The following is a 132,681-nucleotide window of genomic DNA, read 5'->3' as shown; positions in this document are numbered from 1 at the left end:
AATATCAAATAAATAAATAAGTCATCATGAAATAAGTACTCATACTGTATGGATAAATTGTGTGAAATATATAAATAAACTAATGAATGGGGTCACTCCAGTGAAGGGAATTCCAGCTCTTTTTAATGAGCCAGATCATTTGGCTCAGCTCAGCAATAAGAGCCGGCTCTTTCAGCTCCCAAATGGCTCTTAAGTTAGTACCACTTCTGGCTTTTATACAGTGCCTTGCGAAAGTATTCAGCCCCCTTGAACTTTGCGACCTTTTGCCACATTTCAGGCTTCAAACATAAAGATATGAAACTGTAATTTTTTGTGAAGAATCAACGACAAGTGGGACACAATCATGAAGTGGAACGAAATTTATTGGATATTTCAAACTTTTTTACTGAACTGAACTGAAAAATTGGGCGTGCAAAATTATTCAGCCCCTTTACTTTCAGTGCAGCAAACTCTCTCCAGAAGTTCAGTGAGGATCTCTGAATGATCCAATGTTGACCTAAATGACTAATGATGATAAATAGAATCCACCTGTGTGTAATCAAGTCTCCGTATAAATGCACTGTGATAGTCTCCGAGGTCCGTTTAAAGCGCAGAGAGCATCGTGAAGAACAAGGAACACACCAGGCAGGTCTGAGATACTGTTGTGGAGAAGTTTAAAGCCGGATTTGGATACAAAAAGATTTCCCAAGCTTTAAACATCCCAAGGAGCACTGTGCAAGCGATAATATTGAAATGGAAGGAGTATCAGACCACTGCAAATCTACCAAGACCTGGCCGTCCCTCTAAACTTTCAGCTCATACGAGGAGAAGACTGATCAGAGATGCAGCCAAGAGGCCCATGATCACTCTGGATGAACTGCAGAGATCTACAGCTGAGGTGGGAGACTCTGTCCATAGGACAACAATCCGTCGTATACTGCACAAACCTGGCCTTTTATGGAAGAGTGGCAAGAAGAAAGCCATTTCTTAAAGATATCCATAAAAAGTGTTGTTTAAAGTTTGCCACAAGCCACCTGGGAGACACACCAAACATGTGGAAGAAGGTGCTCTGGTCAGATGAAACCAAAATTGAACTTTTTGGCAACAATGCAAAATATTATTTTTGGCATAAAAGCAACACAGCTCATCACCCTGAACACACCATCCCCACTGTCAAACATGGTGGTGGTGGCAGCATCATGGTTTGGGCCTGCTTTTCTTCAGCAGGGACAGGGAAGATGGTTAAAATTGATGGGAAGATGGATGGAGCCAAATACAGGACCATTCTGGAAGAAAACCTGATGGAGTCTGCAAAAGACCTGAGACTGGGACGGAGATTTGTCTTCCAACAAGACAATGATCCAAAACATAAAGCAAAATCTACAATGGCCAAAATGGCCAAATCAAAGTCCAGACCTGAATCCAATCGAGAATCTGTGGAAAGAACTGAAAACTGCTGTTCACAAATGCATCAAACCTCACTGAGCTCGAGCTGTTTTGCAAGGAGGAATGGGCAAAAATTTCAGCCTCTCGATGTGCAAAACTGATAGACATACCCCAAGCTACTTACAGCTGTAATCGCAGCAAAAGGTGGCGCTACAAAGTATTAACTTAAGGGGGCTAAATAATTTTGTACGCCCAATTTTTCAGTTCAGTAAAAAGGTTTGAAATATCCAATAAATTTCGTTCCACTTCATGATTGTGTCCCACTTGTTGATTCTTCACAAAAAATTAGTTTTATATCTTTGTTTGAAGCCTGAAATGTGGCAAAAGGTCGCAAAGTTCAAGGGGGCCGAATACTTTCGCAAGGCACTGTAATTCAGCCAAATTTAGCAGTGTTTTGACCTATGATTGGTATGTGTGCACATACAACACTTAAATTATTCAGTGTAATTTTACTAAGTCTTATAATTTCCAGAATACCATAACTTTAAATAATGTTAAAAACCAACAGTTAGCCGTGCAGCTAGCGGTCCTGCTAGCTGACTCTGCCCAGACTGGGAGCTCAGTGCACTGGGGGAGTGTTGGGTGTTAGCCTCTAGCACAGGAGCTTTGTGTTCAGTCCCGGTCTGGCTGTGTTCACTGTTTTGGCCCATGCCCAGGATGCCCGCTTGCGCCTATGGAGTTCAAGCACACGTGAGCAACAGGAATGCTGACTGCAGTTCATCTAACGGCCACCGGTGTCATAAATATGGATTTTCTGAAAATTCCACATAGTACTCTTAATTTACAATTTCAGTGAGTTTGGCATTTGCCAAAGGGGTTAACATTGACACTTTGGCAGAGGAGTTGTGTGCGCACTGTGTTTTTAATATGGCAGAGTTTATATACACGTCGCTGCTGATTGGGTAACACTTCTGACACACCCACCAAACGAGAGAAAATGTACCTCAAAGCCCGTTGCACACCGTTTCGAGGAAACATGTCGTTCAACCCGGAAATCGTAGCAAAACTGTGCAAACTGTTTTCAGATTGAACGTTCCCCTGCTCATGGTACAACCATGCACCAACTCCTCCCTTTGAAACTGAGTAAAATTCTGAGCTTGTAAACCAACTAGCTAGATAGCATGTGTGGCCTTGTTAAACAAAATAAAAGCAGAGGTCAGTCCGTCACTGTGCTTATTTTCTGCAGCAATAGCTAGTTGATTCAGAATAACATTGGCATTATTGTTGCTCTTGCTAACAGGAGCTAACTGGCTAAATTTGGCAGCAGCTGTTGAGCTTTCTTGCTTAAGACCGGCTGGGAGCATGTGATTGGGTGAAAGGTGAGGGAGCGGTAACTGGTGACACCACTGTCATGTAAAGTGACACTGTGAAATAGAAAATGACATTATGAAAACTGACATGAAATAAGTGTCTTTGGGAATAATGGCATTATGCAATAAAAACAGAAATGAAAAATTATTGATCATAAAACAAATTTTTCTTGCATACAAGAAATATCAAAATGTAATGCACAGATTTTTATGACATTTACTGAGTACATTCATGCCTACTTGAGGATGAACCTTTTCACTTTTGGACACTCCAAGAGCTTTCATTCAGGCAAAAAATATACTTATACACAAAATATTTCATAAACTGATGAGGACACTAAAATAATATTTTCTAAGTATGATTATACTTCCACAGAGATTTTAACCTCATGTCTCTTCCTCTAGTGCCACCCTGAGGACAAACTTTTTTACAGTTTCAATCCCAGCGCTAAGGCTCCACATATTGCACAATTATTGTATCACTATGTTGTACCGTAGAAAAGGTTTCAGTCGTAGTCATCTGGACACTGTTTTCAGAATCAAGACGTTTCGGCTCCCATCCGGAAGTCATTCTCAATTGAGAATGACTTCCGATAGAACACTCCTGGACGAATGAGGGACTACACCGTCTTACTATGTTGTACACTCTGTCTAATGCTTTGGTATTGTGGGATGTAAGGAACATTACAACCTCTCCTATTAGCAGAGATTCAGACTTTTCATTGTGCTGTTGCAAAAGCTGCAAACAGTTGAAAGCTTTCTGCTTTTACTCCAGCTGAGATCTGTCCCACGCTGATATGTATCATGATTAGACTATACCCTTGTCATCTTTTTAAAAAAAAAACTCATCGAGACACACTTTTGTGATATATAATGGATACTGTGTTTAAATTTGATTAGAACAGGACAGGTCAAAGAGAACTATCTGTCCAGCCAATATTTGTGAACATGAAACAATTTCTCTCGAAGCCAGAAGGTGGTGAACTTTAACCCTTATTGTCGTCAAGAAATCTGAAACTTATCCAGAGAATGACATTGACTGTGAAAAGCACAGAGTAATTGGAATAAGGGTACATTCTCTGGCACAAAATAAATAGCAGTCCACAATGTCAACTGAGCTGCTCAGGATTTTCTATCATAATGTCATCAGAGATTGTCCACAAATATTGATTGGACTGTGCAATTCTAGGCCTCAGGAATCACAAATATGAATTCCTACGTTAAGTATTTCTACAAAGCTTGTTTACTAGAGCTCTTCTTTTATTAGCTTGAATTTAACAGTTTTCTGTCATATTTCCCATTCAAAGACTAAATGGCTAAATGTCTCATAGATGATGATTTTGGCAGAATGGCAAAATGGAAAAACTGCATGCTTACTTGTTTTGAGAGATATTTATTATTTCATTCTACATAAAACAAATAATTGTTTCTGTGTTTGAAACCAGGGAATGAAAGAAACAAAAAACAGGCTTATGACCTTACATCACCAAGAATGGTGGGCAACAAAGACAAACATTCAATTCTCAGTGCCTGTGTTAAACATTTACAGTTTTTTTATAGCACATTTACAGTATGAGATAGCGACTGATAACAACCTTTTAGTTCATGTTTATCTTTCTTCATGCCAATCCAAAAGTTGATTTCAGTGACTCAAGAAGTCAATTTTATTGGAATTTAAATATTGACTTCCCAGTAGGAATGTCAAATCACAGAGTGCACACATCATAGCCAGCAGATGGCAGGACATTCATTAAGGTAAGTGGATAATCAAATATACTCTAAGTGTTGCTAAAAATGGAATCTGTGTCCATACTTGAGCCCTGCAGTAGAGGCCGCCAGAGCAGGCTACTCAGTCTTCAAACATCAGCATGTCAGATTCAGTATCAGTGGGTGGTGGGGGCTTTCTCCAGCACAATACAACAATAAAAATGTGCAGTTATGGTCTGGAAAGGATGGCTGTAATAAATATTTAATCTTTTTAATAGTGTGAATGTAAAAATGGATGAGCTGAGGTCTGCTGTAAAGTATCACTAGATAAATGGTTTCAGGTGGTCATTAATGAATGCATGGATTTTGTTCTCAAGACCTTTTATCATCTGGACTTCTGCTTGGCATCATATATATGTAAATATTTGATCATTATGGATGAACATTACGCTTACATTCCACATCTTACATACATGTGGGGACTATTGGGTGGCTGAAGGAGTAATGCACGTACAATCTGTCCTCAGTATTTCTGATGTTGATTATAATTACTAGTTGCCAAAATTAACATCTAATGCAGTTTAGTTGTGTACTGCAAAAATGTTGTACTAATAGTTGATCCATATACCATATTTAATTAATTAATAAAAACTGGATAAAACCTGTGCCACATACTATATCCCACTCAAGTATTTGGCTCTCCAAACAGCTTACAAATTTGAATATCATGATTTGAATTAGCTTGCTAATTGTTTGAAATGTTTCAACATTATCAGTCAATATTATTTTATAATTAATAAACAGGCAATTTTCAGCTGTTGTTTGACATGTTTGGCCACCACTGAAAATGTGAGAGACAGATTTCCTGTTCCCATGGTGATGAAGATGGTTATTTTGTGATCTCCACTTGAGCACAATACTATTTTTAACTCATGTCTTTTACCTATTACACGTCTCTCAATAGAGTCTTAGCACACATTGAGCATTGGCCACTAGTGTTGCACGCGCACTATGCCTTCCTGAGTTTGCTGGAAACATTTTGAATGTTGGATGGATGGATTTCTCAGTGAATAGGAAATAGGTGTGAAAAGCAAAGTATTGTTGCAGTGATTTGAGACCAACAATGAGGCTCTAAAATGTGCGTAGATCTGTGTAGATCAGAAAAGAAAAAGTGTGTGATAAACTCAAGACCAGGGAGGTGAAATACAACTGTTTTAATTGCAAAAGGATACTGGTTAATACACTGAATGAAGCACTGAAACAAGCCACTGTGACATTGCAAAATACCACTAAAAAGGACATTGTAGATTCCCAAGAAAAAAAAAAAAGTCATTCATTCGATCAGAAAGGCATACATATGAAAGAGAACAGGAAGGGAGGAAGGGAGCGTATTTACACCACGATAAAGTGTCCTGTAACTCTACAAAACAAAGTGTGTTGGGAGGCCTTCTCATTCACAACGTTTAAAAATGTTTTACAAACAGCAAGCCTTCGATGTCCCATTTCATTTTTTTTTTTATCAAAAGACAGTAATCTAAAAAAAGGCACCACTATAGGTGATGAATTCACACCATCCATCTTACATGGTGGCGGGCCAGTTAACACAAGACAACCAACATTTTCTGTTAATGTTTTATATGCTGTAGCTCTTCAGTAAGCTGTAGAAAAATCAAGGAAACAAGAACATTATTAGCATGTAAGGTTATAGAACCAATAGTTTCAGAAAAATGACAACAAATGGGGTTTTGTACAAAATGGTAGGTAAAGTGAGGTGCCCCTGCTGTTGGATTAGCTGATATTATTAGCTGTTGTGCTGGCTTGACAGCACTCCCTGCAGGAGAAAGGTGTAGTTCACAGCACCAGATAGTTTGGTGATGGTTTGTCTTAAACATTAAGTGGCTGATGAAAACAGCTATTCAAAGCTTATCCAAAAAGGCGGACACCGGATCACTCCAAGACATACAACTGTCAGACTGTCACATCATCACAATGAAATAACTGCATGGACACTTCAGTTTTAGTTTATTTTTAGTTAATTTATTTTTACGCTACTGGGTATAAAAAAAGGCCATTCCTCCAGAAAAAAAAAAAAAAAGATTTTTAACTATTCTTTAATCCGAATGCATAGATGTTAATCTAAAAGGATGCTACTGTACATGTGCAGCATTTTCTTTTCAATATATTGAGAAATAAATTGTGGTCACGCTCTGTAATGCTGGCAAGTAGACAGTAAAGTGTCCGTTGCTGTGATGAACAAGTAGCTCCCTGCTTTGTGCTTCACTGTCGCCAATTTAGTGATTCTCAGGCTTGATTCCCTGCAGAAATCTGAGAAGTCTTTTCAGTAGATTAGTAAGACAAACAATACAAGTCGTGACAATAGAAAAAGAAATATGGCCATAGAAAGTTGCACACAGAGGCTTGAAAAAAGTACTAGTGTTTAGAGCTCATGTGAGCAATACTAGAAAAAAAAAATCCTAAACAAGTACCCTTGATATAAATTAATAAACTTTATAAAAATTTAAAACCCACACATAGATTTAGACAAACATTACGTTTTCATCTCCCCTGTATCTGAGAACTATGCTGAGCCATGCAAAATAGGAGAAATCCCACTACTGTTTAGTGCCCTGATAAAACTAATTGCCTCAGATGAGCATGATTTCATCTTGACGTTATTTTAATGCGTTAAAAGTAACATGCATAAATCTCCAGGTGTGCTTCCTCTAGAATATTAAAATAATTTTACAACTGATAAAGTTACATATTTTCCCCTTTCTATAATTCTTGGTCTAAAATCATACTTTGGCTTTGAGACCTTTATTTATTTATTTATCTTTGAATTTCACACATTGTAAGATAAAACATCACCACAACGGTGATGTAGTGATGAACTGGCTTAATAGGGAATTATTTAGGCTTGCTCAATAAAAACTGTAAACTGAATATGTATTGGCTTTTTTTTTTGTTTTTTTTGTTTCTAATATTTTTTCCTTTAGTTGTTTTTATGCACCGTTAGGTCCTTCAAAATCAGCTGTTTTTACATGCCCAAAGTTTTATAATCGATCATCAATATCATGCACTGCAGTTTGTGAAAATCTAAAACACAGAGGGTATATACCATGTATAGCCTACTGTCTATGTAGAGGGACAAAATAGAGGAAACACCAACATAAAGACTTCCCTGAGGGCTATGTGGGATGCTTTTTCTTACATGGTTATTTCCTTGTCCCTGATTAGACAAGATGAATGCCAATTATTGCCAACATAAGGATTTTGAGGCCTCCATGGTTATGGTGGTTTAAAAGTGTCATTTTATAGACTGTTTTATAATCTCTCATATTTATATTCACTTGGGAACATGGATTCTCATTGAGGAGGCGTTAGCTTCGGACCAATAATCCTTTTCATTCAGGATCTGCATCCCACATATGTTCACCCTCTGTGGTGGGACTTCATTTGGGTTCTTCTTTTACTTTGACCATACCCTGTATCATGTTGAGCAAATGTTAGACAGACATTTTAGTGACGTTATGGAAGCACAGCAATGGACACTGGGCAGAGATGTTAAGATGGATAGCTATACGCAGTATTTACAGCAGGTTAGAAGGACTTTATCTGGCTTAGCAGATTTCCTCTGGCAAGGAACCATTACCTTTCACACCTTTAACCGTAGTAGGGCAGAAGGACAGGAGGACATTGAGGAACTTCACGAATACAAGTGATACAAAAGTTGAGTCAGCTCTGACTAACACCCTAAAAATATCCATTTGCTGCTTGGAATTCTGTGACTGAAATATTGAAGTCAGAGTGCATCCTTTAACAAAATGTTTGAGACCAAAGTGAAATTTTTACACTGTGACATCTGCTCGTCAGTGAACTGTGTGCCCTTTTGAGAAACAGAGGCTAACCTCTACATAGAAACATACGTCTGAACATTAGTGAGCTGATTGTTACAACGTGGTCGAAACTGAATATATAAAAAAAGGTTTGTGTTTGCGTTATTCTCAAGCAGCAAATGGTGTCATAGCCCTGGTGGCTAAGGCCTTCAAAAGAGACAAAGAGTGTTTCTCCTCAGTAACAGGTGGCACTGTGAGTGAAAGTGGAAAGCAGCCTAGGTATAAAAACTTCTGTGTTTCAGGCCAAAAAGGATGCAGGCTGCAGGAGGAGAGTCTACATCGATTCGCCAAGAGAATCATCATCATCCAGAGATAAGGGCAGGTAGAGATCCTGCAAACACAGAGGAGCAAAGTCACATGTGTAAACAGTTACAGTTAGGAGCAAAAAATGATAAAGACTGAGAGAGGTCCGGGTACCTTCTGCTTGTTGTTGAGGCCTGGACTGTTGGGGCTGGAGGTGGGGGAATGCTTGGAAATCGGGGTGGAGAGCTGGCTGCTGGAGCCCGTCCCATTGGCTGAGAGAACCCACAGAGCAGTGGAGAGAGGAGAGGGAAAGAGGGAGAGATCAGGGAGGAGGAGGAGGAGGAGGAGGAGGAGGAGAGAAACACGAGAAAAAGAGGTAAACAGTAGTGTGGATTAGAAAGTTTGCAAGAGAGACCTGAATCTCTTTCCTTGGCTCTGGAGAAAAGTCATTCCTGAACTGTGGCCTCATTTGGCTACAGTGCAGAGGGTTTAGGTGGCTGACAAGCTCTCTGTTTGTTAGATGACATTTTATTCACTCACTCTGCATCCTGCCACGTTGCTAGGATTCAATCTGTGTGGAACATTGTGTTTATGTCTAAGAGCGGTGTGATGTGATGTAGTTGTGTGTTAAGTGGTTTAAAAGAGTTTTTTGTCTATAAGAGATGAAAAGAATTCTGAAGACTATGAGCCAGATGGCCAGTGTAAATTTGAGCCAATGAGTGTTGAAAACACAACGCTGATAAAGCTTCATTGTTAACCAACTTAATGCCACTGGCTTCATTTAACAAATGTTAATGTCCTGTTATCTTGGAATTTTAAAATCAGTATATCTAAACATGAGCAGCTCTCCCACATATACTGAACAGAGTGCAGCTGTTTTATTTAAAGACCAAACATTCAGCTGTGGCAGAGTAACCTTTTCTCTATATACAGCAAAGTTGCCCACACTGCCCAGGAGATTTATTCATCCTCTGTAGAAAACTCATTCCAGTGTGGTGATGTTTAACTGGAGATCGCTGTGTTTCATTGTGGGCTTCCGTCCCAGGACCATGCCAAACACACTTTCAGTGCATTCAACTCATTAAACCCAATGCACCCTTATACAAGTTGGGGGGTTTTTAGATGCCAGAGGCTGAAAAAAGTACTGGTAAGCAGGCTAAAACAAATGTCTAATTTACAGAGCAGCTAGACTTTTATTATAAACATGCTGGAGAGCATGAGTATGTGTTCAATCTATTGTTGAGCTGTTGGCCAATAAGAGACCTCCATACCAGCTGTTAACCAATCAGAGGCAGGACAAGCATTCATAGACAGAGGGCAACATTTATAGTTTTTCATGTTTGATTATAATTTCAATAATATAAAGTACACAGATACTCTGGCAGATCCCTGAATCTGTCCAGCATGAGAAGTAAAATATACATGCTAAAAAGAAAAGAAATCCTCTTCTTTTGGTACTAAACATTCTGGTCAGCAAAACTCATCAGCATTATAGTAATCCCAGTTAACATAGGCAAATCACATACTTTTCCTCTACTATGACCCCATTATCACCCTGCTGACCTCTAAGGTATTACAGAGGTGGTTAATGCTCAAACAGTTTACTGTCTCCCCAGCATGTTGGCGAACCATCTGCTGTCTTAAAAGGCCAGATACACCACACCCCCCCATCACTAATCAATAAAATATTTTAAGACTGAAGGACTGAGGGAACCCGCATCGTGTAAAGTGGCGTGAAACATGAACTGTGGACTACCTGCTGCTAGCACACTGCCTGACACTGCCAACTCAGAGCATCAACTCTCTGCATTTATCCCGCAGGGGATTTAACAACTCACCTGCTCTGTCTTTCCACTGTTGGAGAGACACTGACACTTGCTCATACTTTAACAGGCTTTAAAAAGTCATAGCAAAACCTCTATGTGGGTGTGCAATCATGGTATATACCAGTGGGAGAATTTATACAGTTTTACAAAATATATAATCTAACACTTAAATAATTTGAATCGGTTATCTGAAACATGAGAAGAAAAAAAAACAAACCAGCCATATTTTTCCACTGCCATCATCCCCCCCAGTGTTTATAGTTTACGTAAAAGCTGTCAAAGGAAACTGCTTTTTTTGTTGTTATACCTGCAGCCGATCAGATTTCATGGCACCAACTGTTCAGCCAACTAACGGTGCAGCTATAACTCAAATAGCATTGTAACAAAGAGGTATAGCACTGTTTTCCAGTGTTAAAAGCTGTTATTAACATTAAAGATTCAAGCTATTATGTTTTATTGCCTCCTGGATATTATTAAATGTTAAAATGCCTGATTGTCAAACAAACAGCTGAAAGCTGTTTACACTGTCTTTGTTTACTTACATGTTTTATTCATGGGTTTAAAAAAAAAAAATCTGCATTTGCGACATTAAGCTAAATCTCACCAGATTTAATATAACAAACAAAGACAGATTTTTTCTGTCCCCAATCTTAAGTATTAGAGGGTTTTTATGAGGTGTTTTAGTGAGATTAAGGAGCTGATGTAATTTGGACCCCCCCAGTAAAAACTGTCTCCAGCTCTCAAAGCACAACCAGACAACACAGAGAGGAACCAGGATTTTAACTCCTTCTCTGCCTTTGTCAAATTCCAGACACCAAAACGCAGATTATAGTTGAACAAAATGAAAATAAAATAATTATCTTATTAGCATTTCTGAAATGTGCTTGTTGGAAGCAAGCTTGACATGTATATATGTATTTTTAACCATCTTCTATCATACACTATTGATTCTACAGGAGAAATGCATCTTTATGCTCGCCATTCCCTTCAGATCAAGGTCAAAAGGTCAAGGCCAGCTACAGACCAGCACCACTAGATCTGGTTGGGGTTTAGAGTCTTACAACACAACCCCAGGAGCTGATCACTATATCACTCTGCTGTCATAATTCATGTTGTATTTGAGTTAATTTCCAGCAACAGAAATGGCCTAGTTTTATTTTCCACCAGCTCTCTTTGTTTTGATTCATAGAACAAGGTGAGGTCAGTTTCTGCTGTACTTTAAACAGGAAGCGTTACAATGTAGAGGAGATAATAATGGGCTCACTCGATTCAGCAGGAGACTTGCTGCGCCTGATCGGACCAGGACTCTTTGCTGAACCACGTTGAGGAGCTTTATTGGGTCCCTTCATCACCCTACATTCTGTGGAAAGAAGAACAAAGAAAGTTAGAAATTATCACATTTTCCCCCCAAATCAAATGAGTGAACTGTGTGTGTTTGTTTGGTAGAGCAGCTCTGTGTAGAATATGAATTCAAAGTATATTAATTTCTTTGATTTGACTTCACCTGCAGCCCTTTTTCCTTTGTTGTGTTGTTTTTGTATCTATTTACCTACGTTTGCAAACCAAATACTAAATGGCTTTAACTTCCTAATGGTATTGTGTTGCTTCCCGTTTGCCCTAGTATTTTGGATTCTAACAACATACAATGCATGGCAACACACCCAGTTTAGTGTGGGCCCACAGCACAAGCATGATAAGGAGACAGAAATAAGCAGGAACTAGAAGGGCACCCAGAGCGCAGACCTCGGCCAAGGATATATGGTTGTGCCTAAAAATCACATCCCTGATTGCTTATTTCTTACATACCTGCTGCAATTGTTTCTACAGTGATGTTTGAGGCTACTGATGGTTATCTACTATTATTTTTTGTTGTATGTGTTCAACGGGTTCGCGCATGCTCGACGAATTCAGTTCATTTTGCCATAGACACCGGTGACACCTCTGGCAATGTTAACGAAAGTGAAAAATTATTTGTGTGCCCCATGATTCGGATCCGCTCCAAATTTGGGTTCTTCCTTGGCCCATGCTACACCCTTCCACCAAGTATCATGAAAATCAGGCCAGTCGTTTTTTCGTAATCCTGCTGACAGACAAACGGCACTGAGAACATAATCTCTTTGGTGGAAGTAATAATCAAGTAGAAAATACAACAAGGATGAGGAAACCATGTCTCTTCACAAATGTCACAATGTCAAATTCACACCAGAAGCATGCAGGCTTTTAAAATGGTTGCTGCACCTTGGTTTTTTGTAAACATCAGTGTTTAGTTTGACTGCCATCTTTATATACCTGGGTTTACTGGCTATTATTCAAGAAAGTGATATCTGTTGCTTGTAAATTCATGTAAATGTATAGCAGTGAGTGCTTATTCAAATCATATAGAAATGTATACAGCATATTCTGGGTCACTGTATTAAATCAGGGTAGACAGACTCCAGACATTGCTACTCCTCTCTCTGCATCTTCCCCTCTGTTTGTACCGTCAGGCTCTCTCTTTCCTCCCCTCCCTCCTCTCTTCCACTTTTGATGCTAATTATACTATCTGTCCTCCCTCCGTCTCCCGGGATCGCACCATGCCTGTCTTTTCTCTCTTAACCTTCACACACTGCTGGATACAGACGTACATTCATGTGCTATTGTTTGCAAGGTGTGCCACCATGCCTTTGACAATGCCTCAGACTGGCAGCTTGTCTAGTCTACTCAGTGGTTTCGAAATAGCCTTAAGTCTATCTGCACAGATTCCCTCTCAGCTTCAACTGATGTTGTCGCTGCATAAACAGAGCTGCAGGTACGCATGTACTCCTCTCTGTCTGCATGTCCATCTGCATAGTTTTGTATTTAACATAAGAAGTATAAATAATAACCACAAGGGATTTAAATCTATTTTGGTAAGTCTGCCAAACCACGCTTAATAGCAATAACTGTGCGAGTAGAACAAATGAGAGAAATACATTTAAAGTTCTTCTCCAGCCCAGACAAAAGTATAGAGGGAACATTTCTTTGCATGTGTCTCTCTGATTTTTGCTTATATAGAATCTTAACTCCTTGAAAACACATCAGAAGGTAACTATTATCAGTCATCTTTGTAAGGAGAGTTGCCTTACAAAACGTCAGGATTTGACCATAAATCATCCAGAGCAATATGTGTGTTGTCGTAATGTAATGCCCATGTGATGTATCACAGACAGGCCTCGCTCTTCCTCTACTGAGGCCAACTCAGTGATGTCTGGATGCTCGAGACTCTCAGCCATTTTACTTAGTATTGCCCCGAGGTGAGACTGAATGAAACAAACAATTTAGCTCTGGTTCCATGGGGGGAATGTGCTGAAAGGAAAGGACTCAGATCATTATTAATGAACTCCATCCTACCAAGATTTCAGAAGGAACCGAGGGGAGGAAAAGGGATGAAGGGAACATAATGACAAATCAGCCCTGTATCAGTGCTAAGTTAAGTTTAAAAAAAGACATTTATAAGATTCTGAATGTTTCGAGGAGGGGACATTAGTTGGAAGTGGGTTGTTAAAAATAGGGTTTTCAGGTCTGTGGGGAGCAGAGACACTCAGAGAGGATTGGTTTTACATTTTCTCTCCTCAACTACTCAGCCGTATCAGCACCAACAGATCAGCTGGCCTAAACCTGTCACCGGACAGATTAATGGCTCTTCTTCTTCTCTACCTTTTCCTATCCTTGCTGCTGGCTGCAGATAACCGACTTCCCTCTTTGACTCTGCCTCTCTTTCTTGGACTTGCTCTCACATAATTTTTCTCCTCAATATATAGCTCTCACTCTATGTGGACATTTTATTTATTAATTTTTTTATTTATTTATACACACATACACACACTACATGATACATTTTAGGTGCTCAAGTGTAATGTTGGAAACCAGGGTCAGTATATCAGAAAGTTACGTTAAATTGAATGTTAAGGATTTTGCTAAATTGCTCAAGTTTGCTTCTTTAATTATTTTTCTAAATATCTAAATCATTAGGTTCATCTCACAATATTATGTTTACTAAACTGATGGGATGGAATTTCACAGTAAGGAAGTCTCTGCAATACAGGAAAACTAACCCTCTGTGACTGCACTAATTTAAATCTCATGCCACATACAAACATAACATCAATATATACATTACACTTACTGTACGGTTTGCACTTTCAGTGACTCAGTAAAAGCATGAGCCAAATTCCTAAAATTCAAAGTGCAAAACAAATTCCACTGGATGCCTTCCACCAACTGCTGTCATATATACAATTTAATAGACTTATTTAAATCAAAATGTAGACAAACGATGCAAAAGCCCTGTCAAATGTGTCTTAATGTATATATGGAAACACTTGTCTGTGTCATTTGCTGTTATACGTTTCATTAATCTTTTCACAACTACAATGTCTTTAATTCAGTATTGCTGCATGATTATTATAAACTCATACTGTATGTTTACCATGGTTGTACAATAATATTGCACAAAGCTGATTAACTGTTCTCCATCATGTCTGACAAAATATGCTGTATACACGTACTGACCTATATATACCTACTTATTGTATACTATGATGTAAAATATAGACTAATGCTGTCACTCACCGTTATCATCCAGAGAGAAGTCGTCCTGGGCATAGCGGAATTTCTCGGGTCCACAGGCAATGAAGACATCGTCATCACCAAAGAAATCTTGAAGACAGGTAACCTGTGAAGCAAGAAGCCAGAAGACTTGAGACTGTTCATAATCTGGAATCATTGTATCAACTGGTATCATAATATGACTAAGAGACAGCCACACTAGCGGCTCTGTGAGGCTGCACAGCAGTGCTTTGAGCTAAATGCTAACATCAGCATGCTAACACTCTCACTATGCTAATATGTTGATGCTAAGCAAGCAGAATGTTTACCATATTCTTAGCAGGTTAGCATGCTAACATTTGCAAATTAGCAATAAAGACAAAGCACAATCCATTGAATAGTTGTTGAGATATTTCAGTGTGGACCAAAGTGGTGGACCGACCAACCGACATCCTGAGAGCCACGGCCATAGCATGGCTGGTTTTAAAAGCTAATCAATGCCTTTATTGCACGTACTGAGAGTGTTACAGAACCCAAGACTATGCAATTGCCAAGGGAGGATTATCTGTTCATATTCATCTGATTATATTCGTGCTGTTATTATTCATAATCTAATGAAGTGCATTTGAAATGCTGATTCAGGACTAATTAAAAAATGTCATCCATACAGGCATTTGCAGCATGATGAAGCGTTGCGAATAGCTGTGCAGAGGAAGCAACATGGATGATGTAGTCACAGATCTGATGACAAGATATGAAAATGTAAAATGCTGATTACATTTAATTAAAAAAATAATAATAAAAAAGGATAAACTCTGTAAACAGTAAAGCGTTAGTGTAAGTAAAAGTAAGGTCTTCCTTGTCTGCCAGCCAAAGTATTTAGTCAGCTTTAGGTAATAGAAGGCCACCTTTGTGTTTTACTTGTCATGTTAACATGCCTTTAGCTACAGTAGGTGCATGTAACTAAACACACACACACACACAAAAGGCACAAAAAAGCCCAAACAGAGAGTATAATGTTACACCTTTGCTGTAATGTTTAAATGATTCAACTTCCTTCCCCAGGGTGTTTTTATGCTATAGCAGCTGTTGACACATTATGGCCTGAGTGGACAGATGTCTTTGGGCCACACCTTCTCCTCTGCTCCCCATTATACAGACCCTGTTACCAGCTCAGGCACGCCTATTAAAGCCATTCAAACTAAAAGCTGTGCTTCCCCTTGGTTGCTTTTTTGTTCCTGGTGCAGATGAGATTTGCTACAAAGCATCTCAGCTCATTAACAGTTTGCCTTTCAACACCATTTGAAATTTGTTCTTTCTCACTTGAATTATTGGATCAAGATATATGAACTACAGACGACTCACTGTCTTTATTCACAAGGCTAATTTTCTAAAAACATGAGACTCCCACTGACTCAAGAGTCTCTGCTGGGCTCTCTGAGAGGTCCATTGCCTGAAAGATTACCCTGTGTTGGGATGTTTGCCAAGATAGCCAAGATGCATCATGGTTTCCTTTGTGATACATATCCAAACTATGAGCTGCAGATAATTTGGGAACACCCCACCCAGGCAGCTGCCATGTTGATTCTCTGTCCTGCTAGACAAGCTAAAAGTGTGTGGTGGTGACTTGCTGGCGAGGCATCCAACAGCTGTACCCTGTCTGTGTCCCACAAGATACCCTGGATACAGGCCTGGCAGATCCCTGCTAAAAGGTACAGAGATGGTACTTTGACTCTCCGAATCAAAATCTAATTGGTTTTTCAGCTAGGGCTAATTTACAAGCAGCAAATCTGGGTTTTCATTATCAAGAGATTAGATACATGTTACTTTCATTAGGTTAAACTGTTGTGTGCAACAAGGGGACCTGACAGTTAATCATAAGATGGAAGCATTAGAAAGCACTCTTCCCCCCCCCAAGGCCAGCGGGTGGAGGAGAGGGGATGGAAATGGGCTGGAATGGGGCAGGAGGGTAGAGGCTAGTCCATGTTTTAATAGCTTTAAGAACAGAGACGATTAAAAGGATAAAGTGTTTATCCACCAGACTTCTACCTTAATCTCTCTTAACAGAATCTCCATTTGAAATGAAGAGTCTGTCCTCTCTGTAGGTTTGTGACAGGCAGCACTAGTCAATCGATCCACTCACCAACCTAGGAGGATTCAATATAACTACCTCAAAACAAAAGATGTTGCGTGCGTTTAAACATTAAAAATAATTGATAATCTGGATTTTTGCAAAAGGACCTTAGTTCATTCTTGGCTTTCAACCCCATACTTATTCTGTCTCTCTCACATTACTGTGACTGAAACAAAAGCAAAATGACACTGTAGGTTAGGTGTCTCTGGCTCCCTAGCTTCCACAGCAAAAAAAATATTCCTATCTGGCCAAGAGCTTCGCCAGCTACTTAGCATTGCTCTCAAAGATTGTTGCTAGATAAATCCAAAAAAGAAAAACATATATAATTTTGTACTGCAATGTCTCAAAAGACGGGTTACAGAGTGCAAAAATAGCATGCTCGGAGACAACAGGTTAAACCATGTTTCAGAAAGCCCAAATCCTCCTTAAAAATCCATAGCAAAAACATTGAATCCTTCTAAGGATTCCTACTAATCCTATTCTTTACAGGAATCACTTAAGATCCACATTATCTGTACAGTTACAGTGTAGATCTTTGACCAGTCCTCTTTGCATCATTAAGCCCACAAATAATTAATGTACAAGGTGCATCAAATGTCCCGCACTCCAATAATCACTTAAACCTGGCCAGCATGTACACTATTTTCTGATTAAGTCACTTGTTTTTCCTCTCACATACATGGGTTAATAGTTACTGTAAACCTCAGTGAATATTGGCCTGTCTGTCTACAGTTGATAAAAATGTTGTGGAAGGCCGCTCGGATTTGCATGCAATCAAATCAAATGTAAAATGTCAGAGTCCCTTTGAAACATGGCTGCAGTGACAAAAGGGCAGGCCAGCTTGGGGAACATTTGGATGTAGGTTAAGAAGCACCCTGTCTCAATTTGAAAAGGTCACTCAACTGCGTCAACCAGACCCACCTGGCAACAGAATCGAGGAGAAGGACAATATGCAAGGACATGATGCCATTCAACTTAAAGACGATCAAAAGTCATATTGCATATTTACATATTGCAGAGATACAATGCACAGATCAGAGTCAGCGTGTGTATACCCATTTGTGTGTTTATTGGAGGAAGGACGGGTGAGGTTTTCTTAAAAACTGGCTCCTTCCAGACTCCAGGTGCCCACCACCCTCTGTCCCACCCAGCCCATCCCTAATCTCTGCCCCACCAGCTGTCAGGACCACATGACCCCCGAAAACCACCACCACCAGCAGCTACGCAGGGATCCACCAACTACAACAACTGAATTATTAAGAGTTCCTTTAGGCCGACTCTGCCCAATCATCCACAGGCCGCAGATGTCCATTAGGTCATGGTGGTCAAGTAGTACATATAGAAATTGACTGCTCTGTAATTCTGAAATTCCTGGGGAGAAGAGAGTGGGCCACAAGTTAGTGCAGTTTCTATAGTTTCTCTCTGTGGTGCTTAATGAAAAGTTTGTTCATTTTAGTATTTGTTTTACAAAACAGAAAATTTCTGGGAATTACCTCTGATGTGAGATGTGATGTTTCACCTTTTATAGGATTCATTCATCAAAATGCAAGGTAACAAGCTATTTGAGACACCAGAGATATTTACCACAACATACAGTATCACCTCTATGAAAGTTAATAAAATGAATGCACCATATGATACCAATCTTCTTCAGTATCATAAACATATACATTGTAAATAACAGCAAAACAGAGAGGTAATATTTCACTGTAAATGGGAAAACTCTTACTGGGACAACATGTTTAGTACCACAATCATGACCACAGTTTGACAAATAACACAGTCATTATAATCTGGGATGAGCAGTGCCTCAAAGTTTTCTGTCTAATATATATGATATGATATATATTCTTGTGAAGGCAATCATTTCAGGTGTAACTCAAAAAACAGTTTGAAACAACCAAACCAACCTAGTAAAAACAAAATTAATTCAAAATCTCAGGTCAATAATGGTCAAACAGCAGTTCCTTGCCACAGCTTTTGTGTGAAGCAGCAGGAAACATCTCCAAACAAAGCTTACGCATCCATTGTCTTCTACAAGCAGCTGCTTGTCTTGACTTCAGCTCATCCCTTCAGCAGCACAGTCAGAGCAATAAGGAATGAATGACTGAGGATTCTCCGGGTCCAGTATCTGTCTCATCTGACTCCGCACAGCCATATCAACTGATCTCTGTGCAGAAGTAAAGCTATTCAATGTTGCATTATACTGTTTTGACTTTGCCGTTAATGAGTCAGTCAAATGGTCACTAATCTGCTGTGCTCTAAAAGATACCAGAGGAGTAATCTCAGAGTTTGAGGGTTTCCTTATGCCACCATACAAATAAACAAGTCTTGAAATTAAGACATTGGCTTTGCAAGGGTGCACACTGCTGCATTTTCTTTATTGTTTCTTTATGTTAGCAGAGGCTATGACTCTGGGGATGGCATAAGGTTGAGGGGAAAGTATTTAACTAAAGATTAAGGGCAAAAAAAAAAAAAGAAATCTCAGTGAAAAAAAATAATTTTCATTCAATGTTTTACTGTGTGGTCTCAGGATTACTGAGCTATGTGAGAGAGAAGTGAAGTATAAAAAAAGATAAAGGCTTAAAAAGAGCCAGTAAGACCTTGCTTTGCAACCCATGGGGAAACTCCCACACCATTTCCTTCACTGTAGGCACACAGACCTGATCAATATCAGTGCTTCTGCACTGAGTGGAATATTCCTCCAAAGTACACACAACGTCTCCATTTTGTCCATTTCAACTGAGGGTTTCACAGACAATACAAAGTATAAAAAAAAATCATAGCTTAAAAATCATGTCAGATTGTCTGCTTTTGTAGCAACAGCTCAGCTGATGGACAGAATTACAGGACATAAGTCAAATCCAGTAGATAAAAATATACAGAAAGCCAATATTTCAGCATCAGCAATCGCTTTGTAGTTATTTGTCCCACTCTAACGATGATGGTTATTGCCAGTTGCCTTTCTGATCCGTCTGTGACCTTGGTGCACTGGCAGTGTCTGTGTGCTACTGTAGGTGCTCCGGATGCATTTGGAGCACAGATGAGCCAGTTAGGCAGCGATATCTGCACAGTCATGGGGAGCAGCTGGTGCCTGATGTTTTAACCCCACCCCTCCCTAACCCTGAGGAAGCAGGCTTTCCATTTGGCTGACTGATGTGGCCTTAGCATTATTAAATTCTGCTTCCTCCTCTTCCCCCCCAGGTCATGCTCACTTGTTGATGTGGTGCTCGTGCAGGAACTGGGTGGCTGTGAGGGGATTCAGGCACAGAGGATGCATGCAGGCTTCCATGTTTGCTTGAGATGCTTCATCATGGGGACAACGCCCCTCTGTCAGCCCGATTGTCTGCCTTAGTTTAACACTGTGTATGTGTGTGTGTGGGGGGGTGCGTGTGTGAGTGAGTGAAATGTGGCGAGCTGTGATGAAGGGTGACGAACAGAGAGCAAGCAGGTAAGACCCAATGTAAAGAGCACACTCAGCGTATTACAGCCATTGTCACAAACTGAATCCATCACGGCGGAGCTTATTGCCATGACAACTGCTTCTGCAGCATGGCAAAGAGCAGGCAGACTGCAAGAGCACTGATAACCAAGGAAAAGCAGGCTTTTCTTCCCTATTACTGGATGTATTTTAGTCCTTAAGAAGCCCTGAACCCATGCCTGTATCCATATCCGATTCAGCGAATAATTGCTTGCCATGAATTATTAACTTTTAAAGCAAATTGGAATCTTTTGTTCTCTGACAATAACTGTGTGACCTTGTTCCTGAAGCATCCATTTATTTTCTTCTGTGGCTCTTTGTTGACAAATCAATTTTTAAAAAAAGGACGTCAGAATAATGGGTACTCAAATCCATCAGAGCCCTCTGCAATGCTGCAGACTCGGACAAATCGAAGAGCAACACAATGTACATTCAACATATTTCACAAATTACATTTGGCATCTATTAGACGAAAACCTTCCCAAAGTGCAATTCAGATAAACAAGCAGTGGATCTTGAATGCAAATCAGAACTATTCTCCTATGCAGACACCTCTATCAAAAAGAAATGAATACAAAATGGCTGCCAGCAATTAAATAAACTCTCTCTGATTTAATGTAGCCTTTATAAGCAGTGAGGGCAAATGAAGAAATGTGCTTTTTTTTTCTTTAGGGGAATAATTATTACTCATCAGCAAAACTAAAATGATCCTAATTTGCTCTAAGAATGGAAAATTACTGCTGAATCCACTGGCCCCACCCTTCCCGATTGAATGCACCAGCATTTGAGGGGAAAATGGGGGTGATTTTGTTCACAATACTGACAAAGAGAGGAGGGCAGGCTGTCTTTAGAGTCTACATAGCACTAACAAAAAAAAAGGCATAAAAAGGTGAATCAGGTTGTTTTTATAGCATTTTTGAAAGGCCAACTTTTCACTCTTGATTTTCCTATCACAAACTGATCCTTTAAAACTGTATATGCAACACTATAGTCCATCATGTTTCCAATTCACACCCGATTTTGGAATATATACAGGTAAAAAAAAAAAAAAAAAACATGACGTGTGATTTTTAAACCAAAGGCTTGCATTGATAGTAAACTCTCACACCCACTACAGGATGTGGTATCTGACAGACCAGTCCACACCAGCTGGGCTCTCTTTGTGCCTGGGATGTGGTCTCCTAGCAACCGGTCCCAGCAGCTATCGCAATGGAATGGGAAGAGGAGGATCGGCGCAGAGTCAGGGAGGGGCGGGCACTGCATCAATATTGCTTCTACCATATCACCTCCACCACAGAGCAGCTGCAGTGTGCCTCTGCACACAAAGACACCGCAATAATGTGTGCAGCATTCTCAAATTTCTGTACATTGCAATGAAACTTGGAGTCCCTGGCATGAGTCAATGATCACTGGACATCATGAGATAATTAATCTATATCTACAGTGATAACAATAGAATCAATATGCTCAGATTGGGATAGCTACCATATGGTGGCTATTACAATCATTTTGTCAGTCATCATTAAAAATGCATGGCAAAAACATTCTTAGCAAGACAGGGGCAAGAAGAGGAACCAAACCTAACCACAGGCCAACCACAAAAGATAAAAACGCTAAAATATGATTACAATATCCAAACATATTGGCAAGTGTTTCTGTAGGAAAACCAGTATAAGGCCTGGGGCAGCCAGACTGCACCCCTGGGAGAGAGCATTAAAATCAAATTCCCCCATCTATCATTTCAGCACACCTCCCCTCCTCCAATCCACTTGTGATTCGGGCCTTATTAATACAGAGGAAAAAACTGAAGAAGTACAACACCTAAAAGGTGCTCAGCAGGGCACGATCCCCAGTCCATCTATAATGAATAATACAGGAAAAAAAGGTCCCCACAGGAGAATTAGCGAACATTTAACCATATCAAAGAGAGGACTGAGGAGCAGATGTCCATATTCATATCCACACATACTTTCACGCTTGCTCCACATCCCCCCTGTTAATTAACTGTGATTCACAATAGTCTGGAAAGCACAGTTATTTGATCTATGCAGTCAAATACAGGTGTGACAGGTGTGAGTTTTAAAATTATCAGGAGAAAAGATAGATCAGCAGTAGTTTATCTGCAAGATACATTTTATCATGGTTGTTGAATGTTTTTGTAATCAAAAGGTCACCTACTGCACAGAAAATATTTGACCAAATCTTGACACTGCACCCCATCCATATCCAAACTTTTTTGTTGGACCACAGCGCTCACTCGCATTTTATTTATTACTTAATGGAATAAAGTAGCACACATGTCGGTGGTCCATCTCAGACCTTTCCACAGCCTTCCAGGTGGGTGACCCTGCATGGTGGCTGCGGTTGTCCCTCAACACTGCTTCAATAAAGCATGAACATAAATAAAACATTATGTCCTTTGCTAGTGTGTTGAGAAAACAATAGTTTTCCCCAGGGAGTGACTTTTAGGCAAAGTTAACGAATGTTGTGTGCCTCATATTAATCAGTTGATTAGCTTTCGCCATTCTTGTGCTTTTTTTCAGCTGAATTTATAGCTGTGTTCCAAATCCATTCTACTTATTAGTTCTATTCAGTATGTATTCTGCTAATCTCCATGGTAGGGGTGGGCGGTATACACCGTCACCGGTGACAAAACTTACTTACTATTTTCCTTGCTAATGCTGACTCTGATGTGCAAATGAAGATGTGGAAGGTAACATTACAAGCAGAGCACGCCAATTTCTCAGTTGTTGGCTGAAAAAAAACAACACAATAGTCTTCATCTACTCCCACCATCCGAGGAAATTAAGACCCAGTGTATTAACCTTTTTTGATGGAAATGTCCCCACAACTACTGGGAAACTCTCATATGTGTGCGCTAAATTAACCACTTTACTTTGGACTGCTAGGAGGGCCAGTACAAAGCAGGATCCGCTTCAAAACTGAAGCTCAAGGATTGACCGATACCAACTTTACTCGGAAGCTATAAGTTGCCATTTCTATGTTGCTTCACTGTTTATTTTGCAGGATAGCCTCTTGAACTTAGCATTAGCATGGTGTGGGGCTAATGTGGCTAGCGTCTACTCCCACAGGCTGGGACGATGTTTTACTAATGTTGTAATATTTAGGGACAGTCAAGAGAAATTGTGTGAATGTTACGCCTCATTTGAGGCCAATTAAATAACCAGAGTAGGATGTGGGAAACGGTTTTCTCACGTTGCTTTTTGTGGAACTTCATACTGCAACGCTAGCTCAGCTTCTTTGTTGTTACACAAAAGGCCCCTCTGCTCTCGCCGGTGTTCTGTCCCAACTGGTTTTCAAACTAACTGGTTCTCTTGGTTATACAATCATATTCGCTGCAGTAGATATGAAATGTGACTTGAAAATCAGCACTAATGTGTTTGCAAATGTGTAACGAATCTGGTGACAGGCAGACCACAAGTGCTGCTGTGTATGTGTATGTGTATGTTTCTGCTGTATGTAAATGTACTTGATAGATATGCCCCATAAGTACAGTAGTACTATTGTACTTATACAATATACTTTCAGTTTTCTGCCAAATAAATGCTGTTGAAATGCCTCATCCTAACCCTTGTCTAACTCTGAGAATGAATCACATTATATTTATTAATTAACCTACAATATGGGGCAGACTACTCCTACCAAAACACATGTAGGCCTATACCTCATTTTCATTCCTATTTGGAGCCAATAAACACATAACATTTTAGTCATTTTTCTTTAATATATGCTCCCTTACATTGCCAATAGAGTGAAAAGAGGTAGAATTATGTTTTGAGTGAAGAATCCCTTATATTTTTGTAATACGATGATATAATATGTCACCATAAAAAAAACACTGACATAAATTTTAGGTCATATCGTCCACCCCTACTTCATGGTACACTTTAATTTCCACAATATTTCCAGTGAAATAAAGAATGTTTGTCTGATATGCATCTTTCCCAGCTTAAATGTTAGCAATTGCCAATGTGTTAAGGTAAATATGCAATGTTTGCTGGTAATGAAATCAAGACCTTAATCTAGAGGGGTTTTTTTTAATTCAGGGGATGCTGTATTACCTTTAATCTCGTACTTTTGTGTATATAAAATACAGGTCTGATTTTACTGCCCACAGCCAGCCAGTGGAAACTAAACGTTTTTTCTGCAGGGTCTTCTGGTAGGGGATTCCAGTGCCCTGAATTCTGTTCGGCTACAACAGCCGAACGATCCCTTTACTGAAGCCAGCCAACAGTCAAGGTTACTAAAGACATTTTGCCCTGTATTTTCTGGGTTCTGTTACATGACACAAGAAATGTCTGCATTCAGATGTGCCAGTGTCTTTAGTAGACTCTCTAGGACTGTCAGATGACAGAAGGCTGATTATTTTCTTCCAAAAATGTTTTAACCCCAAGCTAACAAAAAAAGAGCTTTATTCTACTTGACACATCATGTCCAACTTGAATCCTCTGTGCATGGGATTTTTCATATTCCAAATATTTGTGTGCTCAAGAGAAGTAACATTAAGGATTCTGAGCTGTACTGAGCTCAGTTACTTGCAAATATTGCAAGTAACTGCCAGAATAGAGTACGTTTACAAGCTTCAGCGTCCTTGTTGGCATTAGTTCTGTTCACATGTTAACGTAAAAGGTTTTTCCTCGATCCATATTCTGACCGTTTTACTAAAAATACCAGTGTGCACCATCCCAAATAGAGTAACAATGGGGACAAAATTATCAAACAACAATACAGGGCTTGGCTCTTTGTATACTACCAAAATGGGTGGTAGACAGAACTTCCCAGGACTTTTTAGCTTTTCAACTCAGAAATACCAATGGCTTAAAAACTAACTCCACAACAAAGGCTGGTGGACAGGATACTAATGACCTGAACCACAAGACAGGATAATATGTTGCCTCAGACTGAAAGTCAGAATAAAGGCTGTAGACAATGAAGTTCATTGTGTACACAGGTTGTTCTCATGGATGTTCGAGGTTCTCATGGTCCTGCCTTGTCATTGTTGACTGAGGGTAGGAGCAGACAATAACATTTTGTCCTCTACCTACTGTGTCCATTTTAAAAGTAAATGACATCGAATCAAAACCACTGAAGAAGCCAAGTGATAGTTTTGTTTTTTTGCATTTCAAGCAAATAATTTAGTTTCCTGCCTTCCTTTGATCATGATATCTGCCTAGGTGTGGGTGGATGTATGAATGACAAACTGTCAGTCCTGACCACAAATTTTCCTATTGTGTAGCTTTGCTTACATACTGTACTGTGCCACCTTTATACCAGTTGAACAGAGGGCCCTATCCAATAAACAAATTAAGACAGAAAAAGCTAGGTACATTTGGATTTTAGAAGGTTAGAGTTTTTCATATGCATATCATGACCCAATAAACAATGCTAGTTTGCAGCAGCACATGTGATCCAATGTCTTTACCTGAGAGCTAGATGTAAGCCAGGTAATGGCTAAAAGGCGAGACATACCTGCTTGCCATCAAGTGTGTAGATCCTCTTGACCACGCCACTTTCAAGTTTAATGGCCTCTGTAATGTCAGTGAGCACCTGCTCGAAGGAGTGTGCCGTTTTCTTATTGAGCAGGACACGCACAGCCTTGCGTGGCTTCACACCACTGCGCATCACCGTCACTAGCTTGGGTCGAACAAAGTCCTTGGTCTCTCTGGGCTCGCTGGCAGCCTTGGCAGCTAAGGACTGCATGTTCTTCTGGCTCGCAGAGGCCTTTACATTCACGGACCAGTTGGGGTTGACATTCTTTGTGTAGTCAACCTTCTTGTAGGAGTTCTCTGATGCACAAACATAGCTTTCCCCTATGACAGCAAAAGAAAAAGAAAAAATTGGGTTAGTGCCTTGTAACACAGCTATCAACTGACACCTGAGAGTCCCAGACGCGTCCACTCAAACATTTGAACCTGCAGTAACTCAAATTATGAGATATCAAGACCAGTGGGGGTAACTCTCTTCACATCTTGGATTTCATCAAACATTGATCTAATGTCACAACTAAAAATCATTTTAATTTGTTGAAGAAAATAGCACATACTGTAGATGGTGTATGGTGTTTTGTTTGTGGAGGTTTTGAGAATAAAAACTGTTCACAGCCAGACTTTGACTAACCAGATTGTTTCTGGAGAGACATGTTGCTATTGACTTTTTCCAAATGTCATTTTTGATCTTTGGATCACCACAAAAAATAAAAAATGCCATTCATCCCCATCGTATTAAGGGAACAGCAGGAGTCTGAGGATTGGATATACACCAAAACTACAGTATCTGGATGGTTAGATACAAATGGGATGAATGGGAAACGTGTGTTGTTTGTGTGATTTTGAAAAATATTGATGGTAATCTACAAAATCCTTTTAAGGAAGGAAAAAGCGAAAAGAGTTTCATGTAAATGTTTATTACACTATTTTAGTATTATTCTATAGCTTGCAATTACATGTCTTTGTCTGGTGTTGTAGAAGAAAAAAAGAAAAAGGTTCTCCAGTGAGATCAAAGCACAGATCAGTCCAACAATACCTGCTTTACAGCACACACTGACAGTAATAGCAATTCAGTAGAGACAATCTTCACTTATTAAAGATTCATTGTGTTTTGAGTTTAAAGCATGTATCCTTCCAGATGAAGCCTGTTGTAAGACTGTCCTTGCTGGACATTAAAAGGAGGACTTCAGTCATATAGGGACTAAGCATTCTTTTATTTTCCAAAAGAAAAAAAAGTCAGGGACCTAAAATATTCGACAGCCTCATCGCACATATATTTTTCCTAAAATGGCCCATCCTTCTTCCAATTCTCTAAATAATCTTCAATTTTCATTTTCATTATCGACCTCCAGTCTTTACAGCAGATTGTGCTGTTCTTGCTCAGACAGGGAGAGGAGTTAAAGACAAAATGCAGCACGGGGAGAGAGATGGAGAGACAGAGACAAAAGGGGATTCCAGAAGGCAACAATTAGGCCAAATGTGGAGAAATTATGGCAAAGACAAAAAGGCACAAAACAGGATTACACAGTGCAGAGGAGATTGAGCAATTAATTATATCCCACAAGAGGAAGCACAATGAAATGCCCCCACCACCCACAGTGCTTACTGTGCTGCCCCTTCTTTACTGCACTCACCACACACACATGCAGAACAGCACACAGAGGAGCGCACACACACCTATCTTCCCTAAGAAACTCCCAAGAGATGATCATCTCATTTTGAACAAATTAAGCTTTAGTTTAGCTTACAGCTTTACCCCAAGTTCACCCTGTCCACCTCATCCTACTTCTTTAGAAGAATCTCATAAAGTAATGTTTGTCAGCAAGTGGACCAGGACTTAAAGTTGGGTCATTTGACTGGGTCTTGAAATTATTCTTGATTGTTGAAAAGGATTTGCCAGGGTAAGACAAGTATTCAACAAATATTGTTGTCTTCAAAAAAAACAACTTCAGCATCACTTTTACTTTTGTAATCTTACTGTATCTTCATAACATCCCCATCTACTGCTTGAATAAAAGCTTTATGTTGCTGCATCTAGGCAAATGTTTCGCTGAAATATGACTTTCCTCAGGCAGACAAATGCATGGATCATCATTTCGTTCATTTACCAAAAAGGATTCCAAACCATCTTTGGTGAGTTTTACAACATGAGTCTGTAAGCACATAAATCTACAACAGACACTAACAGCCATGATGGCAGCTGCTCATGAAACTGTCTATCATTTAAACTTCTCTATCAGACAGAAGCACAAACTGATCAGTAATGGTATGAAATATGTCGTTATGTAAAATACCTTGATTTCTAAATCAGAAAAATCCTTTCACTATCTAAAATTTCACTAAAATACAAAAAGGTGCAGTTTTAACTGGTATTTCACCAACCGTTACTATTGATGCTGATGGAGACATTTTACAGTAAAAACTCACTCCCAAATCGTGACTGGAGGTTTCTTTAAAGAATTAGACGTTAAGGTCGTATGTTAATGAACCATTTATCCCATGCTGAGCTGTTGAGAGCTGACTTTACAGCTCAGTATTAAGAGTCTAACGCTAAACACCCAAAACTGAGACCACCGAGTCCCATTAAGAACCGCTTTCAGCTTTATAAGCAGGTTCAAGAAATCTTTGAAAACAGACCCATGAAATACAATTTTACATGAGTAACAGGTTGTGTTGTTGTTTCGCGAATGTGGCCGTTTAATTCAAACAAGGCACGATTTATGTATTTAAAAAATTCTCACATTTGTTTTGTCTTTGAGAGAAAATACTGCTTTGCATTAAAGTCACAAAATAAACAGTTTCATTTTTAAACAACTTAATAGCCTAACAAAATGTACAACGTGCAAACAATTGGAAGAAGTGGACCATGTCACATGTCCAAAGCAACCCTTCAGATTAGAAGTCGATACATCATATGAAGAGATTACAGGAGTCTAGACCGAAAAGATAAGACTTCTAATCTCAGAACTGGAAGTGTTATGCTTCTAAATCTTCTCAGCACAGAAACCGACTTGAAACTGCAGATCATCTTTTACACGGTGGCCTGTAATGTCTCAATTTGATCTCACTACAGCAGCTCTACTGGGGAAGAAAAACTGACAATCCAAATGATCCCTTATCTCAGGAAGGAGATGCATTAAATGACATATAGTAAGTGCTTGTTGCGTCCTACTAAATATGCTTACCTTCCTCTAGCTCATCCAAGGTTGAGATCTTACGTGAGCCATCAATAGTGAAGATGAAGCGGACACCCTGTGGCAAATTGATGTGGTCAGAGAGCGAGCGTGTGAGGTCAGCCAGGAGTGAGTCAAAGGTGCGAAATCGGTCGTTGGCCACAGCGTACACGATGCCCTTGAAGTAGCGGTCTCCGTTGCGGTAGAAGCGCACCTTTTTGGCTTTCTTCTCATTGGTGAGGGCCTGCAGAGTGCGCGTACGGTAGAAGCTGCAGTGGGCACTATGGGTAGGGCTGGGAAGTCCATTCATGCGCCCGCCCCGCGGGGTACGGGATGCCTTGTCACGCTCGTCAAAATGTCCAAAGTCTAGCTCCATGATGGCTGAAAGTTGTGATGGTTGTGACAGATGTGTGGTGGTGGTGACCAGCTCCGGAGACTCTAGGAACAGAAGGAAAACTATTTATATAACGTAAAAACAAAATACAGCAATAATATTAATCAGTCGTCACCATCAAAAAAAAAAAATAAAATCACTTGTGCCCTCTTTCCCCATCCCAGATGACTTCACTATAACAAAAGGTGAGCTAAACTCTACACTCCATTTTTTGCAGAAGTAGACAAAATCTGAATTTGGTATTAACACCTTTACTGTTATTAATCACTATGAGTGTAGTACAAACACAGAGACATGCATTTTCATTTAATTTCATTTTAAAAGCAAAAGATACATCTAATGTCTGTGATCTGGACATTAGGAACTGTATTCTACAAATCTGCAATGATGGTAATGGTTTCATCTGCATACAGGTGGACAATGAATGAAACCACTAATCATTTTGAGTGAGACTGAAGGTCTGGTTTTGATAGTCTTGCCTCAAACAGTGACACATCCTGACCACTTCAAAGAACATTATGTATATGTGGGTTCATGATTTAGCTTTTGAAAGCTGTACAATCAAGAAAAAAAAAAAAGATCCAGATCACCTTCAGTACAGGGTTTGAGTCCTTGAACTACTATTGTGCTGAATAGTTTGGTGCTTCAATCCTTTAGTTATTCAAATAGCTTGAAATTCTACAGTAAAAATGCATCTTTACAAATGATCCAAATGTCAAACTAGATAAATCCCACATAAAAGAGGAAGTTGTCTGTGCCCAGTTTAAAGCCCTGCTCCATCTCATTTTCAATATATTGTTCTTCTCAAAGAGTTAACAACACATACACTATGTCTTTTAAGATGTTTAAGTCACTTTTTCCTCCTTGATGACGTTTAGGACCCGACACCACTGTTCGGCATCTTCTGTCATTGAAATAATGTCAGTTTTGCACCATTTTGTATCAAATCTCAACCAAACCCTCAATGTGAAATGTGTAATATTTCATTATCATTTATCAACTTTGAGTGGTACTGTATCGTAAGTTTTTTTTCCACATGTATGAGTTTTGTCTGACGTATGCAACAGCAGAACACTTTTCCATTGCTTTGAATAGAACAGAAATGATTGGTGGATAAATCAGTTAATTAGTTGATAGACAGAAGATTAATCGCCAGCTATTTTGATAATCAATGAATGGTTTCAGTCATTTTGCCAGAAAAAATGTCAACTGTTCTCTAGTTCCAGCTTCTCCAATGTGAGGATTTGTTGCTTTTCTCTGTTTTATATCAATGTAAACGTGAATATTTTTAGGTTTTGGACTGTTGGTCAAACAAAACAAGACATTAGAAAATGTCACCTTGGACTCTTGGTAAATTATAATGAACACTTATTTTCTGATATTCTATCGACTAATCGAGAAAAATAATCGCCAGATATTAGTTAGTTGCTCATCACACTATTAATATATTGTGATATTGATCTGAAACATATCACGACGTTCTACTTCTAATGAACATTTAACAAAGTCAAAAATATCTCCTCACAAACCTCTAGTGCTTCTTTCCACCTTTCCATGCACATAAACCAATGAGTGCAACAATGTCTAATAATGCTCATTGCTTACAGAATCTTTAATTGGTAATCCTTCAGTGTCCTCTATGGTTTAATGCCCTACATGGTGCATATAAGTATACAGTACTGTAAAGAGGACCACATTGACAAATGGAGGCCATTAAAATAAAATAGAAGAAAACTGCCGCCACCCATCCATGTGGCGGGGCCCTCCAATCCCCTGCTAACCCCTGGCTGTGCTGCTGACTGGGGTTTTATGACTGATAGGGGTGGGACTTCTGTGGAATGGGTGCTCCTCAGCTGACAAAGGCCAGGTTTCAAGCCCATCTGCTGCATTAATGGGCAGAGCTAACAGTGACCCTTCCCCAGTGGAGCATCAACTAGGACAGTCCATTGTCTCAAACAGGGTGCCTGCCTTCAGAGTGACATCACCCTCACTGCTGCTCCTTGTTGGAGGAGCAGCCGGCTTATTCTCCAGCATGAGTCCAGAAAGTACATCTTCTCAATGTACCAATAATGGCGCACTGATTTTTCTCTCAGTGTTAAACTACATGACATATAGCTTTACATGAGTCTCTCTCTTTATGGGTCAGACTTTTATCAATAGCCGAATAAAAATCACCACCACAGCAAACCGCATTCATTCTCCCAAATTAAAGCCTGTTCTGAGCATTAAGCAGCACTGCAGTAACATTGTGCGGTATAATTGATATTTTTGGCTGGTTCCGTGTTCCTGCCTGAGCCACCCACACAACACCACGGTGACTACACACTCCTGACAAACCAACACCACATTATGACTCTCCAGTCATCTTCGCCAAAACTGATCTACAGACAGTATCTATCTAGAAACAGCCATGTCACGCAGAGCTAGTTCTAAATCACAGTCACAAAAGGAAGAGAAAAAGTTTCATACTTCTCATGCATGATGGATGAGCGTAACCACATGGCAGAGAGCAGATGCATAAAATGCAAGTTTTTCTTTGGGAAAAAAGGGGGGTTGGGTGTGCGCACACCTACTCACAATCCACCTGCTCAAACGCACATCTGAAAACCTAAAATAATTTCCTCCACACAGAAATACCTACAATGTCATCTAATATTGTCCAATCCAAATCAAAACCACCCTAATTTCATTTTATCCTGTAATCAGTAAAGTCTGTGGATAATCCCACCCGTTAGCGGACTCACCTGCGTCGCTGATTGCGGAGTGAAGGGAGAGTGTGCGTGGGGGAGTGTGTGTGTGAATGTGAGAGTCGATGCTGCAGGATAGCGGCACGCCGTCTCTCCCTTCGCCTTTGTCTGCTTCAGTCTGAGAGCCGAGCCGCTGCCTGCCTCGCTGGAGGAGCCACTGGGTCCTAAAGCCAACGAGCCCTGGACCCGCCCACTGTGGAAATACTGAAGGTACCAGTCAGTGTGGCCTGGGGTGGAGCTGACATCAAGCTCACCAAAGGTACATGGACAGTAAAGGCTTGCATGGATTAAAGGAGGCTATTATTTACAGTCATGGGTGAAAGACGAAAGAGCCTATTAGATATCTTATAATATGTGTGTGTGAGGCACTTCTACTTTCAGTCAAGAGGTGAAAGTACATTTTATTTTCTTATCGCCCTACAACATTGTGGCTTTCTGTGTGTGCCCCTGTAAGTCCAAATCCTCAAGAGTGTGTCCCTTTGAGACAAACCACAGTTTGATGCTTTCGGTCTGATGGAGCTCTTTGTTGGTAGAAGATAAAAGCTTGAACACCACAGTGCTTGTGTTTGACCTCCCTTTCTGGTTCCCTTAAAGGGGTATTTTATTGTCAGGGAAGCATAGATTTAGTATTTTACCTCTGAAAGTCTATATAACAAGTCAACATCTAATGACTAAACATCAAGATTACTCACACTCATATATGGTACACAGTCAGCCTACGTTCTTCTGCTTTTGACAGAACACTTGGACTGTAATATATCACACAAAGAAAAGTACATCAAAGAAAAGTTATTGCATTCTGTCTTGAATTCTACTTTTTCAGAAGTTATTTTACATGTTTGGACTCAGTCATAGAAATTACAACTGATTGATCTTGCATGAGCTTATATGCAGTTTGTATGATCGATGCAGCAAAGTGATGTGTCACCATAAGGCTGGTTCATTCTAAAGATACTACACAAACTGTCAAACTAAAGAATCCAGATGTTGTTATTATAAAGCCCAAATATGTCATTATTTAAATTTAAATTACAATCTTGGGGGTGTAAACTTTTCTCAACCTTGTGGCTATGTAACCAATTTTAATAAAAAGACTTTGTGCTAGTTATTGTAGTGTGGTATCGATTTCACTGACAGCTCTGTCAGGCTAGTGGAGACTCCATTGGCAGTGTCATACATCGGGGAAAGGTGAGATGTAGAGCTTCGAAGGTGTCACATGATTCTCCCAACAGGCTAGAGTGTGAAGAAGTGTGGCAAGAAAAACACAAATGTAACATCACCAAACAAATAAACTCCATTGTTATGATATTCCTTGATCAGTAATGACCTCTGGGCCTCAAAACTGGGCCATAATACAAAAGTATAAGGTTCCTTAAAGTTCATCTTTGGTCGATGCTTGAACAGCACCAACTTTAATGCAACCAGAAGGTGAAAATGTGTGTTTCCCCCCCAAAATGACCCATCTTTGTAACGCTGATATGTTTTGTTAATTCTATGTGTCCCAACAAACTGGATAGTAAAAGGTTTTCAATATACTCTGTGAAAAAATAAAGAAATAAATATAGCGGCAATTTGTAATTGTACAATGTATGAAATACTCATTTATACTTTTGGTTCTATTAGTGCACAAAAGAATAGTTTAGGAAGGCACAGGTTTTCTTGGCTTGAAAGTAGCCTTCTTTATACCCTTTTCTGGTCATTTTTCTTGGGTTATTTTCATCATAATCCACATTACATTTAGTGAATTCAGAGCTACAATCACTTTAGGAAGTAGGTCTCTTTTCTATCTGTTATCTACATAGTTGCACACGGGATGTGAACTGCTGAAGGTGTGAGGATATTAACAAGGGCTGGCTTTAAGGACAGCAAAGATGATTTATACTGTGACAACTGCGTTCATTAATTAGTTGTTCTACTTTGATGCCAAAGACATCACTGCTTTAAATGAGAAGACCAATAGATAAAAGGAGTTGACTCCTTTCACAGCAGGCTGCACCTTCTTTGTCATCTATTCCTCTCCCCTCAGGCGGAAAAGCTTCACTTTAAAACTCAGCTGTTGTCACATTCTGGAGCCTCTCCTTTGCATGTCCCGCATAACTCTAATTCACTCTGATCACTGGCGTCTCCCCTCAGTGAGCTCCCCAAGGGCTGCTGCCCACTGCCTGCAGTCTGTCAGAGGGGACAGGGAAGAAAGTGTCAATGCAGGAGGTAGTTTATTAGGTTGAGGGCATATGTGAAGAGGAGCAGATTTGGATATTTGGCTCTCAGTCAGGTGTCGTGTCACACAGTGTTTCATGCCAGAACTGAACATGTACTCACCGACTTTCCGAATCTGGTCACGTAATTCCTTGTTCGGCTAATGAAATCATTGTAAAATGCTTTGTTAGAGTCAGAGGCATTTCTCTGACTTTCTGACTTGGATTTAAAGAAAAGAAATCTTCTTAATAGGTACTGTTTGATCACACAGATAGTTTAAATGTCCCTTACCAACAAGAGTAAATGTGACATCACTAATTGCAATGTTAAGAGGAAGTGTGTCACACTGAATTTATTTGATACTTCTCTCTTGTTGCCTACTCATATTTCACCAATGTTTTGCCTGGAGAGAAATGGAAATGGACACATCCTAATAACACAATAAAACATTATCAAGTTTACATTATACAGTGACAATTTAACTACGTCACCATTTATCAGTGTAAACACAGTTTTCAGATACACAGTGCACATATACACACATGCTTTTTGCCTTTCAAACTTTTTGTACGTGTTTTCATGAGGCATAATATAAAAAGAGTAAGATGTTACTTCTGGTACTTTAAAAGAAGTATGCCAATGAATAAAAGTTCAGAAGCGCTGAAATTATTCAAGATCATAAAATCAAAATGACCTCAACATGCTTTCATACATCATTACTGTCAAATAAAGAGCCCCATAATAACAGACAATTGGCAGTTATTTAAACTCTGCCTCTCAACTGTAAACTGACTTTCTGGTGAAGCAGCTCAGTCACAATTGTCCTTCCTGGTAGTGATGACTAGCTTTTAATGCCAACCCTTTAGATTGAATGTACTGAATTTATAGTCTGCAGCTTATGTCAAGTGCAACAGGCAAATGATAAATAATGCACTACTTCAGTTTCCTAACATACTGATTCCAAATTTAAATTAAAAAACATAACAAACTTCATAAAGTGTAGATCAACCCAAGCAGTGAACTACATAGTGTACATCTTCAATATTACAAGTCCGTACAATATAGTGTTATAGTCTGATGGCCATTTCCTGCAGTATAGTAAACAGATACAATGGATGTATTCAAAACTGCATTTACATCTCTGTACCATTTAACCATATGCACAATTTCCTATATCTAATTAGTTTTTTTATAAACCTGAATCAACATATACCCAGTTAAAGCCTGTTTGAATTTACATATTTAAATAAGGTGTTTGTGGGTCAGCAAACCAGTAGAAACAGCGACGTACAGTGACATTTTCAGCAAGCGCGCATTGCTGGCCGTCGATATGACAAGGCTGAATGAGGTGGGCTGCAGGATAAGCATAAGTGGTTCACAGCTGGTGTCTGGGGGAAACACGAGAAAGGGGTGGAGAAGGCCGGCCGGCAAGGGGAGGGGTGTGGTGGCGATAGGGGGTTGCAGCCATGACGACTGATGGAGGAGGAAGTAAACAGATGTCCACAAGCTGGCAGGCAGGCCCAGAGTGGCCGAGCCACTGAGAGACAGGTGGACATCTAGGAACACAGTGGGACCGCAGAGTGACTGTGAAGCCAAGCAGGGCTTTGTATATAGAACGCAAACACTGGAGTATATCATAAATACATCTGTCATTGTATAATTTTGTGAACTTAACACAAATGAGGCCCATATTTGACATTTCTGTATCCCAGGGAGTAAAACTGCAGTAGTCACTGTGGCACCAAATTAAAGGTCTTTGTTCATTGCTGTATTGACACACAGTGTGGCTCCATCTGGTGTTAACCACTACATTAAAGTAACTGTTGAGATGGTCTTACTTCATATTTTTAAGCCAACTGATGATGTCTTCCAAAATATAAGTGGCCAAATGCAACATCTTAATCATCTTCATGACCCTAATTGCTGTCTCTTCCAATTTGTTGTTAGTTGAAATCATGAAATGATGAGACAGTGATGATGATGATGCGAGAAATCCTTCATCTCAGCAGTCCAAATTAATCTATCACAGTCCTTCTGATAAACCACTTCAGCATTTTTGCAGAGTCACCGCAGCAGCAGTAGTCTTGAGAACAGACTTGAAACTGGAAAGCCATCAGTTTAAATCCCCTGGCAAGCTGCTCAATCTGAGTGCAGGAAATGAAGGAGACATGCTGTCGCCTCCCTTAACGCTAACTGTCAACATGACCTTGAGCAAGGCACTTCAAATCCAGCTGCTCTGAGATGCACTTGTATGCTGGACTGACTTGGAGGACACAATACTTACTGAAGGGGGAAAAATGCAACTGTCCTGACAACATTTGAACAGGTTGAGGTTTCAAGGTGACTTTGAGCAAACCCCATGCGCTGTGATGACTGTGATGTTCAGGTGACAACGAAAAATGTGCTGCCACATGTCATTAGTGATGTGTTAAGGTTAGGTTAAACAATGAGGGACAGCGATGAGCTAAACAAGCTACACAGTCCAGAAAGGATGAATGGTTCAGTCTGTCTATTACTCGACAACTATTGCATGGATTGCATGAAATTTGGTACACTCTTTGGTGATCCCTTAACTTTTCACAGTGGTGAAAGAAGTACTCTTTTACTTAAAAGTAGCAATTACACTGTGTAGAAATACTCTGTTACATGTCAAAGTCCTGCATTCAAAATAGTAAAAGTACAAAAGCATTGGCATCAAAATATACTTAAAGTACTAAAAGTAAAAGTACTCATTATGCAGAATGTCCCATTTCAGAATAATATATATTATATTTTTGGATTATAATTATTGATGCACTTATTTGATCTTAACCTTTAATAATACATCATAATTTATTTGTTGATTTATATTTTTATCAATCTGAACCTGCAAAGTAACTAGTAACTAAAGTGATCAAATAAATGTAGTGGAGTGAAAAATACAATATTTGACTCTGAATTGTTGTGAAGTAGGAAGTAGCAGAAATGGAAATACTAAAGTACTTGAGTAAATGTACATAGTTACTTTCCATTACTGACTTTTCATCTAGCACCATCAACAGGTTAAAAATGTAATCAGCCTCAGCGGTACTTTAGTGCTAAGTAGCATATGTTAGCATGCTAATATGGTAAACTAACATGGTGAACACTGTAAACATTACACATGCTAAACATCAGCATGTTAGCATTGTCTGTGGGACATGTTAGCATGCAGATGTTAGCATTCAGCTCAAATCAGTGCTGTGCCAGAGCCGTCAGCATGGCTGTCGCCTCTAATATTGTTTTACCCAATCCCAAAAATTCAGCAACCATTCAGCTATCTATCTATATGAGCTGATTTTTATTTTTAACTTTTTTGCTTTTTTTAAGAGGGTAACTTGAAAAGTAATTAGTTACTTTAAATAAAAAGTAACTGTGATGTATGGTAAAAAAAAAATACAGAAAGTGATAAAATAAAGTATTTTGGAGAATGAATTCCACAACACTATGAAATAATAAATTAATGAATGAATGAGAGTATGTGAGTTAACATTCCTGATCCATGAGGGTTTTTACGTGTAAAATGTTTTAAATTCGATACATCTGCTCACACAGACTGACCACAGCATGACTCGCGATGGTGTGTTGTTGTTACCGTAAAGAGGGAGATGAGCAGGACAGATCTCTGAAATAATGACAGCATCATTAAACAAGGCCTTGTCAGTTACCATGGAAGCTTATTCACAGCAGGAAAAACCTTGAGAGGCTTACTCTGAGCCTAATCAGCTGCAGCCACTCCAGGAAGACCACAATGAGCAATAGAGGATTACGTCATGTGATGAGTAGTCTGTAAAGAAGCTTTTTCTTCCTCAGAGACACAATATAACCTTCATCATCATCATCGTAATTTATGCTGAATCACAGATGTGAGTCGTCATCATCGTGTGTTTACATTTTTAAATGCTCTACCCCCTTTCCCCTTTCCTACTTGCCTCCATCATCTCATTCTCTTCACCTCTTTGTTACTTTATTTGCTCTGTTGTCTTTATCATGGAGAAAATGTATTAACCAGCCATGTGAGTCCCTGTGCTGGCATGTGGGCGTCTGAATAATATCACCTGAATATTGAAAACATGGATGAAACTAAACAGAAGGTGGGTGGCTCAGTGGATAAGTCAAAATTAGGGAGAGAGGATCCAAAAAAGTAAAACATGACCTGGATTTCCTTTATGCTCTTTCAAATCACCATGTGGGGAGTCACAATTGTGCCATCTCAAGTAGCTTTGTCTGCTTGGCAGATTTTCTAATGAGGGGCTTTTGGAGGAGGATGACAGAGCGCTCTGCCGGTTCTGTCGGGGAGGAGGGGCATTTAAAGGAAACGAGCAATGCTCTGTCCACGGATACGCCTAATACTAGATTCCCCCTACTCAGATGTCCTGCTGGCAGCTTGGCAGTACCATTAGGACTGAGAAGGGTGGTATTAGTCTGAAACTCTCATTATGTCAGATGCACTGAAACCCTCTATTCTAGGCAAATGATAGGGGTAGAATTTAACCAGACTGGGTAAGAAGGGAGCAGAGGTGTAATTCAAAGTACTCAAATCAGTTTTGTTTGTTCTTTACACTGGACAACTTTATTTGGAGAGCAAATGCTGTGGTCAGAATACTTACTTGCACCAAATATCTTAAAGTAGTCATCCTGTATGTTTTTCTGTGATACTACCTTCACTTCTGATTTCTATACTACAACACAAAGGCTAGGAAAAGTCCTCCTTTGCACATAAATTGGGGGTTTTACTATTATACTACTATATTTCTGTGTATTTTTTATTTGTATATTTCCTAAGTTAGAAAAACTGAGAAGGAAGGAAAAAAGACATCTGTATCTACAGAAACATAAACATCATTAACAGAAAATGTATTAAAAATCTCACAGGACAGGCCACACTCAGAGCAGAGAGGTATTAAAACTCATTGGTAAAAATGAAATTTGCCACCAAAATCAAAGAAACATGGATTCTGCAGATTATCCCCCTTGCATATAATATACATTTTCTAAGGAGGAAGGTATCATCATGTTATTATTATGAGACAGATGCATGACAGTTGGTCAATAAATCACTCAACCAAATATGTGTGAAGAAGGTCAGACAAGCACATCTTGGAAGAGGCGATGTTTAGTCTCTACTTGTGCTAATAACGCTCCTTTATTCTTGACAAATGTTTGGTAAGATGGAAGTTTTACCACTCATTGGAGAATATGTATTCACTGTCCAAAAGATGTGTCATTGTTGTGTAATGCAGGAGGGGATTAGTAACTGACTGCATTTAGGTCAAAACAGATGATAAACTCATCATGTTAGGCTGACTGCCTGATACTAAAGATATTACAGGTTATCGTCTCCTGTTTTTCTCTTGTTGGTGTGGCAGTTGAAGGTGTGGCATCAGTGACCATCCCTTTGGTACTGCAAGAGTAATAATGTGATGAAAGTAACATGTAGGTGGTTCACATGGATTGTGTTGCAAAAAGCCACAGAACCACCTTATGAGCATCATCGAAGACATAAAGACTGAACGTAAGTGATTGCAGGAAGAAGATTTGGGTTGTCTCACTTCCATCCGATTATCCACATTTGTTGAACTTTGCTCGCGTTATTAATACCATCAATAATCAAAGCCAGTCATTGTGGCCAGCCAGAAATATATCACTTGTTACTGAGTTTATCTAGTTGTTTGTGAAATGTTTCCATATGCTCCGAAAGTTGTACAATTTTCTCAACACATAGAAGTGTGAGTAATTCTCATGTGGACATGTGGACTGAATGAAGATTAAAGTGCATTGTAGTCAAATCTAGTCTAACTTTATACTTGCCATTTCATTTTGGCTATTTATCGGGTGTTTAAATTCTGTGGCTGTTCGTAAGAGATATACTCAACATATGTTTGAGTATGGATCAAAGGGTTATTTCCCAAAAGAGGTAAAAATAGCAGTGAGTTTGGCCTACACACTGGCTGTGTGAAGAAGCCAAAACAGGATTAAGAGAAAAGACCAACAAGCTAATAGACAGTTCTATTCTTATTATGTCACAACAATTTTCAGCAAGTACTGGATTTTTCATGTCTTTTGTGGCCAATATATCCATATAAATGCTGCTGCTGTTACTGCTGCTGCTCATAAAATGTCATCTACTACTAATAATTACACAAAGCCATAGTGTATTAGTGGTAAGAAGGAGTAATAGCAGAAATGTAGTTGTTTTGTGGGCTTTAGCATCCAAAATGTCACATGTCTGCCATCTGCTGGACACAATGTGGTATGACTTACTGTCTGTCCACATGTTCTATAAAGACGCAGCTGATGTCTATACATCAGTACCTCCAGTGAGTTGTTAATAGCACCGTTAACTTGCCCTTAAATCCCAGACTACATTATTGTCTGAGACTGAGATAGTGGAAATGAATCTTTGCATAATTAGTCTGTTTTCGTTTTCTTATATGTTTTGATATATATGTAGAATATTTTGGCTGCATACAAGTACACATATAATGTCAATAACTGCAAATACAGCAGAAATGTTTTGGGTTCTTTTGAGTCTGATACAAGGGGGAAAAGTTAACATTCACTCATATAATCAATTCTATAACTGATTATAGGTTTTTGTCCTTGCTGCTGTTGCGGTTGTGTTGATATTTACTAACGTCTTTCCTCTCTGCATTTAAACGATCCGTCCTTCTTGCAAACCTGTATGTGTGTGGACAACTTTGTTGAATTTATGCCACTTGGAAACCCTTTCTTCTGACTGACTGTGCTGTGTTGACCCTCTGAAAAGATGCTGCCGCCTCCAAAGAGCGTAAACAAGTCTGGTTTCCTAACGTGGCTTTCAAAATAAAAGCACAGGAATTGAGGACTGGGTGAGCAGGGCTGCTACTCTGCACTGAGCCAAGTACAATTAAGTACAAATAACAATTATATGAATTGAAATTGTATGTATTGGAGTATTTTTCCCCCAGATGTTTTTCTAGTCCTCTATGGGTGGGACATTCAGCCAATATCATCTCATTGTAACACTGAAATCATGGCCAACAAATTTAACTTAAATTTGAGATCGAGTTTAAAGAATTCTTGATTTGTATCATTTTTAGTGGCTTATTTGCTTTTGCCCATTCTTTTGTTACTCTTATTTTTGCAATATCATATGAAGCTAAAATATTGTATAATAGTTTGAAACTGATACTGACTGCAACAAAAAAGTAGAATTACCTGATTTTGATGCCTATCACTTTAAGTTCTGTGTGTTTTTCATTTTTGGCAGTCAGATAAATATACTATACAGGCTTACTATAAATATAATCAGTGAAGAATAGTAGATTAATAACATAATAACAGCAGTAGTAACAATAGAATAATATTAAATTAATTGGGCTTCTAAAATAATGCATACAACATTTTAAACGTTTTAAAAAACACTAGTACTTGAAAATAGTATTATGGAAGTGGATAAGCACAACAAGAAAAAAATATTTCTCACCTAATCTCAGAATTGATTATCACGTAGCCCCAACAAAAAAAAAAACAATTATTTTGAAAACCCGATCTAACCGGATGTCTCCCGTTAAACTTTTCCAGCTGGACACACACACAGACACAAAGCAGTGAAGGCTATGGTGGGAGAAGACGCGCACGGACCTCCAACGATCTTATTTGACCGTGATTGACCTGCAGCGGTGTATCCTGTTATGAGAAGATGTCTGTGAACGAGGTGTACGTGATCCGGCCCTTCAAGCTCATCGCTCTGCTGTGCGTCTTTCTGGCGCTGTGTTTGGACGTGGTGGCTCTGCTGAGCCCAGCCTGGGTCACCGCGGAGCACTTCTCCCTGTCTCTGTGGGAGTCCTGCTCCCAGTCCGACGCACGGCATCCGACAGGGGAGGCTCAGTGGAGCTGCTTCTCCACCCTCACATCTGGTAGGAATCGGTGTTTGTGTTTGGTTTATTTCGCAGTGCTGTGATGTTTATAACTTTCTGTCCCTGGAGTTAGGATGCTGTTAGTTTGTTGGAGAGAGAATAACCAGACTTACTAAAAAAAAAAAGTAAAACAAAACTACTGTACATTTCGACCTGTTATTGCACAGTGTAGGATGATGCTGAAAATAAAAGTGCAACATGGTTTAGAAAGCTGTGATCTCAAGATTGTTGTACTGTAGTCAAGTACTTTTTAGGCAAATGTCTGATTCTGCCACGGTATAATATAGGCTACAATGCCTAATGCACTGGTAGTTATGCCATGCGCAGTAACTCTGTAAGTTGTGGAGATGGTTTTACACTAGCATGTTATCAGTGGCTTTTTTCAGGGTCTGTTTTTAGGGCGCAGAAAGGCTGCATAACCTATGTTTGAAAAAAACAAAAACAAAGAGGAATATTTGTTTGGCAGCTCTGGTCATCATCTCCCTGGCGGAGTTTGTTTTAGGTGGCTTGTTGGTCTCTGTCCAGCAGCTGAGGTATTCAGCGTGCTGCTGATACATTTCCTCTGTTCATACCAGAGCAGTGACGTGTTGTCACTGTGACAAACACATTGTGATGCTCAGCTCAGCCAGCAAGGTTTCACTAAGTAATGAGCAAGCGTGAGACAACTGAGTTGGAATTTAAACCATTGTGGATTTAGTGACAAATACATCTGTGTTTTTTGAATGGTGACTCAGCCAACAAAGGGCTGGTGAATCACTGTTACATTTAAATGTTGACATTGATGCTTTAACATTATTTGTAGGTCAATTCAATGTTAGCTTCCATGTTTAGGATAAGAAATAACAAGGACATATGATCAAATGCTGTAGAAACATAAATATAATCCTCTTGGTACGCAAAGCGTTAACCCACTCCAGCCACCAGAATGCTTTGAGTGGGTTTGAAGAGACACATTCAGCATCTTCCCCATCATCCACCTCACCAGGCCTGGACCCACCAGGTTGCCTTTTGTCAAGCAGAGAAGCCACATGACAGGAGTGTTTATGCTTCCAACCCCCTTCCTTTCCCCACCAGGGGAGGAAATCCGCATTAAATGCACCAGATTTACCAGCATTTGGCTGGTGGCTGGTACAAAGGGTTGGCTTGTTATTAGCTGGAGCTTCGTCTCTATTAAACATACAGTAGTTGGCTGTGAAAAAAGTAATAAAAAAAGACTAAAGGGCTAAAAGCAAACCATATAACGTTCAATATAAATTTAAAGAACATTTTGTCATTACCGGTTGCCAAAAGTATGTAAATTTAAGATTTCAGCTGTTCATAGATTTTAACAAGCCTGAGTGACCTTTAGTGCACTTTGACCACCATCACAGGCACAAACATGCACAGCTATGTGAGGGGAACACAGCCTTGGTGTGACTGACCGCTCTCTGATATTGTGGAATGTGTTGAGGTGAATAGGAGGCGGGTTTGTTGCTTTGAGTGTCTGCAGAGCTCATTAAAGCAACAGTGGAGGGGTGTGTTGAGGTTAAAGGGGCAGTTCACCAAAAGGCAAAGCAGATTTATTACGCACATATTCGCATACCTATCCCAAGATTCTTGAATTTCAGTCTATCTTTGGAGTGACGTAATCTGGCCGATACAGAATGAATGGCAATTTACCTCAGTGAGCGATGGAAAAATATACTTGTGATGTGATGTGTGAATATTCTTTGAAGAGAAGGTGTTTTTTTTTTTTTTTGTCCAAACCAAAATTCTAACCACGTAATGGACCAAAGATGTTAGAAGAAAAAAAATCCTGAAGGCTGAATCAAATCGAGTTCATATGTGTGATTGGGGGAAAGTTACTTTTTACCATCCTGAAGACAAATGAATCAGGAGCTCAGAGAGAGAGAGAGAGACACACCCAGCAAAGATTGCTCGCTGAGCTTGTTAGCTTCATCAAATGCAAATTCTCCCTTTGAGTCGAGTTTTTTGAGGTTAGGCTTTCTTCTGACACTGAAAAGTAGAGCATCAAAGAGGGAATACACAATGCAGGCAGGAATGGAAAAATTTTACATTTTTTCTGAATACATTTCTGGTTTCAGACTATCAATGCTTTACTGAATAGAGAGTTAAGATCAGTTCAGAAAAGTTTTAAAATGTGCTGTTTTAACAACCTAGTGTTGTGTAGGTCTTTCCAGGGAAGAATCCTCTGACGCAGAGGAAGTGAGTTTTACTTTTCCACCAGGAGCAACTGGATTTTGTTTGGAATAAATTGAATAAATGTGCAGCTAAAAAGCCACCATGGCTGAACCGACATGGAACAGGCTGGCAGCTACAACCAGAAACTCCAAGGAGATGTCACAGTGTTGAACACGCTGACTTACGCGTGGCAAAAACACCACATTAATGATTAATTAGCACCAAGAATTTCACCAAAATAGACAAAAAGAAATATCACTGATAACTAACTTAATTTTCATGTAAAAATCAATAGAAATATAATAAACTTAGATGGACATAGACAAGCATTGGACACTGTACTACAAACTACTGTTGAAATTCAAGAAAAATACATATAAACATAGAGAAAGATAAAATCAGAAAATATCAGTTATCAGCGGAGAGAATAAATGCAGGAGAGGCCAACTTGCACTGAAGCACAGCAATATATGGAGATTTATTTTTGGTCCACTCTGCCTTCGAAATACTGTACACGAAATCTGAAAATACTGACAGTATTTTTTTAAAGGATAGAGCTGTGGTTTCAATATCTTCACCTACAAGCTATCAGCTGTTGATGAGATGAGTATATGTACATTTCTTCAAGTCTGAAATATAAACTTTAACACTCTAAACATGCATCTAATATAATGACTTGTAATAACATGTAATTTAGGTGCATTTTGCGTATTTAATCTGATGGCTGTGACTACGAGTCACTAATCAGGTTCTTGTTACTTGCATTCCTGATGGAGCCTGTCTCTCGTGCAAGCCTGAGTCCATTCTGCTTCACTCACTTCACTCTGGGATTAGCTCTCGCTTTGTGTTTGTCAACACAGCGGTTCAATTCAACAGTGCCGTCCTGTGAATCGAGCTTTTGTTGGGATGCTCCGCTCTAACCTGCATGTGTCTCGTCCTGCAGACTGGCAGATTGCCACCCTGGTGCTACTGGTGGCCGGTGCCGTGGCAACTCTGGTGGCCTTTTTGGTGGCCCTGATTTCGCTCTGCCGGGGGACACAGAGACGGCACTACCGCACCGTGGCTGTGTTCCTATTCACTGCAGGTACGTCTTTTTCTTCCTTTCTATTACTTTTAAGTTCTTAGTTAAAGCATTTGCACTTTTCTGCTCTGTATGAATGTTTATCCAATGTTCCAACTCACCATGCTCATGCACATTTGGAAAGATGGCACATATACGTTCACCACAGCCACAACAATTTCCATATAGACAGGGGGCTTTTTGTTCCAGTGCTCACATTAAATAAAAGAGTGCAGAAGGAAAGAAGCAGCTGAATGAGGCTTGTTGGTTGAGCTCATTTTTTCTGTGGTGTGGAGTCTGGGGAGCTGCCGGCTCCTGGGCCAAGAAAAAGCAGCCGCAGAATTTGCAGACTTACCAACAAAGTGAAGTCACTGAGGATAAAAAAAAGCCACCCAGCACTGCATCATACTGAACTTCTCCTGCATGCTTGGTGAGAAGGTCCTTTGGGTGAAGCCAAATTTTGACACTGGTGAGGGAGGATCTATCTATAAAACATATTTAAAACCAAAGGTTTAACAGTCAAGACACATTGTTCCATATACTATACACTACAGGCACTGTAATAACTAACTCATAGCCTGCTTATTTTACTTTAACAACAGTGATGAAACACTAAAAACTTACCACTACTTAACTCATGCCCAGTTCCAGTTTTGCCAGTTTCCAAAATAAAATTGGATTATATAAGAAACATCCTGTTATGCATCACAAATAACAGTTTTACATTGTGCCTGTAGACTAAACTTCAATGAATAGTTTGACATTTTGGGAAATCCATACACTTATTTGCTTTCTTGGTGAGAGTTTCTGTTGATGAGAAGATTGATATTTTAAGATTTAAAGAACCTGGCCAAGAAATAGTCTGGCACATATCTCCCTGTAAAACCCCCTACAGTATGGATTAAAAAGACGAGATATAACGTGTTTATTGGTGAGCTTTAGAGGTGCTGGCAGGCGGATTTTCTTACCTTTGGAAAGAGCCAGGCTAGCTGTTTCCCCCATTTCCAGTCTTCATGCTGAGCTAAGCTAACTGGCAGCTGGCTGACAAACATGAGAGTGGTATCACTGTTCTCATCTAATTCTCAGCAAGAAATATATGTATTCCCCCATTTTTTTAACATTTGAGATTCCCTGTGGTGTGTCCATCATTTCAAACAAATGGTGTGTGGAAAAACATTGTTATGTCTATTTTAAAATCCACATATGAGCCCAAGGTTTCTGTTGATATCAAATATGTCAGTATAAAGAGTATATAGTACTGTATAATCTGCATATAATTATACATATACAGTATAGTAGTCAAACAGTGTGGAAAAATGTTTAATCTTACTTTGAAGGGGAAATGTAAGGGATTTTTGTCTTGTTCTGTCTCTGAAAACATCAGTCACAAAGGACCAATGTGTGCAGTGGACTTAATGGCTATGCCTTTGACTGTTAACCATTTACTGAAAAGTGTGGGAGTGCAGTGTTATCCTTTCCTGTGTGTAATTGCTTTAAGAGCCTTGCGAGAATAAGGTCTCCTTACAGGCACAGAGTCCTCAGCAGAGCAGCAGCAGTGGGGTTGGACTGTTAAATGCCCCTTGGCAGGACCGTGACTGTGTGGTATTTATTTTCTGTCCGGAAATATGACCTCAGCGGGCTGCAAGCTCAGTCTGGGCTCCATCAACACCGCCACATTCTTGGGCTGCCGTCGTTCCTTCTGCACGCCCACTGCTCCATCCTGTAGGAAGGAAAGGCGGAGTTGTAGCTACACAAAGTCCCTTCCCCAAGAGTCACCTAGCATGCACGTAAAGGAACTGAAGTAGCTGGTATGAGAGTAGACCACAGTATGCCTTTGATCGCACACACACACGTAGACTCACAATGACGCCAACACATTTACCATCGGTAGTTCATGGTCCTGAATGATTTAAAGGGGAAATGATTCACACTGATGGAGACCATAAAGTAATTTTCCTTCAGTGATGTGAAGGTCAAAAGAATAATGACAATTGTTTGAAAATTGTTCCACATTTCACAAATCAAAGGTACTGTACGGGCTTCACTTTGGGATATTTAAGTCAGTCACTGTCAGGATAAAAAGGTAGGCCAATTCAAAAGAGTTCTCACTTTCCAAGAAAGAAAGAGCAAGAAACCCACAGGGAGGTGTGTCATACAAAGATTTTCCTTAAAAAGTGTTTTTGCCTTTTTATGGAGATGTCAGACTGGGCATGAAATAGAAATTCGTGTTATGCTAAAACATATCTTAAATGTCTTTATTGCATTTCATTTTACCTTACACTGGAAAGCACTTTTTGGTCCTCGCTTGAAAAGTGCTGTGAAAATTAAATTATTGTTATATGCTTGTCAACAAAATGCATCATGGCTAAATATGTTTTACTATTGTTTTAGTACACAATATTTGTTTTATTAGCATCACATGAATCAAGAGTAATAGATCTCTTATGTAATTAAATACCTCTGATTAGTGTTTATTTAGAGGTGCAGTAAAGTAAGAAACGTTTGGTACTGAGGAGTCACACTAAATGGAAATAGTACAGGGCTCAATGGAAGAGGATGGAAATTACATAAGCCTATTTTGACATATTCCTGTTTTCATCTACAAGCTCCTAAAACATTCAAAATTTTCATTGTTATTCCTGTCATGGAAAATCTTTAGAGAGGATCATTTTGATGATGATCTGAAGCAGCTGACTTGAGGAAGATAATCACTTTATATAACCATTCTCTGGTTACCTTCTATGACTCTCGGTTCTCTTTGCCGACACTAAAAATCCTTCAGCCTCTTTTCAAAACTAGACACAGTCACATGTCTGCCTTTACAGCAGTGCGTTAGCTGTCAGATCTGTGTTTTTACATAAGCAAGGCCACACCACGTTTTTTACGTCAACGGTGCATTTTTAGGTAGAGACAGAAGAAATTCATAGAATAGATAAAAAGCAGGATTAATCTTGAAAAGAACGATTAAATTCAGAGTTGGACAAAAGTAATAAAAAAGGCAGAAAGAAGAAAAGAAAACTTTTAACAAGTGTAATGTAAAATACCCGTATGAAGATACATTAAAATTATGAGAAGTGCGGAGAGGGCACAAGTGCAATAAAGCATCAGGTATATTATAACGGTATTATAATACGGTGGCACCAGCCATAGTAGTAGTAGTAGTAGTTGTAAGGGTGGTGGTAGTAGTAAAAGTGGTATCAGTAACACAAATACTGTCGTTTTAGTATTTAAGCATGAGTAATACCATTTGTGTTGTGTAGTAGTGTTGGTAGCAGTAGTGGAACAATTGTAGTACTAGAAATGGTAGTGGTGTAGTGGTAGAAGTATTGTAGTGGTGTATCGATGGTAGGGCTGCAACTAATCATTATTTTCATTATTGATTCATCTGCAGATTATTTTCTTTTTTAATTGTTTGGTCTATAAAATGTCAGAAAGTACTGAAAAATGGCCATCACATGTTCCCAAACCCCAAGATGACGTCGTCACATAGCTAGATTTGTCCGACCACCAGTCCAAACCCCAAATATATTTAATTCACAGTCACATAAGACAAAGAAAGGCAGCACATCTTTACAACTGAGAAGCTGGAACTAGGGGATGTTTGACATATTTGCTTGAAAAATGACTTAAACAATGAATTGATTATTAAAATCAATTAAAATTATTAGAAGTTGCACACACATTTTTTTGTCAATTGACTACTTAACTTGAATTAAAATGACTAATTTTTTCAGCAATAAAGATTGTGATATAAGTGCAGAATGCTGCCTTTAGGATTTTAAATTTATAAGAAATGTTTTCAGTAAAACCTTATATTGGTCTCTCTTTTGGTTCTAGTGGTTCTGCAGGCCTGTGCTCTGGTCCTCTACCCGATCAAGTTCATCGACGGAACGGTTCTTCAGACCTATCACGAGTTCAATTGGGGCTATGGGCTCGGCTGGGGAGCCACCATCTTCATGCTGGGCGGAGGGATCCTCTTCTGCCTGCGGACGGACATATACGAGGATGCAATGTACTGAGTCCTTTCTCCACCCCCGCCACTGAAAATACACACATAAACATGTACACACACACAGACAAATTCCCATACAGAAGGTGTGCTACTTTTTCTTCACTCTGCACACAGCCAATGTGTATGTGAGCACAGACCCTATCTCTGTCTTTCTCTTGCTGTTTTGCTCTCTGTTATTTTTAGACAGGTTGTGAAGGCCTAATTTAGGCCAGGGCTGTATGAATAGGACCCCCACCACCCCTCCTCCCATGCAGCCAGTGGATCTCTCAGCCCTGCCGGTATCGGGGGTGAGGCGTTACAGCAAAGAGAGCTTTCTGGACAGGCACAAGCCACCGATGCTGGGCGTTTCCACTGCACGTTGACCTGGATCTCTATTGTTAAGAGAAACAGGGCAGTAGATTCTCAGCACAGCCCTGATGATGATGATGTGCAGTGACAGAACATTTGAAGGGATTGACTTATCTCCACATTTCCTTTTTTTATTATTTTTCACGAGGACAAGCTTGTTGTTAATGTATTTATGGCATCATTTCCCACTTTTTAACTATTGAAAAAGCTGAACTTCTCCCTCCGTGTGTTCTAGCTGAAACATATCTAGTAATGCTAAACCTTCTGATAGTCGAAGTGTAAATTAGGCAGCTTCGATATATGCTACAGCTCTCGAGTGTTTATAGTTTGTTTGGAAACTCACACTAGTTTCTTTCAAATGAAAAATGTAAATGTGTACAAAGTATTTCTACATGAAGGATAATCCGGAATAAACAATTGTAGTTTTGGGAGTGTTAGGAGTGTGAATTATTGTTGCAAAAAGTAGTTTTCAGTACTACGATGTGGCATCCTGCAGCTTCTGTCACTCTGACACCAGTGGGTCACAAACTGACCTCTGAAAGCATCAGGGGTGCCCCCCTTTTTGGACCAAACAGCAATGAGACAAAATGCAAAACACTTTCATTATCCAGAGCACACATTCCTCAGAGGAAGCCACCCCAGGCTATTTAAAGAGATATCCCCAGGTTGCTCGCTTGTAGCTAGTTGAAGTGTGAAAATATGACTCATTGGTTGAAGAATATTGAGCAACATGAAACACTTTATTGCAAACACTTTTTGCAAGTGAATTTTACAACTTCCTGCGAGGTGATATGTACATTTCATGTAATTATCCGGGACAGTCACAACACTGCCACATTATTTGCTTGTCATGGATAAATGTGCTCACAAATTCAAATTGCATTCACGATTTATTGTGAAACTAGACAAAACGTATAGTTTTTTACCTTTTAGTCTTAGATCATAAGGTAGCTGTAGGTAGTTTCTTCATGTTTTTTGGCCCCAAGTGTGCTAATGAGAGGCAAGTTTAGAATCAGAATCAGACCAATCTTTATTGTCATTATACTCAGGTACAATGAAATTTCGCATGGCTTCTCCCGATAGACAGCCGAGCCGCTGCCACACCTGAGCAGCCTGGTGTGAAGTCTCCCTGTACACACCTTCTTTACCCCCACAGAGTTCCAACTGCAACAGCTGGTTAAAGAATCTCTGGAAAGGAAACGTCTGCAAATAAAACAAATTGTGCAGCTGCAGCCGCGTGAAAACTCCCCAGCTGTGGACATATTTACACCCGAATCAACAGCTCCAAGGGAAAAAAGACCCAAATTACTGTGCCATGTGAACCTGATACTTTGTTCCTGTGAGCAGTGTAATGTGGTGTGTTGAGTGTGTGAGGTGCCTGGGCAGTGGTTGTCTTATAATAGCAGTGACCTCTCGGGAATCTTTGAAATGTGACTTGCAAGTTAAAGGTGACATGGTTACATGACAGGCTGTCGGAGAGGGCACATACAATTTCTAAAGCATGACACACGTTGCTTTCTTGTCCCACATAGGCCTACATGTAAAACATGTCTTTAGTTACACATTAACAGAGAAAAACACAACGAAAGATGTTTCAACAATGACGGGACTTGACACAAAATTCAAAATGTTATTCTACTGTAGAGGAATATTTTAAATCTTTCAGAATACATGTACACCCACATTATACCAATTGATCCACATAATATGCAAATGTATGTCCAAACCACTTTTTCTTTTATGTTTTAAATTATGCACTCACTAGTTTTGGTGTGTTGTAAAGGTCAAAATACAGTAAGTCTTCATTCTCAGCACTCCATCCACACAGTTACAGCTCTGGTTGCATTACATGCAACTGCATAGTAAAGAGGAATATGCACTTACACAAAATGTCTCACCAAAGGCATTGTTCATGTTGTACGGTAAATGTAAGTGCCAGTTGCTCATTTCCTCTTGTGATCTGATTCTGTTTATTTGCTTCCAACTCCGCATTCAGCACTTTCATGAGCACCCACACCCACACTATTAACTCAAACATCTTCCCCAAACTAGTGATTGAACTTGATAATATAATAATATGAAGCCATCATAAACCATGAGAGCCAAAGCTGAATTCTTTCTCTCAAGCAGTGGCATGTTTAACTAAAAATGCTAATCCAAAATCAGTTTCGATGGAGTCTGGTGTGAGTATATTGATTGTTTCTCTATGCTATGTGAAAATAAAGGGGTGGAGCAGGGTATTTTTGTTAAAATAGGCAGCTCTACGCTTACATTCAAGTGTGTCTGGGATTAAAATTGTTCTATGGGCACCAGACTTCTCTAGGACTGACTGGAAACACCAATCCAAAAAGGTTATAATTATCAATATTAAATGTTATATTGTGAATTATTAATAAATATTGATTTAACACATTTAACACAAACAGAATCATTTTGCAGCTGAGAATAATTCTGCGCCTCTGCAGCTGCTGCTACATGCTCTCATCTCTGAATACTTTGGATATGACCACAGCTTTTCCCACTACTACAGAGGATTAGCACAACTCTTACTGTATGTCAGCAGAGGAAACAAAACCAAACCAAGAATCCAGCAGTTAGGACAGACAACACATTTAGTCACATTTAATTGTAAATCTCAAGCAGTGAATTGTATTTGTAGTAAAGATTATGTGGCCTTTGGAGAGTAGCCTGGCCCCTGGGTGCAGTAACCAGCCAGACCCTGCACTCTTTCACTCGGCAGGGACAGATTCCAGTTACTGAGCCTGGGGGACAGAGACAAAGATGAGCTCTGACACCTTGGTGCCTGAGGAGGGAAATTGTTGTTTTAAGTGATACGATTATGCGCAGATGTATTGAAAATATAAGAAAATTATAAATGCAAACCTGAAGCTCCTTCTCTGATCATCAGCAGTGCATGTCCTCTGCAGACTAGTAAGGCAGATAAATGGACTGAAAAGTGACACCTGGGCTATACATTACCCTTTAACCAGTCCTCTATTAAGCTTGGCTCCACCAAAATTACATATTAACCCGAAAAGTTACTCACTTCTCCTCCACTATCACACTTGTGCTGCCCTGCAGTTCCCTGTGTCCCATTAAACCCAAATCCAACAGTCAAATCACTTGAATAACTTTTGTGTGCCTCCTCAGAATATTATTTCATTCAGTGAGCTGCATACCATCCATTATCTTCTGTTTTGTCATGCGGCAAGGGTGCTTTATTTGGATGAGGCGCACAGCAGTTAGAGGTTGCATCCAAATTATCTGAGTAATTCCCATTCACCCATGACACAAAAATGAGAAATATCAATGTGAGTGTGTGTGTGCATGCTTTCTTAGAGTTTCTTTCATTTATTCTCTACTCATTAATCATATAAGGACTCTGTCATGTTACCAGTGAGCCAAATTAAGTAAACAAGAGAGACACAACTACCCATACACACACATGAACATGGACAGTCGGTATGAACATGGCGACCTGGTGTGGGAATCAGTCAGATGCCTAGCTGACCTTGTGGATGTCAATGAATGTTGGATCAAACACTAAAAAACAGCAGTCAGTCTGGAGCCAGATGGTTACTTTCCCAACATGAAAGAAAATATGCAGTGGAAATTGTATATTTAATGTCCGCTTGTACTACAGATTTATTAGTTTGGTGAGATCTATACAAAGTGTCAACAGACTAGTGTAGTTTGTGTGTTAATTAAGGAACAAACAATAGAAAAGTACCTGCACACCAAATCAGAGCTTCCTTAGGCTTTGTTTTAATCTAACTCTTTCTTACTCAGGTAAATACCCACACATAAAGGTAATGACAGAACCTGCATGACGAGATGAGGTGACAGACGATCCCAAAAGTTCAATACAAATATTAATATGTATATTAAGTCTACAAGTTTAAATATATTTAATTTTCAATTTAATCAGTAGGTCACAAGAGAATCCACAAAAAATATCCAAAACACATTTCTTCGTGGTGGGTGCTGTAGATTATCTGGACACTAGAGGGCAACAAGAGCTATAATAAAAAGTGTCACCTAATCCTAACTACATATACACTCAAAAGCAGGTTCTCTACACAAGAAAATTAGGTAAACATTATAATTATTATTTTACCATGCATATTTGTATTGTGCCATGTACCATATACATATAAATAAAAGTCAAGGTCCTCATTGAATCTTCAAAGATCATCCTGATTCTTACTTATACAGCTATTTCTGTTTACTTGCAAGTAAGATGTCACAGTTGAACAATACTATTGATGTACTATATACAATAGTATGAACAATATATTAAATTCATCATTTCTGGTTCTTCCCAAACACTGAGCAGAATATTCACACCTGACCTGATGTTGCATGTGAAAACCAAAAGGCAAATGAGGGTCTTTACTGTTTGAAATACAATACACTGTATGCAGCCATTTATGTGACAGCAAGTGATTACTATGGAGATGTCCTGCTGTACATAAAACACCTTTTTTCAATGTCATACAAATGCAACTGTGGTGGATACATACAGGAAATGAGTTCAACACATTTTAGATTGTTGTTCCATAACTGGTATGGAGGCTGCTGAGGGTTGACTCATGGGAAAGGTTGTACAAATATTCTGATTCTGTGATAAATGATGTTGCAATTATTAGGCAATCTAATGGGACAATAACATACACATTATGTGCAAAATGCAGCAGTTATCATTGTTCCTGTACAAATATATCATAACAAATATACAACAGATAAAACAAATAGATTCTAAGGTCTGAACTGGCTGTTTATTTTACTGTTTACTTTATTGCTTTTGTGTATTTCATGTGTTTTATTTATTTATATTTCGTCATTCACTGTGGTATTTTATTTTTCTTGTTGTGAAGCACTTTGTACTTTGTTTTGATAAGTGCTCTATAAATAAAGTTTTATTATTTATTATTATAATAAGGTATTTCTAGCTATTTCAGTTATGACAGACAGGTTGTGTTATGATGTTATGCAGATGTCAAATACTATATTCTTACTGAACCATTTTCATTTAAAGGAGTAAATTACCCCGTAAATGTTTACATCTGTCAGTTAAAGAAAATTAATGATGAAAGCTCCCTCTGATAAGCCTAGAATGTTTTGTTTTTCAGAAAGACAGCTTTCATCTTGGCAAGGAGTTCAGCACCCTTAATTTGATAAAATCCGTTTCCACTGCAGTCTGCCCCTTTGTCCTGAATAACACACTATTAGCTGAGGTAGACACTTAATATTCGTTAGTAAACCGCCTTTAAATGATTTACAATACTACAGGTAATAGTGCTTTCAACAGTACACTTTATTTGAAATAGGTCATAAAAAGAAACTGAAAAAAACCCCAAACACTGCTGATATCCAGCGGCTTGTTAAACATTTTGTCACAATAAAATCTGATATTGTGCCTCTAAAAACAAAAACCCAACATATCCTCCTCGCATCCATCTTTTCCTGGCCTGCATCAGTACATAAATTGAAGAAAAAGTATCAGATTTTTTTCTAAAACCTATGAACACATGTAAAATGTCGCCCATGAAATACTGAAGTGAAGTACACTATACACACAAAAATCCCATTAAACAGTATACTGTACTGTGTAAAATACATTATTGCATTATATTTCCATAAAAGGCAATATAACAGTAAATATAAAAGGAGGTCATTGCTCAAAACCCCTAAACTCTTACTGAGAAATAACTAACAGTCCTAAAGTACTAACTAAAGAAATAACTAACAGGTGTACTTGAACCAGAGATTGAAATTATTTTTATGAGGATGATTATTACAAAACATGAAATGTTGTGTCGCCTCTCAGACCCCCATAAACACAGGTATCTGGATGTCTTGTAACATTACATTTTCATAAAAAAAGATACTTTTTTATAATGCATAGAGCTCATAAAAAAGTAATGACAACATCTGACCAACTCTACCATTTAAAGGTCCAGTGAGGCTATTGGCAGAAATGGAATGTAATATTTATAAGTATATTTTCATTAGTGTATGATCACCTGAAAATAAGAAACGTTTTCATTACCTTAGAATAAGCTGTTATCTACATAGGCAGCAGGTCCCCTTCCACGGAGGTCGCCATGTTACACCGCTATGTTTCTACAGTAGCCCAGAACAGACAAACCAAACACTGGCTCTAGATAGGGCCATTTGGGTTTTTCAATTCAATTAAATGAAATTTTATTTATATAACACCAAGGAGGGAACCACAATGCAAATTCCACCTAGAAATTTAAAGAGAGGTAGAAACATGCATTAATGGGATGAATATGCATACAGATGGAGAGGGAGAGAAGGATAGAGAAGCTCAGTGCATCATGGTAAGTCTCCTGGCAGTCTAGGCCTATAGCAGCATAAGCGTCTAGCGTCTTTATGTCCTTAAGGCATGCTTGAGGTTTAGCTAACTGGTTAGTTTCATCTGGCTTGATCGATAGATATAATTGGGTATCATCCGCATAACAATGAAAGTTTATGGAGTGTTTCCTAATAATATTGCCTAGAGGAAGCATATACTAGGTGAATAAAATCGGTCCAAGCACAGAATTTTGTGGAACTCTGTGACTAACTTTTGCGTACAAGGACGACTCACCGTTAACATGTACAAACTGAGAATGATCTGATAGATAGGATTTAAATCAGCTTAGTGCGGTTCCTTTAATGCCAATTAAATGTTCCCATCTCTGTAATAGGATGTGATGGTCAATGGTGTCGAATGCAGCACTAAGATCTAACAAGACAAGTACTGAGACAAGTCCATTGTCTGATGCATTTAAAAGGTCATTTGTAATTTTCACCAGTGTCTAAATAATGACTTAACATCAAATAAACTGTTGTTATTTAGAAAGTCACACAACTGGTTGGCGACTGCTTTCTCAAGGATCTTAGAGAGAAAGGGAAGGTTAGATATAGGTCTATAGTTGGCTAAAACCCCTGAATCAAGAGAAGGCTTTTTAAGAAGAGGTTTAATTACAGCTATTTTAAAAGACTATGGGACATAGCCTGTTGATAAAGACAGATTGATCATATCCAGTAAAGAAGTGCTAACTAAGGGTAAAACGTTTTTAAGCAGCCTAGTTGGAATAGGGTCTAAGAGACAGGTTGATGGCTTAGATGAAGAAATCATTGAAGTTAGTTAAAGAAGGTCGATAGGAGCAAAGCAGTCTAAATATATACCAGGTTTTATAACTGTTTCTAAGGTGTTTGAAGATAAATCGGTACCGGTTGTGGGCAGGACGTGATGAATTTTTTCTCTAATAGTTAATAGTTAGTTTAATAGTAAATTTTATCATTAAAGAAGCTCATGAAGTCGTTACTACTGAGGGCTATAGGAATACATGGTTCAATAGAGATGTGACTCTCTGTCAGCCTGGCTACAGTGCTGAAAAGAAACCTGGGGTTGTTTTTATTTTCTTCTATTAATGATGAGTAGTAAGCTACTCTGGCATTACGGAGGGCTTTCCTATACTTTACTATACGTTTTAAGACTATCTTGCCAGACTAAATAAGATTCTTCCAGGTTGTTGGAATGCCATTTGCTTTCAAGTTTTCGCAATGTTTGCTTTAATTTGCGGGTTTGGAGGTTATACCATGGAGCTAACTTTCTTTATTATATTATCTTCTTTTTTAGAGGGGCAATAGAGTCGAGTGTTGTTCGCAGTGAGCCTGCAGCACTATCAACAAGGTCAATTTGGGAGGGGCTGAAATTAGCATAGGAGCCCTCTGTTATATTGAGACATGACATTGAATTAATTGCAAATGGTATCGCTTCCTTGAATCTAGCCACAGCAATATCAGACAGACATCTAGTCCTTGCCTAATGATGTGTAGTCCAGTAATAGGAGCTCAAAAGTTATTAAATAATGGTCAGATAATGAAGGATTCTGTGGAAAGCCTATTAAATGTTCAATTTCAATGCCATATGTCAGAACAAGGTCGAGGGTGTGGTTAAAACAGTGACTGGGTTTATGTACACTCTTACAGAAGCCAATCGAATCTAATAATGAGATAATAGCAGTACTAAGGCTATCATTTTCAACGTCCACATGAGTATTAAAATCACCTACAATAATTACTGTATCTGTTTTAAACTTGATAAAAACTCTGAGAATTCAGATAAATAAGGACCAGGAGTGCGGTACACTATTACAAACAGAATTGGCTGTTGTGTTTTCCAGGTCAGGTGTGAAGGACTAAGTGTGAAGTCTAAGAACAAGGCTTTCGAGTGAGTTCTAATTTAGTTTAGGTTTAGGGTTGATTAATAGGCTTGAGTCGAAGATGGCTGCAACTCCAAGTGGTCGGGGGGCAAACACCGTCACTAAGGAGTTTGGGGTGGGTAACTGCTCTGGAAGCGCAGAGAAGCGTGTAGGACTGCAACTCTGCCTCCTGGTCTCAACTCTGAATTGTAATGGTTTGGTCTACGAAAAAACTCACAAGCCCACATTGTTTGCTGGACACCACCTTGATAGCAAGCATCAGAATGAAGACATGCGGCTAAACATGTCATCACTGGTCAGATCTGGCAGGGGCCCAGGGAAAACTACGGAGTCCGACATTGTCTTTGCATATGTACATACCGACTCAACATTTTCGCAAGTTTCGCGGCTACCATAGTTTCTCCTACACACTTGGAAGGGGAGGGTGAAGCGAGCTGTATTCAATTGCAATTTCACAACTAGATGCCACTAAATCCTACATACTGGAGCTTTAATACACTCAAATGTACAAAAATCAAAGGGAAGGTGGGGTACATTGGTATAAAATTGTGTGGAGTTTGTGTTCAGTCATTTCCTGTTTTATTTTGTAATAGTCTCCTTCCCTCAAGTGTCTTTTAGTTTTGCGTCCTGTCTTTGATTACTTTGATGGTTTTCACTTGTCTTGATCAGTTTCACCTGTGTCTCGTTGTCTCCCTAACCTAAGTGTATTTAAGTCTGTGTTCTTCGGTGTTTGTCATTGTACCCTGTGTCAAGCAGTTACAGAAACATTGTTCTGCAGTCATGGTGAGTTATAATTTAAACTCTTAAAGACAAAACTTACAAGGAGCTGTGGCCTTAAAAAATCCCACTCAGCTGCATTATAAATTCTGAAATGAGAGACTTCACTGGCTTGAAGTGTACAATAAAGACATAGCACAAAATCATTTCACATGTATATTATCCCTGTATATTTTGACATAATAAAATCTTTGTTGACTGGCAAGAGCTGAGGCAAAAAGTTAACAATTAAACACAAAACAGAATGTTTTCACAACATGAAGTGGACCTGTGCCGACTGAATCAACTGGCAAGAGATCTGGCAAATAGTACAACATCAAAAACAAATTCCCAAAGAATAAGTAATTGCTCCTAAACACAACATCAGCAAAGAAATTTCTGCTGACTAAAGAAGCTGGGAAGAGTTGTAGCAAAAAGTAAACAACCGATTGGAAAAACAATTATAAAGAGTGATACTTTTCTCCATAATGTAACATTTCCAGTTAACATGACATCTCAGAATAGTTCATATAAATTCAAGCATTTGTATAACTAGAATTACTGCCCCACAGTTGTATGCCTCCGCCAACCAGTCAAGTTGCAGTTTACATCCATGTCTGTCCAGACTCATATATGTAGTGAATACTTGAAAGGAATTGAATAAAAGGTATAAAGTGTATTTTTTGGCTAAATGGAAGTTATCACTATATTGATGATACATATATATGATTCCAGTGAATATACATTGTTGAACTGATTAATGAAGGATTATCATAGATGTATTGGCTAAACAGGCATCACATGTACTTGATTACTATGTAAAGATGGATTCTTATAGAGCATAGCTCCTGGCATTTTTGGAGGCGTGCTCCAATGTGTTGTTTGCAGTCATGTGATTTTGATGATGCTCAAAATTCAGAATGAGGCAGGAAGTGAAAGGCAGAATGGACAAGCTGGAGGAAAGCCTGAACTGTGCTAGTTATTGTTTACTCATTGTGTTGACCCAGTCAATGTGTGTGTGACATCTGGAATTGGCCATTTCATTCTTAAATTATAGCTAAATAAAATATGGTCACAATCTTCCCTTCTCTCCCTGAGTTATGGTGTTGAATAATGGCCAAAAAGTATTTTTCCAGGTCATTATGATGTCACAGTGAAGTTGACCTTTGACCTTTGAGTCAAAGGTGTCACCAATTCATTGTCCGTGAAATATGTTCATCAATTCTTGAGTTATGGCCAAAAATGTGTTTTGTGAGGTCACAGTGACCTTGACCTTTGACAACCAAATTCTAATCATCCTTGAGTCCAAGTGGACGTTTGTGCCAAATTGTAAGAAATTCCTTCCAGGCATTTCTGAGATATCGCATTCACGAGAATGGGACGTACATACGGACAACCAGAAAACATTGCCAGTGCGGAGACATACAAATGTAAATAAAAAAGGCATGCACAGTCCAGTATTTTGAAAACTATAATACTGTTTGTAAATTTGATAATTTTTTGTATATAACCCACTGTAACCTTCACCCTAATATGTAATATCTTCAGTAATGTGTTAGCAGTGGCTACAATCTCAGGTGATGACTGTGTTGCTTCTTTGAGCTTCATTGTGTGATTTTCAATCAGCGACCCTGAAAATGAGAGCAGGGGAGTGCAACAATAAAACATCTGTCAGACGTGCTCTTTGAGAGCGATGAAGGTGCAGGTTTTCTTGCCTTTTTAGGCCTCCACCACTGTAAGAACTGGATTTCTGGCAAACAGAGAGAGCAGAGAGTCTGGCTTCTTCACTTGTCTTGATCTCCTCCTACAAAAGAAGCACAGTTTGGAGTGAGCTTACCTTCTAATTTCATTGTATATCTCAGTGTGTGTGCATACTATATTGTATATGTGTTTTTACTTACACTTTGAGCACTGCCCCCACACACAGCGACAGCACCAGTACGACAATGATGGTAACAGCAATATATACATAGACAGGTACCATGTCCCATTCTGCTTCAGGTGCGACTTCTTTCTTTTCTAAAACAAAAGCAAACACAAACACATGAGGTCAGGTAGGTTTGTTTGTTTATTTACATATCCATTTCATCTATCAATGAACCTTACAAAGTCAACTACAATCTACATAAACAATAAATCACCATGAATATAATGTCCAACCAAAGCAGAAGATCCATATTTGGACATAGTTGTGATTTTTGTTGTGTTAGCGATGTATTACAGTGTTTTTTATTGAAACATTTTTAAATACTTAGGGTAAAGTGCTAACTTTCAGAATTCACTTTAATATCACACCTGTCACTGTCCTCTTTCAGTGTCCAAAAATTAAAGGGACTATGCATATATAGATATATCAATTGTTCACCCAATGTGGATGTACATATGTGGGTGTTTTTAAAACTAAGTCAGAACTCAAAGGTTTTATTGATAAAATTTTTATGTAGATTAATATATTTTTTTAAGTAATACATCCACAGAACTTTTAGAAAGGTACGGAATAAAATTACAGTTCTGCATATTTAAACAAAATAAACAACAACTACCGACAGTCATAGTCCTTACAACCTTAACTAATGTGTTGTCACTGGTTAGATTGTCAAGATTAGAGAAATAACAGCAGTAATCCTTGAGTGTTACCGACTCGCCAGGTTCCCCCGTCAACCAGCCTCAGCGCGCTCCATCACCAAAATACTGATTATACACACCTGCTGCCCGTCAGCACCCAATCACATTCATCATGTTTCCACTCCAGTGGGTATTCCACTCCATCCGGCTCCAGTGTGTTCCCACTCCAGCCTGTGTCTCACTTCATTCCACTCCAGCCTGTTCCCTCTCCAGCGGGTGCTTCACTCCAGTGTAGTTTCCCTACCAGCTAACCCACCATCATCAACGGATCCGTAAGCACAAGGACAGTATCTGTGAACATTCTACATCCTCATAACTACCCATTATCTGCAAATTGTGTTTACTCTTCTGTTGTCTCAATAAATCAACATCTACCTCCATATCAGTGTCTCCCACCTATCTGTCCATAACAGAAGACCGGACCACCGCTAACAGGACAACAGCATGAGCTCCACGGATCCATTTCAGGAACTGGTTGACGGTTTCCGACGACTGCTTTCCCCCAATCCACCTACCTCCACACCAGCGAGCACTCCTGTCACTTCCGCCATCACTCCTTCACCACCGGTGTATGCCAGTCCCATGGCCAAACCGGCGCCCTTCTCTGGCTCGGTGGAGGACTGCAACGGTTTTCTCCTGCAGTGTTCACTGGTCCTGGAGATGCAGCCGCACCCAAGGTGGCCTTCATCATATCCCAGTTGCATGGACGAGCTCTCCAATGGGCAGAATCACTGTGGTCGCAAAACGGATCATTTACCCAATCTCTAAACACCTTCATAACCCACTTCAAAGAAGTTTTCGGCATTCCAGCAAGTGATTCGTCAGCTGGTGAGCAACTATATCATTTGAAACAAGGGTCAAAATCCATCAATGACTATGCACTCAGGTTCCGGAGTCTCGCAGCAGCCAGTGGTTGGAACGAACAATCTCTCATTGCAACTTATCGCCAGGGGTTGGATCCCAGGGTGTGGTTGCATCTCGCTGCATACGAGGATACCATCGGCCAAGAACGATTCATCCAGCTCTCCATCCGAGTGGCCACTCGTATGCAGTCATGTCTAGAAGAACACCAGGGCCAGTCACCAATCTCACCATCCCTCCGCCAGCCAGAGCCCATCAGCCCTCCAGAACCAAGATCTGAACCTATGCAACTAGAAAATAACCGCCTGACACTGGCTGAGTGGCAGAGGCGGCTGTCCCGGGGTCTGTGCCTGTATTGTGGAGCTACGGGGCATGTGATCACGACATGCCCCATCCGTGCACCTCGTCCCATGGTGAGTACCATCCTACCCTCCAAAAATAAAATGAAGCCACTCTCTACCATCGTAAACTTACTGCATCCAATATCTCCATTCCAGCCTATGCTCTCCTCGACTCCGGGTCAGCTGGCAACTTCATCTCGGGTGCCCTCTGCCGCTAGCTCAAACTCCAGACCACAACCACACTGTCCATCTACCAGATTCACTCCGTGACTGATCAACCCCTCAGCCGGAACCATGTGCAGTTGAGTGCTGGCCCAGTCACCCTCCAGGTCGGGCTATTACATAAGGAACAGCAACATCTACTGGTTCTGGAGGATTCCACCACTGATGTGATTTTAGGGCGCCCATGGTTGGAGCAGCACAATCCCATCATTTCCTGGACCACCAGCGAGATCCTGAAGTGGGGTGACACCTGCTTCCCAGACTGTTTCCCACACCGACCTCAATCTCCCACTCCTCGCTCCAAGATGCTCCCTGTGTATTCCACCTCCATCGAGAGCCCGGTGGAGAAACAGTCCGTGGACATCCCATCGTGTTATGCGCCCTTCGGGGACGTCTTCTGCCCCAAGAAAGCCTCAAAGCTGCCTCCACACCGGCCATGGGACTGCACTATTGATCTACTTCCGGGTGAGCCAGTGCCCTGCGGGAAAATCTACCCATTATCCATCCAAGAACAGAAGGCCACGGAGGAGTATATCAGCGAAGCATTACACCAAGGCTATATCCGTCCATCCACTTCCCCTGCTGCTTCCAGCTTCTTCTTTGTAGCCAAAATGTACGGTGGCTTGCGGCCATGTGTCGACAACTGGGGCCTCAACAAGATCACTGTTAAGTTCCGTTATCCACTTCCACTCGTCCCAGCGGCGGTGCCACTGTCTTCACCAAGTTGGACTTCCGCAGCGCCTACAACCTTTGTACAGCCTTTGTAACTCCTACAGGACATTACGAATATTGTGTTATGCCTTACGGCCTGGTCAATCAATCAATCAATCAAACTTTATTTCTATAGCACCTTCCAACAACCGAAGCTGAACCAAAGTGCTGTACAACATTAAAAACAAGATAAAAAATAATAATGATAATAACAAATAATAAAAGTACAAATAGGTCAGCAGAGCACATTACAACATTAAGATAAAGAGAAGTGTCACACGGCCACTAAGTGTTAAAAGCTATTCTAAATAAGTGGGTTTTAAGTTTAGCTTTGAACAAAGGCAGGTCTGTGATGGAACGTAAGTCAATTGGCAGAGAGTTCCAGAGTTTCGGACCGGCCACTGCTAAAGAACGGTCGCCCCACTGTTTGCACCGGGACCGGGGGACCTCCAGCAGATGTTGCCCAGCAGATCGTAGAGATCTGCCGGGTCGGTGAGGGCTCAAAATCTCACACAAATAGGAAGGTGCAAGGCCATTGACTGCATTAAAAACAAATGTCAAAATTTTAAAATGAATTCTGAACTGGACAGGGAGCCAGTGCAGGGAGTATAGGACAGGTGTGATGTGCTCGCGTTTCCGACTGTTAGTGAGCAGGCGGGCCGCAGCATTTTGCACAAGCTGCAAACACCCCCTCCATATTCCAGGACTTCCAGGAGAGTTTCAACGACATCCTGATCTACTCCCGGAGCATGGCCAAACATCGCCACCATGTTGCGGAGGTCCTGAAACGCCTGAGGGAGTTCCAGCTCTTCCTAAACGCTGAGAAGTGTTCCTTCCACCAACCCTCAGTACAGTTTCTTGGCTACAACATCAGCACCAGTGGCATCCAGATGAACGAGGGGAAGGTCGACTCCATCCACAATCAAGGAGCTCCAAAGATTTCTAGGATTTGCAAACTTCTACTGACGATTCATCCAGGGCTACAACTCCATTGTGTATCCACTCACCAACCTACTCCGTAATAAGCCCAAGTCACTGTCCTGGTCAGCAGCTGCCAATGAGGCCTTCAACACCCTAAAGGAATCCTTCACCAGCGCACTGCTCCTCGTTCACCCCGACCCGAGAAACCCTTCGTCAAGGAGGTGGATGCCTCCAGTACAGGAGTAGGAGCGGTGCTCTCACAGCAGTAGGGGAATCCAGCCAGACTCCATCCATGTGCCTTCTTCTCCCGCAAGCTCAGCCCAGCGGAAAGGAACAACGACATTGGCAACAGGGAACTTCTTGCCATAAAACTTGCCCTGGAGGAGTGGAGGCACTGGCTGGAGGGTGCCAAGCACCCTTTCCTGGTACTCACAAATTATAAAAATCTAGAATATCTATGAGACGCCATGAGGCTAAACCCACACCAGGGCCGCTGGGAACTATTCTTCCCACGATTCTGCTTCAACATTTCCGATCATCCCTGTTCCAGGAATGGGAAGGCAGATGCATTATCCTGCCTATACACCTCCAAAGAGACCACAGAAGAACCAGAACACATCATTGTTAGTCCCATCCAATGGGCGGACCACTCTGTGCCTTCCTCCAATGCCTCCTCCAACACTCCGCCAGGCTGCCCCCCGGGCTTGCAATATGTGCGCAGAACACAACGCAACCCACTCATCCACTCCTCGCACTCTTCTCTGGGCACTGGCCACCCAGGGGCCCTCTCGCTGCTAAGAGAGCGCTTCTGGTGGCCAAATATGGCTAGGGATGTGAGAAGGTACATCCACGAATGTCAGGAATGCGCCGTCTCTAAAAGGCCGCGCCACCTTCTATCCAGCAAGTTAATTCCTCTGCCCATTCCCGACAGACCCTGGTCACACCTAGGGGTGGATTTCATAACCAACTTGCCAGCCTCCGTTAACAACACCTGTATCCTGGTAGCGGTAGACTCGTTCTCCAAGTCATGCAGACTATTACCACTCAAGGACCTACCCACAGCAATGGAGACAGCAGAACTTCTGTTTAACTACGTGTTCCACTATTATGGTATACCGGAAGACATAGTGTCAGACCGTGGACCCCCGTTCATTTCCAGAGTTTGGAGAGCCTTCTTCTTCTGACAATAAGCCTATCATCTGGGTTCCATCCGCAGTCGAACGGGTAGACGGAAAGGAAGATCCAGGAGATCGGCCGGTTCCTGCATACCTTCTGCCATGGCCACCAGAACTCTTGGAACCAGTTCCTGGGTTGGGCCAAGTACTCCCAGAACTCCCTCCGTCATAGACTTTAAAGCTCTGTGCTGCTGTGAAATGCATACATTATTTTCTTTTTGAAGTAAAAAACAAGTTCTAAATTGATAAGAGGTCTGGAGGTCGTCAAAAGCAGACCGTGATTTGAAGAAAGGCCTGGTTTGCAGCAGAGCCGATGGAATACAAGATGGTATCGTCAACAGAAAAATGGACATTGCAATATTCAGTTGGAAAATGGATATTATTTATGTTCAGAGTAAACAGCAGGGGGCCTAAAATTGATCCTTGCGGGGACACTATTATCAACCATCTGGAGAGCAATGAAGGAGACTCACACCAGCGCAGTTTGATCAAAAATTTTATTCTATGAAAACATTGTGATGCTTCAAAGCAGAATGACAATGAGTTTAATTACAGTTAAGCTACAGATACTTTAGTTACATTGGGTAGGAAGATAGGAATTTTAACAAGAATGAAGTCAGGGAAGTTTCAATAAACTGCCATGATATTTGGCAAATACTCCATTAAACCATCAACCATTAAACATCAAAACAAATACCCAATAAGTTCTTTCCAGACTGTCCTCACCAGAAAAACATCCATATAGCCCATCTCTGCCAGCAGCTTATTATGACCCATGTTTATGTTTATTGTAGGATGTGACCTCTAGTGGTTGCGATAATTATGACGGGAGCAAACCAGGAAGTCAGGTGACATATGGAGGTGGTGGGGTGGATGGATGGCACAAATAAACAAAGGACTTTCACCCAGGAGACCTTCAAGTATCCATAAAGCCAGGCACACAAAATACAGCTGACACCTTCATCATATTTTGCTTATAGCCCCAGAAATCAACCAGCACTCCTACATCATAGTTGTCAAGTTGTGAACCCTAAATCGAAGATGATCCTTCATCCTTCCCTCCAAAGGACCACAACATGGCAATGTCTGTGACTGTAAAAAAGAGGACAGATTAGAAAGTTAGCACAAATAGTGATTTTTGTTCATTTGTTTTTTTGGTTTTATAAAAGGACCATGATGTTTTAATGCTGTCTAATAGCCTGAACTGTCATTTTGTTATTCTGACACACCTGGCTGCAGTGACATAAATTACTCACATTAGAATGAGATTTCGAGAAAATGTCATTCCTTGTCAGAGTATATGTATTTTCTATGGCTTGCAGAATTAAAAAATCTTTATAGATTATTTCTTTATCAAACAAAATCCTCTTTAGCTCTGAAAATTATCTAGAATAAAATGAACTCAAATTATAGTTGACATAAGAACAGAAGGATATACCATGAAAATAATAACAAGGTACAATATATATGCAATGTATGTTTTGCAATATCATAAAAATAAACATAATAATAACTATCAAAAATTTAACTTACTATTTGATGATGACATCAGGGTCTTCCAGCTGGGATCCACAAAGTTAATGTGAGTCATGAGTACTTGTTGATGTGGCTTTAAACAAAAAAGTTGCTTTACAGCTTAGTAAGTCCTTTCACTGGAAACACACTTTGAATAGATCCTTCAGGAATGCAGAGTTAAATCCAATGATTTCATAAACTTCAAGTCAAGGTTTTCTATGTCTGTGACACATTACTACATATAACAAAAAGATTAGGCAAATGCTGAAAAAATCTCATGGGAACATCCGGACAAAGACAATGACTGGGAGAGTATTGATGATTGATGGAGCATTTACAAAATCTTTCAAGTTTTCCACAATAAGCTTGTTTGTCACACTCTGGTGAACTGATTTCATGCTAGAAACTATATATATATATATATATATCAGGTATATATCCCTGTATATATACATATCAGGTTTTCTTTGTAAAGGCTAGTATTACATGGTGACAAGTTAATACTGGTGTTTTTAGTGCAATGTTGTAGTAAATTGAAACATCATTACCTGGGTGGCATGATGGACGACTCCACTCACTCCAAAAGCTTTTGTCTGCACAATACTTATGCAATTTAGACCGAACCCTGAAGCAGTGTCTCTCATTGTTGTGGATGGAGGGCACTATTACGCTCGTCTGTTTGGTTAGAATCTGCTCCTGTAAATAATAAAAATAAGTATGTAGTAATGTGTAGTGTGTTAAGATAATGAAAGAGCTTGTTAATATAGTTGATCAAGCATATCATTATAATTCTTCTCTTAAGTCTCAGAACTTTTTACAACTGGGTCTGTTAAACTGGAAGTGTGAGATTGTATTCTGATTCATGTGACTAGAAATCAAGTATTCTGATTCGCCAAGATATTCAAAATGTCAACAGTGTTTTGTCTCCTCAATAATCTGCTGTTATCAACACCAGCAAGTTATATTGAATATTGTAATTGCACTCACTTTAATAAGTAGAGTCGTGATAAAACAAATGACCAAACCAAGCAGGTTAGGTAAGGAAACACATTTCTACACACAGAAATTCTGGGAATTTTCTTGGATATAAGAAGTAATTAAATGCAAACAAAATTATAAGATGCACATGTTTAATCATGATGCAAGTTGATGTACTTGCATGATTCTTGCGATTTTTGGGCTGTATCTGCATGGTTGAATGCACTTATTGTCACTCGCTTTGGGTAAAAGCGTCAGCTAAATAAATAAATGTAATGTAAATGTTTTAAAGTTGTATACATTATTATTTGATTCTTCCCTGTATGCTTATATGACTCTACAGCAGCCTAATCCAGTTTTATACAGGTGGCACTGCACTGCTTTCATTACATCTGTGGAAGCCCATTCAAAACAAACAAAGGTAAGATATCAGATAATAGGTCATCCATACCGATGCAATTTTTCCATCAGGTCCCTCTTGAAGGTGTTCCACCTCCCATTCTAGGCAGTGTCCAGGAACCCTACCAACAGGATGGTCCCAGTGTAGTTCCAGCTGCAAGTCTGGACCTGTTTGCAAATGCAGCTTCTCTGTGGTCTCAGGCTTCACTGCATTAAAACATTAAAACAAGGAAGAACAGATTACACATTGTGAAAGGGAGATGAGAGGAACAGACACCAAATATTGGTGAGATAACAGTGGAGTAAAGGCCAAAAATGGAGTCAAAACATGAGGTCAGTAATCACTTTCGGTAACGCTTTATTTGGATAGTCCGCCAGATACTTTATAGAGTATTTGTAACACCTGTTTCGCTTTGTCTGTAGATCATTATCAATAGAGTATATGTGACAATTCATGAATATACCCTAACCGAGATGGTTTTTTTTGCCTAACCAAACCTTAACCACACCATCGTGTAATATCAGAAAACAGTTGAATTGTTGAATCTGTTACAAATACTCTATAAACTATCTGTAGGCAGACTATCCAAATAAAGTGTAACCTCACTTTCCCCTCACTGAGTTTGCAAGGCGAACATTCACGTACCATGGTTTTGAATTTGCAGGGAGATGTATGTTGGTTTCAGGGGCCCTTCAGGAGAGGAGCCATTAACACAGAAGTTGATATCAGTGAAATCAGGGAGAGACATCCCTGTGAAGTCGCAGCCACTCCTGACTTGGCTTGAAATTAGGTATTTCGGGCATTCTTCTGCCTTTTCCAGTTCCTTGTACCTGGGGAGGAGACAAACCACATAACTCACTGCTTAGATGGGTGCTATCTGTTCAGTTTTGTTGAGAGTTGGTGAGGTTTGAAGATGTTTACTTTATGTTTACCATCAACTCAATTCTTCAAGGATCAATGGCCTTTTTGTGGTTCTCAGTAGCATTTCAACTTGACATTAGAAATATTCAAGAACACTCTTGAAGAAATCATTAAACAATCAACAATTCCCGGCATAATCGTGACAATCTTGCTACTGATGGCACTGAAGAATTCAAGATAACTTTATTGTCATTCAGACTATAGGGGCACAGTAAAACAAAGTTATGTTGCATCTGGCTCACAATGATAATTGAGAAATACTATAGAACTAACAGATGTAAGAATAATAAATGAATTATATAAATATACTAGATTTTATATATATATATATATATATATAAATAAACATGAGTACATGTGGATGTACATATGCTGCAAACACAATCCTGTAGGAAATTGCAAAAGGCTCAGTGACACCAAGCATCACTGAGCTATATTTGCAACACTATGTGTTTACATTTGCTTGTTGGTTTCTTTCTGTGCACATGTAGGCAATTGCTAGGTGATCCTCAGTAGAAAACAGTTTTATAAAAAAGTGTAACCAGTCCGTTAATTATGTGTGTAACTGTACCATGACTTTCAGAGAGATTGCTGATGAGTTTCTTTCAACATAAGAGGAAAAAGGTTCACTTCTCCTGCACTGAATTTCAGTTGCTCTGCCTCAAGAAAAAACAATTGCTATGTGTCTGTTTCCCCAAAATGAAGAACTGCTGATGCATTTCAGTGTGAGCCTTTTGTCAGAACTTCTCCCAAGCTTTCTGGGACAGTTGTTTTCCTGTCGACTGCATGGTGTATCCTTGAAAAGGACATGAGTTATTCTCAGTGAAAGCGTCACTCCAAAATGCTGCAGCAGTTTTGTCAGTCCATTAGTTGTAAATAAAATGTACGTGAAAATTTCAACCTGCTCATGGTACTAGATGCAAAGTCAAGAAATCCCCAAAGTCGTTAGTGTTGATTCTCTGGGGATCTTGTCTATCTGTTCCAAATTTAACAGCAATCCATCCAAAGTTGTTGAGACATTTCATTAAAAACCAGCCTCATGGTAGCGCTAGATGAAAAGTCAGGGGATCATCAAAGGAGTTAGGATTTATCTTCCGAGGACCATGAATGTCTGTACAAAATTTCAAAGGAATCCATCTTATAGATCATTTGTTCTGGACCAAAGTGGTGGACTAACTGACCTCTGCAGGAATGGCAAAAAATTGTTTGATGGGCATATGACATACCAGAAATATAGACTTTGCTGTGAGTTGACAGGCGTCTTTGGGCTTCTTCCCCAATTGCACTCCATGTACTTCATGTTATGGTAAACACAGATAAAATCCTGGACTGCGGTACCCACAACACCTAAAGATAGAGAGGTGAATAAAACCAATGTCAATTCATACATTTTTCCAAACATCTTATTTTGATGTTTTTACTATCATCTTTTAAACCTTTAGGACTGACCTTTGCTGGGAGGTTTCTGGACCAGTTCAGTATATCTTGCACTCTTGATCATAGTGTCGTTGGTGCAGGGTCCCCTCAGCAAGGTGTACACTCTCACTCTAACATCTTTCATCAGATCAAACTGGGCACTGTATGTCCTCCTAGTCGTCCTGATAGCCTGCCAATCCAGAAACACAATCCTGTCTTCCAGATTATATGATTTCCATGAGAGATACTGTTCTGAGAAAACTAGCACCCTGCTTCACTGTATGCTTGTATTCAAAGCTGATTATTGTTGTCAGTCAGCCCTGTTTGAAACAAAATTTGATACCTCCACTGTTAACTCGAAAATATCATGCCCTGAAGTATTCAAGCATTGCGAGAAACTGTTAATATCCTGCCAACATTAAATGCACTTTTTTAACACATGACAATGAGACTGGGCTGGGCAAAAAAAAAAAAGCTTCATACTTCACTTTAAACATCTACAATTTAAATTGGTTGGACTCTGTGAAAGAGCTTCATTTATGCATAGTCACAGTAGTCTAGACATTGACATTGTCATCACTGTAGTCACAGCTATCACCATAGATCATAGACTGTGTAGAGACAGAGCTGATCATTGTTGTAGTCACTACTTAGTCATATCTGCCATCATTGTAACCTGACTCCAACACCAGCATCCCTTGGAAACATTATAATGTCTGTATTATTCTTTTAATCCTGCTTATTCAACCTTGAATAATGTACTTAAAGCGGTAAATACTTACAGTCCAACTGTCCCTATATGTGTTGTAGTACTCCAGCTGATACTGTACTGGGCAGTCTGTCATATTAATCAAGCTGGCTGGGGGGATCCATGTAATCTCCAGATGTCCAAGATGACCAGGGTCTAGTATCTCAAGGTCCTCAGGAGGATCCACTGCAAGTGAAAAGGATATTTATTTACAGAGTGTGTTGTGTCTATTGCAAAAGTATTTTAGTATGAATGTTAATGTTCAGTCTTCTCTCATCAGGTGATTAGCAGCATAGAGCAACACAAATGGTATGCAACAATTGCCTATTGCAGATTACTGATTCTGACAAGTTACAAATCGTTTCTTGCACAAAGTCGCACTGGCAATCATCCCATTGTGCGCCACATTACATTCATTTCATTTTATCTCGTCTGGTTTACATATGGATTTCGGTAAAGCAAACAAATCTGGACGAACCTGTAAATCCATTGCAATGCACGCTTTCCTTCCATGTTATTAAAAGCAGCATCAATGTCGCGTTGTAAGTCAGCCAGGATTTAATCGCCATCAGTTAATACACTCTTATAACCAAAACTGAAAAAACAAATACAGATTAAAGAAGTTGTAAAAACCGTTAAATAGATGTGAAAAAATGTGTTTATTTTCAGAATGACGGAATGACTCTCATATGATACAAAATAAAGAACATCATATTAAATTAAATATTGCTAAACCAAACTGAAGCTGTCAGACTTGGAGACGAATGTACTTACGTGAATGCGTGAGAGCGTTTTCCGTCTGAGGCAGGTTCAGGCAGAGATTATGAGACTGACAGTGTGGGTGGACTGACCATGTAGCCTAAACTGCTCATGTCGAAGCCTTACCGCAAGAATCTGATGTAAACGGTGTTTCAGCTGTTGTTTTTTTCCCCGGTAGCATCTGATTCTAAATACTCTGTAAGCAATGAACACATATCCGCATCGATATTGTTTTGGTGTGAACATTAGTATGTTGTGCGGAGGAAGAGGAAGATAAAAAGAGAGGAGCGAGAGGGGCCGTTGCTATTTGAGAAAACAATTAGTTTCACTCTATTTACAGTTTTTACACTTTTTATTTCATAATGACTCTTGTCCTGTCACTTTGTGATAAAGTATTCCACCGAAATTCTCCTTACACCTGGCCACATGAATGCCTCTTTGTAGTCGGTGCCAAATACAAACATAAAACTCAAAATAGAGATAACTTATATAAATAAAATTGAATTGAATTGAATTGAAAATCGTGAGAAATGTTGTCTTATCTAAAATTAGAAACCTAAAATTATTATTACATAATGTAAATAACACTTGCTGAAACAATGCACGTGTCTAACCCAGTGATTGAACAGATTAAAACTTAAAGCCACAAGAGGTCAGTGAAACAAAGCTTTTGTGTTAGATAAATAAAAATGTTTTTCTGCGTTTTCCCCATTTCCCCAAAATTAGCAAAGTCCAGTTGTTGTATTGTTGTTCTTGTCATTATTAATTCCCACTGTTGTCATGGGAACAGCACATACAAATACATGCTTTATTTGATAATTATATATACTTGTTTTAAAATCTTCCAAATTCTCCAAAAAAATATTTAATGGGCAAAGGTTATGGGGAAGTTGGTCACTACAGAGGAGTACATGCTGTAAACTGAATCCCAATTTAGGGTCTGAATCTGTCTATAGATGCAGTGCACAAACCTGTCCCTCCTCCCCAGATGAAACATCTAGTTTCAGTGGTGGAAAGAGACTAAGTACATTTACTTAAGTACTGTACTTGAGTACAATTTTGAGGTACTTTTATTTTACTTGAGTAATTTTATGTTATGCTACAATATATTTCTAGTCCACTACATTTCAGAGGGAAATTTGTACTTTTTACTCCACTCTACATTTATTTGACAGCTTTAGTTAGTCAGATTATTAATATGAAACACAGATAATAAGCAGATAAATGATAATGTATAGTAGTCTATAAGGTTAAAATTATCCCCACATTGAAAGCGATACTTACACATGAATGCATCAGTAATTATAATCTAATAATATAATATTATTCTGAAATGGACCATTCTGCATTATGAGTACTTTGGTACTTTAAGTATATTTTGATGTAATACTTATGTACTTTTATTAAGTAAAATTTTAAATGTATGACTTAGAGTATTTCTACATTGTGGTATTTCTACTTTACTTACTAAAAGATCTGAGTACTTCTTCCACCGCTGTCAAGCTTCACAGCAGCAGACTAAAGTAAAACATATATACAGTGGTGTGAAAAAGTGTTTGCCCCCTTCCTGATTTCTTATTTTTTTGCATGTTTGTCACACTTAAATGTTTCAGATCATCAAACATATTTTAGTCAAAGATAACACAAGTAAACACAAAATACAATTTTTAAATGAAGGTTGTTATTATTAAGGGAAAACAAAATCCAAACCTACATGGCCCTGTGTGAAAAAGTGATTGCCCCCTAAACCTAATAACTGGTTGGGCCACCCTTAGCAGCAACAACTGCAATCAAGCGTTTGTGATAACTTGCAATGAGTTTTTTTACAGCGCTGTGGAGGAATTTTGGCCCACTCATCTATGCAGAATTGTTGTAATTCAGCCACATTGGAGTGTTTTCGAGCATGAACTGCCTTTTTAAGGTCATGCCAAAGCATCTCAATATTTCTTGTGAATTCCCTCCAGTGAATGTGATGTATCTGTCAATAAATGACAACCGCTTGAAAGAATGTTCCTGGTAAATGTACTAACAAGATGTCATGTATTGCACTTTGCAAGTTGACATGAAATGCCTGAACACACCTTCATCAACAGTTTCTTATTTGTCATATGTGGAAATACGACTTGAATGCTGTGGTGTTATGGGATTTCATATTGTCAATCTGACAAATCTACTCACCGTGAAAACTGATGTTATCACTGTTTAAAGTCAATGATTTGACTGACAGACAAATTATTTATTTACTTAGTTTTTTTGTAATTCTACAAAAATAAATTTCTTGTCAATTCACTCCAGTGAAAATAATTAGCCAGTATCATGATGGATGTCCACTGTTTACATCCATCACCACACAGGAGCTATTCATCAGATGATGTCTGGGGATGAATGGCATTGAACAACAAGCAGTCCACTAGTAAAGTTCTCTAGTTAAATGTATCATGCTTCGCATGGATTCACAGAAGTTTGTCTAATCTGGTAAGTCTATTTAAATAAACTTGTGGTTTGGAGGCAGTATGCAGATAATTCCATTAACGGTGTTTTACCATAGCCTTGCACCTAAATGTAATGTGCGTACAGTAAAGCATTATATCGTATCGGGGATGGGAGCCGAAACGTCTTGATTCTGAAAACAGTGTCCAGATGACTACGACTGAAACCTTTTCTACGATAGAACACTCCTGGACGAATGAGGGACTACACCGTAGTAAAGCATTATATAAATCCTTCTTCAGTAACAAGTGCTAATGATATGGCTATATACAGCAAGTAGGTGTGGGTGAGCATAAAGATATCTGTGACAGTGTCACAGTTCAGGTTATTAGCAACAGCTGGAACCCAGTGCCAGCACAGACATGACAGATATGATTCAGTAGCAGCTGACTGGAAGACACATCAGGCAAACAAATCCAAACAGGCAGGAGCCGGAAAGGACTTTGGCAGGCAGCAGAACATACACACAGGTAACAGTGTAGTACAGGGTGGGCACACATCACTCAGAACCATAGAACCAGTCATGCAGGCACTGAATAAAGAAAAAGCAAACCGGTCTGCTTGGAAAGGTTTCGGGAGGTTGGAAAAATTAGCAGTTCCACTTGAAAAGAAGTCAGAAGAAACAGCTTGAGCTGCAGACACAAGTGAGACTGTTCGGGATGGCAGCTCAGAAGCTGGAGAGATTTGTAGAACAGCATGGGAGGACGGAAAGACAGGGATCAGATCGGAGGGGAAGCCCAGAACCAGGAAACAAGTAGGAAGTCTTAGGAAAAACCTGAGGATCAAACCTGAACCTGAAAAAAGTGCTGGATGCAGGAGGACTGGGCTTGGAGGAGGAACTACAACATTGAGGTTGAGAATGAAGAGGACTCATCTGGGGTGATAAGGAAGACAGACTTGAACAGAGGCTGAGAAAAAAACCCTGCCAAAATCAACAGATTGAGCTCTGACAGAGCGACACCAGATTTTGACAGAGGGATGGTAAAGACTCAGACTGAGAAATTGGGCTGTGAGAAGCAGATTCAGAGAAACAGAAACAGAAAAGGGCTCTGACATTGCTCTGACATGTCTTGTGACACAAAGTGGTTTTGTAATGCCAGTATTAAAAAGTCTATGCCCGAAACAGCTGTTGACCTTATTTAAAATGTTTACACTCTTGACTTATTGATGTTCTTGTTTTGGATTTAGGAGGTTGATTCCCATCTATTATATCTTGCTTTACTCATATCACTATATAACTACAATTAGTACATTCCAACAATTTGTTTTATCTTGCACATTGACCTGACTACACTTCTAAGGAAATCAGTTCCAGGATAGTGAGTAATTACAGTAATCTACATAATGTGCTGGTGCATGCCTACTGTAAATCACTGTGTGTATCTGCAGACATTGCTTACATCAAGCAATGTGCTCTGCTGGTCAGAGCCTGAGATGCACGTAATAAAGACAAGACAGACTAAGCTGCAAAGAATTTGACTTTATTTCATACTGACCACATTTTTTTTTTTTTTTAGAAATCCCTGGAAATTATACAGATGATATGTACAGAGGTTCAGCTTCAGCCATTCGGTATTCTTGCATGCATTTGACTTGATTTAAAATACAAAAAGCTTATATGCATAAGTTTGAAATGTCTTGGCAGTGTAGCTTTTAGACATGACTCACTGTTTCACTGTTTTCTTCACCAGTACAGTTACTGTAGAGTCAGCACCTCTACAATATCTGTAGTAGTGCTGACTTGTCCATGTTGCAGACATTTCTGAATATTTGTTAAGTTTGTTGCAGGTGTGGTAAAGGGAGTGTTACTTAAAAGCAAACTGTACATTGCTCTTCCTCAGAAACATGCAAACTTACTCCCAGGCATCATAAAATATATCATTTTGATGGGATTCCAGTGTAAGGGATGGGGGACAAAATCCACAGTCCTCATTCTGTGTAAAAAAAAAAAAAATTCTAAAGTTCAACCAAAGCTAATATGAGGCTTCAGCAATCTAAGTTAAACAAATAATTTGGGTATCTTCCAAAGTTAGTCTTTTAGACAACAGAGTCTTTTATTACTCTATTGTTTTTATTCTTATTCCAATAAATTTTATTTATATAGCGCCAATTCTTAACAGAAGTTTTCTCATTGCGCTTTTCCTATAGAGCAGGTCTAGACCGTACTCTTTATAATATTATTTACAGAGACCCAACAATTCCCACCATTTGGCGACAGTGGCGAGGAAAAACTTCCTTTTAAGAGGCAGAAACCCTCGAGTAGAACCAGACTGTCCCTTATGTTATTGTAATTTTTAACAATCTCAAAGTTCTATATTATCTTATCGTATCTTTGGTATGAAATTTCATCTATGCGTTCCTCTGCCACGGTACAACAAAGAAACACTGCTTGAAACACAATGAGGACATTTGTCTGGCTCAGACTGCTGAAGCCTCATATTAGCTTTGGCTAAACTTGCATTGTTGGAAGGATTTCTTCAAGGCCAGCATAAACAGACCGAAAGATTTCAGCCACCAAAAACTGTGTCAATGTATATATGGGCATGTAATGAAATAATGTTAACCTATCCTTTAAACAACATTTAGGCTCGATGCCATGAGCTCCATTTGTAGAAATCCGTCTACAGTGTTGATAGAGACCAAAGTAATGTTTTTGCTCAAACACTGAAGGCTGCAATGAAAGGATGCCTTTGTGATTTGGCACTTTCTTAATTTACAGTAAAACAATGAAAGGGCAACGTGACATATACTACTGTCTGCAGGTAAAACAAGAATAAGGCATCAGTGTGGTGACCTATGATAACATAGTTACACTGCATACAAACAGAAGTCACAGGTGTTCTGCTCTCCTTAACAAACAACTTATCACACCATCTCACCTTTTAGGGTGTAAACTAAAAAAAGACCTAAAGGAAACCACTAACCTATTCTAGTTGGCTGCAGGGTCCAATAGACTTCAAAAGAAGTAGGGGGAAGCCCCACACTCCTACAATTGATAGGAGTAATACATTAGTTTAGTTTGTACAACTAAATCATTACAATTTCATTTTCATTTTAACACTTGACAGCTCCAGCATTCATGTACCAGCATGTGTGTTAATGAAGGGATAAACACTAAAGGCAATTACAAAGAATAAGCACAGGATCAAAATGGAAACAAAGTTGCAAGATATTCATCTGAATAAGGAGGTATTACATGTCCAGGCATGAAGTGCGTGATACCATGAACAAAGAAAATATACACAAGGGGTAAGTCACTTCCACCAGATACACAATTAAAGACAGCTGTGAATTCCCAGTTACAAGGACAAAGAGCTTTCAGGGTGTGTGATAGTATAAATAATTTCCTCCTTATTTCCTTCGAGCACACCTTGTGTGAGACTTTCTCATCCTTTTGTGATTCATTCAGTGCCAGTACTATGAAAATGCATACAAATTCAAACTCACCTTATCCCAAAACAAGAAGTAACTGTGAGTCATTTGGAAAACTCAAGACAATGTGCAGTAACATATGAGACAGCAGTGCATACATACATTGATAGTTCTTCAAACATAATTTTTAGGCATCCAAAACCTTTTTTAACTTTTGATCAGAAAAGTATGTGAATCTAAACCCCCAATATTTGACACAGCAAACCTGAGATAGGTTACACATCAGTTCAATTTCATCATTGTCTCTAAACCTGTAATTATTTACAAGTGAAGATCATGAGAAGTTACAATGCTACCTCCGGTGATAATGCTTTTGCTGTGTGAGTCTTGTTGTTCAGATATAGCCAGCCAGCTTCTGCAATGGTAACAAAGCACTGTGCGCTACAATTTGAGTTTATTTTTCAGATTTGACATCTGCTTGTGTTTCATAATAAACGAACATTTCACATGATGATAAATGCGGTCAATACGTTCAGTAGATGCTGTTCTACGATGCAGCCCACTGTTGCACGCTTTATAGTATTATTATTTTCCTGTGGCTGTTTATCTAGATACGAGTCTATCCTTTAAAAAGCTGCTTGTTTGACAAATATATGGTGAGCAGAAAAGATGACCTGTTTGCAGCAGCAGGAAAGAGTGTAATGGACAAGCATGTTTGCAGAGGCAAACTGTTTTTGAGTGATTGCATGTAGCCCAACAACAGATCAGGAAATAACACCATAACCTACAGTACACTGATGTCATTCATAAAAATTCATAGCAATTTTCTGCATAAGAAAAGGGCGTAACATGAGACTCTGAGAGGATCTGACCATATTTTACACTCGAGGCCTGATAAACTGGAAGACCTGTACTATTTTGCATCTTTGTGGCATCCCTTCTTTAAAAAATGATGGCACAAAGTCAGTCAATATAGCCCATTCAGAGAAATCAGAGCTTCTCGGCAACAATATTCAAAGTGGGACATCCAACTGTGTGACACATGGGACATATAAAATGACATGCAAAGCAATAACAGTGAAAAGCTGATTCATGCTAGTCATGCCAGAGTCAGTGAACTAAACCTCAAGTACAGGTCTCTCAGATTTTGGTTGTCTATGTACTGTAGACCATGGAGCTGTTTAATATTGATCACTGAGCTCTAACTTAATTCTCTAGTATGGAAGCCAATCAGAGCTTTAGCTCATCAGCAGAGAAGCTGCTTATGTTACACAAAATCTAAAGCATCCTATGAAAAAGAAGTACAGGGAAGTGATGTGCTAAAATTATAACTTGTGGATTTTTTCAAAAAATAAACACAGGTGCATTTCATAAATACATTTCATAATAGTGTAATTACATAAGAGTGCAGAAAAACCAAAGAATACCCCTCCTTTAAGGCACAATATGTCATGTTTGTCATGATGATATTTGTGGACTTTCAAAGTGTTGAAGTGTCATTAAGTACTGTTGTCCTCCAAGATGTGTCAGCTGCACAAACAATACACTAATATTATAGCACTTTTTTGCATCATGATTAGCTATGTCTTCACTAGACCTCAAAATTACAACTAGCCTGTACCATAGCTGAACTAGCAAAGCCTGAGGTCATTTAATTGATGTCATATCAACATGTCACTGATTGAGGTCAGCACAGGTCATGAAGTCCTCAGCTTCTCTTCAAAGGTGCATTTTCAAATACAGCATACTCTCTGTCCATGTGAAAAATGGAGCATGAAATTCCTCTGTTCACACACATTGCTATCCTACACATATAAATAGTGTGTTGTGTAAATTAGGTACAAATCAGTGTACCAAAAGACTTTTTCACGTTCTCAGAGCAAAACAGAGGGTCAGTATTCTCTGATGACTTTTTCTGTTCTGTTCTGTTGTGTGACATAAAGGGCCACAAGCAAATATTCACACTGTATGTTAAATAAACCATTAAAGCACAGAAACAAAAATATTTTGGACAGAACCATTGTCATTCTTACTTAAAATTAATTCATAGTCAAGTTTAGTCAAGTTAGTTTAAGCTGACTTCTGATATTTATAATTAACCCATAATGTGCTTTACTTCCATTTCCGCTATAATTTTAGTTTTTTCACATGTTGGAGAGCTAATTTTAAAATGAATGGTGCACCGCAGCTGCCTGGACTATCATGCCAACCACCTGACAAGAAGATTGATATTGCCCTGCAGAAATAATAATCCGCAAAAAAGTAACTAATAACACAGATTTAATACATGAAAGGTTAAATTAAACAGGGTGTTTAGCACTCACATAGCATCACAATTTTTTGTTTAGAATACCCCTAAAGCCAGCCTTTGTGAATCTGATCAACTCTTGCGTAATGGTTGCCGCAGAATCAAGCCTCTATTATGCACATATCTTTTAAGCTATCAACACTGTTGTTACAAATGATGTGAAAATATTTGTCTTGAATTTACACACTGAGTGATGCTCATGTTATACCAGTGTCAACCAGTTTCAAAAGAAGTAATTCATTCAGATGTTATTTCTGGCCACAGAGAAACACGTGAGATCCAACTGTTCAGTTGTACCACACCTGAACGGTTAGTCAGGCTTAAGAAACACAAAGCAATAACATATAAATATAAAACAAATGAATAAATACATAAATAATTTAATTTCCCTGAAATAATGAATTGTATCAGAAACCACATACAGCAGAGTGGCCCGACAGTAAGATAAGACTGTGCCATGTGTGGAAGGTTTGCTGGAGTTACTTAGCAGCACTCAAAAACACATACAGTATAAACATGTTTCATCTGAGGTTATGCAAAGCAGTAAAATGCCAACTGTTTTGTGTCTAACATGGCAAACCCATGTGCTGAACGCCACAAAAATGGCAAGTGATAATTGTCAATGACTGGGAAGAAAGTATAAAAGCTTTAGAAAAGTTAGAATACAGAATATTTTTCAAAAACAGAAACCTTGCATGTACAATGAAAAAATGCTACAAAACAGGACCATCGTGCTTTTGGCCACAGCCAAGCACATGTTCTCACAGTGGTCAAATGTCACTTCCCCTGGTGCATGCAGGTTTGTATCGAGAAAAAAGTTGTACAGAGTTGCGCATAATTTGCACAGTAGTTTAAAGATGTCGAAACCACACCAGAGTTTGAGGGAAAACTGAGAGAAAACCTATTGTAGCATGAATTCTAGTTTTCACACATTTCAGAGGCAAGCCTTGGATTATCCCTCAAAAAGCAGTGGGAATGTGATTGCTCCAATGCAATACTTCACAAATAAGTCAACATTACTTATGAATCAGGTTTGGCTGCTGAAAAGAAGATACAGTAGAAACCTGGTGCAAACCATGTAAAAAAAAACAGAACACTAATAAAGTCAAAAATTAATTTTCATGGGAAAAATAAATTCCATAAAAAGAAGAGAAACTCAAGAGTGTAAGAACCCCTTAAGGTCAGTCAGTTGTTTGTGGCTGCGAGGCAGCATTGGCCTCTTTAGTGAAAGAGAGAGTTACATGTCTGTCATCTCCTTCTCCATCCTTATCATCATGGAAATGTTGTCAGTACTTGCACTTGCAGGCTTAAGAGTTACTGAGCATTGTTTTGTCTGTCTCTACTTGGCAAGTCCAAACTGTGCAGCTCATACAGGAAACACACAGTCACATTGCTAGTCCACAAACATACAGGATGACTCCAGTAACTAGGAAAAGGATACAAGTGAAAATGTGATGGACAGGAAGTGGGTGGTGGCTGACATCATATAAAGAGACTGAGGTATTTCTCCCTCCTGTCTCCTGTTTCAGTCAAACAGACAAAAGCAGACTCCTCGCCCCGAGGGGCTCTCTGGTCCCTGGCGATAGGGTGCGGGTTTGGGCTGGGGAGAGGGGTTGGCTAGATGACTGCAGATTGGATGCAACATTCAGGCTTGTATCAAACAGCTGACAGTTGAGTGGGCTTCAATGGAGGCAGATCCAGCAGAGCCTGGACAGTTACACCCACCTTCACCAGACCGCGCTCTTCTAGGATGTGATGGGGCAGACACAGCTTGTCCTGAGTTAGCAGAGAGACAGTATTTAAAGGGTTGGTTCAACCAAATTACAAAAGAAAACATACTTTCTCACTTACTTCTTGTGATATCCAACTATGCAGATTTATGCACTGAGGTTTTGAGATATTCATCTCTGACATTTCTATGATCTATTATCATCATAGATTCTCTGACTGTGTTATGTGTAATTAAAATAAGATTAAAATGTAACAATAAAATTATTGCCAGTTTTTCTAAAACCTGGGACTTTCTCAAGGATCTTTGTGGTTGTCTAAAGCACATTTATGAGACTTCCTGCACTCTAGTAACAGCACACTGCTTCATTCTCTATAACACTGATATTGTATATCAGCACTTTTCAAGGATCAGTTCACACACACAAAAAACATTTCTTTCTTAACACAATCATTTCTGGCTTATCGTAACTGTCATGCATACAGTTTTGGTCCAGTGGTTTTGAGATACTCATCTCTGAGATTTGTGCACCAGCAACATTAATCAGAAAGATATCCCAGATATGTGGGCAAATTACGTCAAAACTATGGAAGCAAAAAAAGGCCGTAAGGTTTGAATCTTATATGCAACTGAATAACTGTGAATTAAATTCCTACTTAATAGGCTGAAAATCAAACAACTGAATTTATAGCATTTAAATATTTTACCTTGAAAAGGTAAGCAATTTCAGGCTAGGCAATCTCTTTCAAAATCTCTCTAAAAATTTTCATTATAATGTTTTTTTTCAGGATTCACAAATTCAGATTTGTCCAATATTCAAAAACCTATATACAAGTTGCTCTTCTTCAATAGGTCATTTTCTTCCAAAATTCTACCAAAATTCAAGATGAAAAATTCTAATTCCTCCATTATTAAGGATAAGCAATCCTGCCTGAATATAATTGATCAGACCGCTTTCCTATCATGTTATGTTTGGTCAGACATGTGATACAAGATAGAGAAGTTCAGATGAGAGACTGGAAACGCAGAGCACTGTGAATCCTAAAAGTAAATGTTTTTGATAGTGCGAAACTTGAAAATACCTCCCTCAAATTTCAATAGAGGGGATTTCAAACCACATAAATTCACAAATTAAAATATTTTAATGCTATACATTTAGTGGCATTTAAATGTCATTGTTCAGTGGTGGTCACAATTAGGTATTGAGTTGCTTGTAAATTCTAATTATTATGGCCTTTTTTGTCTTCCATACAAAACTATCTGTATGGGTCAATACCAGAAAATGAGTTTAAAATGAGTTGAAAATGTGTTTTTTGTAATTTGGGTGGACTGAACCTTAAAATCCACTTGTGAGGAGGTAATTTTGGTTGAGCCCTGCATTTTCTGCTGAGCCTTTTACAGTTTAAGTTTCAGTATGTGTTCAAGTTTAAGAATGCTCTTATTTAGATTTCTATCAGTATTTACTGTGGTATGATAATTGTCTTGTAGTAAGAATTTGAATACTTATTTGTCAGGCAGATCTTTCCAAAGGAAATGATAATAAATTATCTTTTTATTTCCATTAGCTATGAGATAAATGTTCCATCACTGGGAGGCTCAGCTAAATAAATCTGCAAACCAGACCAGTGAGCATGCATGACAAAACTTGCAGAGAACTTTAGTCAGTCAGTCAATATTACTGTGGGTTTGAAACTGACAATTTTCCAGAGCTCAACAGTTGATAAGATCAGAAATATGAACAATAAAAACTTAAAGCTAATACATTGTAGCAAGTAACACATGAATGAGAATGATGGTTTGATGGATTACCTGTTGGACACCCAGCTTCTTACAGGCATCCAAGAAGTTCTCCACATTCCTACGGCATTTAGCCATGCTAAGCTTTGGCTGGAGGCCAGAATATCATGTTAGAAATCAAAAGTAGAACTAACAAAAACATTTCATGAAGCTATAAGCTTAAGTAGGTTTTGTAGGCAACAATGCATAAAACTACTTCCAACTGTTAAATTCATAAAGTGAGAAAGCCATTTAAAAAAGCTAATTTATTATCACAAAGTGGTATTCTTCAATAATCTATAACTCTATGGCATTTGTGATTAAAAATAAAAAAAGATCCTTTTTGGAGTTTCAGTGTGCTTACCACTGCAGGTGACGGTACATGGATGCTGGCGACAGACCGAGGACAAATGTGATTGGCTAAATGGCAAAGGACAACCCCGTCCATCAGAGCAGCTCCAACATCTTCTGGGAGCAACACCTTCAGTCTGGACTCAATGTTCTGCAAATACATTGACAATGACCTAATGACATCACTTGTCTTTAGCAAAAAAATGCATATTTTGGTTGAAAAAGGAGTCTTATTTAGTTATTTTTATTAAATTATTCACATTGAGTTCTGTCTCCTCTCCAGACACTTTTCTGTTCTTTATCTACCAGGACGTCCCCACTGAGAAACAGCAGACTCTATTTTTATGAGATTGATATAAACACAAATGCAAGTGCCTAAAAGGCAGTAAGTGCATGTGGGTGTGACCAGCAAATGAACTGAGGAGAGTGTCTGCACTGCACTGTATGAGTTAGTCATATTTGGGCACATTTACAAAATAATTTCACTACTGTAAATACTGAAAAAAACTGTTTATGTGTAATGTAACAAATGTAACTTCAGTTGTAAAAAAAATAAGTCCAAACTTCTCAGTTTCAACATTGTTATTTGTTTAGAACATTTTACCTCACTGCCTCACTTAAAGCTTAGTCATCCATGGAAGGTAAGTTCATTTTTGCGCTGGCTGCAGGCGTACTAACGTTAGCTGCAGCTGCTGCAAGTGACTTGGCATTCAGGCTACCAAACACGTACCCTCTTCAGCTATTAGATATGTTACCCTGGCCAGCTTATGCAGTGAGTGTTTTCTGCCTCGAGTTTTGAAAAGTGTAACCACGCTTGTGACCACTTTCAGCTCGCCAGCAGCCAGCAACCAGAGCACTCATTAAGCTTCTGGCACTATTAGGAAACATTTACTGACAGATTGACAGCTTCAATACTCACCTATAACTCTGCGCCGCTGGCATTCACTGTCACTCTCTGCCGCTCCCTCTCTCTTGTTCAGCCACACACTCACTACGCACACATGCCCCTGTAACTTGCAAGCAGCCGGGTGGAATAGTCTCGCTCTCACTCTTTCTCTCTGTATTTTACTCTCTCACCCAGATGCGCTCTCAGGTACCAAAATTTGGCACCGATTGATTTAATGTGAATTCGATCGGTACCCTTAAAAGTACTGAGTTCAGTACCCAACCCTACTGTCTTGCAAGCAGATACTCAGCGTCATAAAAAAAAAACCTCTGTTTTTCTTTGGGCACTCCAGTTTGGGACGTCAACTTGCCTTCTCTTTTGTTTTTACAGTGTGATTAATCTGAGCTTAAGTTTGACTTTTATTAGAGATCACTGAGGCATTAGCACCAGGGTACAAGACAGGCCAATTGGGCTACATGCCATTAATAATAATGTGGTGAATTTGTTTATTCTGCTTACTCATCCACATAATGTTTTCTTATGAGAAAAGCCAAGCTGTGGCTGGAGCAGACAATGTTTACAGTGATGCTATGTACATTCCTACCAATGGTTTCACACAATTCCACTGATTGACAGGTGGTGGTAATGTGCCAAGAAGGCAATGAAGAAGAAGACTGCAAGCTAGTAAACATGGATGTAAACAATGTAGGTTTTACAATACTAAAGACATCAGCTTTACTTATGTTTTATGAGGAAGGAAATGCACTCAACATGTTTGTTAGACATCACAGATACACACACTGAGTTTTGGTGAGTAACACTGAATATAATATGACTTTTGTTTGTTTACAAGAAAACTCCACAGTTCGGTTCCATAAACAGTGTACAGTCAAAGGGAATTGAAGTTATGACTCATCCATTATGAGGAATTCCAGACAGGATTAAGTACCAACTGACTGACTGAATTTATTGAATATAGGGAGGTTAAAAAAAAAAGAGGAAAAATCTTCAACAACACATTGGAATGTGAATTGTGCATGTTCACACAAGAGCAATTCTGAAATAGTCTTATAAAACAGTTAAATACCTTTCAGTAATCATCATTCATGTCAACACATGAAAATAAAATAAAATTTCAAAACTTATCCTCCTCCTCTATAAGACTTTGCAGCCCAACAAGTCTGCTTTCTATTAGTGCAACGTTATGACGGTATGAGTAGCACATTTTACTGCTAATCATAATGTAGCATTGCTAGAAAGAACGTAGTTTAGTACTACATGAACAACTACAACAACTGCTAAAAAACTACTCCCATTACGACTAAAAACTACTTGTCTTACTACTGAAAATAACTAGTACTAAAATATAGCTCTACTGCAAAGCAGTACTACTACAAAAACAGGAAGTTGGTAGTTTCCAAAGGGCAGCTCTCTTCTTGAGAAGAAATTAGCAACAGCAACATGGTGATGATGTATCATGGTCAGGCAGCAGGTGAAAGCTAAGAAAAGTTCACTTTATGCACAATATGCTCTATTGCATGAGCCTAACACAATGAGTCAATTGTAGGGTTAATACAGAGTACAGTATGACTCAGCTTCTTAGAAACCATGTGCAGTTGTGACACGCAATCCTCTGAACATTTGATTTACACTGGAACAAGAGCAGGATCTGGGAGGCTTTGGCCTGTGAGTGACTCAATGCTCTATGTAAAATGGAAAGGGATAAACAAGCCGTGAGGTTCCTGACCTGCCGTAAGAGTCCTATCTGTTCCATTTCCTCTCTCAAGTGCTCCATCTTCCTCCTCATAGTGAAACTGGGGTCTGTCGAGGTGTACTCCTGACGGCTTCCTCTGGTGAAGGCTAAAATAATAAATGAAGCGCACTGTTATGAGTTCCAGATAACACACAGTGAGATACAAAGATATTCCTAGAAACAGCTACTACTGACTATCCTAGCAGGACCACTGGCCAACTGAGGTCTTCAGTTTAGCATGGTAACAGATATGCACATTCCACTGCTGCTGTTCAGGAAAGTCTGCCAAATAAAATGTACTCTTACAAGGCCCAAAAACAAAGCCTTATGTCTGATGATATCCAAGCGAGAAATCTGAGTTATGGCTCACACTCCTGGCGTCACCTTTATTTCTGGAAACTCAGCTTCTTACAATAGATGATACAAATGTTTTCCAAATATGTACTTTTAAATATAAGGCACAATTCAAAGAGGGTAATCTTTCAGATGATTTCAGCTCTTATAAAACATAAATGAAATCAATGAAAGGCCATTTTTTAAAAAGTGTGTTTTAAAAGTGATTTAAAAGACAAGACAGAGTTTGCAGCCCTGATCTCCTCAGGCAGGTCAGTCTACAGTCTCGGAGCCCTAAATGCAAAGGCTCTGTCACCTTTGAGTATAAATCTGGACCTAGGAACAACCAGGATCTCAGGGAGCAGGAAGGGGTATAGGGCACTAAAAGATCTGCTAAATAATTTGGGGCTAGGCCTCTCAAGGCTTTGTAAGTAATCAATAATATATTGAAATCAATTCTAAAAGCAACAGGTAGCCAGTGTAAGGAAGCCACGATCAGCGTGATGTGATCATGAGTCAAAATCCTGGCAGCAGAGTTTTGGATGAGCTGGAGACGGGCGAGGGATTTTTTTACTGATGCCAGAGAGCAAGGAATTACAGTAATCTAACTGACTAGTTATGAAGGCATGAATAACAGTTTCCAGATTTTTGGCAGAAAGAAATGATCTGATCCTTGAAATGTTTCTGAGATGATGAAAGCAGGATTGAACCATTGATTTAACATGTTTGTCTAAGCTGAAGTTTTGATCAAAAATTACACCAAGAGTATTTGCACAATCTTGACCTATGATCAATATATCTGTCTTATCAACATTTAGCTGTAGGAAATTTAGGCAGTTTAGCAGGTTGACAGTGTTCTGATTGTGTTTTGCAGGGTCACAGCTTAGGTAGATCTGACTATCGACTGTGTAAAAATGGAAACTGATATTATGTCTACGTAGGTGGCCAAGAGGGAGCATGTAAGAGGATTGGACCCAGCACCGAGCCCTGGGGCACGCCATAGTGAACACCTCTTTCAGCTGAGTAGTAGTGCATTTTCCTGTTTATACTTATATACTTTTACTTAAGTAACATTTTCAATGCAGGACTTTTACTTGTAATGGAATATCTTTACAGTGTGGTATTAGTACCTTTACTTAAATAAAGGAACTGAATACTTCCTTCACCACTGCTGTTTTTACAGATAATTATAAAACAAAAGAACATTCATTAGTGCACTGAAGCGAGTCATCAGTCCTGAGAGTCATCAATCCTGTTATGCCTTGTCCTTTAGTGCTAATGCACTGATATAGAACAGCTCAAGAGTTCCTTAGAAACCTACCCCACTTCCAAAGAAAGGACACTGGGACTCCACCTAAAATATTTTGGCTGCATGTGAAGAGGAAAGTGTTTACATCACAATAGCTATCAGTCTTGGGTTACTATGGAGCACTGACTCTGTGTTTTTTCATCTGCACTAAATATAGATTAATTTAGCTAACCCCATTGATTTGAATGTGTCCTAACCTAATTTTCAAATATGTTTTGCTCTTTACCAATTTTAAATTTTTACTTAAGCTTCTGGATTTATCAAGTCATAAGGGTTTACATCCTTTCTAGTATCTATTTTTTTATTATCTTCAGAAGAGGTCATGCAAATGGCCATGGACTGTTGTCCCGCTTGACGTGAATTTCCTCACGTACATGCATGGCTTATATCACACATTTCCACCACACACTTAAAAGATAAATACACTGTGGGAGTCTATTTTTAAACCCAAGTCCCATGATTATCACTGCATTGAAAAGTAAAAACACTGAGCCAAAAAGTTAACCCAGTAGAGGTCATACAATAAGTGCTAGTTACCTGATCTTGGCTTTAGTCCAAACACTGTCAGAGTGGTGCTGAAGTCACTGCTGCGCAAGCCCTCCTGAAGACAAAACATCAAATACAATCAAATGTGCCATATCAATACACTGAAAGATGTTTTGAGATGATAAGATATTTTGATTTATATCCACACAGGATGTTTCTCACACCAACCTCACAGTCGTCATTCCCACTGGAGTTTTTCCGAGCACTCTGACACTTGTACTGTCAGGAAAGGAAATACATTCTTTTTAGGAGTTGACACTAATTGTTTTGCTTCATTTCTATTCATGGTCTCCAGTTGGACAGGTGTTCGACTATGGATGCAAACTTGAATAAACTTTTGTTGTTGACTATTTATGTTGTAGATATCATACTGACGTACAGTACATAATATGGGAGGAATGATAATGGATAAAAGAGTGGCCTATGATCATCATACCTTCTTTCACTATGTTTTCTTTAATCAAAATAACTGTACCATCAAAATTTCTTATAAAAACTGGGACTTTCTCAAGGATCCTTGCAGTTACCTGATGCACATTTATGAGACCTCCTGGTCAGTGCTGGTAACAGCACACGTTTTCACATCACTTTTTAAAGAGTCAGTTCACCCAAATCACACAAAAAACACATTTACTCCCACCAATAATGGTATCTAATAATGTTGTGGTTTTATTGGCCCAGGTTTTGAGATACCTGATTACTTCTGCTGTGACTGCTATGTGAATACAAAATGGAGAATAAAGTTTGTGGTGCTCAAAGAATTGAAAAAACTCAACAGCAGTGTGTATTTCCAGAGACAATGTCCCAGTTACCCCATAAAAACTGTGTACTCAGTAAGGTCTGTGGATTGTCCAGATTATCTGGCTACACGTTGCTGTTAAGTTTTTCAAATGTAACGTCTCAGTTCTGTGAGCAACACAGCCCGTTCATTTCCATAAACTGTGGCATTAACAGGAATTTTAGAGATGGATATCTCAAAATCTATGAAAACAAAAACAAACAACAACAAGCATGAATTAGACCACTTTGGTTATGGTTAGACAGGTACCCACTCATACCTTCAGATAATCTTTTCTCAGGTACTTGTTCCTCCTGCGATCTTCATTCTGATTGAGTACAGGTGGGACTTCGGGCCATTTTGGCTCTGAATCTGACTGATCTGCCTTCAGGCTGCCATCAAAGGAGCAGGAAGAAGAAGGCTGTAAAAGCAGACAATTAAAATTAAACTCATTCTCTGCATCCTTCAGAGAGAAAACATCACAGGAGGAATAGGAGGCATGACCATAAACAAAGTAACTTGATAGACATGAGATCAGTTTGTACCTGTCCACTCAGCACTGATGCTCCACTACTTCCTTCATCCAGAGAAGCACTAGAATAAAGACATGAGTAGCATCAGATGACTATAGCTGTTGTTTTACATTCAGATAACATTAAAGACACTAAGGGCCTTGTGCAAGAACCTATATATATATATATATATATATATATATATATATATATATATATATATATATATATATATTGCACAAGAGTCGTACGCCAGGCCTGTGCCAGCCTGACCCATTTGAACCAATTTCATTTGTACGTAAGAGAAAATTTCGAAATGCGTGAATCTCACAGGTTTTCTGAAGTACCACTTAACAAATCTGTTTGTACCAGTGGTTCTTGCATGAGGCTCAATGTCTGATTAGAATCAGAAGTTAAACACTGCAGAACTGCCCTGTGATTGACCTGAACAAAAGCAAGTTAAAAAGCAAGTTAACCATTTATGCTTAAATGATCAGCCCTTGAACTCATTTATCAAGCAGAAATGCCAGACACTTGCTGGTTTCAGCAACTAAAATTGGAGACTTTTTGGGAATTTTTACTGTTTTTAGGCATTTTATAGACTACACCATTAATCATTTAATTGAAAAAAATAGTCAACGGATTAATCAATAGTGAAAATAATTGTTATTTGCAACCCTGTAAAACATGTCAGCTTACTAGCTGTATTTGGCCATTATTAAGATCTAATGTAGTCTATTATATCATAGTAAAAGTGAAATATTTGCCCCTGAATTTGATGTTTTTGTTTTTTGTATGTTTTTTTTTTCATGAAACCAGTTGGAAATAGGCTATAATATATTTTGAAAAAATATATAATTCTTTGGAAAGTATGTAATAATTATAGGTTCCTAGTCATCATTACGACATGCCCTCTACAAGGGCTCCACTGTAAATGTGTGCTTCTAGTCAGCAGGACTGAACATACCGTACGTACCTACGAGCGGTCTGCGGTGGAGGCCTCGGTTTGCTGCTGGAGCTTCCAGAGTGACTTAAGAATCTGCAATAGGAAACAGACAGAGGTGTACAACAACAATAACTGTTACAACAGCGGTGACTCATGTTACCAGATGCACTGACAATGACTTTCAAATAGACATGTCCTGAAAATCAACTGGGCTGAGTCTAATTCAATGGAAATTTCACCAGCTGAGCAACAAAGGGAAGTTCATCTGCATCGTCTGCATCGTTTATAGGCTAGTCTTCAATTTAAGACTTATCAAAGTTCGCATAAACCAGCTCATAGAAAAAGTGAGCTAATTCCACTTCTAAGATGGAAACATTTTCATAAATTCAAGCATATAAACAGCTTAGATTTCCTCATTCATATAGTACAAAAAAAACTAATGAAGCCTGTATGGGAACGTAAGTTGAGGTAGATGCAGAAACACACCATAGGTCTGCTGTGTCAGTGTGTTTGACATGACCAGTGGTTATCTACCCAGCGTGACATACAAACTATCTGTATATGATGCTAAAGAAAGTGCATCTACCTGTGTGCCCGGCCAGTCACTCTCCGTCGGTGAATAAGACTCTCTGCTCTGCAAATTAAGGAACGTCGTCTAGAAGCCATACATGAAATGTGCCGCAGCCGAGTTGAGGGAGAAAGCAGGGAACAAGAGACGATCAGGGAAAGGACAAGAGTGGACAGCAAGTAAGTGGAGTGATGCTGATAAGAATTTGACTTGCAGAGGTGAAAGAGGTAAAATGGTGATCATGGAGCGATATTTGGGGATGTTCTACAGTTTCAGCCTGCAAAATCTAAAAAGCAAACAAATATCAGATCTCAGGAAACAACCTCCCATCTAAGCTGTTAGCCTGACCAATAGGAGGAGCACACCTGAGTATACATGTCACATGATGAGTGAGGAGTAAGGAGAAAGTAACAGAAGAAAGAGGTGGATTTAAGCAATGCAGCAAATGGAGATCTAAACTAATGGCAGTGCAGACTGTTTCATTAAGTATGGGATTGCTTTTGTTACATTACTAGAAGAAAAAGGAGAGCCACACACCTATTCTGCTGCTCCTGCTGCAAAAGCTGAACAGCAATCTTCCTCAGATCCAGCACTTCCTTCAGCTCATCATCCTCTTCCTCAACTAGCTGCTCCTTATCAGACCTGGGGAAAGTTCAGAATCAAAGTTATTATCAGATATACAGCTTACCCATTTTGACTCACGAGTTTAAACATTCTGCTTTTGCATAGGAACACTCCATATCACCAAAACAACAAATTCAGAAAGCCTCATCACAGATGTCAAATCACCAAAGCCTCTTTGACATAGTTGTGTGTATGCAAACTTAATTGTGTAATCTAAACTCATCTTTTTGACCACATTATTTTTATTTGTCATTGAGGCCATGTACAATAAATCAAGGCTGCACATGATTGTCTAACATTTTGCACTATAAACCTGAAAATATGTGTTTTAAACTGAGAGACTGCAAAATGAGTATTCACAATAGCTACTATCATTGTCTTACAGATTTTCTTGTGTTTATTTACACGGGCCACGCCTGTCAATCAAACAGACCAGTTATTGCAGAAGACTGCCAGTCAATGTGTATTTTCTGCTGGTGATGACAGGAGCTTTCTGTTTTCACTAGGGGTTTACCATCGAGTTATTTGACCAAGCTCATCCATTACTGTACTGCAGCATGGCTTGCAGATCAAAACTGATGAGGTGATTCTCAGTGAAACTGTCGTACTCTTCACAACTTCTAAACATTCTTTCATTATTTGAGCTATCACATGCAAAACGGTCCATTCAGTTATCAAAATCTGTCAGACATACAGGTATATTCCATAAATATCTGTGACATGGAATGTTTGTGATGCCTGCTAACTGAAAAACTGTAACCAGCAGAAACCTCCAGCAGAACCAGGCTCTGGGTGGGCGGCCATCTGCTTCGACCACATTTTGTAATGAAAATATGTGCCATTATAACTCAAGCCAAGACAAGTTGTTTGACTGCTGTGCTGAATAATGAACTCACCCAGACTCCTCTTTCCAACTGTCTTTATCTTTGCTTTGGTGAGACTGAGACATGTTAAGAACTTTCTCCAGTTCCTGCAATACACACAGACACACACACACACACATTCACACCATGTTAGGAACCAATAACCAGAAAATAATTTTATCTCCTGTGGACTGCCCACTGATTACCTTTTCCCATAACATTTTGTTATGTCTGTAATCATCATTTTGATAGATAGATACATACCTTTATACAAGACACATGACTGCCCTGCTGCCCATCACACTCTGACAGAGCAGGATCCTCGTCCGGGTTTGGCTCTATAAAGTCATAGAGATCCTGATCTGATAGAGGGAGGAAGCATCCGCGTTCATCACATAAACTGTCACATTTTAGGCACTTCATTCAACAACCCCCGAGTCTCTGTTATTGCTTTCAACGGGAATATGTGATACTTATTTTCGGTAACCTTTGCAAGAGTCCATTTTGGAGAGGAGCGAGAGGGCATCAGCACGGGCTGTCTCTGAAACCTGAGAGTGCATGCTGACTGTGTCGTCGTCTGAAGGCTGCAGGAGAAGAAAAGAACGAGGAGTGAACTCTAGGTTTGGTTCAAATGGGCTTGTGTGCTTGTTTTTGTACCTGCATTTTAGTATTCCTATTTTAAATATTTAAATAGAAATGTTTGCACATAATTGTCATTTTAAATTAATAAACTAGTCTGATGATTTGCGAATTTGCGTCACAGTTTCACCTGATTCGCCCTCTACTTCATATGTTTTATCTGTCATGTTGCCTTTCAAATCTGCATCTGGCCAGACATAGTTGTGTGAATTTGAGTGTATACATCCTACACTGGATGAAGTCTCTAATGTTATTCTGCTGTCACAATAATAATGATGTACGTTCGCTTCTCATGCAATACTTTGGCTCAGCAGCAGCGCGGACGCTACTTGTGTTTGGGGCAGAGACAGACTCCCACACACGTGTGTTTCAAAGTTGTTGATTTCCACAACAACCTCTCCTGTTATTCTAGACTTGGTTATTCTCCATCTGTCCACCAGTCGCTCTCAGCGAGCTTCCCACCTCAGCCAGTCACCCCTGATCACCCACGTGCCTGCATGCCTGCATGCCTGCTTCCCATTAGCCCTCTAATCTACTCAGTACCCAGTTAGCATTCAATTCTTGCCAGATATTCTACTGCTTAGGTGCCATACCTATCTGGCCATTGTTTCGTCTAGTCTGCCCACCTTTTCTCATGATCCTCTGCCAGTTTTTTACCACTGCCTGTCTGCTTTGGCCTCTTTAGATTTGTATGCTGTATCTGCCTACTTTTCTATTGCTGATTGCAAGGCTGCCTTATCCTTTACTGCTTTTTCTGGAGACTCTGCTAGTGAGTGCTATTGCTTGAGCCAGAACCCAAGAGTGTTTCCATTTGTTTTGATTTACCATACTGAAAAGCGGACCGACCAACTAAAATGAATACTTGCTGGTTAGCAGCAGCAATTTAACATTGCTGCTGTGTATGTAGTGTATGAGAAAGAAATTTCCACAAGGTGTACTTTGACATTTATGAATCTCAAAATGTTGCATTCTATTAAGTAGTAAAACACGATAACATGCTCATCATGCATTGGCAACGCCATCAGTTAATCTTGAGTGTTTGAGCTCTGACCTCAGTTGTAGACAGCCTCTTGTCACCATTGTCACTACCAATTCCAGAGTCAGGGCCGTGATTCTTACTGGGATAAAAATCTTCCATGCTGAACATATGCAAAACAAACTGCACATTAGGACTGCATTTTTGTAACAGGTAAAGATAAAATCAATGATTAGTTTGCCATGTGTACATGTCATAATGCATGGACTATGCAAGGGAGCCTGTGTATGTTCAAATAATATTTTTAAAGGAACAGAAATGATACAAAAGTAGCTGCATTGTGTGTCATGACATGATGAAACAATAAGAATAAATGTGTCAGTACCTGTCTGTAAGCGGCTGTGGGAGGCAACGTTTGCCGAGGGAGGGGAGGTCCAGGGTGTCCGGCTTCTTGTCCATTCTACATGCCTGGATGTTCAGGTACTTGAATATGTGCACTTTGCCCTTGAGACAAATCTGAAACATACATAAAATGCACTCAAGGTGTCTCTAGAGTCTGAGTTGTTGTAACTACTAGAAAGAGACATATGTTCATTCATCCACTAGATGGTGCAATTGTATGTACATTGGAATGTGAGGGACATGACAACCTGTCAACTCAACCACAAACAGGAAACCCATAAAAACCATTTGTGCTGCATATTAACACCATATTATACTTGACATGCAGATAATATGTGTTCATAATATGAATTCACTTACCTGTGCGGGTGGAGACTGCATAGGATTGTTGTCTAGGATGATGTGCTGCAGCTGCCTGAGTTTCCTGTAGGCTGCAGGAATCTCTGTGATCTTATTGCAGGAAAAGTCAAGTCGGATGAGAGGCAGGTCAGCCAACTCTGCAAGCACAGACAAAGGAGTTCATAAAAAAAGACTTTCAAAAACATATTTTTTTGAATGTGATGCTCTGCTTCCAACATTCAATGGGGAAGTCTTTGTATGCTTTGTTATGCTGGTGGGTTGGACCTAACCAGTGCACTGCATCACCCTAAAAACAGAGCCAAGTCCTCATTGGTCTTATTTTCTGGGCTGATCTACTGTCTACAGTAGTATGACATCTTAAGGAGTACTCCAACAATTTAGTATTTGCAGTTCTATAAAGTCAAAATTGATGCCACGGAGGCTGAGATATCCAAAAATCCAAAAAAATATTTCCCTAGTATGAGTCAAACCCCCGAAAACACTAAATCCCACAATTCCCATAATGCAACTCATTAGCATTTTGATATGAGACTCTCCTTGCCTGGTAAATGCCCACATCTTCCAAACTCTCGTAGATTTTTCATTAAAAATGTGTAGTCTACAGCTCCACTCTCCAAATTAAGGGTGTGATTATGTCATATATTTGATTATAATTCACTCTAATTTAAATGCATGCAGGGAATGGGAAGAGGTATCCGCAACTGCCTTTATGTCAGCTTCATAACAGAGTTCAACCTTGGTGAATTCATATGACCTAAACACACTTGTTGAGCAACAAAGGTGCTCACACTCATGGCGACACATGAACTTTAGCCTTTTAACTTTATAAAATAAAAACAAAATTGGAGGCTTCATGGTTTGTTGTGTTACAGTTAAGAATTGTTTAATGTTGTTGAAAGATCCCTCTTTCGCTACTATTGTATGACAGCATTGCTTTCTACATGTTGTTTATCTTCATCAAGGTGATTTTAGCTTTGACAGCCAACACAAAATAAGCCCAAATCATAACATGATAACAACACAAACCAAACACTGTTGAGGTGTAATTTTTGGCTATGAAAGGATTGATATGATTACCAAAACTGTCAGTCTAAATCAGTAATGGGATTACTCTAAAGAACACAGTGATTGAAAAAACAAAGAGCCTGATGAGTGATGGACTGACCCTCAGGCAGCATGTGAAGACAGTTCTTCCTGATGTTGAGTTCTCGTAAGGCTTGAAGCCTCCCCACCTGAGCTGGCAGCACCTGGATCTCATTACAGCTCACGTCCTGCAAGGGGAGCCAAAGTATAGGAAATGGGCTTACTCTGGCAGTACAATATGCACAAGTTCATATGCACCGACACATACACACTGCTCACCAGTTCCATCAACTCTTTGGCCTTGCCGATCTCCTCAGGGATGGACACGAGCTTGTTGTTGCTCACAAGCAGGACTTTGAGGGGGAGGCTGAACAAGTATTTTGGCAAAACTGACAGGAGATTTCGGCTGTAGAGAAAGACAAAACATTGACCTACATTTAAAATTGTACACAGAAGCATGTAACAGTGAGTATCTGATCACTGGGAATTGAGTTTTAGCAAAAGAGGAAATGCCTCTCTTTCATGTAAGCATGTTTGCCCTGTTAGTGTTCTGAAAGGGGAATAAGCACTTCTTGAAAGATATAAAACTGAACACACATATACATTCAGTTTTGTTGAATGGATATAATGAGACACAGGAACCAAACTGAAAGTATAGTGTTATCAGTGACCCACCTGATGTCAAGATAAGTCAGCATCTGCAGATTGATAATGGCTTCTGGGATGCACTTGATGCAGTTGTGGTAGAGGTTGAGCGACTCAAGGGGGGCGAACAGACACACTTCTGGAGGGATTTCTGTGAGGCGATTCTTGGACAAATCTGCAAGGAGGAGGAACAGGAGCTGATGCAATATGTACACTTTGAACATAAAGGTGACATACATATTATAATCTTCAAGATCTGGGCACCGTTCATTATGTTTGCTTTAGGCATGAGGCCGTAGACTTGAAAGATTAATCAATACGTCTCTGTGACGGAGCATTGAGCAGCGTACCTCTTCATCGAACACTGGTCTAAGATTACACCAGAGTCTTTGGCCTCAAAGGTTTGAGTGCTACTGGCAGTGTAATATCTCAGTATTTCCAATATCGATCTCACTGGGAGTAGCACTGTAATGGCTTTAGATTTGTATGGATGGGTGGAAAGTGTTAGAACTCAATCCACATATTTTCTTTTTGTTGAAAGATCAGTTGCAAGGAACATAAGCTGACTACCAAATGGTTATAAAGAATTTGGGCTGCTTTTTGTACAGAAGAGTGGTAGGTTTTCTATGCCACTGGATAGTTTGGAATAATTCATATAAAAATATTTAGCTCTTCTATAGGTTTTATCTTTCTGAGCTTTATGATTATGAGTCTTTTTTAATGGTTTATATGACACCCAAGTTATATTACTGCACTTATGTAACTCAAATATGTATTTTTACACAAATGGAAATGTAATATATTGACATGCTAATGTTTAGCAGGTATAATTTTACCATGTTCACCATCTTAGTTTAGCGTGTTAGCATGCTAACATTTGCTAATTAGCACTAAACACAAAGCACAGCTAAGGATGAGAATGGCATTAGTTTTGCAGCTATTTCAGATAAAGAGATCAGCAAAGTTATTAAAATTCATCCTGAGGGCGACATTAATATCTGTACAAAATTTCATGGAAATCTATTCAGTAGCCTAGTTGTTGGATATTTTAGTCGGACAGAACTGACATTGCCATCCCTAGAGCCATGCCATTATATTTTTCAATATGCTGACAAAGGTCAGATTGGCCCATGCTGTTGCTGAATTATTAAAGGACAAGGTGTAATTAAAAATGTGTGACACATTTAGAACAGACCTGGCTATAACTCATGTGCTCTGCTTTACTGCTGAAGCCAATTTGCTGCAATATCACAGCCCTGAATTAATCAGCTAAGATTGGGTGCTTCTATTCTGCAACAAGAACATGAATGTAATCCCTGCTCCAGTCAGTGAATATGAGCACAGCCTCTCATCTGCATCTGCCTCTTATGATAAAATATTTAGATACTCGCTCTCTTGCCCAACGTCAAAGTAGAGGAGGACACTCAGGCAGATACTGATGGTTAAGCTCATTACTCTACTGTCTGTCCTCATTCAGCACTTTCCTATACACATACATCATGTATTAAATCTTCATATACATCATCAACCAGACTCATGCTCACCCTGGTGGTCTACATTTTATGCATGCCTTTGGATCATACACATAGCCTGAGTTAAGGCACATTATCCCTCAAGGTTGCTGAATCACTCACACAGCCCAAGACATTCCCATGCACATGCACACAAATCCTCTCTCTCTCTCTCTCTCTCTCTCTCTTTGTGTCTTCTTTCAAATAAACCCTGACACAAACAGTATCCATAAACAGGAAACATGAGGATATATGGGGACCTATATGAACAATACATGTAAAGACTACCTTATTGGTAAGACTTCACCTTCAGACACATCGATTGAGCAGCTGCAAAGTGGTGTGTGTGTGTATGTGTGTGTTTGTATGTGAACGATCCTGTCTGCTGAATTATCTCCGGGTGACATGATAATTAGAGACCTACGTGAGGAGCTGCACAGCCACAGATAAAAACGGCTTTCAATTATTCTGTCTCACCTAACTGAAGTGCCACAACAATACTGCAGGAAAAGCAAACACTACTGCACCTCCATCCCCTTAATGCATGCAATTACATATAGCTACCACCCGTTATTAAACAATTAAGCTATATGGGCTTTACTGAAAGCAAACACTTACTGAACTACTGTAAAGAGGTTTCTGATTACTGTTTGAGGATTAGCAGAAATAATATACAAAATGTTGTATCAGTAGCTTTTATTCAAATAGCATGTTTATGTATACATTGCAATCTTTAATCCCTGCTCCCTGAGGTTACAAGACGTCATGAGGGGAGCAAAACTGTTTCTGTGCCTTTACTCCCATTTCTGAAAAGCATTAAATGACCAACGATAGACCAGACAGACCTCACTCTGTAGCTGTGAACTCTGACAGTAGCCAGTAAGCAGAAGTGAGAAGCAGACCATGAGACAGTCAGCAGCACAAAGGGAAAAGAAGCCGAGAGGTTAAGGGAAACAGAAATTACCACATGGGGAAAGACCAAAGCTGAGGTCACAGGGTATACTCATTTTCCATTAAGAGTAAATGCTGCCTCTCCCTGAGGCTCAGACCTTGATGCTGTAACCCAGCTGTATATAGACGACTTCCCCACCTCCCTCCCTCCAGCCCCACAACTGGGGATTCTTCTGTAGCAGTGAAATCATGTGGGTCGATGGGAGATGGGGGTGGGTGGAGGCAGTCTTTGTGAGCCTGTCCATCTCCATCGCCTTCTCCCTCCTCTAACCCAGGCCATGCACCATCTGCAGCCCACAGTGGGCCTTTTATCCACCTGCTGGTCGCCCAGAGCTCCCGTAGGACAAGGCCCACCAGGCAGACGAGCCCTCCACCACAGCTCCACTACACTGCACCCTCACGCCAGATAAGCCCTCCACCACAGTTCCACTACACTGCACCCTCACGCCAGATAAGCCCTCCACCACAGCTCCACTACACTGCACCCTCACGCCAGATTAGCCATCTATTCATTTGTGTTGCTAGTGCAGATGATGTCTGGCTATGTTTTCCCATGCACAGCAAACTCCACACTACTAGATATCCTGCTGAGTTCTAGAGAAAATAACAGACCCCAGTCTCTCTCTCTCTACTGTGAGTTGCTGCAGAGGGAAATCTTTGTTTTAAGATTGCAATAAAAAAATTCAACCTGTGATCATCTTAATACAACAGCGCAAAAATATTACTTATGGTCTACAAGATCCCAGCATCAAGTGCAAAACTGCAGAGAAACAGACCAAAATACTTCAGTCCTAAAGGTCTTTACTGTAGCAGCAACGTCACTACAAGGTTCAATTTAATGAACACAAGGATGGAACACGACAAAAACATGATTAATTGGGGTTAATTATTTGTGCCCTGCAGCAGATGTGACCACAGTGTCTGGCTGGCAGGTTTTAGGTGTGGTCTGGAGCACCGCTGGGGGTTCAGGACGGTACCTTCTGTGGGCATAGACAGTGTATGCCTGGGTGTGGATTCAGGTGTTTGATGGTCAGTCAGCTAGCTGCTCCTGCTATCAATCTGCAATCTGCTGATAGGATGGGTGGGGAGAGCCAACGAGGCCTTTTCTGAGCGTTCACAACTGAGGCTGGTGTCCAGTAGGGCTGCAACTAACGATTATTTTCATTGTCAATTAATTTGTCGATTATTTTCTCGATTAATCGATTAGTTGTTTGGCCTATAAAATGTTAGGAAATGGTGAAAAATGTTGATCTATAGATATTCAGTTTACTGTCATAGAGGTGTAAAGAAACCATAAAATATTCACATTTAAAAAGCTGGGATCAGAGAATTTTGACATTTTTTTCTTAAAAAATTACTCAAACTGATTATCAAAATAGTTGGCAATTAATTTAATAGTTGACCACTAATCGATTAATCTATTAATCGTTGCAGCGCTAGTGTCCAGGATGGCTCAGGACTGGTGGGCCATCTTGGGTGTCATCAAATCCCCTGCAGTGTTTGGGAGAGGGTCGGTCCAGAGGTGTGTGCCCTGCAGGTGAGCTGACGGATGGTGATGGAGTGGTTGGGTTGGGCCGACTGTTCTGTGTGAGGTTTGGCTTGGGGGATTGGGCAGTCTCTGGGTCAGCTGTATTTGCTCAGCCATTTTGTGGGGGGTTGTCTGTGGCTGCTTTCATGGGGCATTTCATTTTACTCACAGTCAGGCACTAACTTGGTCCATATCCACATTACAGTCACACAGAATCTATACTTCCCCTACCGGATGTGTTCCCTAAAATATCTTCTAGACACTTAATCAGTTCACGCTCAGCAGCCCGACGCTGACAACACACACATATGCAGATAGATTAATTCATACACAATTGTACAAAGACATACACAGACACATTATGATAAGCACTATATGAAATAGCACAGATATAAAATATTAATGTTCACATAATGCTTGATTTTGTTCTCATATCGTTTGTCCAAGGAGGTGATACACAGGCAGATAATACATCATTTTTGGGTCCTAGTCCTGGTGTTTATACTCCTCTACAACAGTCACTAGTGACAACGACAAGATCATGATCATGAAAATAAAGTTGTCCTCCAAAGTATATAGTACAGTATATTTGTTTCCCATATTTGCTGAATGAATGGAATAAAATCAAATTTTATATTAAATATTTGTCAAGTACAAACACCTAATGTGTAGGTTATCTCTGTTTCATACCATTGTAACTTTAATAGTTTTTCAAAAACCAGCATACTTTAAATGTATTTCTTGTTTTTTAACATTATGTGCCGGCCCAATTTACTCAAAAGGTTCTTTCAATTTTAGGGCTTGTGAGGAACAGGTCACTTTTTGTTTACAATATCACAGGGTTCTGACCACAGTATTTCCAGATCTTGTCTTAATTTCTTCAGAATCTAAAGTAATGTGAGGTACAGTGGGATTATCAGACAATTGCTACAAAATTATATATTTCCATATTCCAATATTTCCACATATTTCCAAATGTACAGGCCGCCACTGTAGAAAATAATCTCCAGTAAGCATTTAGTAAGAAACCTTCCTCAACTTTTTAATACACTGGAAACAGACAGTAAAACATTGGGCATATACTGTATGATTAAAACCTCTAATTACAAAGGAACAGCAAAAAGAAAAATCCTTTCTTTTTATTACAGACAGTGTGTAACATAATAAGCATCATGAGGACACATTTGTTATTCACAATCATCATTTTGTTTTTAGTAGTTTAGTTTTATTATCCAAATATTCTGTGGCGTCATGATGTGATAAGACATTGTGTTCTTGCTGACAGGTATGCATATGTCCTGGGTCTAGACATGCAAAGGTGAATCTAGAAGGTGCCCTGAGGGAAGAAGCACAAGTTTGGAATGTGTTTTTTTGTTTCCAGGCTACACTCATATTTCCATGTTTATGGTGTGTTCTTTTGAGTAGCCTCCCAGCAGCGCTTGCTATTCTTCACAGATCAGCCATGACACGAGCAGAGACAGCAGGATGGGCTTTCATAAGACACCCAGAATATTTGATTTGATTTCAGGTAAGACAGAGCACCCAGTACAAGTAGCACAGTGTAGTGCTGTGTTTTTAATTGCCAAGCCTCTGGAGGCCTTTTGAATGAGTTGGCCTGCAATGCACTTGTACTTTAATGAGCAGTGACACTTTTGGTATTTACACTAGTTGATTATTAAATCCAAGAATGCCAGCTTGATACTTGTGTCCTTGTGGAGATTGTCCTTTGCAAGCTGTCTTGAAGGACTAAACTTCTCAGGAATGTAACAACAAAGAAGCGTTCTTACAGTGTGAGATTTACTCTATGCTTCAAGTCACATACAATCAAAAAAATGTGGACTATTTATTTTGCCACCTGTTTCAACCAGAATTCGACAAAACATGATAGAAGTTTGGACATGATTCACAGTGAATCTTGCAGCTTTTGATTTGTTCTTGACTGTCAAATCACTATCGCTTGCACCCGCAGTTGGTGTCAAAAATCACACTTCATTATCTTTTCTTTAACCTCACATTCTTTTCATTTGGAGCTTTATTTATCTGTGAAATATTACACCAAACCCTTCATAGAGGTTACAAGAATACACTTGTGTAGATTTGTAGTGTGATGACAGATTCTGTGCAGCCTTCAATTTCACAGCAGTCATAAAACAACAGAATATAAACTAAAACCACAATCTAGTGCACGACCTATATTCTTCAGTATACTGTAAATAAGTCATTCTGTTCTCTCAGAAACCAAACAAAGTTGTGGGTTTAAAAATATATTTGTTTATTAGGATTCCCCTGAGCAACTGCACGCACAGAACCGCAGCTGATCCTCCTGCTGTCTACACTTTGTTGTATGTCTGACAATACTGCACACATGTAAACACACTGCATGGTGCTGCAGGGGAAGCACTGTCTAACGTGTGTGTGGTTGTACCCTCTGGGGCAGGGTAATGGCAGGCAGGGGCGTGCTGGGATATGAACCTGAATATCTGCCTAGGTTCATGCACTACTCCCCAGCCCCTCTCCAAGGTCAGGGCAGCACTTGCACATTCCCATGGGAAAACAAACTGACTGGAGACAAACTGTCAGTAGCACACTGCAAACACACACCCTTGTGTGAGCAGGCCTCCCTATTTCTCTGTGTACACCGACTGGAGCCTTCTGCTGCTCATTAGTCAGATGGAGGCCCCTCATTTAGACCCTGTTCTGTATAAAAACTCCATTTAACTTCTAAAACCAGCAATGGGTTAGATAGAAATTATAACAACACCCAATTAATGGTGGGATACCATGCTGTTGCTTGAATTAAGGGTCCAGATCTAAATATTCCACAGACATAAAGCTTTATATTGTACAAGGAAATAAAGACTATCAAAATATCAAATTAGTTTTCAGAGGAATCTGCCATTGCTTCTACTTTTAAAAATAAGTTGTCCCTCTGAGAGAGATGAGGAAAACTAAAGAGGCTGCACCCGCTGACTGCGATTGCAAAACCTTCAAATACCAAACGCATACTAAACTGCAAAAAGAGAACTAAGAAAGAACTAGTTTTAATTATTGGATTTGTCTTCATCTCAGAAAGAAAGTGCCTTCTTTTTTAAAGTCTGAATGAGATGTTTCTTTACACAGCAGAGATTGTAGTTGATGTAAAGGATGGCACTGTTAGGTGTTAATGTCTCCTTGCACATTTGAAAGTGAGACTTCCCTCTGGCACACCTTTCATCCGAGGCATCGAAATGAAGATGTGAAAAAAAGACTGCAGCATTCACAGTGACAGGATTAGTCACAGTGTAAGCAAGAGATCAAGAGGTGTGACAGAAATGTATACTCTCATACTACAGTATATAGTATATAGAGTACTATCAGTGTTACATAACATGCACTCCTGATAACAGCATATAAAATCCTATATGCAACCATCTTGATACATTTAGTCTTGCTTTAGATGGAGACAAACTGACCATTATTACAGTATATTGTTAAGTGTGTACATTCAGCCCAGCAGTCCAGAAATAATGTATACTAACTTCCTGTTGTGTCTGTCTCCCCATGAAATGCATCCTGTGCATAATATTTAGCGCTTCAGCTCTAAGAGGGTATAGGTTTCTCACATTACTCAGGTGCAAGCAATTTAAAATGACATCCTTATATCACATCATTACACCGAGCTAACTAAAATACATGGTTCATGTCTGGTTTGGAATCCATTGCAAACACTAAGGAGGTCACTCTCTTTATACATCTGGATCACTGACACGGAAAAGCAGTATATACAGTATATTGAGATCTACTACCCTTATTTTTCCCTTACTTTTGATTCCATGCATGTGTTTAAATTTGTCAGTTTTCAAAAAGGTTAGGATTTTGAAAAACCTGTGCGGGTTTGAAGAGGTACCAAAATCTTCAAGCAGAAAATTTTAATCTCTTGGGGTAAGGGCTCTCCAACAAATCAGACCTGCCATGAGCTGCACATGACAGTAACACCATATGGTATGTGGACATGTCAGAGGAGGAAACTATCACTCTGATAACACCGACTTCAGGAAACGTGAGCCTAATGACCTACTGACTGACTTGACTATATGAACACATTATTTTAATTACCTCTTGCAAAGAACAGACTTCCTCCTCTCCTCCGAGAGATTATGGGCTATATGGGCATATGCACTCAGGCAGGCATGTAGGGGTTGAGGCTGCAAGTACACTGCATCTTTTGTCTGGTTGTGCCGAAAATGACCCCCCACCCCAAAGAAAACAAAAAAAAAAACAAGCATGTACGTGTATCACATGCTCCCCACAAATGTGAGTGAGCGAGAATGTACACCTGGCCTCTCGGTTCATTCATGTTCTGCTCCAGCAGCCCGGTGCCAAATCAACTGCAGCTCGGTGTGCAAACCACTGCACAGCGCCTGACTTGGGTGCGCCTGCCGTCTCATTCATGTGTCTCAAGGGGGGCTATTGAAAGCTGTTGGCGTCGACCAAAACAACCATACAACAGCAGCCTTGTGCAGTACAGAGGTGATATATGGGCCCAAGTGGACAGTAATTACAACCAGGATGTACAGTAAATGTGCATTTACAGAAGCCAGCTCAGTGCACGCTATATCCCTTTAAATATTGTCACCTACACGTTAATGCGCCTCTACCCAGAAAATCAGACAGAAATCCATGCACAATGCGGGCGTGCTGCATTCACAAACGCATAAATGTAAACACATTTTTATATGAAGCACATTGGGACTGACTCGTGGTTTCCTATAGTCCATGCATGCACAGCAACCCACCTGCTTGTGTTGTATCGGTCAGATCGTAGCTCATCCCCGGGTACTCCCTCAGCTTCCTACCGCTCAGGTTCAGTATACCCGAGCACACGGCATCCTCCAGAGCCCGGTCCAGGCTGCGGGCCGTGAGGTGCTGCTGCTGGTGCTGGTACTGGCTGATGCCCGGGCTCCAGTGAGGTCCGCTAGAGTAGTGATGGCTTTGAAGAGCCGTGACAGCTCCCACACCTCCCTGACTAGACGCCATTTTCGTAAAAAAGAAATTACTCTTACAATAATAAGAGCGCACAGCGGCAGTTTCTCCGCCCATGCGCATATTGGGTACATACCCAGGACGGACGCTAGGGGATGGGCTTCTGAGGTGGTGCTTCTGCTGCTGATGGTGAGCAGGGTATGGTGGCCATTTTAAGCTGTTACCCTTCCTCCACCTGCTAATACCAAACTCCAGGCAGGGGCCCCAGTGCAAACATACAGAAGGCAGGGGCCCTTCATGCAATCCAACATTCAGATTTCCATAAATCTGAGTCCCAGTGCCTGGAGGGCAGTGGATGGTTATTGACAAATTATGATTAATCACTATGATAACAACAATAATGTATACTACTAATACTACACAACACAATGCATCAGATAATCTGTATGATACAGGAGATTTACAAGAGAAGTACAGCACCATATATAAAGTCATTACTGGCCTACTATTGTTCACTGGGTATCAGTTATGGTTTATCATCTGCTGCTTCCTGCTACTCTTGGTTAAGGGATAGCTAGGCCTCCTGGCAGACTGAAGAGTGGAAGCTATGGGCAAAATAATTATTTATACATAGATCTTCACTGTGATAACTTTCACAGCAGCTTTATTGAAGAAGGATAGCCTATGTCCAGGTCCTAATGGGCCATTTCATTTCCCCCCTAATGTCACACCAGAGGAGCACTAAAGTAGCCCCTCTGGTCAGCCCAAGTGGCCCTCATCTGCCCAAATGGCCCTCAGGTCAACCCGTGTTTGTCCTCTGGTTGGCCCAAACACATCTAGTCTGTTTATAGCCAGCCCAAATGTCCAGTAAGTGCCTCTATGGTCAGCCCTATGATAATTAAAAGATAATATAAAATATGAAAATACATTTTACTCTAGCATTAAAAACTTGTGGTGACATTTGCAGCAAAGCACTGTTGCAACAAACAGCTGATTCCTCCAAGCGCCAATGTTTCCAACACCTTTAACTTTATTAGTTGAATTGATATTTTAATGTTTTCACTCTGTGACTGACCCAAACAGCCTCTGTACAAATTTTTGTTGCCATTCGTTTATAGTACGAATAGACCAAATAGTATAGAACGAGTATTGCCCACAGTCTACATTTTTACTTACTATTTTTTTTCAGATTTTCAGATTATTTGCCCATTGCAAAGCTTATGTTGAAAAAGATGAAAGATGCATGGAAGATATTTCATGCTATGGTTGATATTCAAGTTGAGTTCAGTGACATATACTGTATTGCATGGTTTTATGTATTGGGGTATTTTCCACCAGATAGTTTCTGTCATCAATCAAATGATTGATGATGAAGGTAATTTGAGGAACATAGGTAACATTTTAAGTAACATTATTCCATCAGGCACTATGGAGATGAGAGAGGAAGAGCTGCTAATAATAGTCTTCACCTGCTTATTTGAACAATATGTGTGCTTAAATTAATATTTACAATACACAAGTTGAGTTCAGTGACATGTGAAGTGGCAACGCATTGAGGGGGCCCCCCAAACCAAATCCTGCTTAGGGCCCCCAAAAGTCTCAGGCCGGACCTGACCTAATGTTACCAAAGTATGAAAAATGTTAAGGGTGTAAGGACCAGAAATAAGCTTCTGTTGAGTAGAAACATATACATGTTTTCTCTCAACTACAAGACCCGTTAAAACCTCAAACTTTAGAAAAGGTCATATGCTGTCTATTACAAGAAAACCCTCCTACTGTATAGGTGACCACAACACACATGCGAATATAATAAGGTAGCACTCTGTAAACTGCAGCAATAAGCACACGAAGACTTTACCAAAGAAAGCCAAATGTCCATAAGAATGAGAGAATGTCTCCTTCATGAATATATGCGAGCAGCACACAGAGACAGACTCATTTGTTATCGTGCGGACCGGGCAGGCGTCCTCGCTGCGGAGCGCCAGTCGGATATCTCGCCTCCTGATAGCATGTTGTGATAGAAATCAATTGCCGTCGCAAGCAAAATGGTGAAGCAATAGCATAACACACATTGTAAGTTGCAGTTTTAGCTAAGGTATGAAGCTATGTGCATGCAGTGTGGTTTAATAGTCTCCTGTGCGGTCAGTCGGTGGTGGTTTGTGACGTTTCAGACGAAAATACTGGACTGTAATGTTAGCTAGCTAAGATAATTGGATTCACTGTATGACATCCAGAGTTAGCAGATGTTAGCGATTAGAAAGGGATTTTTGCATCTGTATGGTTTATGGGATTATCAGGATAATAGTCGACGTAGAAATGACAGCTGTATTTAGCATTCCTCATCTAAAGGTTAACGCTGGGTTAGCTTACCATCCCACTTGAGTCCTAGCTAAGCTAAACATTAATGTTAGCTAACGTTAGCAAAGTGCAGTGATAGCTTATATTTATATCAGGCCTTTTAAACACCGTTTGTGCTGCAAACTGACTAAAACAACGTGTGCGTTACCTCTGCGGCAGAGGACATCCAGGATGTTCGTTTAATGGTATTATTAAATTGAAACAGCTATATTATGTAATAGAGTTTATCTGCTTGGCTGTAGCTAACTTATTATGAATAACAAGTTCCCACCCCCTCTCAACATATGTTTTAGCAGTTTGCTGTGTATGAGAGGTATGAATAGCACTAGATTTGGCTTTGTGTTGTTCAAATGTGTTGTTCTCCCTGTCCCCCAGAGGACCAGGGAGGTGTCTTTCTAATTATTGTTCTCCACTGACTCTGAAAGTGATGTAACATTACAGTTTGTGCACACAGCATAAAGGATGTCAGACTTTTTTGAGACAAGGATGCATATAACAGGATTAGAATAATCTGAACACCAAATGGGTGAAATGGTTCATATGCTTACTTTTAACTATCAATAGAAAGGCTGTTTGAGGAAAAAAATAATAAAAGTAAGGGGATTATGTCATGAATTGAACAGAGATGTCACTATCATTTTTCTTTTTTATCTTAAAACAATTGATTACTCAATCAATTTTCATTGTTTTTATTATTATTTACTTATTTTAAGTTTGAGCATGGCAGATAGAAAGGGAAAACCTGTCACTCCAATCAAAACACTCACAAAAAAAGAACAAGAAGAGCTCAAGAAAAAGGTAAGGAGGCTGGGGATGTTATAATATATGATTTAGTGCTTTTTGGATTTATAAAACTACATTCGTAGTATGGGGATACATGTTTTTTCAATAAGAATATGTGTGAAATAAATGCATATTAGTAATCACCAATCTTAAAAATTTGAAATTGATCAACAGTGAACTAACAGAAGGGATAAAATGCATATACTGTACATGTTTCTGTGTGATTTTCTAGGAGGAAGAAAAAGCAGCAGAGGTTTTTGAAGAATTCTTGGCGTCATTTGAGACGAGTGAGAAAAGCGGAGTGAAAACCTTTGTCCGTGGGGGAATCGTGAATGCAACTAAAGGTCAGCAGCTAGGTCTTGGTGACTTTCAATCTAGCATTATTTTAGAACGCAGCTACATCGCAATTATGTTCCTCTTTTTCTCCATGGGAAGTCTGGACAAAAGATGAATCATGAGTTATCTGTTCCAATAATGTTAAACTGCATTACCTGGACATCTTTAAGAGAACTGAAAATCATTATTAAAGAGTATCAGGCTGATTCAGCAGTGAAATAGTTCACCATCTTAATTATTCCGGGCTCATATCTTTTGAATGGTTTAGTAAAATTCATCCACTCTGGGGACCCACTGTCAGCAGTCCATTATCACTTTAATTTAAAAAAAATAAATAAATAAAGCTTGCCCAATACTGAGCAGTTCTTCAACTTACTGTTACACTTAAAGACATCCCTTTAATTTAAATCTTAACTGCAAACACAGCAGCAAGACTGAGACTCAACAAATTCATATAAATTATTGGAAAGGAAGGCCATTCTGTCCACCTTATTCTACAGGAAGCTGTTCAGATATCCTGAAAGAACAGTGACGACACTACAGCCTCCTCCTGTTTTTACAGACTTAAATTACTATAACCTAATGAAGTGTTGGATAGTCAGTGTTCAGGACTTGCTATACTTTTTGCAGAGGAGGAAGCAGAAGAGGTCAAGAAAAGTAAGCTGTATCGACCTGCTACGAAGTTAGTCCCCGTGTCCCAGCATGTCTCACCAGTATCATCTGCTGAAAGCAAAAAGTCTGTAAGTTTGTACTCTGATGTTTGTGTAATGGCATAATTACTGAATTACTGTGCAAACTACGTATTTGCACTTATCTTTAAATGTTGCTGATCTCTCACTTTGATCAGTGCAATTGTACTATCAGTCAATTGTAATAATAACCACAATGGCTGCCTGTTTGATCAACAGACATTTAAAAGAAAGACAGAAGAAAAGAAGAAGAGTAATCTTGAACTCTTCAAAGAAGAACTTAAGCTGTAAGTCTTTTTGCATATGTGCCTGATATCAAGTTTAAGTTCAATCCGTTGATATCTTTGTGGCATACGTAAGCCTATTTTAAAAAATGCAGAATACAAGAAGAGCGCGAGGAAAGATATAAAAGGAAAAAAAATGACCCTGGCGGAGGAGGAGGAGGATATGGAGATCTTGACATACCGTCAGGACGTTCAAGTAAGAGTCCTTCTTGTTTTATTAGTTGAAAATTGCTAACCTCTAAATCATGCTAACCTCAATCCTGCTTTTTCCGACAGCATTATATGATGACCTAACAGTGCCAACCACCACTAACCTCTACATAAGCTGCATTAGCCCAAAGGTAAAGGAGCACACTGACTTTGATTGGCTTAGTGCAGCATAGGCATACATTTCTCCCTGTTCATTTTTATCATTTTTCAGATGAACGAGGAGATGCTCTGCAAAGAGTTTGGTAAGTATGGTCCCCTGGCCAGTGTGAAGATTATGTGGCCCCGAACAGACGAGGAGCGCTGCAGGACCTCCAACAGAGCCTTTGTAGCTTTCATGACACGGAAAGATGCAGAGAGAGCCTTGGCTGCACTTGATGGTACAGTTGACTCTTGGAAATAGGCAATAACAGGTTTATCTAATAATCGTTCCCCTGTTGCTCTTATTGTACGTTTTGTATTGTAGGAAAAGTGATTATGGGGTTTGAAATGAAGCTGGGATGGGGTAAACCAGCTCGCATTCCACCCCAGCCTCTCTACACACCAGTGGGGGTGAGGGCCACACCGCCACCCCCATCTGGTCTGCCTTTCAATGCTCAGCCAAGGGATCGCTTCCGCAATGACTTCACCAAGCCGCTGGGCATGTCCAAAGGGGAGCTTGACAAGGTAAAATTGTCTCTTTTCTCGGGGGTGTCTGCATGACAGTTATTTCTCTGTAAATAATGCAAAATAAATTCATGTCTAAGAAGCAAAACTGTAATTTGTCATCAATCATTGTCAAAAGTTGGGAATCTTATTATTATGTTGTATGTTTGTTGATTAATTTAATTGATCACCTTGTCCGTGTCGTGCCATATTACAGGATGCAGGGGTATGGTAATGCACAGTAGTTGTGACAGTGACTGTATGTACAAAATGTTAATATAAACTTGTAGCTCTTTAATCTTTGAGATAAATTAGCCTAGCTAGTACAGATGGTATAGCATTTTAGAATAATTTACTAGCGTACTAAAGCTGTGTACCCCCCCCCCCCATTTCACTGACTATGAATGCTATCGTCGTTTTCTATGCTGTATGTATCCTGCAGTGTTTCATCTGTACAAGTACTCACTTTTTAATATTTTCACTATTTGATTTGACTTCACAAACAGAGTCTGTCCGAAGCCGTAGTCAAAGTGGTAATCCCAACCGAAAGGTACACACACTCTTCTTACTACGACTGACCAGCTGTTATAACACAAGTGTTCTAGGACAGAGGCTGTGGTGCACCGTTCTTATATCCATATACTGATTCTTTGACATATAGGACATGGTAGACAACCTGAACTCTTTGGAGTGTTGCAACACTTGTGGACATTATTTAGTGTAGATGTCAAAGGTCCCCATGGCCTCAAATGTATACACAGTGAATGTAATTAGTATTTTTTGTGTCTTTTTCTCTGCTCAAATACCTCCAGATAATTCATGTTGTTCCCATCATAATATTAATGTGTGTTATTGTGAAAAGCGAATAGCAATAGGCTTTGTAAATGATTGTTAGAGCCATCGATTTATACCAACGTCTTTGAGCCCTGGGTTTCTCATGGGTTGGCTGAGACACTGCAGACCGATACAGCTAGAAGGCAGATAGATTTAATATTAACCCAAGTCAGATGATGCCAGAAGCAGATTCATGCTAGTGCCGTAAATCATGCTAATGCCGTAAATCAAATTAGTTATTGCTTCAGGTTAGAGTAGTGAGTAATGTGAAAGTCTAACTGCAGTGGATAATCAGCAACTCGGCATGAACACCGAACAGTGATGCTCCAGTTCAGAGAGGTTTTGGGCCTGAAGCCCCAATCCGCAGTAACTACTCTATGTAGCTGCCTGCAGAAATGTTGACAACCCTGATGCTGGCTTATGTGTTGAATATGTTTTGTTCCAGTTATTGCCTAAAAGTACACATTTTGAGAGCATTACATCTAATGAAAATGTCCTACATTTGGTGGCCTTACAGCTGAGTACCAACCATGTGAGAATTTTGTAGTTGAGACTAATCTTTTTATTACAAAAGTCTTGCAGATACGGAGCCCTAGAGTGGCCATAGAGAGAAAAAAATATATATATCGAGGCCAGATTTTACTACAGTGAGCGCTCGAAATGCTATTGCGTGCGCACAAGATACAATTTGTTCCCACATTGTGATGAATTCGTAGGCACAAGGGAATATACAGAGATCCAGCGCAACAGACCAGCCTTTCTCCCCAAAGCATGAAGTGGGTAGTTTACTAGATTAGGATATCAATCACTATGTGTTCGCTATAATAGAGCCTTATTAACAGCTAATTGGCTTTATGGGGTTACAGTACATTCTTTAAAATCACAAACCTAATTATGTGAGGCATGTTTTGCGCACCCACATATTCTTACACACGGATGCAGTTAGCTACCAAGTGCACGAACTGTACACTGACACTTAAGGACTAAACTATAAAATCAACCTTAACTTGGCATAAATTTCTTCACCATAAAAAAAGCCTACGTTGAACGTATAGGTTGGTTATCACCACGCAACTATGGTAGGTCTTAATCCAAGTATACCCACAGTGTATAAAGACACGCACAATTCATTCATTGTATCTTGTGCCCACAAATTAATTAAAACGTGACAACGAATTGTATCTTGTGCGCACGCAATAGCATTTCAAGCGCTCGATGTAGTAAAACTCTCTCTCTCTATAACCACTCCGGGGCTCAGTACACAGAACCAAAATTGGCCACTAAATTCTCATGTAAGTTTGATGGCTTGAATCTTCTCAACAATCGAGGTAAACTTTGGATTGGGGCTTTCAGTTCTTAAAGGGACAGTTCACCGCAAAATCAAAATTACATATTTTTTCTCTTACCTGTAGTGCTATTTATCCATTAGATTGTAGATTTGTTGTTAGCAGTTTTGTGTGGGAACTATCGGTAGAAAGAAAATAGTTCCTACATGAAACTGCTCACAACAAGGTCTGTGGATTATCTTGAGTAACCGGGTCCTGATTTCTGGAAAGAGACGTTGCTATTGAGTTTTTCAAATGTATTTTTTTGGCGCTTTGAGCACCACAAGCCGAGTGCCATATAGTCCCATTATATATATAAAAAAAAAAAATTAAAAAAAAACACACCACACCAAAACAATCTAGATGGATAAATAGCACTACAGGTAAAGGATATATGTATTTTTGATTTTGGGGTGACCTGTCCCTTTAAAACCTAAGTCAGTGTTCATAAATAGATATTGTGATGTGTGTGATTTCTTTTACCCCACAGTGACCCAGCAATATTAAAATATGCTGACACAGTGTCTGCCCCATGTAGAAGGCAGTGACTATGCAGTTTTGTACAGTGGAATGTCCCATGAGCTGTCACCTTATGTTTTTACATTTTTAAAATGGTGAATGCTATGACATGGAATGACACTGTTAGTCAACTGCTTTCAATCTGACAGCCAGCCTGCAGTTTGCATGGGCCACTAGTTCAGTGTAAAGAGTTACTAGAGATCTCATGCTGTAACTTACAGACAAAGAGACGAGTGTGGATTGCGAGTTTTGACACAAACTAATACACTCTTCTTTGCCCACAGGAATCTATTATTCCTTATTCACAGGATGATAGAGTTTGTGGTGCGTGAAGGCCATGTTTTTGAAGCCGTAATAATGAACAAGGAGAAAAACAATCCAGATTATAGGTAAGTATTGCTGTACCCGGTCGTGTGTTGGTCTTGTAAGTGACCTTGTTAGGTACATGTTTAATTTGCTCATTCTTTATTGTCTCAGGTTCCTTTTTGACAACAAAAGCCAAGATCATGTGTACTATCGCTGGAAACTGTTCTCCATCCTCCAGGTATGCTTTTACTGCAAAGCCTTGATTCTAAAACACTGCAACCACCAGGGGTTTATCTGGAAGAACTAAAAACTGTTCTTTACTAATCATTTACTTGTTAATCTCATTTTATGCGGAATAGCGGTTGGAGTAATGCTGGTTTGAATACCCCAATTCTCTTTAGATTGATGCTTTTACTCCATGAAAATGAAACTGTGGTGTATCTGTATGTGAGTTTCCATGTACCTGGCCTTCATCCTTACCACAGGGAGAGTCCCCAACAGAGTGGAGGACCACAGATTTTCGTATGTTCCGGGGAGGCTCTATATGGAGACCCCCTTTCCTAAACAACTACTCTCAAGGAGGTGAAGATGGGGCAGAGGTAGAGGAGGATGCTTCCCCTGAGGAGGAGGTGAAGAAAGGGCAGCTCAGAGCTGAGTAAGTATTTCTAGCAGGCATAATGACATTTTTGTTTGTAACTTTAGTTGAATTTAATGTAGACCTCTTATTATTCTTCTGTACATTACAATACCATTCAGGCACAGGCAGAGGCTGGAGACATTGCTTAAAGAGCTTACTCCAAGCAGAGAAGATATTGCCAATGCTATGCTGTTCTGTCTCGAGCGGGCAGATGCAGCAGAGGAAGTAGTGGGACATATCACAGAGTCTTTTTCCTTGCTTCAGACGCCCCTTCAGCAGAAGGCTAGTTTGCGTTCTTTAAATCTTTATATAAACAAATTTACACAGAATGTCTGTGTAAAGATGATTTCACTCATCATATTTTACTTTTTTCCCCCCTTCTTATTCCCACAGATTGCCAGATTATATCTTGTGTCAGACATCTTGTACAACTCATGTGCCAAAGTAGCCGGTGCATCATATTATCGTAAATAGTAAGTCTTTCCCTCAATTCAGCTTTAACACTTTTATTTTACATATTCTCCATCTGACAGTGTCAAAGTGTTTCTGTCTCTGTCTTTTCAGTTTTGAAACAAAGCTAACACAGATATTTGAAGACCTTAATGCAGCGCACAAAAACATACAAGCCAGGCTGCAGGCTGAACAGTTTAAGGTAATCATGTCTTTCATTTGCCTCACACAAGGACATTTACAAAAAATAGAAGGAAAAAACTAAACATTTTCATCTCCTATCTCCACAGCAAAAGGTCACCAGTTGTTTTAGAGCTTGGGAAGACTGGGCCATATACCCAGAGCCTTATCTAATCCATCTTCAAAACATCTTTCTGGGCTTCGCCAAAGCAGTGGAGGAGTCGACAGAGACAGCAGAGGCGAGCTGAATATTTATCTGCTCATTACAGACATTACCTTTTTCTAACGGCATTTCAACTAATTGGACAGCTGTTCATGTTGAAAAATATTTGAACATGACAAAGATAATGTTCAAACATATTTGGACATGAACAACTCTAAACATAGGTTCACTTGTCTGTCTCCTTGCAGGAAGTATCTTCCTATCTCGATGGTGCGCCAATGGACAGCACACCTCTAGGTGGGTTACCTTTGAACAGAGCTCCTATGGATGACCTCGACGGCTGCCCCATGGGCTGGGACCCTCTGGATGGAGTCCCTGTTGATGACATAGACGGTGTTCCCTTAGGAGTAGCCATTGATGACATTGATGGAATGCCCTGTGAGTCCACCTTGTATCAAAAGCACATCTTTCAACCAGAAGTCCACAGTTTCCTGTTCCTGTTGTCAATTATCTGCCCAACTCAAGTGTCTTAGATCAATACACTGATCCACCCTCATAGGTTGTCTGTAGCTGAGTGTGCACTCTGATCTCAGTGAAAACAGGGCATGCAAGTACATGATTTTCCTACAGGGATTAATAAAGTCATCAACTTCATTAATTAGAAAACATAAACTGAAATCATGGTGTGACTCAAAGCATATACTTGATGACCTGTCTTTGTCCTGACCCAGCTGTCTCTTTTTTTTCCCCTTAGTGGATGAGAGCAATGTTCCCCTCTCAGGAGTGCCTTTGTCTAAGTGGGAGAAGACAGGTGATACTGGGGCATTTTCCCAAGGTAACACAGGTCAAGATGCACTCTGTATCATATCAGTCCTCCCCCTATGATCCTGCTCATCTTTCTCCTTTCTCTCCAAGCCAAGACCGAGTCGAAGTGGGACATGGTGGTGGAGCAAGACAGTGAGGACGAAGTAAATGTAAGGTAAGGCCTCTGTGGTTGGTATCAATACATCATCTGTCTTTGTTTGTGAAAAGCATACACAGTATACATAAACAGTGAAATGGTTTGGAAATGTATTGTTCTCCTCTCTCTCCTGGTGACAGTGTCAACTCACAGGATGGAGATGAGGACTCAGAGAGTGACAGTACTGATGACTCCTGCAGTTTGTCCAAATATGACAGTGCAGACTTCCAGAGCTCCCTCAGAAGTTTTCAGATGTCTGAGAGCAAAAGGAAAAGGCTGAGAGAGCTGGAGGCAAGTGCACTTAAAAAAAAAAAAAAAAAGTTGAAAACAGTGCTTGCTTTTGTAGAAATAATGTGGTTCAACCCATCCACTGCCTCCCTTTGGTAGCATCTTCAACCGTTTGAAAAGAAAATATGTCAAATTATAGTTAATAAATACGCAGAACTGATTAGATGTGTCTGACACAGGTAAAAGTTATGAAGAACCAAGATGAGCTGGAATCTGGCAAGAGGCAGAGGAAGTCTGGGATGAGTATACAACAACAAGTGGAGCACTACAGGAACAAACTGCTACAGAAGGTGGGCTACTGGACAGTTTTATTGTATTTTATTTTACCCTTAGATAAAAAGTAGGTGTCCTGAATTATTACACCAGTTAATTACAGTTATTATTTACACCCAGTATTTATTCTGCAGTGAGGGATCTCTAAAGCAAAAATGCAACCATCACTGATGTGTAATAGAAATATTTCTTTAATTACGATCAGTATGGGGCAAAACTTACAAGTGCTTGCTATGCTATGTTTGTATTTTACGTTTAAATTAAACCATGCAAAATTGCTGTTTTGTTTATGGGAGCACAGTCTTCATTGAATACTGAAGAACAGAGTTTACACTGCTCCAAGTATAATCATGTGTTCTTTCCTTGTTGTTTCACTGAATGAATTAGGATGCTGCACTTTTGATACAGAATTACTTTTGGCCACACAGAGAAAACAGCTTACTTTCTTAACTGTAGGTGTCGACGTTGACATGTAGACATCTGCAGGTTTGAAATACTGTTATTATTTTTCCATTACTGTAAGTGGAACAGTTTAGCAAGTGTTGAACCGGTCTGACATTGACCAAACAGCTCCCCCTAGTGAAGAACCTGCAGGCTATTAGGTGTTAATGAGTTAGAAGCCAGTCCCATGTGGTCTTTGCATCTTAACAGGCAAAAACATAGAATCCTACATCTGACTTCAGTGGGATGTTCTATCCTGTCTACTATAGGAGTTTGAAAAAGATGAAGAAAAGAATGAGACATTGACATCAAAGTCTAAAGACAAGTCAAAGGATGACAAAAGGGACAAAGAAAGGAGCAAAAAAAGTGATGACGGGGACAGAAGACGACGATGGAGTAGAGATCCTGATGACCGGACCCGAAAATCAACGAGCATCTCCCCTTTAAAGCAAGTGCCATGAGATGTTTTTGTGTTGTGCCAATGCATTCATCCTGATTGTTATTCTTGAAGTCAGTCTGTTATATGTTTTGCCCATTCAATAGGACACGGTCTCCTAAATGGTCTAAACGTTCCCGATCACCATCACCCGACCAGAAGGCAGGCAAGTCCAGGTCACGGTCACCACATCGCTTCCACAAGAAGACAAAGAAGAGCAAACATTGACTCTCAACTCTGGACCCTGTCATCCATTAGCCTGTTGGTGTCCATGGGTTGCACAACACACTCCTGCAGTGCTCTTTAAACAGACTGACATGTTTGTTCTCTTGGTCCCAACTTACACTATCCATGCAAGATTCAGCACTCTTTTGTATGATGAAGTTTGAACACTGTAACTAATTATATATATTTTTGTTTTAAATGTTTGTTTTTAAAATGATAACCAGAAATGTTGCTGCAAAGTTCTGACAGTAAATAAATCACTGTTGGTGAAGAATGTGTGTGTGTGGAGGATATGATTGGTAGGGCCAGGTATCAAAATATCTTTACTGTTACTCTACTGAACTGTTGGCATCGATTTGATTTTTAAAGGTTAAAAAAAGGTTATCATCAAGCATTCTTCAAGTTTGTATGGATTTTTATTGAGGAAATTAATAGATCATTTGGTTCTGTTTACAAAAGCAGTAAGTATGCAATGTTACACACTAAATTTACAGTACTATTATATAATGAAATGTGCTTTCATTGAACAAAAACATTTATCAAAAGTACTTAAGAGCTAGTATTGTGTTTGAAAAATTTAAAGATACCCAGCCCTAATCATTAGTAACCGTATACAGATTTCCTGTACCGTAGATTTGCTGTCATCAGCTGAAATGTTTGATATATTTTAGAGGAAAGCTTGAGAAGTTGAATTTAGAAAAGCAATATAGATTTTGTAGGCACAAACAATTTGTAAATGACATTTCAAGCCACCTTGCTTTCAAGACAAATGGTTACATCTCTACACAAGACACATTCAAATGTGTGACTGACATTAGGACAGTGTCTTGCACTTTTTAGGAGTTAACTTAATTTTTCTGAAATGTGGGAGCAAAAGAAACAAGTAAGGTGCCCATACTGTTACTAATAGCCTTCTAGCTATACTCAGTCTTGACCATACAGCTATAAATTTACATACATATCTGAACAGACTTAGTTTCTGCTCAGACCACACGCTTGGCATTTCCAGCTATTCTTTTCTTAATGCCAAACCATTCACAGTTGCTTGGTATTAAAGATAAAAAATAAAAAAATGTGACAGGGAATCACACTGTGTCTGTTTTGTAAAGTCCTTTTCTTCCACCCATTCCCTCGTCTTCCATTTTAGGGTCCCTGTTCTCCCGAAAAAGCTACAGACAGCTCAGCTCTTTGTCTCAGAGCAATAACCATTAGGTAGTTGGGTGACGTCAGATGGCCCCATGACGGGCTGTCCTTCATCTTTAGGACTGATATCCGACAGACAGGCCTGTATGTGAACAGCTGACAACCTCTGAAGAGCTCAATACTTTTTTACATTGATGAAAACCTTGATGGCTCCAGTGAAGTCAGCAGAGAGTAGAACCTCTGTGTGATCTGTCTTCAGGGCTCCTGCAAATAGACAATACTATTTATTTATAGCACTGAAATGGCAGTCTTGACATCATGAAATCTGTCCATGAATGAATTCAAGCAAACATACCTGAGGGTATGGTTTCAGAGTCTGTGGAGTCCAGGCTCTTACACTCTGCTTCTGGTTTGTCTGCTCCAGCTTCTTGTGGAACAATAAGGCTTGGGTGGGGTGCAAAAATCGCTGAGGTGACCACTGCATTGTGTGCTGAAAGATAAGTAAAGCTTAAGTGTCAGTTCAATCAAGGGGAACAAATTACTTAGACATGTAGTTATATTAAAATTATGTTCGTCATTCAACACACAGCACAGTTACCCTTAATCCCTTCCCAGAAGTCATTGCGGTCCCGTCGTACGGATGTGAATTTGCTCAGGTCATGGTAAGTGCTCCAGATGTACACATACTTATCCTCTGAGCCACTCACTATGAAGGAGTAGTCATGACTGTAGGAAGATAATCCCACGATAAGTCAGTCTTTGTGTTCAAGGTGCAGTGCAACATATAAACAAGACTTTGTGCTTACTAATGGCTGAGCAGTTTAAAGTAAAAAGGTCAATATTCAAAAGAGCCCATACTCATGTTTAATACTGGAAACTGACTAAAAAAATTATGAGAAGCAGAGTTTAGAGGCAACATATGGGCAATAGCACTACTGCAGTTCATGGAGAGAGATTTGTTAGTTGTTGCTAATGCTACTTCAAAATGCTCAAGTAAAAACTACATGAAAGGTAACCACCCTCACCTGAAGCTTGCCTTGATCTGGCTGCTGCTGTTGACATAACCTTTGTATTTCATGGACAAAGACAAGTCCCTCAGGTCATAAAGGCGAATGCGGGAATCATTAGAGGTCACCAAAATCTATCAGGGGAAAGAGATTTGTTATTTAACAAGTCTGAATGACATGCCTCATCATAGGGACATCAACATACTGTAGATGTATTTGTAGTGGAGATCAGATGCTACCTTATTCTCTCCAGGTAGAGGTTCAATACCAGTGATTTTGCGTCCAACTTTGTTCCTGCCTCTGGTGGACCTCACATGAATTTGAGTGTGGTATTTCAGACGCTAAGGAATATTCAAACAGAAAAATACATTTGGTTCAACGTGGAATGAATAGTAATATCAATAGCCAAAAATTGATAATAACTTCATAGTGAAACCATGTATTAGCAGAAAAAAGTAGCTCAGTACCTCTGTGTCATAGAAGATGCATCGACCATCGTAGGTGCCGATGACAGCATACTTCCCATTTTGGCAGAAATTAGCTGCGGTGATGAGGCGTGTTTGGCCATCCACCTCATTCCACAACGCCACCTTCTTGTCTGGAATGTTCCAGAGTCGTAGCTTTCCATCCAGAGAGCCACTTAAAAAGTATCTGTCATCCTGGGAAACAAGAAGCAAGTGTTACTAAAAATACAGTCTGGGAGCAAAAATGAATAGATGTGTGATTTGTGCTGAGAGAAGTAATGCAAGGTGACTCAACTTACTCTGGGATGGAAAGCAATGGCTGTGACAAAATCAATGTGCTGAAAGCAGCAGAGACACTCTCTCCTGGATATATGCCATAATCTGACTGTTTTATCCATGGAAGAGGAGAGTAGGAAAAAGTTCTAGATTGACACAAAAATGGAAAAAGTAAGAGGGGAGATAAAACCAGTACTAAAATGTGTGAAGGAGGAGGGATACAATGATAAAGAGAGGGCAGTAAGACATCACCTTGGACCAGGACAAGTCCAACAGATCAGCTGTATGACCTTTATACTTGCAGAAGGGGACTTGACGGAAAGGGGCATTCCTATCTTCTGTCTCTGGGTCCTCTGGAACACAACTTGCCTAGAATGAGAGAGCAATCTGTTAGGAAAACATGGAGTCTCACAACTGTAAAATATACAACATTGCAATACTAACCGGATGACTCACAAATCAAAGGTGTTATCAATTTCACTCACCCCGGGATCGTCAGATTTAGAGGAGCATAAACTTTCCTGAGAAGGAGATGGTGAAACTCGACCTGGAGAAGCCAAAACAAAAAGAATCTGACTGCAGCTAAATTAAAATAATCAATCATCATACAACAAAAACTGCTGATGAGGTTACCTTCAGTGTTGTACTTTAATCTCATATTATTGAAGTAGTCAAAGGCAGTCTTCAAGACCCAGATGCGAACCACATTATCTTGGCCTGCGGTTGCCAGCAGCCTCCCACAGTGAGAGAACTTCATCGTCCAAACAGCCCCCTGAGGAAAAGACAAAGATGCTGTAATACAAGCGTTCATTGTTGCACATCTTCTCTTAGACGTTAATAATCAAAACTTAAGATCCTCTTACCATGTGCTCTCCACTCAGGTCCTGCACAACCTTAATCTGATCAAAGTCAAAGGGACCCTTGAAGCTGTGTGCTGCCTTGAACTTGGCAGGCCTGGTGTAAGGCATGCCCTCATCGTCACTTGATGACGGATCATCCTGATCTGTATGAAACACTGAGCCCACCCAAAACGAAAAGCATAAGTGAGATTATCAAAACCTCGGCAGTAGCATTAATATTTCATAAGTATGTGCTGGCATTGGCAAATCCTTAAAAATGAACGTATACATTCATAGCAGGTCACTCTCTGAGAAATTTAAAGTTCATTAAGCAAAGGGAAATGAATGATCTGCATTATTAGTGCAACAAAGTTTGCTGATTTGATTGCTACCATTTATGGTTATGACAGTGAGAAGTTAGACTTAAGCTATTTGTCCTGTAATATCCTCAGCACCCACATCCATTTACAAATGGCAATCTCAACCAAATCTCTTCTCCTGCCGTCACTTATCTGTGCTCTGCATCTTGTACTTCCACTAAAAAAAAAAAAATAGCCATCCTATCAGGAAATGTAATGTGTAATGTTTCTGAAGTAGTTCTAGGGACTGCATAAAATATTAAAAAACCACAACATAGTGTAAAATGTAGTTTAAAGCAATATATTAACAATTTAGGCACTTTTCCCACATCAAAACATACACAGTTACATTTTAAGTGTTTTCCTGAAATCTAACCATCTTCACAAATGCTTCAAATTACTGTGTTCTTTTACCTTCATCACGCACACTTTTCACTTTGTTGACTGCCTTCTCTCCATATTCCTCAGCGAGATGCTTGGCCTTCTTCACAGACTTGCCCAAGAACTTTTTAAACTGGGTTCTGGTTAGAAATAAGGGTTACAAATTATTATATACTATATTTGATCATGTGGTGATAAGGGCAAGAAAATAAATTCCAGCAACAGACTATAAGAAGCCACTAATCCTTACGTTTTCTGTTTCAGTTTTCCTCCATCTGTGTCTGCGAGTGGAGCCTGAGGCTTGTCATCATCATCTGACTGTGCTGCATCATTCCTGAGAGGTAAAAATATAACAAATCAACTTCCTCTACAAAATGTACCATTTGTTTTTACATGATTAGGCTTCTGGTTTGTCTGATCCAGCAGATTAGGAAAATGTTGCAAATGTAAATGTGCAAGCCTATTCCCTTGCCAAGATTTTTTTGATGGATGGTCAAGTGCCTGGATTCAGTATAGTCTTTCCAGCTTGGACTTTTTCAAGTGTGAAGCTGTCACTGTTTCTCCTTGTCTCCAAAATGCCTGTTGCTTCACTAACTTGAAATGAATGACCAGTGGTTGCTTTTGTGTCTCCTTTTTACTGCTTTATGTGAATACATGGTCAGTGAATGTTAAATAAAATCATTCCAACATTGAGCTGTTTATTGCGTGTAGATTACTTTTGTTTTCATTGTGTGAATCTGAATTGGTGTTGCGTGTTATCAATGAGGCCTTCAAAACACACCGGGTTAATATATAGGACAGTGTTGAGAAAGATACATATATGCTACTGGCTACCTGCGGCAATTATATTTAAGAAAACTGCAGCTAATACAGAAAACTTTTTGGCTTACGTAATGTACTCCTTGGTCCTCCTCATGATGTGCAGAGTGAGAGGGTTAATCCCTGAAGGAAGTTTCTCTTCTGCCTGGATTAGAGGGATCTCTTCCCCAGTGTCCAGATTCTTGATCATCACACTGGCCAGGATTTCCTGTTTTAAGATAACACACAATTATACATTCGGTGCATAGAAGGTTGGTGGAAGGAATGTGCTAGATGTTGGGTTATGGCTTGGTTTCAAGCTGAATAAAGGCAATAAAAACAAACGCAGAGGGACTCTTACTTCATCTGTCAGTTCTCTACCAGAGTTGGAACGAGGACGCTGAGGGCCTGGAGTTTGTCCTCCACTCTCAGATGAGGCCTGTTCATCCTCATTTTCCTAAAAAAACAAAGCAAGCAATGGTGCAGTTGTGCAATAGATAAGCAAACTGCTACTACAAGTTTCATTTTTTAGCAGCTCTGGATGAGCACCAAAAAAGGGGTCAGGTCTGCAACTTCACTGACCTGTGCTGTCACCACCTTGTCCCCACTGGTGGCACTGGCCAGATCCAAAGAATGCTGCAGCTCTTTGGTGAGACTCCTCACAGTGCTGCTAGGCGACACCAGGCCAGAGGGCTCCAGAGCATCGCAGCTGACCGGACTGACCGAAGACACTGGACAATCAACAACAGAACACAACACTTCATCTGAAAAACTGGTCATCTATTCTGTCTGCTTTGCATATGTGTTTCCATTGTAGTTGATTATGGATATTACAGTTTTTCTCAAATGTTAAAACACAAAAGCCAATCCTCTAAACCAAATGACCAGTTGTCTAAACACATTTACTAAATCTAGCCATCATTTTCCAATATCATAAACACATTTCACATGAAGACACAATTCACAAAACACAATCCTCCGTTCTCATAAATCTTGCTAAAACACAAGTTGCAAAAGAACTCTGCTCATATTCTCAAATGAAAGCTCATGTGATGCAAAATGCTTGCCACAGTCAGCAATATTTGAACACAATGAACACACCTGGCGTCATTCATTACACACAACGACTCAAAATTGAAGACACTTGTTGCTAATGCTGTGACCACATGTATAAAAGCAAGTTCAGAGTGCACAATTTGCTGAAGATTCCAAACAAACACAATGGATGAAGGCCGAGTCAGGGGAAGAGGAATTCGAGTCAGAGGAGGGAGAAGAGCTGGCCATGGAAGAAGAGGAGCAGGCCAACGAGGAAGAGGAGTTCAAATCAGAGGAGGAAGAGGAGCAGGCCAACGAGGAAGAGGAGTTCAAATCAGAGGAGGAAGAGAAGCAGGCCAACAAGGGAGAGGAGAAGGTCCAGGAGGGAGAGCAAGACAACCTCGCATTACGGACGAGATGCGAGCAACAGTCATTGACCATGTCATTGTCCATGACATGACAATGGCTGAAGCAGGACTACGAGTCCATCCAAACCTGAGTAGGTTCACCGTGGCCACCATTATCAGGGCATTCAGACAACAGGTATTGTACTCTATTGCTTTCTTTGTCACAATACAATTTTACAAGCCTGTGAAAGTAGTCTATTGGTTTCAAATCAGTTGTTACTGTATTGTAAAACATGTCAATTGACAACACATGTTTCTTTCTTTAAGAGTTGAAAGAATGCCACATAGAGGTGGGAGGGTTGCCATATTTACAGCGGCACAAGAAACCCTCATTGTGGATATGGTTCGTGAGAACAACCTCATCAGACTCCGGGAGATCAGAGACAAAGTCATTGCCGATAATGTCAACTTTGAGAGCATTGATGATGTCAGCTTGGCCACAATAGACCGAGTTCTCTGGCACCAAAAGATGCGGATGAAACAGGTCTATAGGGTTCCCTTTGAGCGTGACACAAAGACCTACGTTACGAGTATGTGCAAGTAAGTATACATCCATGTTCACAGTACAGTTAGTGGACATACTGTGTTGCTCAGTGGCCTACATTACTTCTTCTTCTGTGCTACCTGATTGACTGTTGTTCTGAACACCTGTGCACTTTCACATTTTCACAGAGGATATTACAGTTGGATGCGATGGCCAGACCTCATGAGTACCTCTTCCTGGATGAGGCTGGCTTCAACCTGCAGAAACGAAGGCAAAGAGGCCGTAACATCATTGGCCAAAGAGCCATCACTGAGGTTCCTGGCCAACGGGGGGGGGGGGTAATATTACTCTTTGTGCGGCCATGGGTTTGGAGGGGCTCGTCCACTGGCATGCTGTCGTTGGGTCTTACAACACCCAACGTCTCCTCACCTTCCTAGAGGAGCTAAAAGACATCCTCCAGGACCGCCAACAACACCATCCTGGGCCCGCACATCACATTTATGTGATCATTTGGGACAATGTACGCTTCCACAAAACAAACCAAATCAGAGTGGTTCACCACCAACAGGAACCACTTTTTAAACGTCTGTCTGCCACCCTACTCCCCTTTCCTGAACCCTATAGAGGAGTTCTTCTCATCGTGGAGATGGAAGGTTTATGACAGACAACCATACACTAGAGAGAACCTCCTAAGGGCAATGGAGCTGGCCTGTGTTGACCTCCCAGTGGAGGCCTTCCAAGGATGGATTCGCCATTCCAGGGCGTTTTTCCCGCGGTGCCTGGCAAGAGACAATATAGCCTGTGATGTGGCCCGATGCAGCTCAGCGACATGATGCCGCACAGTGATTGTGGTGTGAATAAAGTAAATAAAAAAACTTCACACCCTGATCATGTTTTCAAGAGTACTGTTGTGTGCAATATATTCTGTTTTTGCATTGAATTGTGTTACAGTAGTGTACATGCAGAATTTACTATAGATTTATACTCTTCATATGAAACTCACAAATCTAAATGCCTAATCCTCTGCAGAGATCTAAGAACATCCATTACTGTAAAGTTTCTAAAAATATGCATTGGCAGTTATGAAACAAAGAACCTTCTCACAAATTGCGCATCGTGTTTAATTGTTTTGCTGTAGTGTGTAATGATGTGTATAGTGTTTACATTTTTGAAAGCTTCGAGCTGCTCTTTTGGTGTGAAAGTTTGAGTTTTGAAGTGAAGGTGTGTTTATGTAGCTTTAGAAAAGGGTGTTGTGTTTAGACATTGGGGAACATGGAGGAAACGTTTGTGAAATGTGTTTTAGCATTTGAGAAACTGTAATAGAGAGAAATTTTGCCAAGATGCTTGTCCTCTGTTAAGTAAAATCTCAAATATAGAGGGGATGCTATGAACTGTTCCTCCATTCTTTAAAACACATAGTGGAAACTCGTGTATACTGGCAGCATTGAGCACATTTTTCTCTTTTGTAAACAAAAGGTTACAACTACTTGATTGATCTAAAACACTATTCACACTTGGTGCCTACAGGCCTGTCATTCATTTAATTATGTTTTGTAGTGCCCAGTGCAAGCAAACCAAGAGCAAAACTAGGACTTGGAAAAAGCTATTGCTCTAAATGTCAAACGTTTAAACAGTTACTAATCCAGTGGTGTCTTAAAAGGTTAAGTTCAATGTTTCAAAACACACTTTGGATCAATGCAACACTTATCAACTTTAGTGTCATTAACTGTGCACTTTCTCTACCTTCCAGTCCACTTGGCCTCAGACGCTCCTGAGACTTTTTGGAGGGTAGACTCTGCCAAGACGGTGGAGGCGGTCTCGGTGGAGGACCTCCGCTGGGAGGAGGTGGGCGTGAGGGAGGAGGCTTCTTGGTGCTGGCTACAATGTCTGGTTCCACTGTGAATTGCCGTGGGGGTTTCATAGGCCCAGAGGAGTCCGAGTCAGCCGGCCTGTCTGTAAATGGGACCTGGTCTAAGATATCTGCTGGTCTCTGCTCCTGCTCCTCTTCTGCAACAGCAACACCTCCATCAGGCTGACTCTGTCCAACAGTGCTGGTGATGTCTGGGGGCTGAACACCTTCTTGTGACCCAACTAATGGCCCTGGAAGATCTGTGGGATCAGGGGCAGGTATAGAGCATGCTTCGTTTGTTGCTGCACTTTCCTGTTGTTCCTCTGGCCTCTCGACAAGCTGAGGTTCGAGAGCGGGCGCTGCTAACTCCACAGGAACTTCCTGAGCATTATTCTCTTCATTTGGCTCCGGTTCTGCTCTTACATCAACATGTAGCTGATCTAACAGCTGAGCCACATCACCAGCATCACTAACACTTCCCTTTTGACTCTCCTCAATGATGCTATCAATGATCTATGAGGAAGAGATAATAACAGTTTAGAAATACACCAACTACGATACAAGTTTCTATGTCCAGCTCAACTACAACAGAAATATTGTGTGTGCTGTACATGTACCTTTTCTTTTTTTCTTGTCACAGTAGTTAACACAAAACACAAATTCACAGCAAGAGTGATACCCACATAAAAACCTGAATGGTACAGCAAAGGACACACTGCAGGATATGCCATTACTAAAACATACCATCATAGATAATGGCTCAATTTGGCATCTATGAGATCTACACTAACTTATACTTTTCTTATACAAAATAAAAATCTGAGAATATGATGAAACTCCAACATTTTGATAAAGATCTCTTCTCTTTCCATTTTAGTGGAGTCATCTCGTGTGAGACACTGCGCAATAATAGAGAAAACCATACCAGTAGGGAATCATCTTGCTGAGTCTCAGATGCGGCCACTCCGCAGCTCACATCTTGTGCAGTGTTTACTGATCTCTGTGAAAGCTGTTCAGAAAACCATACAAATTTTTTTTTACCTACAATATATACACATAGGAAATAACAAAAGTCACATGCCAGCTTTGATTTACATTAAGGCTCATCAACCACATCTAGACTGGGAGAATCTTATTTGTAAAATAATGGTACCTAACTAAAGAAATACATGATTAATGAGCACATTATGTAAGTTCTCTCATCTAGCTAACTTTTAATTGGCCTTTTTTCATTTGATGTAGACTGCTTGCCATGAGGGTAAACTCTGATGCAACTTCCTTTTGCTGCAAACTCAATGTTTTCAGTAAACTTTGCTGATTTGAGGTGCAGGGCTAATGCTGGCCTGTGAGCAAGGTTCACTTCTGGGTCCATTCCAATATCAGTTCAGTATTGTGTTGCAGTTCAAGTAGTTCTTACTTGTGGTCTCTCATGAGCAAGAGTAATTTAAATTTCAGTTGTAACTGTCTGTGTGGGAAGGGCAGGCAGACAAACAAAGCCAGATGATTCATTTACATTTAATTTCCATTTAATTTCCATTTTTTCTAGCTGTCCAGAAGGAGGCACCAGATAACCACTGTAGGAGGAAGACATCATAGCAAAGGGTTGAATATTTGCAGTCAATGGCTCATTACTAAACAGGCTGTGTTAATGTTTTCACACAGGCTACCAATATCTTACCTTGAAGTCACTTAAGGTAGGCACAACTTCAAGGAGAACTACTATAAACACTGCAGTCACCTCTAGATAGTTAAAACACTTAGAACAGTCAATGTACTGTTTCAGTAGGGTCCAGTTCAAACAGCCATTGGTACCTGAATCTGGTAAAATACCTAGATTCATTAAGGTCCAAGTCTGACAAACTCTCTCTTTTATAACTAGCAAATTACTACACAAACAGTTTGTAATTTTGCTAAATAACAACCACTAACAATCAGATGCAATCTATCTGGCAAAAATAACTAGAAACAAACTACCTCAATATTTTCAATCTGATAAAACCCTATATATTAGCTACCTCCACTTCATTTTCAAGCCTCGGTAACAATAAAACTAAGTAAGAATAACTATTCCAATAGCGACTCAGCAGATACTGCCTTGTTTCAACAGTGGCTGGGTTTAGACAAACATACCTGAGGCGAAGGAATGACAAACTTTGCAGGTGACCTAAAAAAAACACAGTTCAAAAATGCAATGAAAGTCAATGTCTAAAATACAACATTCTAAAACACATCTAATCTGAAACCAAATTTGTTATTATTTTATCTGTCCCATTGAGCAGTTAAATTAATGTGTATGAATTATAATTTGTTTATCCCAAAATGTAATACAGATTTTCAGACCTATTCTATCATTAAACAAAACTTTCTGGACATGGTTGCTAATGAATGTCTGACTCTGAAAGCAAGACACAGACAAGGATTTTTGATTTAGTGCTATGCTGAATGTTGTTTAACTTGATTAATATCATGCATGTGAGATTAAGTGACTAACGTACTGCATGGATATTTACACAGTGGCCTCCACAATTTATATGTCCTGTGAAAAATTATCCACCAGCCACTTGCCATAATGTAAAAGGGACATAAAGTCCAAGAGGCAGAGTAATAGTTTACTATTGGTGTAATATACATAAATCCATCATAAACTAGCATTTCCTAACATTATTTTGACAACATGGCATTGTATCCTGGTTAATCTTGACTTCAGTCGTTGTGCCCACCAGCCAAAACCCCAAGCTCCCACAACGACAGCCAGTAATTTCTTGGTGGTGTTACAACAAACAATGTTTTTGAAGGTAAACTGTCAATTTGATCTCAGGAATAACATCATGTGACTTGTGTGTTGGGGTAGACTCTAAATGCACTTGCATCAAACAGCTGTTGAATTATGTATGATACTATGCAAGACATTTTAATGGTTTGAACACAATTGACTGGACAGTAATTTGCACCTGACTCGAGACTTGTCTCTGAAGCAGCTCAGTTAACTGTCTATAAAAATTAGCATTTTGCTAATTTAACGTTAGCTGTCAATACCAAGTTGGCTAAATACATAGCTTACTTAAGGCATGAGATAATACAAGCAGAAAACATGTGCATCAGTGACACTTATCTAACGTAATATTATCAAAATGTGTTTCCTTACACTTTTGGAGATGGGGTAAAATTAACGTCCTCAGGAGCATCATAGAATTCCTCGGTGTCACTTGTATCTGACGCCATGCTAACATGAATTTAGATCGCTAGCTAGTCAAAGTTAGTCGCCAGGCAGCTGTCTAAAAGCCTAACCTGCGAATGAACGTGTTACACACATGCGCGTGTCTCTCTATATACTGCCTTCACGATATTTATGTTTAATTTAAACGGCTTGGCCCTGGCGTCGACTCGTCAGACAACCACTTTCCTGTCCAACGTCACGTCATAACGTTACAGTATGCTAGCCAACTGCTAGGCTAACAAATGTAATCTGGTCGTACGGCTGACCAACGCCTACTGCTAATTAGCTTTCTACCCTCTTTTAAATCTGTCTCGTTCACAGCGCATTATCTCCCATAAAAGCAAACACCAAAAGGCGCGTTTTTACAAAAGCATACACTTGGTCAGCTGTCAAGCTAACTGAGCCACTGAACCGCGTCATAAACAAACCAGAAACACAGAAAATACATGTTAGCGAAGTGAGTCAAAGGGCGGGGCTCAGGCGCTCTCTTCTTCTACGTCACTGTTATGACAGTTGGGGACGATCTCGAAACACTACTGCCCACTAATGGACTAATTAAAGAACAGCAAGCAAGAGAATGTAAAAATTGGCTGTGGTATGACATAGAATGCTGAGTAGGGAGTATTAGTAGGGAGATTTTCGTTACATCCAAAGAGTACACCAGCAACAGTATTTTTCAAAGGCTGGCAAAACATCAGCCAAGGATGAGCAGCTAAGAACTGAAATCAGTGCAGGAGAGTCTAACTGATACTGGATACTTTGAGGCAGATACTGATATAGATGTTTGAGAATCTAAGAAATCCAATAACAATATGTGAGCTGTATAAGTTTTACACATAATAAACACATTACATAAATAACATATTTTGAGAAGAATTAAATTATCTATGTCATATCAACACTGTTTCTAAATTTCCTCATGCATATCTTGCAGTGCAATTTCTTGTTATTTATCGACTGACATCTATCTATCTATCTATCATTTATGTATTCTTTATCCTTCCTTGTGTAAATTTTACTTTCTTGATTTTTCTTGGACCATGCCCTGGTCATGTATCAATATCTGTTTCACAGTTAAAACACTGCCTCCTTCTCTGCCAGGCTGCAATTCTTCATGTAACATTAAAGCTTCCCATATCTTCCACATTCAGCTCATTCTGCTTATTT

General features: G+C 39.6%; 6 protein-coding genes across 14 annotated transcripts; 2 read left to right on the top strand and 4 right to left on the bottom strand.

The window, feature by feature from the left end:
• Window positions 1-5,641: 5,641 nt before the first annotated feature.
• LOC122888324 (neuronal migration protein doublecortin-like) lies at window positions 5,642-32,619 on the bottom strand. Of its 2 annotated transcripts, none has more exons than XM_044222649.1 (7): window positions 32,407-32,619; window positions 29,281-29,706; window positions 26,079-26,419; window positions 14,998-15,100; window positions 11,672-11,767; window positions 8,756-8,853; window positions 5,642-8,669 (listed from the first exon to the last, which is right to left on the bottom strand). In XM_044222649.1, exons 2-7 carry the CDS (start codon window positions 29,642-29,644, stop codon window positions 8,613-8,615), a joined length of 1,059 nt encoding a protein of 352 aa, XP_044078584.1. In that variant the 5' UTR covers window positions 29,645-29,706; window positions 32,407-32,619; the 3' UTR covers window positions 5,642-8,612. The 2 variants fall into 2 exon arrangements, with proteins under 2 accessions (XP_044078584.1, XP_044078583.1); XM_044222648.1 differs by lacking the exon at window positions 32,407-32,619 and adding an exon at window positions 32,132-32,300.
• A 9,570-nt stretch (window positions 32,620-42,189) lies between these two features.
• On the top strand, window positions 42,190-50,552 carry LOC122888325 (transmembrane protein 47-like). Its single transcript, XM_044222650.1, has 4 exons — window positions 42,190-42,524; window positions 45,649-45,789; window positions 49,603-49,777; window positions 49,961-50,552. Exons 1-4 carry the CDS (start codon window positions 42,308-42,310, stop codon window positions 49,977-49,979), a joined length of 552 nt encoding a protein of 183 aa, XP_044078585.1. The 5' UTR covers window positions 42,190-42,307; the 3' UTR covers window positions 49,980-50,552.
• An 8,732-nt stretch (window positions 50,553-59,284) lies between these two features.
• Window positions 59,285-72,963, bottom strand: il13ra2 (interleukin 13 receptor, alpha 2). Of its 3 annotated transcripts, none has more exons than XM_044221363.1 (10): window positions 72,730-72,963; window positions 72,434-72,550; window positions 71,990-72,141; window positions 71,241-71,397; window positions 71,018-71,138; window positions 69,516-69,700; window positions 68,922-69,076; window positions 68,041-68,188; window positions 61,023-61,140; window positions 59,285-60,925 (listed from the first exon to the last, which is right to left on the bottom strand). In XM_044221363.1, the coding sequence occupies exons 2-10, from the start codon at window positions 72,522-72,524 to the stop codon at window positions 60,841-60,843; spliced, it is 1,212 nt and encodes a 403-aa protein (XP_044077298.1). In that variant the 5' UTR covers window positions 72,525-72,550; window positions 72,730-72,963; the 3' UTR covers window positions 59,285-60,840. The 3 variants fall into 3 exon arrangements, with proteins under 3 accessions (XP_044077298.1, XP_044077300.1, XP_044077299.1); XM_044221365.1 differs by lacking the exons at window positions 59,285-60,925; window positions 61,023-61,140 and adding exons at window positions 66,461-67,069; window positions 67,511-67,539; XM_044221364.1 differs by lacking the exons at window positions 59,285-60,925; window positions 61,023-61,140 and adding exons at window positions 66,461-67,069; window positions 67,511-67,586 and having other exon boundaries at window positions 72,730-72,962.
• Window positions 72,964-76,669: 3,706 nt separating this feature from the next.
• Window positions 76,670-108,627, bottom strand: lrch2 (leucine-rich repeats and calponin homology (CH) domain containing 2). Of its 3 annotated transcripts, none has more exons than XM_044221360.1 (21): window positions 106,729-108,627; window positions 97,994-98,138; window positions 97,598-97,724; window positions 97,401-97,506; window positions 96,236-96,372; window positions 95,859-95,989; window positions 95,549-95,636; window positions 94,346-94,442; window positions 94,123-94,220; window positions 93,892-93,965; window positions 92,909-93,013; window positions 92,390-92,458; window positions 91,825-91,896; window positions 90,891-90,939; window positions 90,626-90,766; window positions 89,736-89,786; window positions 89,559-89,622; window positions 87,374-87,486; window positions 84,754-84,891; window positions 84,423-84,500; window positions 76,670-82,660 (listed from the first exon to the last, which is right to left on the bottom strand). In XM_044221360.1, the coding sequence occupies exons 1-21, from the start codon at window positions 107,408-107,410 to the stop codon at window positions 82,541-82,543; spliced, it is 2,685 nt and encodes an 894-aa protein (XP_044077295.1). In that variant the 5' UTR covers window positions 107,411-108,627; the 3' UTR covers window positions 76,670-82,540. The 3 variants fall into 3 exon arrangements, with proteins under 3 accessions (XP_044077295.1, XP_044077296.1, XP_044077297.1); XM_044221361.1 differs by having other exon boundaries at window positions 91,834-91,896; XM_044221362.1 differs by lacking the exon at window positions 84,423-84,500.
• Window positions 108,628-108,770: 143 nt separating this feature from the next.
• Window positions 108,771-119,529, top strand: zgc:163098 (uncharacterized protein LOC100037380 homolog). Of its 4 annotated transcripts, none has more exons than XM_044221354.1 (24): window positions 108,771-108,963; window positions 109,987-110,071; window positions 110,289-110,400; window positions 111,023-111,132; window positions 111,301-111,368; window positions 111,461-111,561; window positions 111,642-111,706; window positions 111,787-111,952; window positions 112,039-112,238; window positions 112,724-112,767; window positions 115,180-115,284; window positions 115,373-115,439; window positions 115,687-115,856; window positions 115,958-116,120; window positions 116,232-116,311; window positions 116,403-116,490; window positions 116,579-116,707; window positions 116,880-117,069; window positions 117,386-117,466; window positions 117,547-117,610; window positions 117,733-117,883; window positions 118,060-118,170; window positions 118,864-119,042; window positions 119,138-119,529. In XM_044221354.1, exons 1-24 carry the CDS (start codon window positions 108,818-108,820, stop codon window positions 119,256-119,258), a joined length of 2,796 nt encoding a protein of 931 aa, XP_044077289.1. In that variant the 5' UTR covers window positions 108,771-108,817; the 3' UTR covers window positions 119,259-119,529. The 4 variants fall into 4 exon arrangements, with proteins under 4 accessions (XP_044077289.1, XP_044077290.1, XP_044077291.1 ...); XM_044221355.1 differs by having other exon boundaries at window positions 108,846-108,988; XM_044221356.1 differs by having other exon boundaries at window positions 108,872-109,010.
• Window positions 119,530-119,652: 123 nt separating this feature from the next.
• wdr44 (WD repeat domain 44) lies at window positions 119,653-132,000 on the bottom strand. The gene is made up of 20 exons (XM_044221358.1): window positions 131,443-132,000; window positions 130,428-130,461; window positions 129,223-129,306; window positions 128,192-128,810; window positions 125,105-125,253; window positions 124,884-124,979; window positions 124,615-124,751; window positions 123,975-124,058; window positions 123,758-123,864; window positions 123,009-123,160; window positions 122,779-122,917; window positions 122,631-122,692; window positions 122,398-122,514; window positions 122,169-122,291; window positions 121,873-122,064; window positions 121,645-121,746; window positions 121,424-121,539; window positions 120,997-121,124; window positions 120,754-120,888; window positions 119,653-120,662 (listed from the first exon to the last, which is right to left on the bottom strand). The coding sequence occupies exons 1-20, from the start codon at window positions 131,517-131,519 to the stop codon at window positions 120,574-120,576; spliced, it is 2,742 nt and encodes a 913-aa protein (XP_044077293.1). The 5' UTR covers window positions 131,520-132,000; the 3' UTR covers window positions 119,653-120,573.
• Between the last annotated feature and the right edge of the window lie 681 nt (window positions 132,001-132,681).

The sequence above is a fragment of the Siniperca chuatsi genome, linkage group LG14, assembly GCF_020085105.1.
Source record: "Siniperca chuatsi isolate FFG_IHB_CAS linkage group LG14, ASM2008510v1, whole genome shotgun sequence".
In the NCBI taxonomy this organism is placed as follows: domain Eukaryota; kingdom Metazoa; phylum Chordata; class Actinopteri; order Centrarchiformes; family Sinipercidae; genus Siniperca; species Siniperca chuatsi.
This window is presented reverse-complemented; position numbering and strand designations above follow the sequence as displayed.

Excerpts from the sequence above, each read along its gene's own strand:
- LOC122888324 (XM_044222648.1), bottom strand. Across the intron at positions 15,101-26,078 it reads ACACACTTGATGGCAAGCAG|GTTACCTGTCTTCAAGATTT; the intron begins GTATGTCTCGCC and ends CTTGCTTCACAG. Across the intron at positions 8,854-11,671 it reads CAAGTCTCCTGCTGAATCGA|CCAATGGGACGGGCTCCAGC; the intron begins GTGAGCCCATTA and ends GGGTTCTCTCAG.
- LOC122888325 (XM_044222650.1), top strand. The coding sequence starts at position 42,308 with ATGTCTGTGAACGAGGTGTACGTGATCCGGCCCTTCAAGCTCATCGCT. Across the intron at positions 42,525-45,648 it reads CTTCTCCACCCTCACATCTG|ACTGGCAGATTGCCACCCTG; the intron begins GTAGGAATCGGT and ends CTCGTCCTGCAG. Across the intron at positions 45,790-49,602 it reads TGTGTTCCTATTCACTGCAG|TGGTTCTGCAGGCCTGTGCT; the intron begins GTACGTCTTTTT and ends TTTTGGTTCTAG.
- il13ra2 (XM_044221363.1), bottom strand. The coding sequence starts at position 72,524 with ATGGCGATTAAATCCTGGCTGACTTACAACGCGACATTGATGCTGCTT. Across the intron at positions 68,189-68,921 it reads CTGATGGAAAAATTGCATCG|GAGCAGATTCTAACCAAACA; the intron begins GTATGGATGACC and ends TATTATTTACAG. Across the intron at positions 61,141-68,040 it reads TCGTCCATCATGCCACCCAG|AAAAGAAAGAAGTCGCACCT; the intron begins GTAATGATGTTT and ends CTTTTGTTTTAG.
- lrch2 (XM_044221360.1), bottom strand. The coding sequence starts at position 107,410 with ATGACTTTATATATGGTGCTGTACTTCTCTTGTAAATCTCCTGTATCA. Across the intron at positions 94,221-94,345 it reads CAAAATGGACTCTTGCAAAG|ATCAGGATCTCTATGACTTT; the intron begins GTTACCGAAAAT and ends TCCCTCTATCAG. Across the intron at positions 84,501-84,753 it reads ATGTACCGTCACCTGCAGTG|CCAAAGCTTAGCATGGCTAA; the intron begins GTAAGCACACTG and ends TCTGGCCTCCAG.
- zgc:163098 (XM_044221354.1), top strand. The coding sequence starts at position 108,818 with ATGAATATATGCGAGCAGCACACAGAGACAGACTCATTTGTTATCGTG. Across the intron at positions 111,369-111,460 it reads TTCAAAGAAGAACTTAAGCT|AATACAAGAAGAGCGCGAGG; the intron begins GTAAGTCTTTTT and ends TAAAAAATGCAG. Across the intron at positions 116,121-116,231 it reads AGACGCCCCTTCAGCAGAAG|ATTGCCAGATTATATCTTGT; the intron begins GCTAGTTTGCGT and ends TTATTCCCACAG.
- wdr44 (XM_044221358.1), bottom strand. The coding sequence starts at position 131,519 with ATGGCGTCAGATACAAGTGACACCGAGGAATTCTATGATGCTCCTGAG. Across the intron at positions 121,747-121,872 it reads GCATCTTCTATGACACAGAG|CGTCTGAAATACCACACTCA; the intron begins GTACTGAGCTAC and ends AATATTCCTTAG. Across the intron at positions 120,889-120,996 it reads CTTCTGGGAAGGGATTAAGG|CACACAATGCAGTGGTCACC; the intron begins GTAACTGTGCTG and ends CTTATCTTTCAG.